At 40.6% G+C, this 117,837-nt stretch overlaps 2 protein-coding genes across 4 annotated transcripts in view; both read right to left on the bottom strand.

The window, feature by feature from the left end:
• Window positions 1-3,081: 3,081 nt before the first annotated feature.
• Window positions 3,082-104,081, bottom strand: peak1 (pseudopodium-enriched atypical kinase 1). Of its 2 annotated transcripts, XM_056386384.1 has the most exons (7): window positions 103,879-104,081; window positions 85,153-85,262; window positions 53,007-53,083; window positions 27,420-30,952; window positions 19,181-19,428; window positions 11,615-12,438; window positions 3,082-7,582 (listed from the first exon to the last, which is right to left on the bottom strand). In XM_056386384.1, exons 4-7 carry the CDS (start codon window positions 30,812-30,814, stop codon window positions 6,200-6,202), a joined length of 5,850 nt encoding a protein of 1,949 aa, XP_056242359.1. In that variant the 5' UTR covers window positions 30,815-30,952; window positions 53,007-53,083; window positions 85,153-85,262; window positions 103,879-104,081; the 3' UTR covers window positions 3,082-6,199. The 2 variants fall into 2 exon arrangements, with proteins under 2 accessions (XP_056242359.1, XP_056242360.1); XM_056386385.1 differs by lacking the exon at window positions 53,007-53,083.
• A 6,030-nt stretch (window positions 104,082-110,111) lies between these two features.
• hmg20a (high mobility group 20A) overlaps window positions 110,112-117,837 on the bottom strand; it is a 9,435-nt gene continuing 1,709 nt past the window's right edge. Inside the window, exons 2-9 of one of the 2 annotated variants that reach the window (XM_056386386.1) lie at window positions 117,271-117,363; window positions 116,926-117,135; window positions 115,360-115,492; window positions 114,566-114,603; window positions 113,647-113,722; window positions 113,089-113,304; window positions 111,339-111,471; window positions 110,112-110,674 (exon numbers count right to left, since the gene is read on the bottom strand). In XM_056386386.1, the coding sequence (XP_056242361.1) occupies window positions 110,671-110,674; window positions 111,339-111,471; window positions 113,089-113,304; window positions 113,647-113,722; window positions 114,566-114,603; window positions 115,360-115,492; window positions 116,926-117,135; window positions 117,271-117,339 (879 nt within the window). In that variant the 5' untranslated portion in view covers window positions 117,340-117,363 and the 3' untranslated portion in view covers window positions 110,112-110,670. Of the gene's footprint in view, window positions 110,675-111,334; window positions 111,472-113,088; window positions 113,305-113,646; window positions 113,723-114,565; window positions 114,604-115,359; window positions 115,493-116,925; window positions 117,136-117,270; window positions 117,364-117,837 lie in introns of those variants that run through there. The other variant, XM_056386387.1, reaches the window with a different exon arrangement.

Genomic DNA, 117,837 nt, shown 5'->3' with positions numbered 1-117,837 from the left:
AGAATTCAAAAGCCACTTTATCTTCCGTGAGTAAATTATGAGATTTCTAAGACATCTTATTAAGCTGCTGAACAGTTTTGCGTTTTAAAAAAAAATAGGAGAACTATTTGGATAAGAGGCTAAAGTGTGATGCACAATCAAAGTTCATGTTCTCCAGTTGAGAGGTGAAACTACTGTTCAAGTTGCATAAATGCAACCTCCACCCCGTCAGCAGTGGTGGAAGAACTACTCATCTTTTATATAAGTAATGGTAGCAAGCCCACAGGGTAGAAATACTCTGTTATGTCATGCATTAAAAAGTTTTACTTGAGTAAACTTATGATTTATTTGCTGATTACATTTAGTTTTAATAATGTGAATATGCAAAGTAACTAACTACAGCTGTCACATACATGTAGTGGATTAAAAAGTACAATATGTCTGTACTATTCTACTTTCCACCACATGTCCATGAGTTACTCCACCCCTCTTTCCTCTCATCTCATCCTCACCCTGCTCTTACTGTTCCATCTGTCCTTTATGACAAACATTAACTGCATCTCTGCCAGTCCGCATCTTAAACACACCTCCACAGTCATTTACTGATTACCCGGAGGACACGTCAGGACAGGAAGTTAAATGAAAATTGAAAAACCGTAACCGAACATCAGCTGCCATTAACAGCAGCAATATTTCCTCTTTGATATCTGGCAAAAGGATTTTTCTTTTTACAGGTAAATGTAGATCATTTTTTATTCCTGCTTTTAGACAGGTATGTAATAGACATTTCTAACATTTTATTTTTTTTTAATATAAGATAATTTAGTTTTGATTTTTAGCAAGTTTTTACAATTGCAGCAAACCTTGAGCTGTATGGAAAAGTATACAGACACACTCGTACTATGAGCATGCAGTTTGAATGTATCCTTTTGATATTTCAGAAAGCTCATTACCAATGTGTTTTCTTTCTTTAGCTCTTGCTGATATATTGTCGAAGGCTTTCATTTCCAGGGAAATCATCACTGAGGTACTTTTATTTTTATCTACAGTATAAAACAGATATGTGTACTTCTTCCGTTGCTGCCTGCTGAGGATGCCCTGCAGCACCCCTGCAGGCACCTCTGCAGGTCCTCTGACCCTCGGTTTGAACTGCTTTGACCTCATTCAACTCGATTATTGATCCAGTAAAGGCTCACGATGCAGATAATAAACCTTCTGGAGCATCACTCTGGCTCCAGCCTGATGAATGTCATGATTCCTGCCACAGGAAACACTCACCACAGCCTCTTGCAGTGGATTAGGACAGTTTATGAAGGAGGAGACGCGAAACACTTCACAGTGAACAATCTTACTTTGAGTTTAATTCCCCCAGTTGGGAAATTTTGCAACAGTAAATCATGACTTTTGTCGCTCATCAGGTAAGTGACATGAGCAGTGATTTGTCTGGGTGCAGATGCGGTTTTCAGCTTGAATCATGTGGTCTGCGTTGCACTGACAGGAGTCCACAGTGACCACATCAAGGTTTGCCCTCAGCTTGCAGAGTTGCCACAGAAACGCAAACAGACAATGGGAACAGGAACTGAGATTAAAATACGACTTTGTTTGTCAGCAGAGGTGCAGGATGATCAAACAAATCTCTCTCTCTCTCTCTGTCTATCGACATGCAACATGAGAAAACATGAAACACACCTGCATCCTGAAGCTGTTACTGTAAGATACAGAGGCAGGTGCTGTGGACGGGAAATGTTTTTTCTTGGGTCCTTTTTCACATTTTCAATTCAAGAAGCAGCAGCTAAAACATATTATGTTAGATAAGAGTATAATCTCAGTCTAGACAGAATAATCTCATCTTTTTGCTTCACGCTGAATGACTTTCATCAATAGCAGATTCACACAAGGCGCTGTAAATAAACATCTTTGCTTTCATATTTGTACAGTACAATTCATACAACATGTTTACACGGCCTTTACTACACACTGAAGTGAATGTGGCCACACATGAAAGCCAAAGTGAACGCTGTAGCAGTCAGATAGGAGGCTGAACAGCAGGAGGGCACTGCATCATGGTTTTTCCATTGCCTTTTGAATGTCTCCATCTGGTGGTGGAGATATTGTAGTGACAGAAATACTGCCATGCTCAGATGAAAGGACACACACCTCCCAGAGCCAGTGTACGACTCATGCATGTGTTGCAGAAAAACTATTTCATTTGGCCCGAACAATCGTTTTTATTCTCTCGACTTTGTGTTCGAAAAAGACGAACGTGATGAAATGTTGCAGGAACTTAGGTTAGAAGTTTATAAATTGTACTTACCATCAAAATAATTTAGTAAAGGTACACACCCTACATTTTGTTAAGGTGCTTAATTAGATTCCACAAACCCCCCCCCCCCCCATTGGCATTATAACTACGTCAGAGAGAAAACCTTTCAATCTGAAATCTAACATTCTGGAAACATCCATTGATGCAGCTTCAAACTGAAGAAAATAACTAAATAAAATAAATAACTCTCTTGACGTGCAGGAACTTCCTCATCTTTAAGATACAGAGATGGACGTCTGCTGAGAAAAGGGATGAGCAAGTTCTTAAACTTTACCATGAAAGAAAAGTCAAATTGAAACACTTGAGATTTCAGGTTTCTCTGGAGTTTAAAAGAGAAAAAAAAAAAAAAAAAAAAAATCACAGAGATCTGGTCGATGTTCCAAACCACTGAAATGATTAATATGTTTCCAGTTTTAGTATGGTCACTGTAAATAATTTAAAGGCTCATTGTCAGCCCAAGGCTTGAGGATGGTTCTTTTTTTTTTTTTTTGCTGAAATCTGTGACACACTTGAATCAGTTCAGGTCCAAAATGAGTGGAAAAAAAGGCTTTCACTGCACAAGCTATTCTTCATCCTAAAATCATAACTCACATATGTAATAAAGAATCGAGCGACAGTGAAATAGACTTTAAAAATGACTAAAAATGCGTAAAAAAATCTACTAAAGTAATGACTGACCTCCCTTTTACAATCCGTCCAGTTCCAACAGTTTCTAGTGATTTTCCCACTGCAGGGTCAAATCAAGCAAAACCACAGCACCAAGAAGACAATGGCAAAAGTTTATCTATAAAAACATATATTTATTGTTCTGTTACTGTTGGTTAACTTGATCAACAATAAATGGCGGCAGGCCAGGAGACATACTGTACACATATCAATAGAAAGCCACGGAGAGCTTCTGTTTTTCTGTTCAGTGGCAATTAACAATGCAGAGAGAAAAACCAGAGCAAAGAGAGAAAGAGAGGGCGAAAGAAGCAACATGTGCTGCAAGTCGTACAGCTGACGGATGCTGGGTTTTAACGGTGCGTCGTCCTTCAGCCTCTTCTCAAAGTGGTTCATCTCCTAAGCAGGTAATTTTTTCTTTTTTCTTTACAAGGGGGGGTAAAAATACTGTACATTGTTCTGTATAATAATGCAATTGAAGAATAAGATCTTTTTCATTTATCCTTTGTTCAGGACAGTGATAACTACTCACCTTTTTCTTCCCCCAGAACGAGCGAGGTTGAAGAAAGTCAAGTAAAGCTTTAAAAATGAATAAATGATAATTAGACTCTAAAGACAGAAATACAGGTGCTCCGTACTCGACAAAATAGTGTGTGGATTAAAATAGATAAAGGTTATATATATTTATACTATATATAATATATAAAGGCTTAAATCTCTAAATACAAGGACAGCCACCAGTGCCGTCCACACACATTCCTCAGTACACAAACCAACAAACTCACACCTGCTTTGCTCATTTTCACTCCGTGGACCATTAAGTCTTGTTCTGTACATCTGCAGTAAAACAAACACAGGATCCTGCGCCCCCCCCATCCCCCCCGTGACTAACTGAACTGCTGGATATGAAAAAAAAAACTTAATCAGAGCAAAATGAAGTGAACGTGTAGATGCGAAGCCTTTCTGCAGTGTCAGTTTGAAAAGTATAGTTCTGAATTCAAGGTGTTTGCTCATCATAACCACAAATTAACCCATGTGCATGTAACTCGCAAAGTTTCTTTTATGGGGAAGCTGAGGCTTGTGTCGCTTCCACTGACCCCAGGCGGGAAGGTGCTGATCAATAACACACAGCTCATTTAATTAAAGCAGAACAGATCGTTTGAGTGACAAGCAGGGAGCATCAAGACAGGATGTGCTGCCAGAGAACTACAGGAGGACGGGAAACTAGGCCGGAGGAATGGAAGTCCCAGTGGTTGAGTAGTTTCTCTGCGAGGTTGATTATTACACAAAGAGTTTAAATGTGAAACAAAGTGGTTCAGTTGGAAGATGAGTGTGTTCGGGAGCCGACGAGACCAGAGTCCAAATGTCTGTTTCAGTCCAGGCAAAACATTTACATTCCACACGCTGCAAAACAAATCAAATCCAGTTCCTCAAATTCACGGGAACTTTTCTCAGTCTCTCCTGCATCATTATCATCATCACCATCATCAATCATCATCATCATCATGTCTTCAGTCTCCATCGAGGAGCACCGACGTTCAGACTGAATGTGCAAAAGTCATCTGTAACGCAGAACCGTTCGAAAACTACTTGACAAAAACAACACAATAGACAAAAGAAGAACTTTTTGCAGTCCCTGAAACGTCTCCGTCTCCTCTCCACCGTGAGAAGTTCTTCACACCGAGATTCACTTTGTTTCTAAAGTTGCAGGATTTAACTGAAACGAATCAGTTTATGTGCCACAAAACTAATGGAAGAGAGGATTAGTAAAAGACTGCATAATGTCATAACAACGTTCATCCACCGTTACCTCCAAGAGGACATAACAAAAAGATAATAATTGCACATACTCCGACGAGAAACCAAACCCACAGTCGGGGCAGTTGTGTCCCATTTTAGCTTCAAAGCGTCTCAAACTTGTTAACTGTGCTCTGAAAACTGCTAAACCAAAATTAGCTCAAGCTCAGTGTTCATCACCTCCCTCATCCGAAGCCCAGTTAAGAAGTGTGAAGTATGGTGTGATGCAACAGCATTGTTTGTAATGTTTGTTAAAAAATTCAACTCCTGGTTGGCTTTTGAATTTTTAAACCATAAACTGTGACATTTCACTGATCTGAAGGGAGTCTGTGCAAACACTGGGACTAACCAATCAAAAATCTAGTTACTGTTAAATCATGTCTTACTGTGTTTTGTAATAAACTGAAATAAACATCTCTGGTTTAAATGTGCAGAAGTATCTTTAAAGCCTCCAAATGGACCGTCTGTGGCAGATCTTTGGCTTCAGTGGAAAAACACATTTCATCAGTCAAGATTAAAAAAATTATATATCACCCTGTTTAGATTTGATTTTGGAGACAAATCCATCATCGGGAAGTTTGTTTTCCTTTATTCCCCACTGCCTTCATTTCAAATGATCTCCCTTAATTTCACTTAAAGATTTCAAATCTGCATCTTTTCAAGAGTGAATTGTTGCTTCAAAAAAACAAAAACAACTCTATGTGATAAGGGCCTAAATAATTGGGATAAAAAACTTCTGATGCCATCTCAACTTTCCTCCAAAAATCTAACCGCGGCGTATCTTTAGATGTCTGGTGAAACTTGTGTGAAATATTCATGTGTAATGATATAAAACCTTGAATTTATTCCATTTGACACACTCTTCAATTAAGCACAGAGGCAGCTGCCTTGCAAACTGTATCTAATATACAGAGCTGATAAGTCTGTGGTCTTTAAGAACGTGGCTGAAAAAAAAAGAAAAATCTAGAGTCCCTCACACATCTCTCCAGTCCAGCTCTGGTTTCCTTTCCTAACATATGCGAGAAGTGAAAAGCTACAGACACAGATTGACTGAACGTCTACCGCTTCACTCCCACGAGCCAAAATGAAATCAACTTGCTCTAATGTTTCAGTTTGTCTTGGGCTGGATTTGAGGACGATGTCAGACAGCCACTTAATTTGTCGGACTCCTGAGCATCGTGCGGTTGCTAATCTTGTTGCTATGAATAACCCTGGTCATGAAGCTGTTTGATGGGAACACGGCCTCTCGCTCTGTGGATTGATTTGTCCATGAAGAAAACACAGACATTGCACAACCAGCTGATTAGTTTTAGGTGAGCCCTGTGGCTGCTGCAACAACAAAGCTGACTATTAGCTTACATCACACTTTAACGTCAGCAGAGGGACCACACGGGGGAAGTTGGATCTGTTGCCATAGTAACAGTTGGGAAGAGGAACTCAGAGTGGCTGTGACTGAGTCAGGTGGAAGGTGTGTGCTAGATGTGTTTGGGTCTGAGTTTGGTTCTGTGCTGGGTGCGCCGGCTGGTTCTGGTTCTGGGACTGAGGATGTGGCTGCGGCTGCTGCAGGATGTGCACCACCCGGCTCAGGGTGTCTGTGGTGGCGAACGCCAGATATTGGCAGCACAGCCAGTCCTCCAGGCTCACGCCGCAAGCCGTGTCCAGCGAGCGCTCCGCAAACTTGATCATCATCAGTGTCCGCTTCAGGTCCAGCCAGTTCTGGAGGGTGGCCTCACGCTGGCTGGAAGTGGCCCCTGACATGGGGCCTGTGCTGCTGCAGCCCAGAGCCTGGAACAAGTCCTCCCGAGGGCCCCAGAGGAGGCACTGCAGGCAGGCGCGGGCCTCGGACATCCGGATCCTTTCAGAGGGGTTGACGGTGAGCAGTAACCTGGCCAGCTGCTGCAGGCCCTGTGAGTAGAGCGATCTGACCGGCAGCGGCGGCAGGTCCGCCCAGGTGTACTCGATCTCCTTAAGCTCCGGTGTCTCCTCAAAGGGGTTGGGCCGGTGCAGCATCTCGTAGATGAGAATCCCAGTCTGAAACTCGTCACATTTGCGGTACTGAGTAGCTGTGACGATTTCAGGTGCCAGGCGGGACTGGTCGCGCAGTGTACCAGGGTCAGCTGTCATGAGAGCGCTCTTCTGCTTTGCTTGGGAAAAGTTACTGATGATGAGGCGGGCGGGGCACGTGGCGTTGGCAGCGGCAGCGGCAGCACCGGCAGAGGTGGCACCAGAGCTGCTGCTGTTGCTGTTGTTGTTGGGCTCGAGTAAGTCCAGATTCCAGGGGCTGCCGGGCTGGCAGTTGACCAGCAGCAGGTTTTCCAGTCGCAGGTCACAGTGGGTCACGTGATAAGGTTTCATGTGCTCCAGGCCGGAGCACAGCTGGAGCAGGAGGAGACAGACCTGACGCTCGTACAGCTCCGGGTTATGAGTGTGTCGGGCCACACCTTCTCGGACAAAGTCCGCCACCGTCTGGAAGGGCACCTCACGTGTGATGACCACCACTCGGCTCCGCAAGCGACCGGCAGTGTTCATGTGACCTGCTGCTGGGGTTTCATCTAATTTACCATTTGGAGCTTTGGAGTCTGTCGTCTTGGATTCCGGCTTAGCTTCTTTCTCTTTCTCCTTCAGCCCGTTTACGTCTTCCTCCTCTTCCTCTTCCTCCTCCTCATCTTCTTCCTCTTCCCAGGGCAGCAGGCGGGCGGGGACGTCAGCCAGGAAGTGTCCGCAGTCCTGCTGGATGTTGAAGTGCACAGCCAGGCTCTGTCTCACTGCAAGGCTGTGGAAAAACTGCTGCTGGGTCTCCTTCACTTTGCTCCGACAGATCTAGATAAACAAAGAAAGAGAAAAGAACGTGAACATTGATGCAAGTTTTGTTTTTGAGCTGAGACACTACTGTAGGATTAACAATCTGCGAAAATACAAATAAAGACTGGAGATATTCTATAAATTTGTTTTTGTCAAGAAAAACCATGACAAGGTTTGTGAACCATGATATGTTATTCTTATGTGATATTCAATATGGTTTTTATTCTAAATTTAAAGTTTTACATCTTCAGTAGGGATAAATGGGTTTGGGGCTGTGGCAGACAGAGGAGGGAAGTCAGAGAGTACTCAAGGACAGACTAACACATCAATGTTAATATGGTTGCCAACAACTTTTTAAATATAAAAGGCGATGTTAGTATCTTTCTTTATCTTTATCTTTATTAATTAAAATAAAATAAAATAAACTCTACTAGCAACAGAAATTGCCCCTCGACTGCCCTGGGAGACTTTTAAACAAACTGTAACCTTCTGCATCATCAGGAACAAAACACACCCATTTAGCAAAGAATGCACTGGAGGACTCAAAGATCAAAGATGTTTTCTGTTTCTTTCAAAACTCTCTGTCCCGCTCACTCTCTCCAGAACATTTCAGCTCATGCCGTTAATGATGCACTGTATAGAGCTGAGAGAAGCAGATAGCAGACTCCAGGCTGTCATAGACAGCAGGGAGAGGGTGTCACTGTCTCCTAAACCACAGTGACAGCCTCTGCAGCTCGCTGTCTCTCCACACTTTGATCACAGCACAGAGGAGAAGCCAAGTCAAGGATAGGATCAGTCTCTGCAGACGCAACAACAGGCACTAAAATACCAACGAAGGGAAAGAAGTCATGATACATTACTAAGGCTTTTAAAGGTGAACAATGAACAACTTTTTTCAAATTAATAATTAATAGCGATCTTTCCGGTTCACTTTTTTGACATGATCAACATGAGTAAACATATCACTGTCAAAATATAGTTTGAAAGTAATGTGTAGATTCAGAATTAATTTACTGACCCAGGATATAATATAATATTAAGGAAGTAAATGACCTTCATCTGGGACCTTGAGGTTGAATTTGGTTCAGAATTGTTGTTTATCGGTTTTGTGTGTTTAGCTTATTTCTCTCATAAGAAAAAGGACTTCAACGTGCAGACGGACAGTGAAACACCTCTGCAGCGCTGCATGTCAATTTTCTTGAAAATCTTGATTTGAAAAAATTATGCAGAGCATAAAATCAAACAACCATCAGTATTATATATAGCAATATTACATACATTTTGTCAAAACTAACTTACAATCTTTTGTGCAACTGACTTATATTTACATACGCCACATTGGGAGCATTATGGGGTTTGGTGTCTTGCTAAAAGACACTTGCCAGGAATCAAACCAATAACCAATTACCCTATGATTGAGCTACAGTCACTGTTGATATGAATCACGACATGGCGTATGTACGAAAAATTACACATAACTGAGACCAAATTATTAATGTAGTGAACTACATTGTGCTTTTAGACGAAACAAGTCACAAGAGTCATAAAAAAGTAATTTTGTAAGTTTTAAATTACATTTCCCTTGGAACTGTTAATTTGGACAACATATTTTTGTAAAGCAAAATCATATTATCATCAGGATTAAAAGTTCATACATAATAATATTGAATCATAGCCCTGCTATAGGTGTTTGTCTTTGAGTAACATGTAGTGCAACCCTGAACTTATCTAGTCTATGCAAATGTCTGAATCAGTTGGACCGGACATTTAACGGACTTTAGCCTTGCCAGCCCTAATAAAAAGTCCATGTAATGTCCAATCGAGCCGATGTGTGAACTGAGCAGGCCATTGTAAGCGAGTGGGCGTGTTGGTGACGTTTCTGTCCTGCCTGCCTCCTGCACGCTCTGCCCAGGCGCCGCCGCTCGCCTAAACCAAAGGTGAGAACCGTCAGACACGGACAATCTCCTGCTGTGTGCTACAGGTGTGACAGGCCAACTATATTACAACTACAACAATGTCTGGACCTGATTCTCCTGATACTGTCCAGAGTTCATATGAGAATATGGCTCTGAACAAGGCTGCAATAAAACCTTGTGTGTGTGTGTGTGTGTGTGTGTGTGTGGCTTTTTATGACTGCTACTACCTCAATCATTTCACTTTATTACTTCCAAGACCGACTTTAAACTTGGTGCACTTTGGCATAATTTATGCACAGTATATTAGATTGTCATGTGGAATGAAAACGCTGCACCAGTGAAGACACTGTGCAGCTCTGTAGGAATGTACAATGTTCACTGGATGTTTGTTTAGACATGTTGGCTGAGACTACAGCTGCCTACTGATCATTCTTTGAAAACATCTATAGGCTTTTCACGGTTTAGAAACCACATTCTGCAGAAGTGTTGCCGGTTGTGACACAGAGCTCCAGGTCGACATTTCAGGGACACCGTGAAGCTTAAAAGCACACCGAGTCACTTGCCGAATTCATCTGAGAGTTAGGACTTCACACAGACATGCTAAAGGTGGATTATGAATAATTAGCGCCGCATTAAAAATATCACAGCGTGCAAAATCTCATTTGCAGGAGGATCAGCTCCATGTACGGGAGTTAAGGGAGGCAGGAGTGCAACTGGGCCACATTAAAATGGAGAGTTGGGGAAAGTTTAATTGGGAAGTGTTTGTGTTCTGCTGCTTCTGCTGCTCCTGATTCCCTTATTTATGGATGAGCATCATAAAAAAACAGGACTTTCTCTTGAGCTTGCTGCTAATATGAAGGCGAAGCTTTGAAGTGCTGTGGAGCATAGAGAGTTTCATATCCTGTGAATAATGCAACCTTCATCCATATCTGCTTTGTATTTAGCTTCAGAACTCTTCCAGCAAGCTCTGCCCCCAACCCCCACACCCCCCTCTACTCTGTCTTTCTTTCTCTCTCTCTCACACACACACACACACACACACACACACACACACACACACACACACACACACACACACACACACACACACACACACACACACAGTAAGAAAAAACTGCTACCCTCACACAATTGTGTATATATATATGTATAAAAAAAAACCAAACACATTCACACATGTCTTATTGCACAAGGTTGTGCCCTAAAGGCTCAAAGTTTAAGTGCTAATATTTCAGCACAAACACAATCCGCCACCTCAGCTAAGCGAGTGGGAGGAGAAAATACAAGGATTTAATAAATCTGCCGAAAGGACAGCGATCACCAGACTCCAAATTCATCTAAAAGCCTTTTCGACGCTGGGAGACTGCAAAGCAAGGACGCCAAAACATACACAGACACACAAAAAAATATATTCAAAGGGTGAAAATAAAATATTTGTTGTAAGATTCTTGTAAAGGTATATATTATAGAATGCAGCTTTTCTGAGGTGTAGGCCCATAAGGAGGAGCTGTATATAATTTGACAGAGATGTGAGACAAACTAGCTCAGTTTGTGCAGTCAGTCAGTGTTACATGGTCATACCTTGATTAAAAATTTAAAATTTTACATGCAATGTATGGCATTTAGTATGACTTTGCATAAAGTTCTCTAAATGAAGTCATTATTATATCAATGCTATCAAAACAGACAGTCTGTGACTCTTATAGTCACATCTATCCGGTTCAGCAGATATTCCATTTCTCACAGTGGAGAAGCTGAAACAAGAAAAGTTGTAACTGATTATCAAAATGATTATTTCATCTACAAGTTAATGATACATTTTCTGCCAATTCACTCGTTTAATCAACTAATCACTGCAGTTATACAGCACACCACTAAATTATTTCACCGGAATTAATTAATCTAGACACAAGCAAAAAAAAAAAAAAAAAAAATCAAAGGTGCATCCTGTGGTAAATTTCAGTAAGCTTAAAAGAGGTTTAATTACATCTCCCCAGCGTCCAAATACGAGGAAAACATTTTATCTTTAGTATCCTCCGCCTGGCAAAAGTCAAACAGTATTATACTGTGCATCAAAGCAGAAGTGGTAACTTGGCAGGAGAAACTGATCTATAAACAGAACTGGACATCTCACCTTGATGGCGTAGTTGACCAGTGGGTCCTTGGCGTAGGAAGCAGTGTAGTAAACAGCATCCCCCGCCTCGCAGCAGGGTTTCCCAGTGGTCAGCCTGAAGTGGGACCAGCTGTCAGTGCCAAATCTCAAGTGATCCTTCTGGCCAGCCATGAAACGGTCCTCACACTTTGCTGCCAGCTTCCGCAGCGTGTCTGTGTGGAGACCCCGAATCCTGCCCACCACCTCATCCCAGCTGTCCAAACCCCTGTAAAGAGCAGGTCTCTGGGGTTTGGAGCCTCCTCCTCCTCCGGCAACACCACCTCTGCCTGTCGTCCGACCCCTTCCAGCCAGAGACTCTGTACTTGGGTAGGCCCTCCTCTCTCTGCCAGTGGTGCCACCGGGTGCAGCAGATGCAGGCTGAGGAACCAGGGAGGACGGGCTGTTAGTCGGGCGGCCCTTGTTGGTGGCCGCGGCAACTGATGGCCTCTCTAGGGAGTCACCGCTTTCATGGTTGTGGGGCCGATGAGGCTCGGAGCTGAGAGAGGAGCTCTGACTAGCTGTCTCCCAGGTGGAGTCCAAGTCGTACAGAGGGTTGGCCACACTTAGATTGGTGCCCCCAGGTTTAGCCTCAGCCCGAGGTCTCAGGGCTCCCTGCATTGGCTCTTTGCCTCCCAGGCTGGGTTCAGTACTGGATCGAGGTACAGCCTTCTTAGGTAGTGGTGGTGGTGTGGCCTTGGGGGCTGGCTGGTCAGCGAGGCCGTCCAGGTCGATGGAGGCCAAGGTGTCGTTGGATGCCTTGGTGTTGCGTGGTTGTTTCAGTGGTATCATGTTGGCTCTGGATTGACCTGGAACAGAGGGAAGATAACACCATGTTTTCAGTGTGAATAAGAATCAATGAAATTCAAACTGATGAAGTGCTAAAACCACTGCACCATATAAAACTGAGTGGAGAGGATAATGCGATACACATAGTTGCTTCAAACAGCTTTAAAGGTCTCATATTGAATAAAGTGAAATTTCCATGTGTTTTTTGATTTCAAAGCAGGTCTGGAAGAATACTCAAATAAATTCACATGCTGTGAAAGTATCAAAGCGCTAAGTCCACAGTTAAATACACACAGCCTGTATTCAGAAACTGAGCCTTAAAACCAGCCGTCAGGACTTCTGGAACTTGTGATGTTACAACAGTCACTGCTCTCATCCATGCCCCAAGCCCTGCGCACCTGGACTCACCATGCAACTTTGCAGGATTTGTGAGTGTTTACCTGAAATCTGCTATATTTTTATTCGATCACTCATAAAACAGTCAGAAAAATCAGAAAAGAGGCTCAGATCCTCTCCTCTGATTGGCTCACCGACCTGTTGTTGCTAGAGTTCCAGAGAGAGGCCTGAGAGAGGAGATGTAAAACTACACCGAGATGGTTTTTGGTTCTTAAAACCACAAATATATCTTCTCATGGATCAAAACGTCAAATAAATCACTGGAAAAGTGTAAAATATGGGACTTTTATCTGCACCTCAGTGCTGTACATAAGTACAATTTGAGTACTTCCATTTTCTGGTACTATATAGTTTTACTCTACTACATTTCAGAGGGAAATATTGTTGCCTACTTTTTACTCCACTACATTCATTCGACAGCTACAGATACTAGTTATCTCACTGCAGACTGAGATTTTACAAACAAAAGAAAAACATCTTATATATAAAAGAAAGCACTGATATACAAGTAAGCTTACAAGTCATAATGTAACTAAATATAATATGAATGTAATGTAAATAGCTACTTTTACTTAAGCAGAGCTTATTAATACGTCTTCCACCACTGGCAGGATGTGTTCAATTATACCAAAGAAATAAAATAAGCTAAACATCTAAACTAGGTGAGTTAGCCACTTGTTGCCGTTTATTTAAGTTTTTTAGATTTTACTTTCAAGTTTTGATGCTTTCATTAATTTCCCTGAGGGCAGACGATCAAAAAGGCAAGTGATTCAGCACTTAAAAGGTTGTTTTTGTGAAAATAGCTTCTGATGCTCTGAAAAAAAAAAGGAATTTCTAAAAGATAAAACTGCAGATAAAGATAAAACAGGGATCAAATATGATTTATAGTTATCACAGAATGTGACTTTTACAATAATCAAACCAGAGTAAAAATGACACCTGCAATACAAATCACTCAACACTTTCACCACCAGCTTGTCTACCGCTACTTGTTCCTCCCCCACAGTGTTTCCAGCCTCCCACCGGCCTGCTGCCTCTCATGAGGACGAGAGGGTGACACAAGGTTGTGTGCTGCGGCACGTGAGGTGACTGGTGGCCCCGAGGAGAATTCAAGCCAGAGAGCAGCTGGGCACAAGTTATCCCTGCAACCATCCAGCTGCCCGACTCAATCTGCAGCTCTGTTCTGCAGTGAGGCTTAAAGAGGCAGCATGGAGGGCACATTTATCAGTGACTTGAAGTGACCTTATTTTTCTGGGATGGTGGTGGGAGGGAATTGGAGGGTTGAGGGGTTGATTGGACTCCCCTCCCCATGTTCTCTGGAGATGAGGACCATGGAGGCAGATGGGTCAGACAAAAGTGTCTGATAAGATGAAAAGAACAAAGGACTTGTGCCTCTTGTATGATGGGAATGAAACAGCCTGATGGTTTTAACTGAGTGGGTGTACAAGGTCACTGACAAGCCTTCTGCTCAGCTTTTTAACCAGGGGACAACCCAATTTATTTGGAGGACCACGAAGGGAGGCTGCCACCCCTACGGTAAAGGAATGTGCTTGAACACACAGTCCTACTGCTAATGATTACAAATTCTCATCAAACGGTATGAATAACTCCTCACGTGTGCTTCATGCTGCCATCATTTTAAGTAAGCAGGAGAAGCCTTAAGAAAGAGCAGTCAGGATAAAGTAAATGAGTCTTGTTAATCCTCCCTGGAATGAGTATATTTAATGTGTTCCTCCACCAATCTGCAGTAATCCATCCAAGAAAACAACCGTCTCTTTCCATCTTTTATCTTTTATGGCAGCAAGCTGCCTGTGACTTAACTTTATTACATAAGACTCACCCAGTTTGCGACTGTCACTTCACTTCAAGAATAAACTCTGAGTTGGCAGTTTATTAGGTACACCTGGCTAGATCGAAAATGTTTCATTTGCAGATTATTTGTTTGATCAAATTTTTTTGTCGATGAAATGTAAAAATACCGAAAAATATCCATCAAAGCTTCTCAAAAAATTCAGTTTACAGTTTTAATGTTTGAAATTTATGCTTGAAAAATTACTTGATTAATTCTTAATTATATGATTATCAAAAAGTCTGCAAATTATTTTTCTTGTTATTGACAAACCAAGTAATCGACTAATTCTTTCAGTTACAGACAGACAGATAGATAAATAGATAGATGGATGGATAAGTAGATAGATAGATAGATAGATAGATAGATAGATAGATGGATGACATAGGTAAAAAAACAAAAAAAAGAACAAAGTGCAATTTAAGGCTAAATACCATACAATAATTAAATAGACAAAATAAAGTATAAAAATATAAAATAAATCAAAATAGTAGAAAAAGAAACCAAGACTAAACATTACCAGAATAACATGTGCAAAACCTTTTAGTGTCATCAATTGTAGAATGGCCTTATAACATAACTACACAGGCTGCTATAATCTCACCGTGAGGGAAAAGGATCAGATTTCAATTACACAAACCGTGTGACAGATTTTGTGAAAAGTGGTGATAAACTGAAACTGACGGGTGTCCACGTCCAGGAGATAAAACAGCAGAGTCCCGATCTCTTGAAAATCTGCTCAGGATTAAAAAGCTAATTCTTTTCTCGAGAACACGGAACCTAATGTGTGTGCGTCTGCTACTGCTGTCAATCTCCTCAAGCCAACTGTGTGTACGAATGTATGCAAATTTAAATGAGGCATCACATTCTCTCTGCTGCACATTATTACATCAACATCATCGTCATAGATATTAAATAAAGAAAGAAGAAAAAAAAAGATTGCTAACGAGCCACGCATGACACAAACAAGAATTTACTGTACTGAGGCAGTTGCAGTAAAATGACTACATTCTCCAATAGGACTGAGTTAATGATTTCCTCTATATTTAAGTATATTTAGGATATAAATCAAAACTAAAACCCACAAATGACAGAAAATAAATTCACCTTTTTTTCATCTTCTCTTATACTGGGATACAATTAAGCTATAACACTTTCAAATTAAAAGGAAAGTGACTTATTCTACTGAGTGAAAAAATTAACTGTTATTAACCTTGATATATCAAATATATAAAATAATTACATATGAAGCCGTTCCATTCACAATTTCAGTAAACAGAGGCTGAAATTTTCCATCATTTCTTCGTAAGGAGATGAATGAACTTGTTGCAGAGTAATTATTGTTCACACATCGTGCCGCAATCAAACTAACACCACAGCAACAGGAGACGATGGAGGAGGTGGCTAGAATAAAGAGGAACAGAGGGGAGGATTGAAGCAAGAGCAGTGGAGAAGGTGGCTGGAGGTGGTAAAAGTGAGGGAAGTGACAGAGAAAGAGATATATAAAGAGGCGATGGGACGAGCAAGAGGCACCTGATAACAGCGAGATAAACAGGTGATGAAAGAGACAAACACCGAGCGATAAGGTGGAAAAACAGGAAAAACAAGCCTACCTCAATTCCACTAATGCCTCAAAGTTTTTAGGTAAACGCGGTGCAGCGGCTGCGTAGGGAGGCAGAGTGAAAAGCTTTTCTCTGCTTCCATCCCTGAGAGTCTGTGCGGAGCCGCTGGTGCCAACAGGCAGGCTCAACGCTCCCACCAATACTGGAGATTTCTCAGTGAGCGAGGCAGAGAGCGCTCTGCCTCCTACTGCCTGATGCTCTGATTAAAACACAAGTGTGTGTATACTGTATATATACCGAGTGAGAGAGAGAGAGGGAGAGAGAGAGAGATAGAGAGAGAGAGAGAGAGAGAGAGAGAGAGGGAGAGAGAGGGGGAGAGAAAGAGAGAGAGACAGACAATTGAAAGTGATTCTCCACTAAATCGTGTGAGCAGGAAATATTACTGCAGCCAAAAAAGTGAAGAGCAGTGAGAGAGATGGTAAATCAATCCTGAGATCCTGACAAGTAGAAAAGGCGAGAGATGTGGAAAGTTAAAAACAGGCATCGCACTCAGTGGCTGTGTGTTAATCTTGAAGGCCACACACATCCTCCCAAACAAATGTGACACACTGCACAATGTTTGAAGGCAGACAAAGACACTAACTCCTAGCTCCTGCCTTGTTCCTCATTAGCGGCACGTAGAAGAGTCAAATTAGACTGCAGGCAGCTCGTCATGCTTTATCCAGGGAGCTTTTAGCACATCCACAATATATCCCCCCACAAAAACACACACACAAACACAGCGTACCCAGTCTGCATATACCCATGTAAAAAAAAAAAGAGTCTATTCAGTGCAACGACACACACACACGAGTGAAAAAACACACAGTGAAGCACCTCGGCAGTGCATCTGCTCCACAAACCCACTCTCTCTGACCTATCGCTTTTTTGTTTCTACCACTTTTTCTCTCAAACCCTGTTCAATCACACAGAGAGCTTCGTGTTTTAAGTGGCCTGCATGTTTGACAGCTGTGCCCATCTCTCTGCCTCCCTTCGCTCCACCACCACCACCACCAAACCTGTGATACTGAGCTGCTGACAAATAACAAAATGGCCACTGTCACAAAAAAAAAAAAAAAAAAAAAACAGGCTTCAAATTGGGGAATTTAATACAAACTTCATCATCACGGTATTAAAGGAATGCAACATGGCGGTCTGCAGTAATATTATAAACCAGAGAGCGGGGATTTGGGCCTCTTTGTTATTTGATGTACTCTACTATCATGGGCTGCTGAGACAATAATCTTAAGGCATTAAGCTTTAATAATAATGAGAACATACGCCAAAATGTGTCTCCCTTGCCATTTGGATGTCTTGCTTCAAATAAACAAACAAATTAACAAATAAATAAATCTGGCCACTGCTGTCTCATTCCAAATTTTTTCAATTTTAACCACTTGAAACAATGATCTTAAAAACAGGAAAACAGTTTAAAGTGTTGTCACATCTGTGTAGAATAACAGAATTGAGAAAGAAACAGCAGGGCTCCTGGTGAATTTGTCTTTTGTGAGATAGTAGATGCACCAGCACAGGATTTACAGATATGCTCGTGTCTCTCGATGATTGTCTACTATCTTGCTTTTCCCATCAAAAACAAACCTTAGTGCAAATTAGACTTTTTTTCTCCGTTATTTCGATACCATTCGTTAGCTTCAGGTGATGTCGTGGACATAAAGAATAAGATAAACAGAAACACAGAATTATAACAGATTTGTCTGTTTTTGTTTCGTCTCTAAATAAGTAAATCATTCAGCTGTGGACTTTAATACCTTTGTAATACCAGTGTCGGACCACATAATTATTTAAGGTGCAGTCTGTCATGTACGGTACGGTCGTGAAGTACATGTTCTTATAATGTTGTTATGTGTAGCTCTACTTCAGAGTCAGTCATACCAAATATGGTTTTCAGAAACAATACAAAGAGACAACGGCAATGAAACATGGAAGGATAGAAAAAAAAATAGCATAATGTCTTGATGTATGAGAGTGATCCACCCTCTGTTCTTTTCTGCATGTCCAATAAATCTGCTGAAGCAAATAGCCTTGATGAGAATTAGTCCCAGCTCAGCAGGGAGAGAAGCATGCTCAATACACAGGCGCTAACCTCAGGACAAAGATTTCCACCCCTCGCTGAAATAAATTATTTCAGGTTAATCTAGATTCCAACTTGCAGGCTGTGGATGAGAAGATGTGTTCTGAGATTTTGAGCTGCACCTTATTTAGCAGGGAATAAATTATGACTTGTCACGCGTGGAGACGTGCTGATGCTGAAAAAACCCAGCGTCTTACAGTAGGACTGAGGTGAACTGCAGAAACTGAAGAACGACATATCCTTGAAATATTCACCCACTGACTCTAGTTACCATTACAACAACACACACACACACACACACACACACACACACACACACACACACACACACACACACAAAAAAACAAAAACATTTGCAGGCCAAACACTGTGGAACTTAACCATCTGTAGTTTTGTCGCTCCGAGGGATTGTAGTGCACGTTCAGCAGCTTATTTGCATTCTCCCCCTCATTTTTCTCTTCACGCTTTTTGAGAAGCATAAAAAAACGTACAGTAAAAGGACCTTGTTCGTTGTAAATTACGGCAAATTGAGTCTTTTTGCAGAAGGACACAAACTATTTTTTCCTGCGATGCAAACTCCAGATGAAAATGAATACAGGCAGAGGTGGCAGTTACAGTGTTCAAAAAGCAGTCAAAATCAGTCCTACGCAGGAGGAACAAAGCTTGCAGACTTTGTGGTACCCGCACTTACCTATGCAGCACACTAACTACTGTTTTAAGACAAGTTTTCTCAGTTTCATATAAGACATACGCAATGCTAATACACATTCTTATAAATACACCAGTTTAAGAAACCGTCTTCCTCTCGCATGTGTCGTTCTTACCCAGGTTGCTGTATGTGGCACTGCACTGGCTGGAGGCGGGGGAGTGGGAGTGATGGGAGTGATTCCCATCCTCCTCTGGCTCTCCGAGGCTGGCGCTGCCCTCGCTGGCTGAAGCTGGTGTGGCAACCTGGTTGGCATGGCACTCTTCGCTCTCCCCAAGCGCCAGCCCCAGATTCACTTTGGCAGACAGGAAGGTGGCACTGGGCAGCTCCCGATCCTTGGCGTTGCTGGCACTGACCGGTACCTGGCTGCACATGACAGAGAGAGAGGCACGGCTCGGTTAGTTATAAAAAATGTGGGATACTTGCTCTATTAATGGTCTGATTATATTTGTTTTTTTTCCTTTCTCCTTTCTGATATTTTACCCACTGCCTTGATTTTATTCATTAATCTCTTCATGATAAGGTTTAATTCTGCATGAAAATATCTGCAAAACAAATCAGAAAAGAAGTAGGGGTGCAGTTGTGTTTATAGATGATAAACAAGCTGCTTTTGATCAGGGCTTCCATCTGTCATTGTTAATTTCATCTATAACTGATAACTGTATCTAAGATATCACGACACCAGCAACAAAACACACACAATAATGTTTTTATCTGGTCAGTTTTTTCACTTTCTGACATCAGCGTCTGCATCACTTTATCAGCACACTTCATCGTTTTCATCACAGCTGTTGTGAGGGGGGGGGGGGGGGGGGGGGGGGTTTGAAGCCTGATGTTTTTCAAACGCAACTACATATACGTTGCCTGAGGGAAGGTGGAAAAAAAAAAAAAAAAGGCTAGGCAGGTCAGAAGGGTGTGTGATAAGATGTTTTGAAGATCCCTCTGTGACAGTGGGAGGCTATGAGTTGAGGTGTTTATAGAAGTGCGATGAATTTCATCTAAATCTGCCACAGCAGATTGGTGAAAAAAGTGTGATGATAAGGTGGCAGACCTAAATGTGATTATTAACTGATTTTTTTTCTTTCTTTTTTTTTTTTTCTGCTGCACATTATGTCTCTGCTTTTCAGAATGACTTACAGCAGATGAATAAATATTGTTCCATATTACAACAGGAGGCCATATCTTCATAATGCACTGACAGTGGTCCATCTGACTTGTGGGCAATTGAAATCTAGGTCATATCTGACAGTCACTCAGGGTGTGTTATCACGGCGAGAGTTCAGATTGCAGAGTGACTCCAACCGCAGTGTGAAAGCCCCGGAGATGCTATGCTGTAGTTCATTACTGCCAGAGATGTCTGTTGTACAGGGGATCAGCCACATACGTGTCTTTTTAAGGAAGTGACATCACCACAGTTTCCCCATAGGGCATTGTTTGCATCACTATATTATTACATTGTAAAAGAATATTTTTCTTGAAATGTCTGACATGGTTGGAACCCATTTTGCATTTAAAGGAACCACGTGGAGTTTCTGGCCACTAATAGTGCTATGGGGCAATTTATTCCCAAGCACACATATACAGAGGTTACGTGCTACACAATCCTGGCAATGGTTTTGCAATATTTCACTGATCTATCAATGGCGCTAACGTACCAAGATATGCAACAATGCACCAGCAAAGGCAGGGGAGAATTGGAACATTGGAATAAAGTTAACATGGATGCGAACAATGCATGTTTTAAAACTGAACAAAAAAAAAAAAAAATCCCCTTTGCAAATTTTTTTTGACAAAGGAAATGCACTCAAAGCCTCTACCTGAATATTACAAACTCCTGTTTTGGTGAGTAAAACTGAAAGTATCAAGGTTCATTCCTTTACTCGCCAAGAGCTGTCTCCAGCGTTGGAGGGAATCCTTTTGTTTCTTTCTATTTCTATCACTTCTTTTCTTTGACTGAAGTTAGCATGCTAAGCCCGGCTAGCCCAGTTCCCGTCTCTCTCTACTTTCTGATACCGCTGGTGAGTTACAGTCTGTTAATGCTATCCTGGGCTATATAGCAATAGTAAAACTTAGAAATAGCTCCTTTAAAAGACACCCAGCTATAGCACTATCTTGAGCCGGTACAAAGTGTGTTTCTTCTAAAAGCCAAAGATTCACTACGCAGGTCTAACAAATCTAAGTAAAATGATGCAATAGATGCAATACAGTAACAAGAAGAAAGCAATACACATGCGTTTAACATGCAGGATGTAAACTTTTGAGTGACTGCAGCTGAACAAAAACACAAAGAGGATAGAAAGATTGAAAAGCATTTTGATCTTCACTTATAATTCCAAGTTAAATGCATCAGGAATTCTCAACAAGAAACAACCTGATTTTTTTTCTGGGTAACTGTGTCTCAGCTCTATGGTGAAAAAAACCTCAACAGCTGGTGTTTCATCAAGAGCCATCTGGGATCAGTCGCCCACTTTGATCAGAGTAAATAGGATACTCAAAGCGGCCTGGTTACTGACCTCTGATCTGATAACAGTTCCGCCACGGTCTTTCAATGTGACCTGTGTGAGACGTTACACCCTCAGACCACCTGGGTTGCGACCACCCAGGTTGGGTGATATTCTAAACTACTGTAGATATTACACCCTATTGTAAAACACAAAATACCTGCTATCTACCACTTAGGCAAGAGGCTGGCCCTGCCATCTGTTCTGAATTTCAGATACTCCTTTGGTGGCATATTGTTTACTAATCTGGCGATGTCGTTATGAGTCTGAACTTTACAGTACTTCTTCTGAATAATGAAAAGAATGAAAAACAAAAGCAGTAAAAGTAGTAAAGTGAAACAGTAAAAAGTAAAAGGTCATAAAAAGTTTAAAACAGCTGGTCTCATAGTCTCAAGCATCGCCATGGGTGGGGCTGGTTGGCAGTAATGTTTGTATTATCCTGAATCAGATGTGTCATTTCCTTTGGCTGCAATGTTGATTACACATGTTCCTTATATGACTAGACTAATGACTTATGTGATCATAGGGAAAAGTCCCTGTCATGAAGGAAGTGTCAAGAGCCAACAGAGCTCATGGAGGGCTCTGTCCTGTTGAAAGTTGGGGGCCTGTTACAGCATCTAGTTCACTAATGAAATGAGCTGAAATTCTCCTGTCACCAGAAAGATGGCCAGACATTTGCAGCCAGTAATAAGATCAAGTGAACTTCTTCTGTGGCCAGATTATAATTAGGAAAGAGTTTTACGCTCTTACTTAAGATGCCTGATTCAGAGACCATGACTTGGCCAATGCTAAGACAGTAATGTAATCCTCTGTCTTTAGAGGAGGTGAGTGTCATCGACAGACAAAGGTAAATGACAAAAAAAACGAAACTCGAGCCAAGATTTTTGCAGTTTTCACTTTACAGGTGACTATTGTTTTCCGAGGAAACATTCTTTTACAGACAAACTCCAGTGCTGTGCTGTACCGTGTTGCATATTTCCCATAACATCACCTTTCTGGAATTGCAGTTACACAGGGGCATGTTCTTCATAAAGAACACAAATATTATTGCAATATTTGGACCATGACGTGATAGAAATGTAAGCACTTGAGGAAAACACCCAGCTGCTCATGTGTCTGTACCTACCCTGGGGCACTGTGTCTGAGGAGAGCATCACATCGGACATGTTTATGATCTGTCTTTGTAGGACATGAGCCCTCTGTGTCTCTTTTAAGGAGAGGCGATCAATAGCCTTCAAGTTGCCACAGTGCATTACTGTAGCACTTGCCAGCAGCAGACAGTCATTATAAAAAGGCCCACCACAGTGAAAACGACTACTAAATAAACTGTGAAAAGATAGAGGCACTGAAGAATGAGTGTAATTACAAACTTAGCAGCTTATCAACAGCACAGTTTGATATAAGGGAATGAAGAAGGTTTATTATAAAAAATCTGATACTGGCCTGTTCAGTTCATGTTCAGTTTCCTCTTCTTTTCTTCCCTGTTCCATCTACATGAACTGATGACATTACTGCACTTACTCTAACACAAGATGCAACTTACATTAATCCTACTTGAGAGGCTCTTGACTCAAAAAATACCTTTTATGCCTGCTGCATGTTTCAATGTCAGGACCTGACTTGTTGCAACGGCATGAAGCTACCTCAGTGCACTTCACTCTTTCTCAGACCTCTGCTGCAAGAAACGAACAATCACAGTCCAAAACACAAGTCATGTAATCTCAGACACCTCTCCTCCCTGCTAAGTCAATAGGACTTCAAATGGCCTGAATGGTCACAGGTATTTCCACAAGTCAAGGAAAGAAAGGGGCTTCATTTCAAGCTTACCCACTGTACTGGCTCACGCAGCTTCCCATCTGGAAACCTTGAGAACAAGGTGAAGGTGAATTCACATTCTAAGTGGAGCGATAGTTGTATGCCGACCAGTTGTGAAGAATCAAAAAGTCTTTTCCTGCGGGTGCTCCTTCCTTGTTCCCCTTTCTTTGAATGTTCTCACCTGTCTAAGGTAATGTGTGTTTGCCAGCGCTGACAACCACGCCTACTGTTAGCCAATAAAACTCCAGTGGAGTTAACCCCGCTACTGCCAAACAAAACAGAGAGTCTATAGACTGACCTGTGTAACCAGTTCATGTCATGCAATCACTGACCTACTGTTTTGTTTATCCAGGAATGGTTCAGGCTTTTAAGAAGCCTTTCATTTACTGAAAAATACCTTGGCATCAAAGGTTTTTTGTTTTATAGAGAAACATACAATGTTACTATTTGTCAGCAACAATGACAATAAGAATGTGTTAGGGAGACATATTTAAAACAGCAAAAATGTGTTAAATAAAGCAATAGCCAATTTGAGAAACTGCTTTGGTTGCACAAAATCCAATTTTTCAGAAAGACTTAAAAGCTCCAGTACTTTGCAGAAAAAAACAAGCAAACAACTATCTATAAAACTAGAGGGGCCTGGCACGTGGTAACAACCTAGAATAGCAACTGAAGAATGCTTCCTTTCCTTTTAACACCTGTTACCAAAGCACTGACAGATATTTACTGAATTCACATTCCACAAGCACATTCTTTCTCTAGATTCCCCAACACAACCGAGGGAAGCTTACGTACCAAGGGCTATTTTCAAAGCTATTTGCCAATACTCAAAGTAAACATCAAATAAACAGTGGAGTAACAACTGCAACCTACAGTACTGCCAATGGAGTTCAAGGTTCACAGTGAATGCTGTAAACTCTCTTGAAGGAATGTTTGTAGGAGACAGGTGTAAAGAAAAAGAGGTGGACAAGACCAAAGGTGAGATGTTTGGAAATGTAATGTGTGATGTATTAAATATGGTTTTCATAAAGTGTGATTTCACATAAGCTAGACAGTATGGCTAGACAGTATGTGAATATGTCTCATGCAATTCTGCAGAATTTAATTATAGTAACTGCTTAATAAATGATTCTGAAATATAATAAAACTTCAGTTATTTTTGGCATCAGATATAAGTGAATGAATTTTATAGGAAAAGAACTGATCAGTATTTTAACAATGGGACAGATGTTCCCTGATGTTCATTGCTCAATATAAACAGGAGAAATATCTGGTATGAGTCATACTGCCTCTTCATTACTGGCACCATCCCTGATGACTTAACTGGTTTTGACCAACATTGGAACGCTATCTTGTCATTTTACTAAACTTTATAAGCTTAGGTTATATTTCATTTTTCTTCATTTGACTACTCCATTATCTTCTGTGTGAACTCAGTGAGACTGCCTTTGCTCTGACTCCTGACTTGTGGATTTTGGCATCAAACCTTTGGGTAACATGTACTGGGTAATTTATGCAGCATACACTGATATATCCTAGCACATACTAATAGCAAAACTAGCACATACTTGATACTTGTACCACTTGTACCACTTCTGTACCACAGAACTTCTGGAAGAAAGACAGACATGACTCGAGCTGAAGCTTGAGAAGGAGAGAAAAGCAGGGAAGCTAGAAAAAAGACAGAATGGGGCCGAGCTCTTGACAGGATGGAGGAGTGAAATATTTAAGAGTTCACAGTGCTTCGGGCTCAAAGGAGAAAAATGTGGAAAGAAGGCATGGAACAGGAGCAAAACAAAAAAAAAAAACTACGAAACAGAGTAAGTGATGGCGGAAGGCCAAGCTCCAGAAGGTATGGATAACATGAGGGTGGCAGAGATGCAAAGAGAGGAGGAGAAACATGTAAGGGCAGTGTAGAAAGGGCATTGATAAGTTAGAGATCAGGTGAGAGGATGAACAACAACATCTGAACAGGTTGTGCATGAGCTAAACTGTAGGTGTGATGTCTCTCAGTGAACATTTGTACATGAGTGCTATTCCTACTAATTGTGCTGGTGGGTGTCAGATTGCCTTTTATGAAACATATTAAGATGCTCAATTTCCCAATGGATTCCCAAAATACACCAAAGTTCTTCTGTGGGTGATTACATGTTCAACCAAACAAAATAAATGGGAATATGCCCTTTTAGCAAATAGCATAATGGCCTCAGGAAGAGACAGTAAGGAAATGCTTGCCTGAGGTGAAGAGCATTTTCAACAGCGGAAGCTTTCATATCACAAAAGAACAATTTCAAACAATTTTTTTCTTGCTGCCCAGTCGTCACATTAACAAATTATTTACTGGTCAGTTTTCATCACATATTTGTAGAATGTGACACTATAAATAAAAAAGGTTTGATAGGAGATGACTATTTCTAACCAACTAATAGTACCAGGTACATCAGAGTGAGTGAGAGGATTCATTATTGAACCTGTGGAACCTGGGGTGGTGTTTAGGTTGAGTTTTCCTAAATTTGTAAGTACAAAGGTTTATATTCTTTAACAGCACTAGGCTTAATACAAGTTATGTATCTAGTATCTTCCTGTTGTCAACAAATGTTAACCTTATAAATATTCTGTTGAACCAAAAATCAACACAAAATGGATTGGGAATGTTTTAAGAGTGTATTATCCATCCTGTTGTCCATGTGATTAGTACTTGACATTATTAGCAGTGCTTTCAGTCCATGACTTTCCTGATGAATGAGTTTTTGTTTGGCTACTGCAGCATTTATTTGACTGATTACCACCTTTGAGTGGATGCAGGTCGCATTCAGCACAAACAAGCTTATAATTTAAAACAGAGAAAACCATATATCTTACACCACCTGGGCTATATTTATGTGGCACCACCATTACTGCAGAAAATTTAACTCTAGAAATTAAACAAAATGGGCAGCAGGATGTCAAAGACAAATAATGAACTCATTATGCAAAAACACAGCAAATACACTGGTGAGTAGAGTCAGTGTGGGTGTGTGAAGATAAAGTGAATTTGCCATCCAAAGCAGTGTAGTTGTTACACTGACTGCTGTTGAAAACCTGTCACAGGTCCACTCCTGAAGGGAAGAAGGCTGAGCACAGAGCCTGCTGTTCAGGTAATGGATGACATTAAGGAAGAGACCACACGGACTGTATAGCCCACACAGTCTGCTGGGCAAGTGGGCGAGCAGACATGCCAAATTAAGATCAAACACCTCTAGAATCTGAGATCAGGGATCTGTATGATAGAAGGAGAAGCACCCCTGGCACTTTGGAGGAGCAGCTGGCAAAGGTTGAGCATCTTCATTTTAAGCTGGGCCCCACAAGTGCTCTGAAGGGAATGCTGGGTAATGTTAACACAGGCATTGTATGCAAGAGCATTTATTAGACCAACAGGAGGGGATGTAGGCAGAACATGTGTGAACCGATTTGATAAATGACTAAGAATTCCTCTACAAGCCATAAAGACAAAAGTCATATTAATAACTAGTTGTGTAAAAGTAATATCACCTTACGACACTTCAAAGTCATTAACTATCATTAACCTCTTCAAAATCCCTGTCAACTTCGTTTTCTGGTGGAACTGGTGGACTTCTCTAAGGTAAATCTTTTTATGAGACTTCAATGGCAATAGTGTGAGGGCCATAATCCAACAGGTCTTAGATCTACTCCAAGCACATAAGCATACCTAGAAAAAGATGACATTTTTTAGTCCTCACTAACTCTTGCTAATTATGCAGAGACCCATCCACTATTGCCCATGTTTGAGATTATCTGCGAGTCCTCTGCAATCTGAGTTTAGTTTAGTAGCTTTATGTTTTTTTCTGTCAAACAAATCTCAGTACTCATATCAAAATCTAAAACAACAGTTATGTTTACCTCATATTATCAATTGTTTAAACCCCAGTTTTAAACCTAATCTTTACTATGAAGTACTACTGATACAGGCTTTACTGCGGTCACTGGGTCATTTTTTAATATGCTGGTATCAGAACAGTAAATAAAACCTTGAACAAATACCTGAAGTCCTTGCTGATGAGATCAACTCCAGTGTTGTGGGAGGGGGGTGTTTGTCCTGGGCTCAAAGGTCTGGGTTCTTTGCGCTCATCAGGTGTCAGTTGTGAAGTTTCTCTGCACTCCTCTACTCGCAGTTCTCCTTCTCCGTCACAAGGGGTGCTGCCGCTATCTGGTTTGTAGGTGAAAATGATGGTTGGCTTTTGGGTGGGATCCTCTGGTTTGGCCTCAGTAAACCAGTGATGATGTTGGATTGGCGGTGGTGGAAGAATGTGAATGACTGTTCCATCAAGTCCAACCAGTTTGCCCTTCTCCTTCTCTCTCTCCACCTTCTCCCTCTGCTCATCCTCATCTTTCCGCCGACGAAAAAAGCTCTTGAAGGAGATCCAGCGTTTGGGTTTGGAGCTTTCTGTTGAAATACGTCTCCCCTCTCCACCTGGACTTCCTTCACCTTCACTGGGTCGTACAGGAGAACTGGAGGCAGAGTTCTTGGTCCAGTTGCCAAAATGTCTCTGGAGGATGTTAGAAGCGTGGTATGGGGAAGATGTAGATCTAGGAGGGGGGAAGGGGGCATTGAGCTCTGAGCGGGGGCTGGAGAGTGGAACAGCAGCAGAGGCACTCTGGGATTTGGACAAAACCTTTGAAGGCGTGTCCTTTTTGGGCTTGGAAAGACAACCATCAGTTGTGGAAAAGAGAGACTTGGGTCGGATGAGGGTCTCCTTCATGGCATCAGGTGGTAGGGCATACAGCTCCTCAGAACTAAAGGTTGTGGCTTGTGCTGAGGGTGACTCTGGAGGAGACTGGGGAGGCTGGATAGAGGCTACAATCTGTGAGAGTACAGCGCTGGCCTCCTCCCTATGGTTGACCACTGCCACAGAAGACAAAGCTACGTCTGTATCATCATCTTTACTGCAAGTAGCATCTCCACTTGTCTTGCAAGTGCGTGTTACAGCATTAGCAGTAGGGCTGATTTTAGTTAGGTTTGCAGTAATGGTAAGAATGGCAGGGGAATTTGTTGATGTAGTGGGAGAGAAGGCCCCAACTGTGGAGCCCATCACAGTGCTTGTCACAGTGCTAGAGTCTGTAGTGGTTCTAGGTTGTAAATTTGGTGCTCTTGACACTGCTTCAGGTAGAACTTTTGTCTCTTCAAAAGAGGCTCTCTCTGATGTGCCTCTACCAGAGATAGTTTTCTCTGTTGAGGAGGACTGGACACTCTCAGAGGATCCAATCTCTTCATATGTATGGCTTGCTACCCTACTACCTACCCCTTTTGGCTGTGGGAGTTCCCCACTGAGTCCCAAGAAACTCTTGTACACAGCTAGGTTGTCATATGCACTTGGATTGATAACAATAGGTACCTTGACTGCATTCTTGGAGCTACGTGCATAGGCTGGCTCATCTCGAATGATAATGGGAAAAGGAGGCATGCCTGCATTATTGAAACTGTTGAACTTGATCTCTGATAAATTGGGGGATTTCACAGGTACAGTTCTGGAGGAAGACAGCCCAGCTATGGGAGAAGTGGGAGCTGACTTGTGGCTGAAATGTTGTGTAGGGATGGAGGGGCCAGGAGTACTGCCAACCCCCAGATCCACTTTCGGTATCTTTTGGCGAGGACTTGTGCTTGATGTCCACACTTCTTGGTAGCGTATGTTCCCTGATTTCTTTCGGGAGGAACTTGACAGAGCAAGAGATGGGGGTGATGTTGGCATCACAGGAGAAGATGGAGAAATAGGGGAGGCTGGAGACAGGGGCTGACCTAAAGGAGTGGTACAGAATGATGTAGGGCTGGAAGGCATTGACAGGTTTTTCGGTTTTGGAGTAGAATCTTGAATTTGTTCATCTTTGTTGGCCATGGATGCTGACACATCCACTACAGTGTAAGGCTTACAAATCAGTGATTTCTCCAAATTCACTACACGGTATGGTTTTGCTTGCTCCTCTGTGGGACTAAAACTGATAGTGACTGGTTGACCTGGAAGGGCCTGAGGCATTGGCATGCCTTCTCTGCCATCCTGATCTTCTAATCTAATTGCCAAGACAGCCTTGTGTGTTTCAGTCATCTTGATTGGACTCAGTGCTCTGTGGACAGGCTCCTTTTTTGATGGAGAAGTGCAGGGGGCAGGTGCTTTAGGAGAGGTGGGAGAATGCAGGCCGTTTCGAAGAGCACAGAGGGCACTGCTCCCACTGCTGGAAGTCGTTCGAGAATCTTCTGGTAGTGATGATGACGATTCTGGGGAAGTAGCAGACTCTGAATTTGATAGAAAACCACTGCCTTGCATGTCATGAGCCCCATAGGGAAGAAGACCTCCATTGGAGTCCATGGAGGGGTATCCATTTAAGATCTCATCATAGCTATCATCATAGTCCACTGCACAGATCCGCTGTAGTGAGCGGTTGCGAAGTGGCACAGTATTCCACTTTTTCCCTGCAGCAAAGGGCACTGGAGACAATGTGGCAGCACGAAAATTTGCAAATCGTGGTTGGCCTCGCATACGGATCTCCATGGCTAGTAACTCTTCATCACTTTCATCCCAGCTCTCATGTTCATCATCATCCCTTTCAGTGTCTTCCTCCTCATCATCATCCTCATCCTCATCCTCATCATCTTCACTGGAAAACTCTGGGTAGCAAAAGCGACCACCCTCTGTGCTAATGATCTCAGTGCTGTCGCTGAGGGATACCCGTTTATGAGCACTGCCACCACCACCACCACTACCGCTGCTTCCAATGGCCAGACAGCTTGAGGCTGGAAGGCCTCTTTCCAAAGAACGTTGGTATGAAGTACTGATTCTTCCCCAGAAAATATCCTTGGAGCCTGAAAGGGCCGTGGGGCTGCTAGGGCCAGGTCCTAACCCAGCAATTTCCTTTAGAACATCTGCCAGTCCACTATTGTTATTTCCACTAGGGGTCCTTGGGCTAAGTTGTCCATAACCCTCAATCTCCTCATTGCCATCCTCTCCTTCATTGTTGTTGCTGGGCCCACCAGGCCTCTTACGGTTCAGTCCATTGCGATTCCAGACTGTGAAGGCAGATGTTTTGCCTTGTTCTATTACATTTGGTGGTCGTTGCAGGTTGCCATCTAAATCTAGTCCTGCAGAGGAGCAGGGCAGCATCATAGTAGGCTTTACAGCAATGGTTGGCTTCTTAGCCACCGGTGGACGGAAGTGGCCTGAGCGGGCTGACCCACTGCCAGCCCTCTGAGAGCTGTTGGTAAGGTTAGGGTTGGCTCTCGCCCCAGCAAGGGGTGGATTCTGTTGCTGAGCTGTTGGAGGCCTCTGCTCAGAGGGAGGCTTCCCTCCACCACTCTGAGCCAGACAGTGCAGGCTTTTAGGTTTAAAGCAGTTTTTGCACTCGCCTGGTTTCCACACGTGCTCGGTGAATGTGCTGCAGGCGGACATGGCTGCTGGTCCAGTAAGGCAGCCTACTGGGTCAGTGGACAGGAAACCCCGCCATGAAGCTACAGGAGGCCACAGGAACTAACTGCAGGACAGCAATGATGAACACTATTCAAGCCTCAAACGTGGGGGATACCGGACCTGAAAAAGAAAACAGGAGAGAAAGATATACATGAAATCATTTTAAAAAAACTTAATCTATTTTTAATTTAATTTATACTAGTACTAATAATTTTACAAATACTTCACCTAAACAAACTGTACAGAGTAGTTACTTACAAAATTATATTAGAAACTTTTATGTCCATGCAGGACCAAAATACTGACCTAAACAAGTAAAAATAGATACCATTATACAATTACACTTATCACACACACGGCTCAACTGAAGTAGAAGGTATATTGGGGCAGATAGAGAGAAGCTGAAGAATAAGCTTTGTAAGGCAGAGAATGAATTGGGAAGGCAGTGCTACATTGTCTCCATTAGGTGGCAAACTTCCTCTACTTTGCAGCCAATCTATCCTATGGACCAGTGATCTGTCTCCTCTTACCCCACAATTGGACCTGTAAAAATTGAAAAGCAGAGAGGCAGAAGTGAAGAGGATTAAGAGAGTTTATGTCTAAATTGCTGCCCTGTGTTGTAGTTGGCTGTTTCAGCCAGGCTTAGGTGAGATAAAGGTACTGATATTGTCACTGAATCAAAACCTCAAAGTACTAAATCCGAGGGAACTAGAGCAGTTATATGGAAAATGGCAATCAAAAGTGCTTCAGCTGAGTTCACATCTGCTGATGACGGACCAATGGCTCTGGGTTTTTCAGACTCACATATTTACTACAATGGCTACCAATTTCTATACTCTTTACATCAAATATGAATGTAAACAACCTTGAATCTGAAAGTTGAAACTAATTTCAAATTGAAAGTGCATGAGTACATAAAACAAGATCAAACTAAATAATGTCATTCTCTTTCTCCTGCACTACATACAGGCAATAAATAAGCTGTCAGAAAAGAGTATTGGGACATGATATTAAAAATGGGTTTAAATGGAAACTAAATTATTTATGTCACTTCTAATCTTGTTTAATGACTAAATCATGCTACACACAAAAGTTTTAAAAATGAGTCTGTTCCGTCTTTGTAAAGTAACAAAGACTGACATTTTAAAGCGTGGGCACAAACATGGACTCAGGTTATCGGCACCAGTGCATACATATCAGACGCATCCTGTTTTCTCAGACTGCCAGGTCACACTTTACAGCATCAGGAAGCCACTTCTATTTAAATTACACGATGCAAAAGTGACCTATTTTAAACCCTTTTCAATATATCACACAGCCCAGGCCCCTTTGGGTAAAATTTGAAACACTTGTTACATTTCTTTAAGCCCCACTTTAATGCAAATCATGAATCTAATGGAGGCGTAAAGACAAAGAAAAATCCATTATTATAATTCGCTTCATCCCAACTGACCAGTGCACATTCTCACAATTATAACGAGCTCTTGAATACATTAACATCAAGTCCATGGATAATGTGTGGTGTGTTGTTCAAATAACCAATTAAAAGGAAGCCATTCCATGAGCGCTTTGAATGTTTAACATCACACAGGAATCTGCATGTTACATAAAATGGCTAGTTATTTCTACAAATGAAGCCTGCTCTGGGTCTTTCAAGGACAGTATCATGTTTTCAGACAAAAGACACGACTCTAAAAGTGAAAGATTAAACACTGAAAACCTTGGACAAAAATTCAGAGAAAATGCTAATAAAAAAAGCAATCAAAGACAAATTAGTAGCTAAAACTTTACATAGGAATAAAGAAAAACTATTTAGTTTTTTTTACGCCTCATGCCTTCAAATGCATAAAGATTATTCAGATAAAAAAAAAAAAAATACTGGTGGGAACAATGCAAGTCTTACAGTATTGTGGTTGTTAATCTCGTTTTATAACAACTTGACTATTTCTGCGATTCGGTTATGGATCTCATGCGCACTTAGTCACACCTTACCAATGCAGTTAAAATCTGGTAACTGAAGTAAAAAGAAAAGATAGCAAAAAATATGTTCCACTATAAGCCAGGAAACTCATGCAAAACATGAGTGGATATTAAGACGCACCGCTGACAATTGAAACTATAAATACATGAGGGCCTATAGATTTTCTAGAGACAAGGCTTTAAAAATGTTTAATTTAAAAGATCTTTAGTTAGTGGTGAATTGTTCCCTCTGGAGCAAGACCACGAGCATCTTCTCTTGACTACGTTATTAGAATCAAATGGAAAGTACCTGGAAAATGAAATGATGAAGGAGCTTGCATAGGAGTTTATCATTATCTACAGCAGTACAGATTAGTTGATCAATCAATTAGTCAATTGCCAGAAAATTATTGCAAAGAATTTCGATGATCAAATAATTGCTTTAGTAATTCTTCAAGCAAAAATGACAAACCTTTGCTATTTCCAGCTTTTTAAATGTGAGGATTTGATGCTTTTCTTTGTCGTACATGACAGTGAAGTGAACATCTTTTGGTTTTGGACTTTTAAAGTCTGTTCAGTCAGACAACAATACATCACTTTGGGGTGTGGGAAATTATAAACAGACATTTTTCACTATCTTCTGACATTTTATAGACTAAATGAAAAATCAATAAAAGGAGAAAACAATCAGCAGATTAACTGATAACGAAAATAATTGCCCTGTAGTTATCTATTGCACTAAACCAAAAGTAGTAAAAAGACGTAGATATGAGCATTAAGGAAAATAATTGGAAATATAGTTTGTTACAGGACTGTATCTGCTCTTGACTGTGCTTCTGACTGCTATTAGAAATCTGCTTTTTTCCCATGGAGATCTTGCAATAGTAGAGAGCTCTCTCAGCAAGCGAAACCAGATTAAGTGATTTTTGCTAAAGCAATATTTCATCTATTGGCTGAGATGAGATAGCTCATTCAGCTCTGTTTGACGTGTAAAGCCTGTCAGAGGATTATTATACAATGCTTGGCCTCGATACATCATTGGATAGTGTGTACTTCGCAGGAGATAACCCATACACATAGTGTGAGATATCTCGGATTGAGGAAGTTACTCAATCTTTGACTTTGGACGATGACAAATCAAAATAAACAAATAATGACTACACCAACACTGCACAGTGACTTCTGGAAGAGCCTAACTGTGTCTTCATGTCCGCTATAACTTATTAACAACAGAATGCGTGGTGATTCAGAGCTTTTATGAGTGACCCAAGCCTGTGTTTCATCAAATAAAACTGGGACTATGACTCACCATACAGCAGGGCTGATATTGACAGGGGCGGGTGAATCAGTTTTCTCATCCATCTAACAAGGTCATGGGTGTCAGATCCTGTACGGAAGGATGTTACCATGACAATCCCCTGCCCAGGGCCAGACACAATAAAGCAGGAACTCCCGAATCAAACTTTGCTGACCGAGTTGCGATGGGCGGGGGGAAGATTTATCCTGTTACACTGCATCCTCACAGGAAACAAAGACTATAATTCAAACAATATTATTCAAAACCTGCCAGTGGTGTGACACGTAAGCACCATGCATATCTGTGGCACTCAATGGACAACCAAAAGTACAGCCCGAGAAAAGTTCACTATGCGTCTGTGGAATGTCTGTAACAGCTGAGACACTATAGGTTGCTCCTTAAATGGAACAAAAGTAATTTATTGATCATTTACGACGACATCCAGAATCTTTTTCTCTCTATGCGCTTGTCCCCCTTGAAACATAACAGGACAAATTTAAGACTTTGTTTTTCACAGCTGTAATGCAGCTGTTGCAGAAGCATTTAAAAACTGGACAGCAGAGAAAGGCATAAAACAAGTGGTATTAACATGGATATTTCAATAATTTTTTGCACATTGAGAAAAAGCTGAATTGCTTTCATGAGATCTGCACCACGCCGACTTTCTTTGTAACTAGATTATTTATTCCCTGACAGACAGCAGAAAGGGTGGAAGAGGGAACAGTTTTCTTTTGAAATCAAGATAAAGCCTCCTTATTGTGTTTACTTTCTTCAAAGCAGCTAGATGGAATTATGAAAAACAGCTCCCAGGCTGCATTCTAATAAGATAATTCACTTTTTCATGCTTTTGTGTTTCTGATCATGCTTCTGAGAATCAAGAAATATCCGATATCCAATACACGCCACATAGAACCGACAGACCCCCCCCAGTGGATATGACAGCATATTTTACTTCTCTCTCAGCCAACATTAAAATTCAGTTTTCTTTTTCCTCCACAGTGGGGGCTGATATGACACTGTGTCCACCAGCCAGAAAAACGTACTTACATTTTAGTTTCTCATTAAGCCAAAGGCACAAAGCAGTGCCATGTTGTTAGTGACGAGACCCCACAACATTTAATCTGGGATGACAGATATGCCTTGGGGACAGCAACAATCCCATCTGCCCAACAGTCCTCTCCTAAACCATGCAGTCCAATATTTTTAGTTCAGCCAGCTCACAGTGCGGAGCATATCATTAAAATATGATAACTCCGGAGACTCTGCGGGAAAAAAAAAAGGGGGGGGGGGGGGTCTTTTTGAAACAAGCACTCCCTCTTGCTTATGTAATCGTCTTTGTCGTTTCTGTTGTGAACATGAAAATGATTCTATCTGTGGTTGCAATATAAGTGTTCCTACTCATGGCCATCAGCCAAATAACGGACTGCTATTTTTGTGTTGATTTCATTACGTAACAGATATTACACAACACACAACTGAAAATGTGATGAATTACAATACAGCAAATTGGTTTCAATACAAAACCCTCATTTTCAGAATTACTGTACGGATGTGTTGCATAAACATGAAATGAAATAAAATAAAATAGTTCCAACAAACACACGCCCACAGAATATTATGAAGATTGTTTCCCTCCTCGGGTGTTTGGGATTGTTCTATGATATTGACAGTTACTTTCTGTGTCCACAGTGTGACTCTGCAACATCTTTGATTAGAAAGATGTGAAGCAGCACTAAGACACCAGCCACATGGAGCAGGCATTAACCACAAACCACCATTAATACTTGACATAAAATTTAATTTTACATTGTGTATTATTTCTTCAAAGTCTGGAAAGTCTGTAAAAATATGTAAACCGTAATTTGTCTTCTTTGGTGAAACATTTTGACTGCTGTCTGCTTAGTTTTCCTTTTCAGTCTTGTTTTTGTTTATCACTGAATTTCCTGTCTTGAATATTTAATCGGGCATTCGTGTTGATAACTTAAATGGATCCTTTATGTATGAAGACTGTCTGATGTAAAGGAATGACTGCTCTCCAAAAAACATTATATTCTATAGGATGAGACATGAGGAAACAATCAACGTAAAGCAGAGACATCTATTGTGATTCACATATACTGTACATTTCTGTGGAAGTCAAAGTTGTGGTAAGATTTGGTTTCAGCTGCACATATTTGTTTTTGGTCACAGATATGTCTTCAGTCTGCCCGAAGACAGGGGTATAGGACAAAACATAACTCCTCCGCTGCAAATAGGTGAATAACTATGTTCTAGCCATACTTCGATTGTTACATTTACATGAATTTAAAAAAATTGATAATAACAAACAATCTGGTTTACGTCAAGTAAATAGTCAGAAATCTCTAGGAATGACTTAGAACTTTAAATTCATCATCATTACTGGTAAATGGAACCAAATATTTCGACTGGCAGCTTAAGTTGAGAAACCGGTCACAGACTGTGAATCAGCACAGTGTGAGTGTGGGAACGAGTCAGTCATAAGAAAAGCTGAAGCCTATTTTATGTGTTCACTCTGCATAACGCTGCGTCCCCCTGTGCTAGTTATTTTGCTTTTTAAATGGTCAATTACATGTGTCAACATACTGTTCTCTGCTTTACAGATTAGCTTGGCTGAAACCATCTGGCACCGCACATTATAGCCCCTATTCATATGATTGTAATCTGTCTGCTGGGGGGCCGGACAAATTCAGATTGCCTGCCAGTCCCAATAAAGATCAGAAACACACACCACATTTTGAGTTTTTGAGTTACAAGTACATGTGGGATTCAGTTTTGGATAATTCGGGAAGATAATGATTAAAGAAACCAATCAATGTTGGTCCGTGCTGCATATTGTGTTAAGTGACTGAAGCACCTGTGTTATTTATCTCACTAATTAAAATCTTGCTTAGTGAATCTGAATCTAAAGATCTAATTCTAATTCTAATTCTAATTAAATCTTAAGAAACAAAATGAATAGATGAGGAAATTTAACCCAAGATTTAGAGGAATTACACAAGTGATCACCTGGGAGACTTTGTTAACTAAATAATAACAATAACTAAATAAATAAATAATTAACATCATGAAAAGCATGAAAAACAAAAATGTACTGTATGTTCCTAACCAGTTTTTCCTGTAAGAAACATTTCAATAAAGTATGAACGCATCGGAGAAGTGTTTCATCCAAATAGCATTCAACAACAACAACACAGGAAACGGACATTAACATACACACAGACACATCTTTCTGGAGCAAGTCGCTCTAAAAGGTGAGAGGTCATGTTACAGATGCCTCACTGCAGAGGTTGCATGGATTATCCCTGTTGTTTACCTCAGCTGCTCCCTCCTCTCACACTTTATCATTTCTCTCCATTTACTGTGCTAAAGCTCTTGTCTTTGTTTCTTCCCACTCCATTCTCTCCCTTTCAAAGTTTTCCTTTGTTGTTTGTCTTTTCCCCTCTGGCTCAAAATGTCCCACTCTCTTCTCCCTCCATCTCCAAGTCTGTACCCACTCCCTTTTTCATTCAGGCTGTTTTTTTGTTTTTGTTTTTTTTTCTTTCTTTAGACTTCTTCTCGCTCTCCCCTCTGCGACATCTGCCTCCCTTCTGTCCCTTCTTTGCTTTAAACAATACTTACACAAGTGACTGTAACGATTACATTCTGCAAACCACCACCACCAAAACAGAAAACTAGAACAGGTAACACATATAATCAATAAAACCATATTACTAAGCCCTGACCAGCAAATACACACACACACACACACACACACACACACACACACACACACACACACACACACACACACACACACACACACACTCACCTTCACTGCACTTGTCAGAGAGCAAACTTAAATATTGTCCACAAAAACACCTACTGCTACCACCATATCTCAGAGGAAGGCATCGGTTGGCTTTCTCTTAATATAAATCTGTTCAGAAAACAATCACAAATAAATAAAAATATACTAGAAACCATGCATTTGTCCACATATTCATTCACACACTAAGTTTTGTCGTTGTTCGTCTGAGGCTCCTCGTGTCCACATGTCAGCAAGGTCATGAACTAAATTGCTCCCGTTGGTTAGGCCAGCACCTTGCTAGGTCGCTGCCATTAGTGAGTGAGTATGTGTGTGAATGGGAGGCAAACTGTAAAGTGCATTGGATAGAAGTGCTGCATAAATGCAGTCCAGTCCATCCATATATTGTAGTTATTTTTGGAACTGTTCCCACAGCCACTTTTGCACAGATTTGCAGTCTGATGTATTTCATGCACAACCTGCCTTTCTTCAGTGCTGGCATTTGTTGTTCAGATTTGCCTATATTGAGGACTTGTGATTTAATTATGGCTGCAACAAATTATCATTTCCATTATTGATTAATCTGCCGATTTCTTTCTTCATGAATCGATTGATTGTTTTGTCTATAAAATGTCAGAACATGTGACAAATGTCCATCAGGATTTCAGAGCTCAAAGCGACTTTTATATTTCAGAAGCAAGAATCACAGAATTTGTGGCATTTTCATTGGAAAGTAAAAATTAATCATCAAAATAGATGCCAATTAATTTTCTGTCACGGTCGTTTCACCTAATTACTTCATATGTAAACACCTTCAAGTGCTCGTTTCATTTCTCTGTCCACCCTACAAAGTTTTTCTTATCTATGTTTTCAGTGAAAGTCTGAGCTGTCAGAAATTCTTATAAGTGGGCCACAGGAAGATCTTACAGCTGTATGAAGACAGCTGAGGCCGCTGCCATGCTGACACATGCACAACACACACACACACACACATACACATACACACACACACACACACACACACACAAACACACAGATCCATGCCTACATGCATGATTCAATTCCGTATATACCCGTTAAATTGCTCAAAGTCGAGTGGTGCCACTTCTCTGAAAACAACAATCCAGTCACAGCAGATGACAAACACCACAAACCAACAAAGCTTTGCCTCATTAGAAACAAAGGCAGTCAAATATGATGGGAAGTTTCAGGGCGGGTTTCTGTCTCTGCGACTACACTGTGCAGAGTTAGCCGTTCATATGAGATGCAGCGTACGCCCTCGATCGGTGACCATCTGCTCCTGATTTGATAGCAGCAAACACTGTCTGGTTTTGTGCCAGGCGAGATATCGCGCAACACCTGCTGCTCAGTCCCTCTACCACCAAGACACAAGCCCCATGGGACCGCCAAGTGAGACCCAGATTTGTTCCGGGATAAGAATAACTTCTGAGAAGCGACTGGTGGGACAGAACTTTATTTACTGAGAGCTACCCTGGTGAGACTCGTGCATGCAATAATTCCCTCTGTGTGTGAAGAGAGCGCTGAAGAAGTCAAGTTTAGTATGCAGTGAACAAGCCCTGATCTTAACAATAAGGTGACTCCAATCACAGTGCAACAGAAGAACAGATAGAAAGACAGCCCCTCAGCATGACAACTACTTCCCCACTGAACCTCCAACACTCACACAAAAAAGAAAAATAACAAGTTGTCAAGAATAATTTTTCCAATATGGTCTTTCAACTGTATCCCAACGTAATCAGATAAATGTGTTCGCTGGGAATATTAAAATAAATTTTAAACATATAATCCTTTGTTTTGTCATCTATCGCTTCATATTTATGAAATCATTCTTTCTCCATGAATACATCATTATAAATATTACATTTTTTTTTAAAAACTCTCAGTAAAGTGTCTTTGCTTTAATCTCTGATGTTTTACATGACTTTTACATAGAGGGGAGTTTTTGAATATCAACACTGTCCCATACCTACACCAACCTTTCATCTTTCTCATTCATCCTATACACCTGAGGCCTCTGTCGTCACTTCCCTCATCAGCTATAGCTCAGTGAACTGACATGCCAGAGAAATACTCGTTCTGGGGGAGATAAAGCATTTGGGGCCTGTCAAAGACAAACTGCCAAGATGTCACTGTGCATTTAGCAGCCAGTACATTTCATCCAGAGAAGAGTACCATCACCCCAATCTCATCTCTGTCACGTTTCCCCCTGCTTAAATCGATCCTGACTCAGGCTGGCCAGTGACTGGCTGTTTGACTGGCTGATGAAGAGAAGGGAAATCGATAGTGGTGTCTCTAGGTGTGTGTGAATAGGGAGAACATGTGACTGTAGAGAGTAACTTTTCTTCTGGATTGAAACACAGACTATTACCCAGTGGTTCTTGTTCTACCACCGATGCCAGTCTTAATCTAATGCTCTCAAGCCAAGACAAGAACAGCCGCATTTTTCCAGTTTTTATTGAAATTTAAATCCAAGTTCAAGCTCACAGACAGTTCAAGTACAGTGAACAGCCTTAAATGGTACAAAGGTAAGCAGGAAACTTCCCAAGGTATATATATATATAAAAAATAAATAAAAAATAGTTCACTAAAAACAGAATAATCATGTAAATTTCATAGAAAACAGGCCTTTTCAGGGATTGAGAAATTGGTTAATTTAGAGCTTTCCTGCAGCAATGGAAGTAAATGAAGTCAATTCCTACAGGTGACCAGACTTACAAACCTTCTGTGTGTACAAACAAAGTGTTGGAACAAACTGTGTTAGTACACCCTCTGATGCATTATGAGCACAATAGTGGATTACAGGAAGTAATGCTGTATATTGCCGTCTGAATGGAGAGAGAAAAGCGAGTAACAAGGGAAGACGTATTGGTTGGTCAGGGATTCTTTTTTAAACTTTTTTGGTTTATAGAAGGACTTGTCAAATATGTGAAATAACTACAGTTGCATGGACATTAGACTGGGACCAGTATCAATAAGAGTATAACGAAGTGACTGTACATATGATTAACTAACTCAAAAATGGGATTTTGTGTTAATGTCGAGAATCTCTACAAGAGTCAGTTTGTTTAGTTCTGGACATCTGTGTGTGCACGTCTAATGAATGAATAGTTCTCAAAGCAAAAAAGTTTTGGTTTCAGATGCACAGAAACCCAGGAAACACAGTGAGCATGTACACCAGTAAGTGCTGTCACAAGCCTGGGCAGGGTCTTTAGTACCTCAGTGACTTTCTATCATTCTGTGATACCACAGCAATGTGGTATTCCCAGACAGAGTTTTTTTTTTAATGCCAACATAGTCTCACATTTCAATAGTACACCTAGAAAGCAACAGTGTACTTGCGTGGACTGCTTTGCTCTAAAGAGAAGGACAAACTCATATGTAGCTAAAGCATTAATATTCTGGGACAAGCTATTCATTATGAGGAGAAGACTAAAGTTTCATATGAGGTTGCTGAGACATTCAGTGCCAGTGAAGGTGAGCGACTAGGTGAAACAGAGAGAGAGCAGACAACAAAAGAGGAGACAGGGACCACTGAAAAGAATAAGAGACGGAGAGTTTGAGATAAAAAGAAGTGAATCATCAAAACCAGACACAGAAAGAAGAAATCTCAAATCAGTTTCTACCACACTCACCTCTCCGCAGAGAGGCAATGTTTTTCCCCTGAGAAAAGTCAGTGTGCTGAGGACAGAAGCTCATTTTCCACACAGAGCACGTTCATAGAGAGGGAGTGGGAGCTCGCTGAGCCCAGTACATAATAGTGGAATAACTGAGGCTGAAAGCTGAAGCCACGAGGAGATGGGATATGGGATTTTCTGCCGCTTTATGGCAGAGGGCTTGAATGATAAGACAGCTGTGGCAGTGGCATAGACAAGAACAGAATAGATATGAAATAGAAGGTTACTGCAGCGCCAGAGGCTGGACAGTGGGAGAAAGCTGAGTACTCAGTTGTTTGTTAAGGTAACGATAATCCAGTTTCTGTCATTATAGGTTCTTTCAAAAGAATCCACCATCACTTATTCTCAAAAGCTTTCAATGTGTAATTTTGGGGTAGAAACAAAACACTGCATTACTGTTTGTGATACAGCAGTTAAACGATGTCACTTTTTTACCACACTTAATGCTACGGTAAACATGCTATCTATGGTTCTACAGTGTTTTCTGATCAAACCTGAGTGCATGTATTGTATTTCAGTTCTTTTTGTGCGAGTTATTCCATTTCATCATTTCCACACACTATATATGAACTATAGTCTGACCACTGGAACACTGGGATTTGGATGTAGAGTTTCAAAATATCTGGATATTGGTCAATTGTCTTGTTTTTCACATAAACATATTTGATCCTTTAAAACAGTTTTTGTTGTTTTTGTTTTACTTATCAGTCAATACACATACAGAAACTAATATTTCTGCAAGATGGTAATAAAGGCTCATATATCAGTGTGGTTAATTTATAGGTCTGGCCTGATTTGTAATAAACCAGTCCATCCCTTACTCATCTTATCTATCTATAAATCACTTCACCCCGTCATTGCAGCCACAGCTGTGAGTGTACGACTACAGGCTTTGAGCAGTTCAGCTCAGCACTTTGGTGACAACAGTGAATGAAAAGCTGGAGCTGCACTTATTGCCTCCTTCCCTCAGATTTTCTCAGCTCATCCAGGGATTTAAAGTGATGACCTTCAAACATCTCCCCCAGCTATTCAAGCAATGCCACCTCAAAAGTATAGTTAGTGGATGCCAACGCCTAATCTTTTCACTCAGCCATTGGTGCTGATGGTGCGTAACGAGCCTCTTTTGCCACAAACTCTTCAGTTGGAAAAATCAAAAAAATCAGAAAGCCAAGGACAGGAGATGTGGAATGACATTACCTACAGTATGTGACAATGACAAGATTTGGCAAAATCTTCCTGAGCCATGTGTGTGACGGTGTGATTGAGTTTGTGTGCGTGTGTGTGTACATGAGTGTGGGCACACACCACACACAGCTTTCACTTTCAGCAAACCCACTCTAAGTCATTGCTGACTCGTTCCACATAATTCCCAATTTCTACCAAATTTCAGCTTGTACCCAGAGAGCTGCTGCCAAAATGATCCCATTGTATGTCAGTCCAGTTTCAAAGAGCTTTCCCACAAGTATAACTCTCCTTCGCTCCTTAACTGAAGTTGTGTTTTGATTAAAAGCTACTATTTAGCTGACATAAAATGTGTTCTCTCATTTATAAGTATAGTTTCAGTGGACTGAAAAAAAACAAACATTCTCTTTTAAGTTAAAATTGAAGTCTTCTCTGCTCAGTAACTTTTTCTTGAGATTATTGAGACGGACAGTATGGCAGCTGAAATGGACACAGAAAGTGAGAAAGGCTGATCCCACAAAGAACCCAGATTAAGGTTTGAATGGACAAGAGGCAAGATTGAAACCTACCTTTTTAAGTGTTGACATTTAGCTATGAAGTGAATGTCTTTTGGCAACAATAGCTGCAATAAACAATTATTCTACATATATCAGCCTCTAGCTCATGGTAAGTGGAGGGGCTCCAGGCTGGCATCCCCAGTCAGGTTTTTGTTTAGGATCTGTATGAGAGGGAGGCCCACGTTTAAAAGTATAAAAGATGGATTCTTACAATTAGTGGCAAATCCCATTAATAAGATGAAAGATGTCCAACCATTACAAGCAGCCAGTTTCCAACTAAGATTCATTAGCTGAAGGGATTCATGTGTCTTGAGTTCACTAATTTGGTTTTATACTGATGTGTAAATCATACCCTTAAAGTTTACATGACCTGCACACACTGCTGCAGAGAGAAAGGCAGCCTGGAAGAAAACATGCACAGCTCAGACATAGCTAAGTAAAACAAAGCTCCATGTACAGACTTAACTATGAGAGTTATGTACCGGCAAGTGACTAGCATGAGTGACTTGGTATGTAATCTACCAGAATGTCCCGAGAGATACTTTCACAATCCAAACAAGTCTGCGAGCTGACAACACACAGACCAGCACAGAGAGCCACACGAGAGAGAGAGGAGGTGAGAGGAGGCACGGAGGAGTTTATCCACATCATTATAGCTGTAACTTTTTCATAGCTGGTTCTGAGTACTAGCAGAAAAGTTAAGGTCTTATGAGCCAATTTCAACTTAATGTACTCTCCCATACAATATAACCTTGTATATAAGTCCTGTTAATGTGAAAGTCAAGAAACAATCTTACCGTAGTTACTACGGGTGGTGGAAAAAGATAAATCTGATGTATTACAAACAATAAGACAGCAAGTAAGATAAAAAAAAAGGAATAATCCGATGTCCACACCATCCAGTCGCTTCGTGCGACAGTCGGTGAGAAAGAGAGAATTCAGACAGAGCGAGGAATGTGAGGAGACATTCGTAGATGTAATTTCCAGGAAAAAAAATATCATTGCCAATACAGAATGATTCAAGACACATGGGACAAAGTTTTATCATCTGTGTCATCATTATGTTTGTATTTGCAGATTTCATTCTGATGTATCAAACACAGCTCCCGTGAATCCCACAGAAGTTCATTAACTTGTCTGTGGTAAAGATTTGGGGACTATTCAATTTTTGGGAAAAACTAAGTAGTATAAAAACTTAACACGATGCAATGATACATAAAAGGGACTTAAAACCGCTCGAGAACTTGTTTTCACTGTGGATTGGTCTTCACGGTGTTCATGCTGCATCAAGGGCTCATCCATATTGATGAAACACAAGATGGGCCAAGTGTAATGGACTGAATCCACTGTGATGTACTAAGTGGCTAGACGGCGGGCTCTGAGTGTGCGCGTGTGTGTTTGTGTGTGCGTGTGTGTGTGCGTGTGTGTGTGTGTGTGTGTGTGTGTGTGTGTGTGTGTGTGTGTGTGTGTGTATATGAAAGGTAGGGAGTTGTGTGTGCTTGTGTGGATTATAACTGGCTCCATGTGTGGGTTTGTGCTAAAGTGCTGTAGCTGTTTTGTGTGCATACAGAGGTTCTGGGAAAAGTAGGTAAATCAAGTTCACTGCAAAGCTTTTAAATGATAACAAAATGATCAAATTTTGTGTAAGCATGGCGTACGCTATTAACAATTTACTAATACAATTAAGAACAGCCAGGGCACTTTTTGTGTCACTTCAGATTACACCTATCTTCAGGTGTATGAAGGCCTCTAATCCCAGGAGTTTGATAACATCCATCGCTAACTGTAGTTTCTTTCCAGCCACTGGAACACTCTTTTCTACTTTATCTTCGAAGGGAAAGCAGCTGTTTTACTTGAGCTCGTACGTAGCAACGGCTACATTTGAGCTTTAAAGGAAAGTTGCAGGTGTGGATACTGTTTTTGGAAACAGGTGAAATCTCTTTCTGCCATAATCAAATCATAATCGGAACTCCTCTTTGTTTCATTTACTTGCATTTTCATGGCCAAACAGAATGGGTGAATGAGTCACTTGCAATCTGAGCACACATTGTGCAACATTTACAAGACCTCCGCTGTAGATCCTTCAAGCCTCAAGTCTTCCCAGAGAAAACAAACTAAGAAAAAAATGGACTGTACAAGCCTCTTTAGTAGTAGCGTTGACAGACAGCCAAATGAGTAACGTGACAACAAAACGACCTCATTATAAGCTCACCTCCCTTTGCTGGTCCACTGGCAGATTCGACTTGGAACAGGCAAGGCAAAACCAGATGATACTGTCAAAACAATGTCCTCACTGTGGTAGTAAGGTTCAGTCATTATCTCTTGGCAGTTCCAACTGTCACTCTGTTGTTCAACACTTCCACAAGATGGGAGAATACAGTTTAGTTTCAACATATCCAATGAGGATGCTCTTGATACTCTTTACGCTTTCAGTTACAGATGATCTCTAAAGCAGCACCTTTTAAAACAGCAATAATAATATAGACGACTATATATCTCAATGTTGCTGGAAATGTCAGGTTTCCATTTTTTTCACCAAAAGTTAAGGCTTTGTGATTAAAGCGCACCTCTACATGCTGGAACATAACTCTCTAATTTGTGTTTTTCAATTACTCTTTTACTTAAGGTGCATTCTGGTCCACAAATAATTATCATTAAGCTTGAACATTTTACGCCCCATGTGATCTAGTAGTCAGAGTTCCAGGTCTTTACCTGGCTTCAAATCCCAGTATGTAAATGTATGTTTAATGATTTTTTTCCCAGTTGTCATTTAAAAATGGGAATGTGGAATCCCACAGCGTCTCTCAACTCCACTGTCTGTAGAAAAAATTATTTACTATTTTTAACCCTTAAACTAAGAGAAAAATAATAAAAATCTGAAATTTTTCCATCGAGGTGAAGGCTGTGTTAACTCTGATGTTATCTACATCTTTGTAGCCTGAAGCCTGAATATGCAGTTTCTCAAAATCCTCAATGCAAACAAGATGGATTAAAATGTGCATTAATGCATTATAATCTCTATAATTTAACTGAATTGCAATTACACTATATGGGCAGGTGTGGCTTCAAGTACCCACTGGGTCTATTGGGGTAAGAAGGAACTTATTCATGTATCCAAATGAGCCAGAGAGAGAGTCAGCAACAGAAACCCAATGACAGAGTGAGCGAGGAAGAGCCAAACTAAAAAAAAGGAGAAGGGTGAAAAAAAAAAGGAAAAAAAAAAGGGCAACAACATTCCAGTGCAGTGTTTGGTATTGTGCAAGCTCTGGGAGAGTTGTTGCAGTCTGGCCTGGGAAAGAGCCAGTGCGGATCTCTGGGGAGACCAACCCGCTGGCCTTCACACAAACACCAGCAGAGTGGCAGAGCAGACGCAACCAGATGTGTGGGAGTGCAGAATACGCACAAAAACACGGGGATCTATAGACACATACACAAAACACTCCACAAAGATGCAAACATGGAGCTTTTCCAGAAATAAATATCAGCCATTTGGAAAATATGACACCTACTTTACTCATTATGTAATATTAGTGAAGTTCCTGGGTATCATAACACCTCTGCTAAGAATGCGTATCAAATTTCACAGTATTTTTCAAGGGTGCCTAATGTTTTTTTTTTTTTTTTTTGTTTAATGAAATTCTAAAGTACATAGAAAAGATGAAGGGTGTTTGAGGAAAGCTGCAGTGCCAGCAGGGACCGGATAAGTAAATACAAATGAATAATATATTGGGCTCAGCCTTAAGATATAATGTACTGTAACTGTATTCCAACATACTGCATGTAATACAATACATCATTATTTTAGTCTCACCCTGTTAAACATGGCCTTTAGATGATCTATAACAACCTGGTGGTGATTTCAAAGGCCCACTACAGAGATATCACTACTCCACTGGCTGATTCATCCTTCAGATAATTGTTGGATATTCATGTAAACTAATGGCAGTAACTGATGTCATTAAAAACGTTCCACCGAAAACAAATACAAGGTGGCTTTTGCAGAGCTAACAGGCTGCTGATACAAATTTGTAGGTGTATAACTTCCACCTGATCACATGAATTCTGAACAGGAACACAATGTTCAGGACAGGAAAATCACCCTGCGTGCTGCCTTCAGTGTTCACAAATTCCTTGTCACTGGAGCAGGTAAAAATGTGCAACATGATCATCACAGATTAGAGACTTGGCTCTGTCCTTTTTAGCTTTTGGAGAGCCATTTGTGTAGAGGAAAAACATCTCAGCTGTCCAAAGTCATGTGCTAATTTTATGGTAGATTTTTTTTCCCCCCCTTAATAACACTACTCCAGAAATCCCCAGCGGTGGCACAACTATAGAGGGCACAAAAAAGAGGCCTTTAACATGAACCACAAAGAAAACAGTCAGGAGGAGGGTGGTAAAACAGATCTGCAGTCTGCTCAGTGTGAAACCCACAGGCGTTTTGCTTACCCTGGTCAAACATGAGCCACGCTTCTTTGACCATGTTTATTAACTTATTGCGTGCAAGGCAAGGCTGCAAAAACACATTTGTAGCATGTTCGTCCACTCCTGTGTAAATGTGCCGGTCATGGGGAAAAAAGGAGAACATGCGTTGAGGTTTCTCCGACACTACATACACACAAACTGAAACAGGCAAACCTTGAATTACTTGCACACAACTGCGGCACTGTAGCAGGTCTGTATTAATGTACAATCCGGCTGTCTGGCTATAAATAACAAACATGTCATCATGAGATTTTTTTTCTTCTCCCTCACACAGTTTTCTCTTTTCTCTGTCTCTCACCAACAAGGCCACACTGACACACACACATACTCTCTCTGTCACATACGCTCATTCACTCTCACTCTCTCGGTTTCACTCGCTCGTACTCTCCACACTCTGGTGTAAAACTGACACAGTGATTAGCCAGGGGCAGGTTGGTGATGACTGTGAAGAGCTCATGAGGGTTTTCTCCCCCCTTCTTCCTTACTAACATCCTCCCTCCCTGCGTCCTCCACTCCCTCTCCCCCCCTAGAGGAGCAGAGGCCTGTTTGCCATCAGGAAACATGCGAGGGTAGCATCGCCACTCAGAGCTGTATATTGCTGGGGTGCCAGTGAGGCTGCAGTGAACAACAACCAGTTGGGATCACAGAAAAATTATTTCGGCTTCGGGACTGTGTATCACACTTACGCGCACTTGCCAAGATTGCCTGCTCCAGTTGCCTGCACTCGCGTAGGCAGTCTTTCATGGCAAGGCAGGCAGCCTGTTCACTTCCTGTCAACAAATATACTTCTATTGTGTTAATATCTTTGATATTTCATAGTTCCCTCTGTCAGCTGCTTTCTCAACCACTTTGCTCGTTGCTCTGTTGATCTAAAAATTGCAACGAATCAGAAAAGAAAATAACTCATCTGGTTTAAAAAAAAAAAAAAATCATTTAATGACTAGTAAATGTTGACAGACTGTCAGAACAGTACAATATAATGATGATGGTGCAGATATATCTTGGTATTTTTGAATACTAATGTGCAAGGTAAGTCGATATCATGAGAAGAATAATCAGGCTTGATACTTTGACATTCAACCTATCCAGCCGTTAGTCTTCTGAAGTACCAGCATTAGAGACTATAGAGAATATATAGGCAGAAAATATAGGAAGCTACCAAAGACAGAAACAGCCTCAAGATAAAACTGAAGCTGCTGGAAAAACTCGTCCTACTTTCTTCCAAGAACAATCGGCTGCTTCTGCAACAGCGCTCAACTGAGAGAGAGAATGAGGAGAGGGGAACAGATTTGATAACGGTTTGCAATTACCACCAATAAAAAGAAAGTGTGGTTTTTGCGAGTGTAGGAATTCTCCTCCCTTTTCCCATGGTGGTGTTGGACTGTGTTAGGCTGATGGTAATGGGGGACAGGCTTATTTCACTAATGATTTAACCACGGCTTTGTCTGTTTCTCTGCCTGCTAACTGTGTTCTCTGGAGGATGGCTACGCTAATCCAAAAATGTGGCTCCAGTTTGGAGAACATTCACAGCTGTCTTCTGGTGTTATGTGAAATCAGGGGGTTTATTTCAAAATGTGACTTTGATGAAAACAAAAGCCCTCAATAAGAAGATAAAACAGATAATACAATAATTTGTTTTCCATAAAGAGTGTCAACTTTATGTCAAAGATCAACTTTGATAAGTTGGCATCACTTGTGTCTTACAGCTCGACAGTTAAGTTCAAGAGTGATCAACTCCAGAAAAAATATATAACACTAGTGGTGGAAGAGCCTCACAGCTGTGTGGGTCTTTCCTGTATCATGAAAAAGGTGAAGTTGATGATGCAGGTTTTACCTTTGCAAATCATAGAAGAAATTTTAAAGGTCACACAAGAGGAGATCTCCATCCAGGTAGCTTGCTGATACCTAGCAAAATCATTCTAATAGTAACACAACAACAACAACAGAAACAACAAATCGCTAACCAGGTCATCGTTGTTTACTGTATTTTTGTTTTGGATGGGCACAATCTTTTCTCTTAGTGTCTTCGAGGAAGGTGATGAGAGGTGCGGGCCAAGAAACGACTGCTGGCATCAAGAGCTTGGAAGGCAACACCACATCATCCAATTACAGGGAACACAACACCTCCCTGCTCTTCACTGCCAAGTGTAAAACAAACCAACAGCAGCAGAAACTAATGGATACCGGAGAAGGCAGAGGCAGAGGGAGCATGTTAATGCCGTCCTACGCTACTATCGCTTCCAGGTGAAATGCACAGGGGACGAAGATGAGCAGCTACCTGGGAGTCAGAAGCCTTCAAAGACAGAGCTATGTATGCTTTGTATGGCAGCTCACACAATATATAGTCCCTCTGCCTTTGCCTGAGCAGGCATTTCATCCTCCTTGCTTCCTCCAACCAGCCCCAAACCATCTGAGTTGGTGCATGTGTGTGAAATCGAGCCTGACGAGTCTCATTAAAAAAAGAAACATTTCAAAAATAAGATTTCATACACTTCCTGGTTGTGAGGGGGATGTTTTGCTGCCCGCCAGCGCTTGCTGCTTACTACATGTACGTTTTTTCTTTTTCCTTGGCATGGTGGTGGGATGAAAAATATGTAGTTTCAGCATCAGTATCACAATGCGCACAAGTGCAATCATCAGTCCCTCCAAGGAGTCTCAGGAATGATGATAAATTCAACCAATCCCCACAATATTTATGAGACCTTGCAATTTTTTAATCCCTGTGATTTTTCTGCACAAATCGGCCCAACTCAGAGAAGCACAACTTCCTTGGTAAACGGTAAGGACTTTCTTCCCCTTGTAGCACTTGGCTTCCCCAGGCACTCCAAATAAAGTGAATTATATTTAAAGAAAAAAAACTAAAAGAAAAACACATGATGTTATTTTTCCATATTCAGTTCGGCCCTAGTGAGTGTGTGTATTGTATCTTCAAGCAAATGTTCCAGACAAAGCCAAAGAGAAGATAGTTCTCTGGTGTTCCTTTGTAAAAGGTCAAGTACAGCACACACAGTATCTATTGTTTTTACACACACACACACACAGTAACATCTGTGGAGACCGAGCACATGTAAACAGAGCCGGACCCAAACCTGTTGAGACACAACAACACAGATGGCTGCTTTTTTACCCGGCTGGCACTGAGGCATATGGAAACAGAGATCATTAGCGAGACGGCAAGTGAATGACAATGTCATTAACAGAATCCTAATAACAGGTACAAAAAAAAAAAAAAGTTAACACCTCTGAATCAACATTTACCACTGAACAAAAGGATGTCGAAGAATTTATAGCAGCAGTAATCAATACTTCTTACTGACAGTGGATCATTTGACTATGTGTGATGTGAAAGGGATAACTCCAAGTGAATTATCATTATCAGAGCGTTTTACTGTTTTTCAGTTCACTATTTTGGTTTTATGGCCCACAACTTAACTTTTTCGCTTCCCTTTCACTGATGTCATCCTTGATTCCTGTAGCTAGCAGCTGCTTTTGCCAAAAAAAAAAAGAAAAAAAAAAAAGAAAAAGGCCAACTGTACCTGCCCGGCATTAACCAGCAGACAGACAAAGATAGCAAATAGCTGGTGCAAGTGGTCAGAAACACAACTGTTTGGGTTAACAGCTTGTTCTGCTGCCCCCTAACCTTTGACCTTTAGGGCACTATTTTCGTGGCGGTGTAACGACCAGTGCAAGCAGTGCTCTGACAGTTTGGTAATTTCCTCACCCTGAAATTCACTTTGCGCATCTGTGTGGTATTTTAGTGCCAAGTGCAGAGTGTAGTGATTCTCTCAGTATCTGTTGTCCACAGCTGCTTTATTCTGAATGTGAAAGAACTTCTCCTTCAGTTCAATAAAGTCCTGCAGCCATCTGAAGGCAGCAGGACACATATGTTGCCACATGGTCACATTTTAACAATACGATGTGACCATTTATGAAGTCAGACAGAGTAGAGATAAAACTGAACTAGCATCAAGATTGGTGTGGTCATTCAATTGGCTGATTTGAGGTGTTGTAAGTTCACATCCTGGAGAAATCTCTTTCCATTTTGTTGAGCTGGCGTAGTTACGCATCACTGATAGACACAGCCGTCTCAGAACGAGATCAGTGATGTGATAGGCTAAGAGTGAATTAATGAATTAATGAATAAATCATCATTTATTAATCACCGCACCGTCACATTCATATTCCACTTCAGCCAGCCCCTCTGCACCTTGCGCTACTGTGCCTACATGAACCAAAAGAGCAGGTAAGCTTGGAGACGGCCACCATGCACTGAAGACCCGCCACTTTGCGCTTTTCATTGTGTTTGCATATTTAAAACGGGGCCCTTAGTTTCCTTAGTCTTCTTTTAACTCATATAGACCTCTGACAATACTCGATAGAAGTTTCTTTTCTGTCAAAGATCAACCCAAAATCATTAAGCTTTAATCTCTGACATGTTTCAAGTACTTTTTGGCGTTGACAAACCGGTCCAATCATAATCTAATATTCACCCAATGTTCCACTACAAGCATCAGCTGTAACGCAGCTCATCAGCTCATCCAGTTATTCAGGCTGTTATACTTTTATTATATATTACATCAAATATGGATAGAGTAAGTTCTGAAAATCATACACTAATAGGCAAACAGCAATGCTTGGAGTTGCAATCAATATCACAGTCTGTCAGTCATTAAATTGGGAACACTGGCTCTGTGCATACAGCTTTTGATTTGTAGTAAGCAAGTATTGCCGTACTAATGCCAGAGTGTGCTGTAGCAGTGCAGAGAGTGGAATCAGCAGAATAATGAACACAGCTTGAGAGAATAATCACAGCACGACTCTGGTCCACAGGGAGTTACCCGACTCCTTTGGCATCAACTTTAAGAGTCACAAAAAAATGTATCTTCGCAATTCAAAACAGTCTCGCAAATAAAAGCCACGGAGAGGCGTCTACTGCAGAGGGTTTGGTAAGTCATTAATTCAAATGTGCATGCTGCATGGGCTAACTAAACAACCATTAAAAGACTATGACGGCATGAGAGGAACACAGATGGAGAAACAGACCCACACACACACACACACACACACACACACACACACACACACACACACACACACACACACACACACACACACACACACACACACACACACACACACACACACACACACACACACACACACACACACACACACACACACACACACGTATACTCACAATGCAATGAATCAAGCAGCAGCAGTGGCAGCCATGGAGTCCAGGTTGATGAAGCAGAGAGCACCTACTGCTGGAACCTACAGAGGACAGAGAGACAGAAAGACGCAGAGAAAAACAGAGACAGAAAGACAAACAAAATGCATGAGAGTGTGAGAGAGGGAAAGAAGAAGGAGGGTGACGGAAAGGGAAACAGAGAAAGTACAACAGAGATAGAGGGAGAGAAGAAGAGAGAGCATTTTGTTAGTTTGCCCAAGGCAACATCTCTGAACATCGTGGCTCATTTTCAGAGCAAGTCATTGTTCTGGCATGGCATTACAGAGCAGATATCAGATTTAATGGTACATTTAGCACCCGGGCAAATTCATCTAAAAAACATAGCGACTTTAATACACAAATGGGCACAACTTGATGCATATGAACTTGTTTGAGCTTCAAACGGCCCTGAGGTTTTGTTCTAAGCAACAATCATTGCTTCTCAGACCTATGATAGGGCGAATACCATTTACAAATGTTTTCTTTTTTAATCTGCTTGTCATACGGTATGTGGTGGATGGGGTTTCTGCAGCAACATAACAAGCGTCTGATACTTTTTTTGGAACTGAATATAGTTTGTTCATTGTAGCTGATCAGCAAATGTATGTGCATATAAATGTGAGCGCATATACAGTAATCCCTAATGATGTAAGTTTTTCTTTAAGTGTTTTTTTTTTCTGGGTGCAGAGCTGCATATAGTTTGGTCTGGTGTGATGAAAATGACACTCCAGTGAGCAGCTCAGCTGAAGTAGCTTCATTACACAAATATCAGATTTAGTGATACACTCCCAGGGTACTTCATTTTCACATTCTGAGCAGAAAAGCTGTTGCATCAGAAATCAAAACACAATACAGACACAATGAACTGCATTTGGTAGTTTAATCTTGTAGCGCTCCTAGGTGGTTTGAGTTTCAACCGTCAGACAGTCATTTTTCTCATTATTAGTGCGGACATTTCACTCGTCAATGTACCGTGCATCAGGTTTTACTTTGGTAAATATATACACGATGCTCAGTTGAGCAACATGCCAGCATTTATCTTGTCCTGGTATCCTGCTTGCTGAAAATAAACTGGACAGTAACAGTTCTCCTAATCCTGCTGGTGGATTTAATGTCAGCTGTGAAGAGAACAGCACGTTTTCTGTCAGTGTACTGAACTGAATTGCTCAGTCCTTTCTGCCATATGATCTGTTCAAGGTGCTGTATTTGGAGACAAAATAGGTGGCTCCATGAGTGTTGCTATGCAACCAAGGATAACTTAAAAAAAAAATAAAAAATCTAACCTACCCCCACCCCCTACTCTTATTAGGGAATCTTCAAAACCATTCTGGATTAAGTTATCCAAGGACAAGCATCTTGTTGGGGTATAAAAATAGCCACAGTCATCTCAGGAGCTTTGGATTTTTTCATGAGCTTATTTACTCGCTTTAGAATGGAAAAATTATCCATCAAAATGGGAATGTGGAGAGAAAATCCATCGAAGTCCATGGAAGTGCTGTGGTGATAAAACTGTTGGTGTACATTAGCGAATGAATGCAGTTTCAGAATTGTACCTTGGTGTGTAAGCTTCCTCTTTACTCCTGTGGGGCTTTAAATCATGTCTGATTATGGATATTTGTGACCAAGCTGGTAACGGCATCATGAGCTTAAAAATCTTCATTCTTTTTTTATGTGCAGTTCATCTCGGAGTGAATGAGGAACAACCGGCATGCAGACTCATTTGTATGCTCATACACATTATCATATAACTCGTGGTATAAATGCACACACAATTCTTTGGCCAACAGTAAGACACAATTACACTGGAATAACTTTATGTGGTGATCCTGTTTGCCTCTTATGTAACCCTCATTGCTATGCAGTACATTTGCCCAACCCCCACAGCTTTGATGACACCTAATGAACATTTCTGGCAACTCTCAGGCACAAGGCACTGACAGCTTGCTGAATTGTCAGTGTGCATGATGGTTATAGGGAAATTGATTTTTTTTTCACAATTTGGATTCTATATTTGTAGTTCTGACCTGTATTCCAATGGATTATGATTATATATTTCCCACCAAGTTAATTGCTGAGCTCTCTGGATATGGTGCCATTGCTACAATGGAGTCCACTCATAGTAGCATCCTACAAGCAGCCTGACAATTGAACAGGCTGTAAACAAACAATTATTACTATTAGAGGAAGAGAGAAAACAAATCAATCTATTAGATTTTGCAGAATTACTACCTGGGTCACTGTTTATCCACCATACCTGTACCAAAACTAATGCTTCAGAAAATATGGTAAAACTGGATGTTTGTTTATAACTTATATGATCATGTGATCACAGGAATGATGACTAAAACAACAGAAGAGACGCAGTTTAGATGCAGGTGGAAAAAGAAATATGAATTTTCCTTTGAACAGTGTATGGCTAAAGCTCTCAGTTAGGACATACATCATCTCTTCTATGTCATGAGTGGTGGTCCACTGGTACCTAGTACCTCAACTAATAGCTAACTAGTTGTGTCATGAGAGCCATGTAGAACAGATGAAGGATCAGGAGTCTTGCTCCAGACAGTTAGGGCTCATTTTCATAATACGGTAAGCAACATTTCTAAGGCTGAAGAAGGTAAAGAGCAGTTATATTATACATCTATGCTCTGTTAGTTTTAGTGTTACTGAATGACAGCACAGTGTCCTCCCACACACTCTCAGAGCTACACACACCTGGGAGCTGCCCAATAAAACCTCCTCCAGTTGACCTAAGCAGGTCAGCTGGATCAGCCTAGTTAAGTGGCTCAGTGGACATATGACGGGAGAACAATTACTGAAAAAGGTTTGTTCATTTTTTCTACCTGGGTTTAACACTCTGAAACTGGCAGCCTGGCAGTCATAAGCAGGATTATCAAACCTTTAGTTTACCGCTGCTATGTGTTCTGGTTATTTCTCTTCAGTGGCTGCTCCAGTATCAGCGTAACACAGTTTGTTTCTGCTGACTTAAATTTAAGTGTGGTGTTTGCAGGTGCCGATGCACAAATGTCCCCGCCTCTGTGAACTTTGCTGACTGTAATCCCTACCTCATACCTAGTAAACAACAGCTGGTTCCAGTAGTCCATCTGCTACCTGTAAATTCCCGGACTCACAGCTCTCACATGCTATTGGTTTTTCCTGGGACACTGTGAGTGTGTGTTGCTGCTTTGAAACTATAATAATAGTTTGAATTTTCAACTAGCACACTCGACGGTAAACATGCTTTTACTTGACTGTTTGAGAGCTGTCTTTCAAAGCATGACTCAATTGCTTGAAAACAAATGTACTGATAACTCATGTGGGTAATGTCTGGAAGGTATGTTCAATATTTACAGTGTAAGCCGACATTTAGAACCTCTCATAAACTTAATCTTGCACAAATCGGTTAATTCGGTTAATGGTTTACCAAATGCGTGCGTTCATGAACTGTCCCCTTAATACTACCTTGTATTGAGTCACATGCCTCCTCCCCATCCAACTAACGTTAGCCCACGTTCACTCAAAGCAAAGCTTGCGAAAACACTGAGCATCAACCCGAGCAGCTTATACCTAAAGAGAATTCCGTGTCTGTCTTTTGGGAACAAAAAAATCAAAAGCAAACACGATCACATTGCCGAATATGAAGAGTGCACGGCTCAAAATAAATAGAGACCAATCATTGCCAAATTACTGTGTTTTCCTGAAAATGTTAACATGAAGTTTCAGCTGATCACCAGAGTGTATGATGCTCTCTGTTTGGTCTGGTGTCTTAGTACTGGTTTGCTGACATCTTTGACCTTGTTATAGATGCTTTTCACCTGACCTTCCAGAACACCTTCACCTTCCTCAGCCCATTACCAGGTTTTGTTTTCATGAGCTGATAATTTGCTGACTCACTCTCATCAACGCTGACTGCAAAGAGGCTGGGTGAACAGTTTAGAGTGGAACCACTGAGTCACCTGCAGAACAGCATACAGATTGTAACATCAAAAATAGAGACTGATGAGTGTTTGTGTTTGGTACAAACAATACTCCGAATGAGTCATTTAACCTCAATTGTGCATAAGACCTACTTGAAATCAGGATTAAGGTATAATGACTCGATGACTAGAATCCGACCATTCATCAATCACACATGTACCATGTGACCACACTCACTAAGCTGGAGAGCTTTCAGCTTTTCTGTCTTGCTCAGTGGCATTTCAGGAGCACTGTATGATCCAAAGGGCATAGCATACTCACTTTGCTGAAAAAAATAAATCAAAAAATCAAAAAACAGCACTAAACTCTACAAAACTGCTATTTGTCTCTCCAGTTTTGACCATCAAATTTAAGGGATTGCAATGCAAACCTGTCTTAAAAAGTAAAACCTGTGTTTTACTTAAATATGGTGTGTTGGATATAGTATAAGTCTGTGGTTGAGTACAAAGACACACAGGAAGCTTTTACACCACAACAGGGCTCAGTGGAAGACCACAGACAAATCATCACTTACAATCCTGAGCTTAGTGGCAGAGGCGACGCCGCACAGATGAGGAAATTACCACCATCAGATGTGACTTACACTATATACATAGGTCAGTCCTGCTGGTGGCTACATGGAATATGCACATACAGTTCATCCCAGGCATCCGAATAGTTGTTCTCTATACCACCTTTATCATCGTTTCCTGTCATTCTGCGCTGCCTTGTCTGTCTCCATAACAACCATCTCCAAACTACTCTGCATTTTCAGTGACAGCCTGGGTGCTGCTGGAGGTGAGAGGGGCTCCACAGTGACAAGTACCGCTGTGACTCTTCATTTAATTGACAGATAACAAAGACAGGTGAGCCAGAGTGGGAAAAATCTGAAAAATGGAGCCTACTTGTGGGAACCTCATTATCCCTCTCTCTGTTTTACTTCATAAAAATCTTCACAGTTCCAGTCTAGTCCTGTTTGAAAAGTTGCCTCAGGGGAATTAGTGCAGATAAGTGTGTATTTTGTAAATAAAAACCAAATGAGAGAATGAAAGTAATTTCTTTTAGGCTTTAGAGCCTATTAAACTGCTGAAGCTGCCCTTCTGAAGTTAATGAATCTGTCACATATCAGTGCAGCATCTGATCCAGCAGTAGACTAATCTATACCTCTTGGTCAACACTGCTTGGGGAGCTTTGAATAGTTATAGATAGGACTAGTGTGGGTCATAGGGACTGCAGGCTCTCTATTTAAAAAAGACCTCAAAACTGGCTCTGTGATTGGTCCACCAACACTCACTTTTTCTTCAACCTCAGAACCAGAAAACGAGGTAACTATGGCTTCTACAGTATGTGCTGTAAATCTTTTCCAAGTACTCTGGCTATGTACAAATCATGACTCATCATAATTCATCATGGGCTCAGACAAAGATTTGCCAGATTATCCACACTTAAAACGGTGTTTTGGCACCCCTCCTTCATCACAACAAGCCTGTGTCAGTAGGAGTGTAAAGCTAAGGCTGGCATCACTTAAGGAGGTTATTTAAAGAGCTTTTCACCAAAATACGATGCCCTCCATTTGGTGTTTAGGTCAGAGAAGAGAGCCCAGCAGTGTGAGAAACACAACCCCAGACAAAATGATTGATGGCACAAATCAAAAGCTAATTACAGTAGAGAACTTTGTAAAACAAAAAGTAACTTTAACAACAAGTGCTTCAGGGTTTCCTGCAGTGTATTCCCAGTGTAGGAGTCCTGCCGCCGGGCCTAACAGCTTTTCTGGCAGAAACACTGTGCTTCATCCATGGTTGTGAAAGTTTTATCACACTACTAGCACAGACTGGCAAAGCAAGACAAGTATTTTTAATGTTTTTCAGGAGGATAAATTTGTGTGTGGTTGCCAATGGCAGCCTAGATTGGTCAGTAATACAAATTCATCCACATGAGTGTGACTTCAACAATCTTATCAGTTCTGTTTAAACTACGGTTACTGTGTTTTGAACCTTGTTTTTTGTAAACTGTATGGACAGAAATACAAAGTTTGAATGCAATCACAATCAATCAACATTTTCCCGATATGAATTTATATTGTTGCTTGAATGACTTAAAATGCAATGGAGAACAAAGAAAGATTGTATATGTGTTACCTACAGTATTTTAAAGAGACTACTCTTCTTAAGACCTTTGTCCTTTGTCAGTAAGCCTCTTGAAAAACATGGGAATCATCAATAATACATGTATTTTGATTATTTTATTGTCTAGACTGCTTTTAAGTGGCAACTACAGTTTTTCTGTTTATCTCCAGAGTTGGCAGAGGAAGCTTCCAAATTGTTTGTTTCCCAGTCGATTCACTTTGTCAAAGCCTGCCCTCAGTTCTCCCACATGGGTGAAATGGGAATAAAGAAAGTGATGGAACAATGCCAATCAACACCTCAGCTTGAAAATCTTGCTGGAGGATAGACAGCAGTGAAACATATCAATATTAGAAGAAAGACTGTGAAAAATATGCACCAAGGTAAAAGGTCACACAGGTTACATGAGGCCACCCTCATGTTTCAGGTACTGGTCTCTCTCCAATACCTCATAGCGTTTTTGAGGTCATCTATGTCAGTTGATTTTACAAGACGGTTCTTGTTTCTACTTCAGGTAAGGTGCTATCACTAAATGAAGTTAAGTCTAGGCATGAAAATAAGCACAATAACCCTTCAGGGAAACAAAAAAAAAAACTTTAAGAAGCTCTTCCTCTGACCTGCACTTTGCAACACCTGCAAATTACTTTTAGGTTGAATCACTCGATGCAAATCTACTGTTCAGAACTGATTCAGAACTGCCACCCTGCAGTGACAATAAACACTGACTGAACTGAAACCAAGAACACAAACCATCAAACACAATATCCCTGGTTGGGCCTAAAAGCATGAGCTACCACATAGATGTGTGTGTGTGTGTGTGTGTGTGTGTGTGTTGCCTCTTCCTGCTTAGAACTGATTAGAAAGAAATGTGATGGGGGAGGGGGGTGGGATAATCCAAAATACATACAGCAAAAATAGTGACAGATAAACCACAAATCAAGTTGTATTAACTCGACTGTTCTCAAAGCACTGCTGAGCACGTACTTTTTTTTTCCTTCACATTTGAGCAAATGAGAAAAGGGTTAGCCAAATCAACCATTCCCCATCTCAATCTTAGTGTGCACTTCTCCCTCTGTCATTCTCAGGCTCCGTTATTACTCAGGTAAAATACTGTAAAAGATCCTTTTATTATGGCTGGAATTTCTATGCAGACTGTAAAAGATTGTGCTGAAAATGCAGAGAGTGGAGTCAGGGGGCAGACAACAGTCCCTGTAAGCAGATGAACCTTCTCCTCTAAACATTTTTTAAGCTGAGGAAGCTGCTGCAACACAAACTCAGTATTCACAAAGAAGCGAAAAAGAAGCACATGCCTGATACGACGTCATATAAAAAAAAGTAGAAATTAGCAGAACAACAAAACATAAACATCGATCTTTTGTTTTAAAAAGGTTAAGTTACGAACATATCACACACAGTCATTGTCCCAAAATTAAAGAAGCTGCGGTGAATAAAGAGCTCTCATTAACATGTATCCAGTCTGTCCAAAGCCACACATCCTGCTTAATTTGATGTCCAGAGTCCTATCAGCGCCGAAAGTCCCTTCTCCAAACTCAAGACAGGAGATGATAATAATGATACATGGACCGGCTTGTGTCTTCCTCTCCTCAGCCTCTCCATGACTTCTCTTAATTTAATCCGTCCCTATGCACAGCCTTTTCTCTGTGGCTCTCTTAAGTCCTGTGTGATCATCCTGTACATCTGTGTCTGAGCCAGTCAGTATGTTAGCAAGGCTCTGTCATACTGAGCAGACAGCAACAGTTGTTGGCCCCCTTGAAGAGCAGGAAGAGGAGGAAGGTCAAGAGTAAACATAAAAAAAAAAAAAAATGTAGCTAACTACTTACAAAGCAGTGGTGTGTATCCGGTCAGTGGCCCAGGCAGACGAATAGGGAGAGAGAGAGAGCCACATGACAGACGTAGCCGAGGTGAAGCCGGTGCATGAATGAGACAGAGAGGGAGGGAGGAAGAGCTCGAGCGCTATGCAAGGAGGGAGGGAACAAGCATCAGAGTGGCTGATGATGATGAGGGAGCCAAAACATAACAGAACAGAGATGGAGGAAAGGAGAGAGGTAGGATGAATAGCTAAGACAAGTACAGGATGGTGAGAGTCTTATCAATTTGAAGGTGAAAAGAAAAAAAGTCATTCCCCATGTGTGACCAGCTCCTACCAGTCACAACATCAGGGTCCATTAAGAACTCCTCACGTTGTTCTGAGAGCATAAAAAGGAGAAGCAATAAGAGAACGAGGATGAGCTGAATCCTCCCAGTAGGACTCTATTCCCAAAGAGACCTATCAGTTTCATGATGCCTCTTAACCTCACGTATAGCAGGAAGAGCCAGAGTAGAGCAGCTGTCAACCTCCAAAGATATGGACCAGAACACGGGCGCCCTCAAGCACAAATTTAGTAGACGATTCAGTTGCCTAATGGTTTGTAGAGCGAGTGAGTCTAGAGAGAGAAAGTGATCTCACTTTCCTAAATAAGTAAAATTAAACAGACAAGGCAGGGAACTGTGAAACCAATCAACAGTTTTATTTTGCTGGAAAATTAGCTAAACTACAGCATGTGAATGTGTGTTACCCACCTTGTGCCTGCATTTACAACCCCCACACAACAACATAATGAATATGATTTATCACTTACATCTCATTGGTTAGTGCTCACAGCTCAGAGGTTGGGCTACATCTATACCCAAGGTTTCAGACAGCTATTAAAATATTGCTGTGAGTGAAATATGGTTTTGTAAAGAAAGGTTAAGTGCGGCAAAGAGATCTGAATAGTATTCCACACAGCATGAGTCGCATTTTGTTATTTCACAGTGAAACTCTGATAATCGATCTGAATAGGCCTTTTTCACAGCAGACATCTTGACTGGTCATAGCAGAAAAAGAACAGGTGAAACAAATTTCATTGTCGATGGCTCAGTTCCATTAAGCGTCTCAGTAACCCACGCCAATGTGCCAGTGTGCTTTTAATGTTATAATTTACACCTGTGCTTTCCCCGCTATAACATGCCAAAATGTCTGCAGTGTTAAAAAGTCTATTCAAAGTTAAAATGTTCTCCTGAGGAAAGCCTTCTCTCCCGATAGTGATAAAAAACACTTTCAGTGGTTGAACACAGCAGTGCATCTGGTTATTCGAAGTCAAAAATGAACTTATTTCTCTGCAAAGTCTATTAGCATAATCAGCCTTGTCCATTTTTTTTCTTATTTTCCAAGTTCATGACCCACTTACTGTATGCATGTCATAAATACATGTTTTCATTAGAAACTTCATTTCTAGGTCAAGAAAAGTTATTATCAATTCAATTTTATCCAGTGTAAGTGGAACGGCTATGGTATGACAACTCAGTGCAATGTATGCATTCAGTCTCCAACCTAGTGATGACACAAAATGTCAACCATCTTGGCAGAAAGTGAATGAGATTTTTTTTTCCCCTATATTTTTCACAGAAAAGGGAAACATCCCCAGTGGTATAGCATCTACCAAATAATCTATTAATGAAGAGCATCTGTGTTTATCACTGCTGTCAGGAATTGCCAGTAAAGATACAGTATTTTCAAAGGATGTGGGTGAATCCTTTGGACATCCAAGACAAAACAACAACCACATCAGATTCAGCTGATTCTGCTGCTAATTAAGTATGCTATGATGCTAAGCTAGCTGGGTCAAAGCAGACAGTAGCATTTACTGTAACATTCTCTGCTAACTCTAACATCTTCACGAGGATGCAATGTCTTCAATATGGTCATCAACATGTGTGCAGCTCATGGCGCTGTCTAAAAACAGCCCAAACTAAACAACATCAGAGTTTCCACATCTAATACGCCTAATTTCCAGTGCTGCCTCCATAGTTACTCACTCTTGCTAGACTTACAAGACATTTGTTAAAATTAGGTGGGTGCTATGGGCGACTATTTTACAATCAAAACAAATCTGAAGTGTTCTGGCCGAAGGCTCGTCAGCTTTTATATGGCATTTCTTAGGATGAAGACAGAGACAGTTGATGACTACCAGTGTTTTCCAGTGTTTAGTCTCTGTAGCACAGCGGTACTAAATTAGCTTAAAGAGGCCATTTCCTATTGGCCACAAAGGTACTGTGCATGCAGATGTCAGTGCAGTTGGCAGATGAGTAGTGAGGTCTATGTGACCCCCATCATCTGTGCTGACATCTGGACCATATGTCTTCTACACTGAGGGGCCAGGGTCCGGATTCAGAATAAAAACAGGGCACTGGGGGTGGAATCAGTTCAAGGACCCACAAGGGCATTGGTTGTAAAGTGAGGCAAGGGCTGGTAGTTCATTAAACAGCAAGAGTGCGGCATTAACGGTGGGCATTTTTATGAGGGGTGACAATGTGCATGAGTTTTAAGTTATCAAAGAAATATGCACTTTACAGCATGTACTTCATCATGTCATGAATGATCCATAAACAAGAAATAAATCTGAAAACTGATACAGTGCAAAAGGAGGAAACCAAAGAACTGTCCACCATTCCATTTTAACTTCATACCCTTTTAGTCCCTACCCCCTTTTCCTCAAGAGGCTCTTGCCTTTTGCCAGGCCACCAATGTGAATAAGAATTTGTTCTTAATGTCTTGCCTGGCTAAATAAAGGTAAAATAAAAAAAATAAAAATAAAATAGACCCTTACTTTCTAAAGAAGATATCTGGAGGAATGGTGTGGAGAAGTGGGAAAAGGCAGAAGAAGGATAAAGTTAAGGATGAGAAGCGAGTAAGATAAAAGTAAAGTAAGGGGAATGGGATGAAGACAAGCCAGAGGGTTGCCAGTAATTAGCCATCTGAATGTCCTCGCGAAAAATAGATAGCTGATACAAGCAGGAATTTCCTCGGAGATGGATTAGAATAACACAGAGAGCCTTTGTGGTCGCTGACGCTCCTCTATCTCAGGGATCAGATTAAGCGTAGCTCCATGAAAATATTACTCTCTGATCACTCCACGTGACCATGGGACACAGTGATGATACTGTATTTTGCTCAAGGGTGAATTCTATATTCCAGATAGACAAACACGTGGGGTACGCTACATACACAAGGTGGACTACTTAAAGATGTTGGATGACACTACTTGTAAGGGAAAACACAGATCATTGTGAAACAAGAAGCGATTCACAAGGGATCTGAAATTCTCCACAAAGATTCATAACAGAAACTGTTTATGGGGTTATTGAATATCACCCATTTACTCTCCGTTTTTAAAATTTTAAAAAGAAAAGCTACATGGCAAGATGCCAGAAAAATCCAAATGATTTCCATCCACATTTACTCCCATGTCATTGGGGCAGGTTTGCCTGTGAGTACTGACTTTTTGAATCCCATGAGTCACCTGTTACAAACTGTCTGCGACCACACTAAATGTCAGATCACTTCCACGAAAAATGCCTGCGGTTAGACACCCATAATACATGGCCAACCTGCCATTAAGGTCTACTGCCTTTGATCTATCAGAGCTGTGTTTGTATGTGAGGCGCTACTGTCATGTGTGCATCCACACACGCACATACACACACAAACACCACTAAATCCTCCCCAACAGCTGTTTTTACAACACTGCCCTCACACATATGTTGGCACATCTTCTACTTCGTCATCCTCATCCATCCCTCTGTTTACCAGAGAGTGACACAATCCCTCACTCCCATTTTTATTTTCCTCAACTCGGAGTGACAGGGACCATAACAAGATCATCCATCCCTCTGTCCTTTGCTATCAGCTGCCCTACCTGCAGGTGGGAGGACTCAGCGCAATCGCAGCTTTGTCACTATAATGACTTCCTTTTACATGTTGTTTCCGCAGCAATAAAGTGAGTGAAGGATGTGAATCTTGACCCATTCTTCTTTCTTGATGGTGATTTACCTAGAACCCCAATAAATCAATTTTCTTATTGAGCTCTGGGATCATAAAAGTCTATCTTAACGACATTATTAAAGCAGGAACAAGAGCAGGCTATCAATCAGTGATTTCGATGATTGATGAATCATTCAGGGAGTGAAGCTGGGCTTATACTTGACGCAAGAGGGTGACAGCTTTCCTGCCACTATGGTTCATGTGTCTCTAAAGCTATGCTGTAACCCCTTGACACACAACTACAAATCCCCCTTGATAGTAGGAAATGAAGGACGGAAGGTCATAATCACTCATATTTATTTTCATACATGCCAGAGTCATGATTTGATGGGATTTGTGGATGTATCCCAGGCGCTGCTGAAAATTTCCACGAACCAATGTGGTGTGAGATGCTGTTACAGGCGGCTGCGTCCTACTGCATTAGAGTCCCGTCAATCACCACCAGAGTGGTGGTTAGGAGAGGTGTGGGATGACAAGTGCCTTGAGTGGAGAAAAACAGCCTCAAACGTCTGGGTATGAGTGATAGTAAAGCTCTTTGTTATACTGTACACGTTTTTTCTGAGCAATTCCTGCCGAGGGTCAGGAAGCCAATCAAACAATTGGCTTCCAGACCCTCAGTGGAAACATGGAGACCTTTTAGCTTTCTGATCACGACTCCAGCAGGCATGATATAACAAGAGGCCAGTGTGAGTTCCAGTGTCTATGGAGAAACGGGAGAATGCCATGGTAATATATCTCCAACCCCATTGGAGAGAGAAGGATGAAGAAACAGTTGAGCTCCTTGGCTCGGCTTCGCCCCCAACCAGTGCTTTTCTTTTTCAACCTTGCCAGCGGAGCAGTGGGGATGTCGATTTCAGTTCTGTTCTCAGCCCATCCAGAGCCACTCAAGATAAGGAGCCGGTCCAGGAGGGAAACGTTTTCCAACAGCAATGGACGGCACGGATGAGATAAGGCAAGGCCACTTTCATCAAAAAGACACCATGAATAGAAAATTGATGGTATGGAGGGTGACAGTGAATGATGTTATTTTAATATCAGTAACACTCCCTTTTTTAGTTTAGGCAAAAACATTCAAGTATTTTATTTTTTTTTTTGTTCCCAGGGCGAAAATGTTGTCCTTTGGCATCCACAGACAGCTTCAGATTAAGCCTTGAGGCCATTCTCTGCTGTTTCATATTCAGTGGAAATGCCTGGGAAGGACAACACAGGGTTGCTGAAACTCCCACACCACGAAATGTTCCAAGTTTTACTCTCCCCTTGTCTTTCAATGCTACTATCAGTGCAAAGCATTCTGCTGCTTTTTCAATCTGCCCTCCTTCTTCAGCTGCACAGCAAATAATTATTAAAAGGATCAAAGAGTATGAAAGGGCTTCTGCGTCAGCGAGGTTGAGCTTGGGGAGCCGGGTGACTCAAAGTGATAATGGCAAAACACTGAGTTGTTTTTTTCCCCCTCTATATGCCGTACTGGAGTATCTGAGCTCCACAATTAATACGGGTGGAAATGGGGAGCTGTCTAAATTATTCTAAGGTAAATTGATTTCTGCCGGTGCTTCTCTGAAATCAGAGTTACTTTCCAAATTTTGGCATTTGCAACAACTATATTCTTGGAAGCAGTTGATGTCTCTGACTAAGAAAAATCATTTAGCCATGTCACATTGATGGAACAAGTGAAAACTGAAATATAATTTTGGAGAGGCAATATAAAAATGACTAGGAAATGAGTACAATATACAGTCACACAAAAGAGCGGGGAAAATTGGAAACAGTTGCAGTGTATCCTCTGGAAATGTCCTTCCTCAAGCAAAATCATCATCTGTAACCAGCTCATTGCATGTCTCACTGAATATCTCTGCTCACTATCAGATTGTCCTCAGTGAACAGACAGTTACATGTGCATATTTACTGTAGAAATACAGCACACAACGGTTAAAAAGCACCTTGACTTGCCATCAGCCGAGTTGGACTAGGACAACTTGGTGCTTGACACTTTAAGACAGTTAATAAATGTGATGTACACTGATGCTTACTTCCTGTAAGTGGGGAGCATGCTATGGATTGTGTGTGCTTGGGAGCCGAGGGTCTTGCAATCAAGCTAAAAGGTCGCTGACATGCAAAACCAGTGTGTAGCGCCCACATAATGTACATCCGCATGACAAACTGACAAGGTGCAGTTCACTCAGTGGATGGCTCCCTGTAAAAGCAAGGGGAGGATGATGAAATGCATTCCAGGACAAGATTTTAGAGCACGATGTGTGAGTGACACTTAGACAGGCTTTGATTCAATCACAGACTGTGCCTTTATTCGCCTGCTAAGTAGGGCAAAACAGTATTTATGAAGTGTTTCAGAGGTGTACCTGAACGCTCTTGAATTCCTACAGGAGATGGCAAAAACCCTTGAAGAATCTCAGCACTCAGTGCTGTTGAATGGCAAACACATTTAAAATCAAAAGCAACACTTTGCACTTCATTTTAACCTACGGCCTGTTTTTAATACTAACAACAGCAAGTTAAGCCTGCCTACAAGCATACACTGGCTTCATGGTAAATTTCAGGAAGGTCTGGTCAAAACCAGGAAGTTCTGAAATAACAATGAACATCATTATTTCAGTGTAACTTGACATGTTATTTTTAATGTTCTTTATTCTACTTCACCTGACATCTACAACAACATTGCTCAGGTTGGCAAAACATAGACTCTCATGGTTTGTTCGGAGCAAAAATTTAAATATGAAATTCAAACAAAGTCAATAGAAATATGTAAATGGAGTTGCTCTAGACTGTACAAGCTAAGGCCACCTGAGGTAAAAGAAACATTTGATGCTGAGCAAAAACAATTATCACTTATTCAGAGTTGAAGGTGCAGAGCAAACAAAACGGAGACTGGAGGAAAAACAAACGACTTCCTGTTAAGTTTGTAAATCAGTCTAAGTTATAACGAAATTAAATTATAAAGAATATGGAGTAGGAGTATGTTCCTGAATCAAAGAAGAGCGCAGGGGCGCAACAATTGTAGAGTTGGCCTGCTGTAGAAGCTAAATGTTATAGATGTTAGTAATGTAAGTAAAGGCTAACTGGACTGTCCTTGACTATAGGAATAACAAGTTGAGTGGTATTAAAACTTATAGTCTCATTTGCGTCTTTTTTCAACAGTTTTTAACAACACCAATGCAATAAACCTGTCATCTAAAGCAATTCATCATGTCTCATATATGGAATTATCCTCTGATGAGATTCACATGGGGGAAGTGCGATTCACTTTTCCTCCCCTGAACAAGAGATTGATATTATATTACATGTATGTCACCGCCATATATAATGTACGACGCAATTTAACACAAGCCACTGTGCTTTTACTTCTCAAGAGCACAGCGATGATTTAAAATGAATATTTCACATGGCCATTTGATCCTATTAAATAGTAACAAAGGCAAAAATCGCAGAATCCCTCCCACTTTCAGGGCAAAGGCCGACATCAGAGAGCAACGACTACAGAACGGCCCTGACACATTTCACTGAGCCAGACGAAGGCATCATGTCATAAAATATTCAAGAGAGAGGGATATTTGATAGTCTAACCCGAGCAGAGAACATAAAGTGGTGAGAGTGATGAAATGGTCCAATATCAATCTGTGACCGTAAAATACTGAGTCACAGTTTAAGTATGCACACATGTGGAAAGGCTCAAAACCCATTATCTAACAGGGCAACCATGTATGGCTGCTATATGAGAGAATGAGGGAGCTCCAATGCAAGTTCAAAAACATCAAGGAGGAGGAGGGACAGTTTAAATAGTTTATATTCAATATTATTCATAGTGTGCACCCAGTCTGTACTCTACCTTATGTGTTCTCATTACCTTCAGTTTCAGCTCCTGTATGCACTTGAATAACCTAAAATCAAAGAGTGAGGGAGAGGGCCCGCTGCAACACAATCTTATCAAAAGCAAAAGAGGGTTCCTAATTCAAAATCCATATAAGTAAAGACGTGCAGCGAAAGATCCAACGAAATGGAAAGGCTTTTAAAGTACATAACATTCAATAAGTTGAAAAGGTTCTTCAAGGTTATGTAACAGGAAATTGGGACTTCATATAGAAGATAAGACCGTAATATAATGAATCTATATTTCTCATCTGTTTGTAATTTTGCAATAATTTCTTTCTTTATCTTTATGTCAAATGTAGTAATTCAGAAAAAAAAAGTAAAAAAAAGTCCCTGAGCTTTTGCCTAGCTAGTTCGTCTGTCATCTTCTTTATGCATATGCATTTACTGGAGATTTAGCTCAAATAAGAGGAGAAGATACAGCTGCATGCAACACAAGCACACAGCCACTCCCAATAGTGGGAGAGCGCTGAGCAACAGTTACCTTAGGAAGCACTGTGGTATGCAGAGGTTCACCCCTGCCTCGTTTGGCCAGAGGATCACCGCTAATTAAATTACCAATACTTAACACACCTGTAGCCTGTCAACGACATATTCAGAGTGAGAACAGCTAAGCTCTCATTAGTGTTTCTGAAAGTGATATTATATTCATCTTCTAACAAACTCTGGGCAGTTATTTTGGGGTAACAAGACCAGGACCCTATCAAATGAATGGATAGAGAGCCATAACTTTCAACGGTCATCGGGACATTTTTATGCAGGTATCGAATCACCAGTCAAATCTGATCTGATAAAAATCGCTTCAAAGGTCTGGTAACTTCAGCCTCACAATGAAGTTTAAAACACATCTTCCCACGGGTTATACTTGCATGCGCAAAGTTTCACTACACCAGCCGTCATAAACTTCAACCGTGTGCTTGCGTCAGTGCAACAACACCATTATCTTGATATCAGCTGTTATAAAGCAGACGATTGGCTGTTTCGGGGGACGCACACACGCCCGCACGCATGCATGCACACACACACACACACACACACACACACACACACACACACACACACAAGGTGCTGTTGTGGCTGGTAAATCAGTGTAGGCTTTCATGAACTTGGTTACTTATGTCTGCTGTTTCCATTCATCTACAAAGAAATTACATCTTGCAGTAGCTAAATAACATGATACAAAAAAAAAGAAAAGAAAAAAAGATTGTTCTGGTTCCTGCATCCAGAGAGAGATTTGTTGTGTTATCTGTTGACAGCTTGTGACACCTGATTTAACAGGGCCCAATAGTGTCACTCGCTCTGTAGCCTTTCAGCAATGTATCAGTTTCAGACCAGTAAATGTTGATCTGTCGTACATCATCATCTGTTACTTTACACCTTATTCCATCACATAAAAATAATATACTAATCCTCACACAGTGGGAGACTTTTGACACTGCTGAGGATTCTCCTAGAGCACCAGTAAAAGAACAGTATTACTGTCTTTTAAACATGGCTTCTACTCAGCTTCAACCAACACAAATGTTTTACACAAACACAGACTGGAGGATTTCCAATTCTCCTAATCTACCTAACACCATGCCATCACCTGCCCCCACAAGTCAGGAGACAATAAGTTTGATCTTTTCCACTTGCAGCTGCTGTGTTTGTTTTTAAATATAACAAACATATTTTCGTTATATCCCAACAATAAATTCTGTAGCATGTCAAGAATGAGACTTGCAGAAAACAGTTGATTACACTAACAACACTGAAGAAAAATGTATGTATGTATAAAACAACAAGTACATTAGGTACATACAAATACATACATACATACAAATATATTCACAATCTGCATGTCTTTAGGGGAAAACAATATTTCTGGGACAAAAGCTGAACTGCATTACTGTTACTTGATTGATAAGTGAGGTTAATTTTTGCAAAAATACTTTGAATAACAATAAGAATAATTGACGCCTACGTTATACAACAGTTACTCAACAAATGTCCCAAAAAAAAACAGTCACATATAATTATCTATTTGTCACGTAATCTCCATTTCTATGGTTCATTTCAGTTAAATACGGTACAGGAAAAACATGCATTCAGCTAATGATGTATTTAATACATGACACTGTTATAAGTATCAGCCTTAACTAATGATTTTATGATTAACAGGACTACAGGTTTGAGGAGGTGGAAAGATTTACAATGTTAAACTGACATCAACACAGAAGGTGACAAATTATTTAGAATAATAAAGGCTTTAACAGCTTTGCTATCATTATAGCCTTGTTAAATATTCAGTGGGTTCAATAAGCCACGAGTAACTCGCTGTCACCTAAAAACGTGCGCTGGGTTTGCTGTGCTTCTGAAGCCTGAGGATGTGTGTATTTACAGTGATAATTAAAACAACAAGCTACAAAAATATGCCATTTATTAGACTTTCTATCCAAACTTACTTGGTTTGAGAGATCCCCTGATTCTAATCCATGCATTATGTCCCCCTTATGTCTAAAATGTGAGAACTGTCATTATCTGAAGACAAAATGTTCTGATTTGCTCAGATCCCCGCAGAATTTCTTATTTTTGCACACTAGCTGAGCGCTCTGTTCCTCCACAAGCTGTAAACATTTCAAAAAGATCTCCGGTGCTTCGCTCTCTGGAAATGAATACTCTCTCTGGATCAACTTTCAATGCAAGGGCACATTTTAGAGAGAAATGAATACCTTAGGCAAAGACAATGGGTTCCTATAAACAACAGTTGGGAGAGGTGAGCAGACAAAGTGGGAGGGAAGGCAGGGAAGAGAGAAGAGGGTCATGATTGTTGGGTGTAAGATAATGCCCGCTGCATAGCCTACTCGTGTTGTCTTCCTGCACGGGGCTGATTGCAGCAGGTCTCTGAGGACCTGTCTTTGACTAAATACGTGATAAGAACTTGTGAAGGACTCTCGAGAAAGAAAGACACACACAGCAAAACAAGGAGACAAAAGAGGGAGACACAACAAGGCGGAGATACAAATAGGAGGGAGGGAAAGAGGAAAACCTAAGGTACAGTATTATGGTGCAAAGATCATTTGAAAACCTGAAAGTGAAAGCAATTTCCAGGCCCGTAAACAAGTATGATGAGATAAGTGACACTTCTGAAACCAAACCTGTGTGTGGACAATTTTTACAGTTTTAACATGTAACCAAAGCATTTTGATGCACTCCCAAAATCATCCACCGCATAGAGGAGACATATACTACTACTACTACTACTACTACTACTACTACTACTATACTATAATATATCAAAGAAGGCTGCCAGTGAATCTCCATCATTTCAGTGCAATTCACAGGCTGTACGAGGCCACATGATGTGCGTCAATTCATGAACATACAGGACACACCATACAAGGTACAGTAGCCACGATCTTGACAATTGTCAATAGTCAATCTACATCAATATGCCACTGACACCTAAACTCAAACCTCCTGTGGATTTAAACTGGATGCTCGCTTGAGATTAATCAAAATGCATGAAGGGAGATTTCTGCAGAGGCGACTGTCATTAGGTTTTGCGTCTTTGCCACACACTGACGACTTCTCATGCTGTAATTTTATTCTGAAGGCTCTGCTGCCACACTGGAGACTAGACTTACCAGTTACCACTTCAGTCAGAGTTTTGACATCGGGGAACAGAAGTGATCAGAAGTCGGCAAGACTCTCTGAATGTGGGATTTCCCGATTCTGCAATCACTCCCTTCACTGAGAAGAAATCCCTCAGCATGCACTACTTTTGCACGAAGGGCATAGCTCTTCAACACGTTGTCAGCACCCAGATAGTGAGACGTGTTGCTCTGAGGGGAATATAGTTACCTCCGCGATGTACTCTGGGTGCAAAATGGAAAAGGTCTGCACAAGCATGGTGGCACAGAACCTGCCGTCTGTTCTAATCTGTCAAAGTGACAGACGGCCTTCAGACTTTTCTGTGAGAGTTAAAGAAAAAAATTCTGTAAATGACGGAAAATATTTGATTAATGCAACTCCTGGCATCAACATGTTTCATGCAAGGTGCCACATTTTCAGTTCAAAAAGAGAATTTCACCAAAAGCCTGCAGGTCTGAATTTGAAGTTAGAGAAATAGATTTCTGAATAATATCTGCTATCAAATGAATTCTGGACAGGATGTCAAATAGCTGGGTCTGCCTTTGACATTCACATAGTAATGGATAACTGTTCTTTAAGTGGGTGATGGAAATACAGGTAATAATAAAAATGTGGTGAGACTGCATGTCAAAGTCATTATGTCACTTTCGGGATACTCTAAAAAGTCACATGGCTGTCTTAAACCCTTATGATGAGCGCTGTAGATGTGATGACTGAGTCATCACAAAGCTCAGCAAGATATCAGAATCCATCAGCTCTGCTCTCAATGCATAGAAATGAAGTCATTAGAAGTGGGAGCGAAGGCAATCCCTGCTGCGCTTTACGGCCTCGTGTCACTCAATTCTATTTATAGGATGTTAGTCCAAATTAGCTCTTTGAAGTGTAATTCGTAATATTCACAGCACCAAATAATGAGGGAAGTCACTGGTAGCTACGCTGAGGCTCACCATCAAAGCAGGATCATGAATTTGAGCCGCACTGTACATACAGTGCAGTCAGCCAATTATACGAGGATGAGAAACTTACATTTCCACAGTAAAGTCAAAGCTGCTTCTTTATGGAAAGATGATGTTTAACTCTCATTAGCTCGAGAACAGCTGTGAAAAAAAAAAAAGCTCATTTAATAAACGGGTCTGCATCATATTGTTCAGGTTTGCTGCAACCACAAATGAGAACAGTCTGGACTGCCATTGACTTGTGTTCCATCACTGCACACAGGGCAAACGCAGTCCAGACTGTTCTCATTTGCGGTTCCCCCGATGGTGGAACAAGCTACCAAATGCTATCAGAGCAAGGACCTCCCTCTCTATCTTCAAGAATCTCTTGTACACTCGTTTCTTACGAGAGCACCTCTTCTAACACCTCTAACACCCTAACATGCCTAACTAGCACTTATTATACACTTTCGGTGCACTTGTTCACCTGATCCCCTTGCTCTTATTGAATAGATGTAATAATTTGTACTAACACCAAGGTCTCCTACTGCACTGAAGCTTTAGTGCTGTCCTTCACTTGTACGTCACTTTGGATAAAAGCATCTGCCAAATGAGTAAATGTAAATGTAATGTTATTATTGTGCATATACTCGCTGTATAAATCTGAAGCAAAGCTGTTACCACAACTCCAGGCAAATCCTGCTTTGGGGAAGCCCCTGTAGACACTGGTGCACTCTGATGGTTGCGCATGTATGCCAGTCTGCAGAGAAATATTTCAACTCTACCAGCCTTGCATTCCATCAACAGCTGAGTTTGTGGGAGACATGCAGCAACAGGACGCCACAACACTGCCAAAACCACGGATCAGGCGATGAAGGCTTTAAGAGCTGTATCACGTTACAACCTGACAGGGTTTGGGGATTCCTAACAATGCAGCTCTGGGCTGTGGTGAATTTTACCCTTTGAAATGTCATGATGAGCTTCCACCACAGCAGTTTGTCATGACACATGAGACCAACATCATTTGGAATTTGAAACTGACTCTTTTTATTACAGGGAATAGACTTGATTCTCTGTGGGATTTTAGGGCTCATTGGGTTTTAGGATCCAGGTGAGCTACAGGCATGGAGACTGAGTGAAGAAGACAATATTAAGTAAAATAAGGCAAATCACTGTTACCAAGTCGTCTCAGCGAGTCATGTATCATGCAGTATCATTACCCAATGATGTATTGTTACTGTAGAAGAAAGAAAGCTGATGCTGCAAATTACAGGACAAAACCGCAACCAATGATTCTTTAACTTATTTTACTCCCATAAGCAGAAGAACAATATTTCAGAAGCCAAACACAGTTGCCTGCATCTTGAGATGAAGATGATGGATCAAACTTTACAGGACATTAAAGACACTGTTAAGCTGGTAAATAAGAGAACATTACTTTGCCTCTAGATATTCCTTTAGTTTCTATAGGAGAGACTGAATGCACATCAGATGACCTTAAAACTCCTTCAATCATCCATGACATCCCTAATACAAAACAGCACTACTGTTTTTGATGACTGTAGTTTTCCTATGGCTTTTTCCTTGCTACACCCTCATTCTATATGCGTTTCTTGACAAGTTCAATTCAGACCATCCAGGCAGTAAGTGGGTGGAGAAACAGAAGTGTGGATGAATAGACGGAAAGGTCCTTCATCAGTGCACAACTCATAAAGGTCGTCAAGGAGTGCAAAAAGGGGCGAGGACTAAAATTTCTATTGAGGGATACAAACATGATCTCCAAGATTCAGTGAGTGCAACATTGAACATTGCAATTGTAATACAGAAACATTAAAATTTATAAGACAAAAGAATTTTAGTGAAGATGCACCATCAAAGAAATCTCTGTTGATTCTTCTTGTTCCAACATTTTCCAACTTGTCTGTTTAGACTGGTCTTCAACTGAAAGAGCCTGCAGTGGAGACAACGCTTCATCTGGTATTCACTTTATTGTGGACCAAGTTTCCTTTTCACCTTGATGGGATATTGAATGCGATATTATATTTCTGGTCAATTTTTAACCCTGTCCCACTTTTCTCTCCTAAAATAGTTTCCACCCCCCAACCCCCCGTCTCCCTGCCAAGCTTTCTAAAATCTAATTTCATTTTGGCCATTTGGCATCTGAAGACAGATTTAGCTCTGTGGGCCTTCTGGCAAGTGGTAACACACAGTGTTTCCAAAGAAAAGGGACAGGCAATCAATCCATGGACAGAAAGTTATTACCTTGTGACACTGGAAGGAAACGATCACGATCTTAACTTTTACGAGACGCAACTGAGGAGCTTACATAACATTTTTACATTTCAGTCCTCATTCCTCTAGAAACATAAGCACTCTTTGGGTTCAGCTTTCTCTCTCAAGGCTGGGGATATATTATTATGTGCTGCAGCATTTTTCATTGTTTGCAGTCACAAACTAACACAAGTTGAAAATGCATTTCAGATTCATTTAAATCATTTAGTCTGCCTGCGGCCATTCACTTAAATATGACAATTAACTGGGGCCTGCTGGCGTGACCTGCAGTTATGATGCTCAGCACTGAGTTACCTCTGTGGAAAGAATGGATGAGCTGCAAACTAGCGCCACTATGTTAGCTTTTGGATTGAAGGCTTTCATTTGCTGTATCCAGTGTCCTCCATGAATGAATATGTCTAATATTCCTTTCAGAATGATGAACCATCATATCATCAGTGCCACTGTACCTGAGTACTGGCCACTATTTTCAGTCTTTCCTTAATTTATGTCAAAGTTTGTATCTCAATTGTGTCAAAGACATAGATTTTTGTGGCTGAAAAAATTCTTTGGAGTGACAACTGTAATCTTGCACCGATAACTTTAAACCCTCATGAGCCTGATTTCATAAAGTTATCCCCACGGAGGAAGTACAGAACCAAAGAAGGTACACTTCTCCTCATAAAACCCCCCAGGAATTACCCTGTCTTAATCATCTCTCATTCTTTCCCAGTGACACAGTGTCAGTGTTAACTTGATGACATCACCAGTTAACGTCCCCATCTGGTTTCTGCCTTTGTCAGAGACACAATCAGTTTTGAAAACTGTCCATCTTTTTTATAAAAATAACCGGTCATGTCATGATTGCTACAACTAAATATGAAATGCGATACTAATAGCCTTTGCCTAGTGTGATATGTCTTTGGCAGCTGTTTCAGACAAGCTAACCAGGTACTGGACTCAGTAATAAAGAACTGAGATTCAAAGCAACACCATTAACTAACTGAATAAACTTCTTCAAAACTTGTGATGGGTTACAATTATATTGATGCATATTTCTTACATTACAACCCGTGCAAAAACTCTTGCAAAGGTTAATTTCATGTCCAACGAAGGCCAAAACAAAGAAAAAGTGACAGATTAGTGCAACTCCACAGTAGCATACTAAGACTCTGGTGAAGCAGTGTTTTCTTATAATGCAAATAACAAAACAACCTAAAAAGCATTAGCACAACTAATCAAATTGACTTGGGGAGCATTGTGTTTAATTGTATGCATTTAGGTTCACTTTAAACCTTTCAATGCAGGTCTGACTTTGCTGAAGAGGCCTGTAGATAATCAGCGAGCAAAAACTCTATAGAGACTTAAAACACCTGATGATCAGTCTCTGTATAATAATATTTCATGGGAAATAAATATTGTCTGATTAACAAAGGGAACAGACAGTAGGTGACGATACTGACGTCACCCTGGAAGATGACTGACCCTCTGAGGTCTGTAATCACCACATATTGCCTTCCAATATCTCTCACTCCCAGGACCTCGGTTGACTGCATAACATGCATACAGATTGTGCACTATTCTGCATGAAATGGGCCAATTCAGAGTGCAAATGATCAATAACAGAGCACGAGTGTGGGGTGAGGGCCAAGCAGTAGACTCTCAAAGATCGAAAGATTAGCTAATAGCTCTGAGGCTCCCTTTTCATACTCATCAATAATGCATGTAGCAGCGCTGCTTTTCTTCCCTGCTTAATGACCAACTGCTTTGCATTATTTGTCCTGAAGGAAATATGGACTGTATGTATGGGAAGTGGAAGGGCAGTATTAAGAACACACTACAGTTTAGTTTCAGGCTTACTGTCACACACACACACACACACACACACACACACACACACACACTTACATAAATAAAGATATTATTTAGGTTGATTTAAAGATATCTATCCTTTTGAAAAACTATAATTTAGTGAAGGGAAATATGGCGTGACTAAACCAGGGCATTTCTGCAACATCTGATATGAAAGCCAGAAATCAGTTTGAAATAAGCAACAAATAAATGAAAGAAGTAAGAAGAAAAATCTATTTCTCTTTAAGATAAAAGAGTTTTCAATGTGTATGTGAGCTTAAAACTGGCATTTATGTGTCATGTAACGAGTAAAGAGAAACGAATGAATGATGTTAAGTCCTGACAGATGTCAGAAGTCTGGTACAGAGGAAGGCATTCACCCCACCCTTCAAGTTTCAGAGACATGGCATGTAAACACAGCTGAAAAAACACGCAATAGAGGGTGGGATGAACAGGGTCTGGTCGGCTGTGGAGGAATCACAACAAGATTACATATGGAGCAAAGAGACGTCCGCCCTGGTAGCAATGGTCAGTAGTTTAACTTGTCTAAACCAGTATTTTCTCATATGCTAAAGGCTTAACAAGAGTGTGACAGAGGGATTATACAGTAACTCTGTAGTCTGTGGAGACAGGAAGCAGTTTTTACTTCAAACTATCCATCCTTCTTTAAGAAAATCCACGCGAGTTCTCCTCTGAGGAGCAATGTTTACTTGATATCATACACACATTTTTACAGAGCCCCTAGCCCTTGAAAACCTCCTTTCAGTGAGACAAGATTATACTCATTCTGCAACTGCATTCAAGTGGATAGATCCTTGGTTGTCAATAAACCGGATGCACCGTAATATGTGTTATAATGTGATTCTAATTTAAGCTAAATCCCTACAAATTGACAGGATAATAAATCCCTTGCAGGCAATGTTTTGTCACCTCCTGCTCTGGCCTTGCACATCACCTCCACTAACATTGGCAGTCTCCCTGCCAATCAAAAATTTAAGATAGATTTTAGCTTGAAGTCAAAGCCGTACAGGAAGCATAGGCTATAGCTACACTTCTGAACTGGTGAAAAGTAAAGAAGGTAAGTATTGTAGAAAAGAATGTTCTTACAGCCTTTAAAAGTAAGGTTCAAATCTACAAAATATGCTACTTATGGTATAATGAAATGTTTTTCTATCAGACACATATAGTAATTTTTCAGTTTTACAGGCAGATTGTTTATGTTGAGTCATGTGACTGCACAGACAGAGCTGTGACTACACTGCTGAAATAAAGCAAGCGATCAGTGCTATTTGATAGGAAAGCCAGGGACATTACTCAATTGGAAAATAGCATGAAATCCAATTTCTCATTCAATCTTCAAAGCACAACCCACACAGGGGGGGCAGAGGCTGAACAGCTGAAACCTCAGTCTGTTTGAAGAGCCAGGCAAGACAAGGTTGACTAAACAGTGAAACAATAGGTGGTCAGACTAAAGAGCTTTTGGAGCAGATCAAGTTGAAAGTCATGGGGCTGACTAGTGGCCAATAAATCTCAAACACACATTGCATGGCAACATGTGAAGGAACTGGATCTATTTTCAAAAGTCAGGGATTTCCCCCTCTACAACACCCTGAAGTGCTGACTGGAGGTTGGCAGCATTTACAACTAAACTAAGTATTGACCATGATAGATTAGTATTTTAATTATTCTTTTTTATTTTTGGTGAAGTTTAATTAAGCTAATATGCATGTTACTTTATGACTGCAGTTTCTAGGACACTGTAAAAATGAATAATAAATCTAATCTGACAGCTTGGTCTAGTGGTTTGAGAAATCGGCCTTCTACCAACCGATGACAGGAAATATTCACCCTCCTGGAGACTGACAATAATCCAGCTCCAGAACTGATGCTCACCCTGCACTCCTGGCTTTGCTGGTTGTTAAAATTACTGCGATTAATCATCATTTACTTTAGTTTAATTTAAGATGATTAACATTAGTCAGCGCTAACAGAAACACAGGGTAACCAAGGTAACGTCATTTTAGAGAGAATACCAAATTGCTTCCTTATGCACAAGGAAAAAATTACTTACCCATTTCATAAAATCTCAAGGTGATTATGGGGTTTTTCAACTATAGCTAACATCCCTGTCTTCAGTACAACACCAGTCTAAACTGTCATACGTACGCAAACAGGTCATTGACCGTCACATGCTTCACATGATCATTTATCAATGAATGTTGCTGGTTTATTCCCACCAGGGCAAATGATGAAAGATTTACAATTAATGTCCTAAACTGGATAATTACTAAGAGCATCTTACAAGGAAAATCGACTCCAGCTTCTAATCCCACATGACAGAAACACAGAAAATTACCAGGCCATTTACGGGTTCGGATGCATGTGGGAAAGCACCTTAAATGACATTCTTGTGGTTGCAGTACATTAGGGACAACTTTGTGACATTTTGGAAGAGCAGTGTGCATAAGGCTCTGTGTGAGCCACAGATCAAGACCTGGTTAAATGTGAAATCAGTTTATTAAATAATGCAGTGAGGCCAAAGAAAATCAAAGTCTGGTTTGAAGTGAAGCAAGTCATTACTTTATAATAAGAACAAACTGGAGGATGGATTTATTTAGAAACCAGATTGCATGGGTACGTTTTTCTTCAAAGAAAAACATTACACTGATGCTTCCTCTAAATATCCTGGATAAAGCCAAGTTAAGCTTTCTGCATAATAAATATCAACATTCTTCAATGATGAATGGAAGGGAAGTTGCATCCGTGGGAAAGCATGTCCGTAACTTGGCGGCCTTGACTAAGAACTGGGGAAGAACCATGGCAGGCCATGAGGAGTGATGACCTCTTCTCATGCAATGGCACATTCCTGCCATAACTAAGTCGAAACAGGCCTGAGATAACTATAGCGGGCAGCATGGAAGGGACGGGGGTCACAGCTTGGTGGAATTTAGGGGAGAGCTAGCCACCCACCCTTCTCAAACCTTTATGAATAGACCATCTCAATCCACTGAGAATGCTATTAGACCTACGAGGTTCAGAAGTCAACCTGACATCATTTTACTGCATGACCTTTGTTCCACCAGCGGCTGATGGAAAACAAACGGAAAAAATTATTTTAACTTGTGGTCAGTGTACTTGGGATGTTGGCCAGTAGACAAATTGGCATTTCTCTTAAGAGTAAACTGTTCATTTGTTAAGGGCAATCGTATTACTCCTGAAAGTGACGCCCATAAATCACTGTCACTTTTTTTTGTTCCAGTAATGTATGAATTGAGTTTTTATAAGAACTTTTTCATCTATCAGGTGGTGATATATATTTGAACCATAGCTAATATTATTAAAAATAGTCCTGTGCCAGAAGTTAGATTCTCAGTCCGATTACCACCAATGAAAATGAAATGTAGAAACTTGAGAACAAGAGTAAATAAGGGAAAACCTCTCACTGATTACTGTCAGACTCAAATATTTGTCATGTTTAAAAAAACATGTTGTAATAACCTTTGTAGCTCCAGTGAGTATGTTTCAGAGTAGTATGTCATTCCTCTGAGGTTGGCTCTGGCTAATGTTAAAGACATTGAGCAGAAAGTTGCCCCATAGATCATTTCATATTGATGTTTCAGACTTCTGTGACTCCCTTAGTCAAATTCACTTTCCCTCTCTGAGGTGCTCTGATGGGAACTCCAACAGCTGCTGGTTTCCACAGTCCACTTAGTGGGGCCTTCAGGGAAAGTCAGGGATTTAGAGATAGATAGACTGAGAGGAGAGAGAGAGCAAGAAAGAGAGAGAGAGAGAGAGAGAGAGAAGAGAGAGAGAGAGAGAGAGAGAGAGAGAGTGAAAGAGAGAGAGAGAGAGTGAAAGAGGGGGAGAACAGGAGTGTGAGGAATGTGATGGGAATATATGTTCCAGACACCCTCTGCATTTATTGATCTCCAGTGACCTTGGCTCCATTGACATGATGGGCTTCAAGGACAGACCACTACCCAAGCTTTATCTTTTTCAATTTTCACACTACATTTCCTGGAAGTTAGATACTTTCTATGGTTTAATTGATTTAAACCTTATCAATGGGGGTCGTAATGGGAAAACTTTACATTGTTTACTGTTGGAACTAGATAGAAAGGGCACTTTTAGTGAGCACTGTTTAAGTGGTAACTCTAGAGGCAAACAGCACAGGGCACATCCTAATCCATTTATCAAGGACAATCACGGCGGGGAAATGCAACGATCAATACGTAGAGCAACTTAAAGAGCTCCGATGTGTCAACAGTGTGTAATCTTGATAGATCTATACATACAGAATATACTGACAGTCAATATACAGCGACTGTGAGGGCACTCCGAAATTCCACAGAGACTCCAAAACTACACTTGGGCTCTGTAGCTAAGCCACAGGCTTCTAAACACAACAGGGAAAAGTCCAACAAAATTAAGCATGACCAGAGCTGATAATCTACCTCTCACATCAGCTGATGCTGATAAGGTAAGCATTTATGCATTTGTCTTCATGCAGATGAGGATAACACATCAGATTAAGCATCTTACATGGATGTTTTCAATAGTTGAGTGACCTTCAAACTAAACATATGGTCTAATTTTATTCTACTGGTAAATTATATAACAAAAAAGTAGAAGATGATATTTCCACTGATGTTTTGGCCAAACATCCACAGTTGAAAGAATATTGGACGTTTGGAAGTACTGTAGATGTTCTGGCAGATTTAAGCCCGGCTGTTTTAAGAATCAAAATCTAATTTAGTATTCTCTAGTATTCTTCATTTTGCTACATCATCTTCACCAACACCAATGTTGAGAAACTTCTGTATTGAACTAGTTTTACTGTATTTCAATACTTTGCATTTTGCGTGTAACATTTGTGATATGTCTGTTTAGGTAAAATATGTGCGTGTGATGTCATACATTGATATGTTTCTAAAGGGGTAATTTGGTGGGTTCATCATTCGCTTTCCCCTTTGTCAGAAAATTTGAACCTGGGCACAAGCAGACCTGGGTAGAAGTGAGGTGGGACATGCAATCTAGAGTTAATCAATCTGTAAAAAAGGGCAGTTAAGAATGAATAACTGGAAGAATGAATGACAGCTATCTAGCGGCTGGCTAATAGATTTTTTGTGCAATAATTGTCCATAATTGATTATACTTTTATTATGTTCACACAAGCATGTAAAAAAAAAAAAACATTTTCGCCTCAGCTGCTGCAACTCCATCCTACAGGAAACACTGTATCCCTCTTCAAACCTTAATATGTTTTTAATGAAACAATACTTGTTTGTTGCAGCAAAAATACGCATTAGATGAAATGACATTAGCGGCCCAGAGCCAGGTTTGTTGTGGAAAAATAAGAGAATTTGGGTGATTGACAGAGGACATTACAAGCCCTGCATTTTAATACACCTACTTTGCCATTTTCCTAAATCATACCTCATATTAAATTAACCATTTATCTTAAACTGATGGCCATACTTATTTTTCATATCTATGAATAAAGATATAAAGTATTTGTAAAATCCTAGGATAATATGGCCAGAGCAATTCACTATATCAGGTTCCGTCATAACCAGTCATACGCACATGCACATGCTTGTGATACTTTCAATGCACCAACAGCAACGATCACAAACAGTCAGATGCTTATTTACTTTAAACAAAATCACTAAGTCTTCTCAACAAATACCTCCTTTGTTGGTGAATTCTTCCTTCCTATGCAACCAAGCCTGAAGAGTGTCAATAAATGCTGTTGTACTACAGCAAATATGCCAGCTTTGACAACTATAATACAGCTCTGACTTTACCACAGCTGCTCTCATAGATTCATGGATAATTATTACCGCAGACAGCCCCATCTTACCATCCCCGAACTCACTGATTAAGTTCCCCAAAGGAAACCAAGAAGAGATATGGTTGCCACATTCTTGCATCCTCTTGAGCACATTCAAGTTAATGACCACGCTATCAGTGAATCAGCTTGGAAGATAATTATGTCAAAAACAACCCCCTCCAATCACCCCCCAACCCTCCCCTACAGATCCCCCTGGTCCTCCATGAGACTAGATGGTGCAGGGCCTGTTGATGGGAGTCTGTGAACAGAGAGCTGTGTGTGGTGGCTGGACTCGACACCCAAGGAGCTAGCAAGTTCAATTATGCGCAAGTCCATTTCAAAGTCCATTTATAGAAAAATGTGGGATTTTGCTATGGTGATAATTAGGGCTGGGAATCATGACAGACCTCACAGTAACCATGACATCGCCACAATATTTGGACCACACTACCTTGATACCCTAAACTTTTGGATACTGAAACAGTGGAATGCTATGGCTATCAGCTGTTTGGTTTAAATCTAAATGGTACCATCTAATAAAAAGCTAAAACCCTATCACTAACAGTTCAGCACATCAAAAATTCCCCATATACACCAGCATTTTGATATATGTGGAATCATAGTAGTCATAAAAAAAATAAAATAAAATGTGCATTCAGAATAAAATATGTGTTCTGAACATGAATCCAAAGATGTGGGTATAGACACAGACAGAGTTCAGATACCACAAGTAACTGCAGATGATAAGACCGAAAATCCAACTGTCATCTACCACCAAACTGTCTTACTGTCGCAGCAAGAACACAGTATGTTTGCAAGACACGACAGCAGACAGAACAGATCACACATGTCAGGGGAGGAGGTAAAAAGGGAAGGGAAACATGTATTGTGAATGTGAAATAATAGAACAGCAGTGACAACCACGCTGGCATTAAATGCAGAGAGACTTACTGAGACAACACAACATAGCAGTCACAGTCATCAAAGTAGAGCTGGTAATAACTACCAAAACAGAACAAAAACAAAACATGTCCAGAAATAGCTGCTGCGCTTTGTAGGTGACGTGGAGCTACAATTTTGAAATACCTTGGTCGTGAAGTCAGAAAGAATGAAATCATTTTCTAGACACAGAGGATGAGTGTACTCTAAAACAATTGCTCCATATTTTCAACTGAATCATTTGAACTTTGGCTTGAAAACAAACTCCAAGGGTGTAATCTTTCACATGTAAAGTAGCCATATAAAAAAAAAAAACACAAATAATATTAAATGCTTTCAACATGTTGTACTACCCTAAAAATGTCATCTGCTATCATTGTAGTATTGGGAATACGTCAAAACAGCCTGTCTGTGAAGAGCCAGACTGAAGATGTTGAGAATGCCTTTTTATCTTTGCCTTGTTGTCTGTGTTGTTATGTTGCCCTGTGGTACTACAGTTTATTTGTACAGTCCAATATCACTCATGTCCCATTGGTCTTTACTGGCCCACAACAGCAGATGTTCACAACCAGCCCAACCTTTCAAGAAGAAAAAAGAGAAAACTCCACAAAGCACAAAAAGTGGTGTAAAACAGTCATTTTTTGATGTGTAGTAGCTTGGAGAGAAATTAGGAGCGCTTAGTTTAATGCAACAAATCTCCCTGCAAATTCAACTGCTGCCATGTATAAAGAGATTGCATAACAGTATGGAATGAAACTGCAATCTTAATATGATTAACTATGAAGTCAGACAGCAGGTAATAAGAGGAAACAGAAATTTCGACTTGGCTTACCTGCCAGGTTATGCGGCTCCCTGTTGTCTCGAGTATTACAGGTTTGAAAGTACCAGAACTTGCTGATTCAGACGAAGCCACAGGGTGTCCTAAGACTGCAGCCAACTTTCCTGCAGACAAGTGAAGCAAGAGACGAAAGGGCAGATGTCAGCGTAATGTCAACATCATGTGCTCCTGTTGAGCTCCTACTTCTGAGAAGTCACACATACAGAATAATTCAAATGAATGGATTTTTGTTCAGAACCGACACCCACTTTTTAAACAAGAGAAGCACAGAACAATCTATAATTATAATTCACAAATGCTCTAAACAAAATAAATCACAATAAGCTGACAACAAGTCTATTGTGGGATCACAACAAAATTCCACATAAATGTCACAGCTTCCATTTCTAATCCCAACAGTACATACATAACCTGTAATTCCTGCCCATGGGAATTGCCACTGGGATCTTCTGAGTGTATGAAATTGAGTACATAAATGAGCAGCAGAGAGAGTTGTGATATTTATATAAATGCTGGCAGTTGATTGGCAGATCTCATACCTACAGCTTCCACAAGAAAAAGGAGTGAGGTGAGGGATGGCAGGGTAACAGTGGCAGGGGGGGAAGTATGGAGGTACCCAGGGTGTGAGCTGCTCAATTATCTTAATCAAAAAGAAAACTCAAGTGTGTGGCCTGTTAGCACCTGTTCACTTCATGCTGGGGTCGGTCAAGCAGGTAGGACTCAATATGATACACAACTGGGCTGCTTAGTCACTGACAGCACCAGCATTAGCACATTAGCTCTGTGACCAAGGAACTAAGAGGCAGGAAAATCATCTCACATTATTCTGAAAATGATTTAATAACATGTTGAAGTTAAGTTTGACGAGGCACCAAGCTGAGACTGAGATGACAAAAACACTGGTCCCACTTGATGTGACATAATCTTCATAAACATTCACATCAGCCAGCCAAAAAGCCAACAAGCATTAATAATACCAACAGACTATCGAACCGTTCCAAACACATTCTCAACAACACTGTCGCATTTCATTAAAAGCATGAGTCAACAGAAATTAGACATGAACCACTCCCATGCCCTAAATTCACCCCTGCAGCCATGGCATTCTTATACTGTAGTCTGCTCAGGCAAGAAACCAAGCTATATATGGAATTGTTAGTGCAGAGCACAACTAGTGGATCTAAACTATTACAGTCAATGGTTTAGATGTGGGAAGTCTGTTTACACTGAAAGCCTTTTTTATTTTTTTGTTTTAAGAGGGTCCACTTGCTTAACATGACTCAGGCTTTAATATATAATCCAACACTAATATTGGCTGCCAGTGGGCAGACGATGGGGGGGGGGTGAACAGGGTCTCTTTGTGTGAACACTTGCAGGTGTAAGTGTTGTACATATGTCCATATTTGGATGAGTATGCATGCATGTTGTGAATGTGTATACCAGTACTTTGCAATTTTGCTGCCAAAAAAAAAAAAAAAAATCACACTAACTTGATGTAATGTGTATGTATAATATATTATTTTTTGTATGATCCTGTATTGATATGAGAGGTTTTGCCTTGCTAAGAGAGTTGGTAAAGGGCAAGCCTTCACAGAAGGAGTGAAAAAGAAATAGTAAAAGAGAAAACTGTTGCAACTTTCAAGCTGAACTACAGTAAAATGCATAATGCCCTACATATCATAAGAGAGAAAAAAGAAATCCAATAAATATGAATAGAGTGAGACGAATTCTCCCCTGGGCTTCTTTTACTCCCAGTTTTAGCCATGACCACTTCCTTCCTCTGGCTCTAATTGACAGTCCACTACAGGATTTCTACACAGGCAAAACAGCTCCATGTGTCCCTTAATGGCAGTTAAGCAGTGGTAATCAGGACAGACACAGAGCTGAGCACACCAGGCTATGGCTACTGTGATGCAAACTGTTTTATTGCATCCCAACAGCACCGCTGCAGTTTTCACCCACTCGCTGAGCTGCGTCTCTATTATAAAGCCTCCACAGGCATTCTCGCCTTACAGGCTGATGTTATGATGCCATGACAGACAGCTTTCATGGATAAAGTTTGTTAAATGATCGCTCTGAGACCAAAAGGAAGTGTGAGTTGGCCTGCCAGGATACTCAAGTTGAGAGTGCAAGATTTACAAAGGTTACAACATGAGCCTTGGACAATGAGCACATGCACTGGGCCTTTGATCTTTCACTCAAGCTAAGACTAAGAGATCCCTATGGAAAGGAAACATGCCAAGCTCAACAGAACCTGAATCAAAGGATGATAGTATGATACTAGCCCCTAAACCATGTAGAGCTAGAGAAAGGTTCAAAGACATTGACATGGTAGTTTATTACAATCCTGTTCATGCGAGACAGACAGGGTAGTGTTAAGCTATAGGAGATGAATGTCAGGAGGATGCTATTTGGCATTAAACTGAAAGGCACTTGCTTTTATCTGGAATTACTGATTCTTAAAAATACAGTTCTGCTATGCTTTACATTTTTAACTTGGTGGATATTATTATTGGGACGAAACCCTTTTTATGAGGATCAACTTTTGTTTTACTTTAATGGCAAACACTACACAAGACTTTACACAAATATAGTATTTTTTGAGACTCCAAATGACACTTACAGACAGGGAAGAAACAGTAGCATTCACATTCTGGTGTCTGCATGAAGTGCACAGATGTTTCCTCCTCTTGTGCCTTGATTGGTTATGTGTGCACAAGTGGGCTAGCAGGCAATAGGAAGGGCAGCCGACTGTTTGCAACGGTCCATGGAGCATGTCTTCAGGCCAAGACCTTATTCCCAAGACAACAACCTCAACTTCACCGTGACCTTTACAAGAGCCGGGAAACTTGGGCATTCCAGATAAAAAGAAACAGGTTTTAGAGCTGCGTGGCTGCAAAGGCAGAATTACAGAGGTGTTTTGCAAGATGCGACGCCCTTGCTCAAATCCCAGATCTACATAGTTGTAAATACATAATCAGGTCTAAGGTTTGTGAGTACAACAACTGAACTACCATTTGAAAAAGTAGGCCCTTTCAACAAAAGACACACACGTCTACTCCAAACTAACCCAACATAAGCCAGCCATTCTGTCTCCATGGTAAGGGATTATGTCATGACTCAAGCATCTTGAGGAAAAGTCAGCCTGGATAGACTGTGACAAGTGACTGAGTGGATATAACAAAGGATAAGTATGCTAGCCAAAGGACTAGACAAATTGTTGTGCATCAGCCATGATGTCGTCATAGTACTTCTTGGAGCCAGGGCAGAAAAAGCATCTATGCTGATCTAAGAGATGAGGACTTGCATCACATTTAGATGCCATCAGACTCTATATTTAAAAATGATTCTGCAGGAGGACAGAAAAGGAGTCTGACGTGTCTTGGATACAAGTTGCTTAACACCCTCTTTTATCACAGTCTTTACAAGGTAAGTTCCTCTTCCCTATTTCTTCTTTCACTGGTATTTAAACATTTTCTCCATCCATGTTCTTCTATCTCCCCAGCTTTCTCTTCCCCTCTCTCCATACGAAAGGCCCACTGTTCAGCTCCCAGGGCGGGCAGCTGGCTCTACATCAGACACATCCGAGGACAAAAGGGAAACTCCAGATTGTCGTGGTGAGGGCAGCCACCCGTGGCAATGCTCAGCGGTATTCCGGTTGTTTATGGTTGGCACTAATTACAGATCGACAGACCAACCAAGCTCTAGAATCTGCAGTTGGTACAAAGAAAACACAGAGCTGGATTAGACAGAAAAACACAGACTGACCATTAAAACTGTCTCCACTTGCAGCAAGCCAGATAAAACATGGAGTGATGTAAACTCAATAGGGTGGCTTAAAGACATCACTCAGGATCAAGCTCACACTCCCTGGGGACGCCTATTAACTTGTGCAGGGGCACAATGTCGCAGTTTTATTGCTACCCTGAGGCATGATGTAGTCAGCATATGGAGTTTGTATGTATAGAATTGAATTCACACTAAAAGCTGTTGTAGAGATAACTGTAAAGATAATCTCCCCCTTCCAAGCTCCATGTCTCACTTTACAATCAATATAGTGGCAGCAACAGACTTTTTTCAGCAAAGTGTTACATTGAGCTTTAGAGCTGGTGTTATGCAGGGAATCCTGCACTTGAACTCTTTATGAATTGAGAACTGGAGGCTGTGAATCAGTAATGGAAACTCAAGCCACACCGAAATTGGACTACAAAGCTTAAAAGAACAGTCTGACATTTTGGGAAATCCTCTTTTTCTCTGTCTTGCAGATATCCACTTTCTCATATTTGTAAGGTATATAGTATATGAAGCTACATCTTCATATAGCAGCTTGTTACTTTTGCTTAGCACACAGACTGCTAACAGACATCTATTCAGGCTCTGTCCAAAGGCACCAAAATCAGCTACCAGCACATCTAAAGCTCAGTAATAACATATTATATCTCATTTAATCTGTACAGAAACAAGTGTGTAAGAATCATGGTAAAGAATTGGTATTTCCCAAAATGTCCAATTGTTACTTTAACAGAACTTCTATTGGCTAATCTCCTTAGGGTACAACAGATATCACCTGACAAAAAAGACCAGCTAATCAGAGAGGGACCCTGTAAATAACATTTTTGTAGATGTCAGGCTTCAGGGTTTTGTTTTTCTTTAGAAAAACAAGATATTCACTCAAAATGTGTGCTGTCATTTTACTAACAGAATTTGAAATTGTGGCATTTGGTTAACTCACTACTTTCAGCTTTTCATCGTTTGAGCAGACTGAAGAATGAAGACAAAATTGTTGTGAAATTTTAAAACGTGGGCTGCACGTTTACAACATCCATACAGCATCTTGACAACTGTGGGTGTATAATTTCCATTCCCAACAAAGGTTTGACTGGCAAGTTAACAGCCAAGCACACATCAGAGGTCTCCATGTATGTGAATTGTAGATAATACAGACACAAGTGTGTGAGAGGACACAGCAAATGGGATCAGTATGAAAGCTAAACCTTTGAATCAAAAGTAGGCTTGTGGCAGATAGCTGCGCTTGTTGGGGCTGATAAAGAAAATGGCATCAGTTGTCAACTAAGGAAATTCAGCAAACCCTGTGAAATGTGCACTGCATAGAAATTCAAACACAGCCCATTGCTTTACAATTAAACTCCTTAGTTATACTTTCCTCTCAGCTTTGTGCTGGTTAAAACCTCCTGTATCATTCAATGAAAATTACCTACAACCTTTATCATGGCTAAAAAGAAATCACTAGAATCTCTAACTAGTTGTTCTTGAGGAGGAGGGTGAGAGAAAAAAACTCCAAATGTTGATATTAAAACATAAATTTACTAATTTACACTTCGTCATACAACATCCATATACACAATGTAAGACACTGTGAGTGCTGACCTAATTTTATTTGTTTGATGTATTTGCTCTGTTCATTATTAGTCTTTATGTCCTTGGCTGTTGTATAAAACAACTCAATGACAAACCTGTTTAATTAAAGCTTTATGAAGAAAGTCAGCCTGATTAATATGCATGTCCTCCTTTCTGTCATGCTTCCCCACCAAGCCACATTCTTGCTGATACAGTAAAAGTAAATTAACATGTCTTGCTTAACTCGCTGAGATGTAATAGGGGATTCATGAAAGCGTGTGCAAAAGAGATAGCTTTTAATTAAAACTAAAGTATTGGAGGATGTAGGGCAGATATGGGTTATATATATGTTATATATTGTATGCCCTTTTTATGTGCATGTGTGTGGGAGAGTGAGCGAGAGAAAGAGAAAGAAATAACTAGCAGATTTCAATTTCCGTAAAAACTGAACTAATTTAGACTGAAGCATTGTTTTCGCTACTGATAATTAAATCAATAAATAAATAAAAATAAATAAATTTAAATCAGCAATGTTTTGTGTATTTGGAGCATCAATTTACAAAAATACTTACTACTAATATTTAAGTTTCAAAAGTTTTGAATAAAATATAATTTGCTGTCCAATGAATGTCCAATATGCCCCACTTCAAAGAATCTGCAAGTTTAAGGAATTATTTATTAAAAGGGGCTATTAAGTTTTCTATGCCGCTGAATGTGGTTTAAAATGGACTATTATTCCATACCCTTTGGCTGAGTTGTTGTACAGCCTGATGGCAGTGGGAACAAAGGATCTCCTGAACCTTTCTGTTCTGCAGCGCGGTTGGATGAGGCGTTTGCAGCTGTAGCTGCTTGTCTGTCCTGCCAGAATGTTGTGGAATGTTGATAGTTGTTTAGCATTCTCACTTCAATAGCAGAAAAGAAGTGATAGCGACAAGAGTTAACATTGGCGTTGCTTTCCACCACTGGAGACAGCTGTTGGTGAGTAAAGAAATGAAGTTTGATGCTGAACTCACATTTCTTCTAGACTGGTAAGTAAATAGCTGTTAATGTTAACACTGGCTATGTAGCACTAGCAAAACTTACAAATAACTCCTTTAAATCATTTCTAAGCTGGTTTACAACACAGTTGTTTCCTGAGTGTAAACATGAGTGCATTGTGTGTCACTGGAATGCAAACACTGAACAGTGTGTACGACATCTTGTCCAAATGGGGCTGTTGTCTTTCTTCCCTAGTCTACCAAGCATTCATGATTTCCCTGAAAAAGAAGAACAGCTTTTTTTTTTTTTTTCTTAACACTTCACAACAACTGTACCTGGTTCACAATTTCATTGAGAGAATTGGTAACAAAAGCAGGGACATATCACAGTGTAAGAAACATTATCATCTTCCAAACAGTACTCCCGCTGCTCTTTCCACCCCAAAAGAACCACCTTGCTTTTCTGACACTAAAAGAAAAACAAACAGAGAGAGGGTTTCCTCCAATCTTTGCAGAGTCCCCATCACGTGTCGGTGCAGGTGTTCTACTCTAACACTGGCCCGGGGGGAGGGAGATGTGCTGGCACAAGGGAGAATTACGCATGCCAGAGTAAATACACGTGTGTACATATTCCCCATTTACATCTTTTCTCTTCTTCAGAAACACACTTTCCACATTTGCATTGAAACTCCTCCTTAGTGTGCATTAATAGTGCCAGAGAAAAACCAAAGGGAGAAACCAATCCTCATGTTTGAACACTCTTCACTTTGATCTTACAGTATGGTGTCCCAGCACTGGGTCCACACATATAAAATGAACTGAATACTGGATCTTGTTGTGCTGTGGTCTAGTTTGCCAGCCTCATGCTCATTGGCTAGTTTCTGCAAAGCCACTGTTCCTGTCAGTCAACAGTCCTCTGGATCATAGCGCTCCCTCCTCCTCCTCTTCCTCTTCGTCATCCTCCTCCTCCTCTTCCTCCTTCCGTGGCCCAAATCTAGTGGCTGAATGCCAATATCTGGGCAGGACAACAACCTTTTACCACAATCCCACACTCACGCACACAGAAGTTTCACAAGCATGCAGGCAGTTCAGACGGCAAAAATCAACAAAACTTGTTCCTCTCATCCGAACAAGGACTTCCGTTTATTCTTTGTTCAAAGTGCTACACGCTTTCTTTCAAACCCCATTCTCAGACAGACACGTCACATTTGTCTCATCCCCTAGAAACGTTCAGCCAGGAGCCCAAGTCAGCCTGCCAGCCTGATATAGCTGTGGTATGGGCCCTGGTGTGGGCCACGGTCTGAAGGAATGGGAGTGTTTGTTTTCTTGCCATTTTGATCCGCATGTGATCCAGATACTGTCACACACCAAATGACAACCACTTACACAACCAGGGGGAGGGAGTCATTGTTACAGAGACACGGCATGCACTGATATTGCTAATGAGATCACAGCGTGTACGGGGCTGAGTGTGTCTGTCTGTGTATGTGAGGCAGAGACTAAAAGGAGGGTCTATGAGTTAAACAGGTAATATGAGATGTGCCTTCGCTCAGCTGGGTGACTTGAAAATGGGGTGAGTCTGCAAATTTAATTTGAGCAGCGCCAACAGGATTATTTGCGGAAAAGGGTCTTGCTGTGTCAGGCAAGGTCAGGCAGCGGATGTTTGTTTACAAATGGTGAGGTAGTGAACACTGGGGTGCATTTTCACCATGAAGGTTGCATAATGACTAGACCACCTTGGAATGCAGAGCAACAAATATTGTAAGGTACCATTGTCTTTGCAATTCAATTCAATTCACTCCAAATGTCATGTGTTATTTTATTGTCCATACAGAACAGAACATACATTGGGTTCATATGTCATTATGTTTTGTTTTATGGTCTATACAGTGTGACGAGGTACTAAAACTGTGATTAGACAGTAGCCACACTACACTGGTAGCATATATTTCTTTCCACTACTACATCAAGACAGGACTTAACACAATGTTCCCAATAAGCCTGAAACAGCCAAAGCCAAGGTACAGCAGCATTAAAGTCATTCCTGTCCGTTATTGAATTAGGACAAGATTAGAAACTACCGAAAAAAAACACAGGGGGTCGTATTGTAAGAAAAAGAGATAAGAAGCAGAGCATTTCTAAATTTCACATTTGGATGGAAATAAGTGAGTCACGATGACCTAGTTTAGCATTCAGAACAGTGGAGGAAGGCTTTACACGTTTGCAGTGCCAGGAAGAGCCATTATTAAGTGTGGATTTGCAGAGATGCACCACACCCACCGCCTCCATCCATCTCATCTGTAATTTATGAGACCTCCATATTCCACTGAGCTTCGTCACGATGCAAATTAAGAACCATATAGAATATTTAGACTTTACAGAATACATCCCCGCAACTAAAGGAAATCCTGCCTTCAAAAAGGCACAGCCTATAAGACGTTTTCTTCTGCAGGCAAAGCTGTTTAACTGAAGGCTGTTTTGACATTCAATAAACATACAGACTCACACAATGCACCACCAAAAACTTACCACACTTCATCCTGAAAGGTCGGTGCTTCAGATGAATCTACAAGATAGTACTGGAGCATGTAAGTAGCCCCCATCCAGGGCCTGTAATCTCCGACAGCAGGGAGAGCTCAGTTTCACCATGGTAAACAAGTCCAACAGCAGCAAGGTATGTCTGAGAGATTTCAGCACAACACGTAGCAAGTTATTTTAAGATGCAGGGTTAGTCCACGAGAGTTAGTCAGGTCAAAACTTGGCCAAAAGCAAGAACCCCTTTGTGCTCTCAACACATTTGAGTAAGGCAGAATTGTTTTGACCTCACCATAGCCACAACCAATCACAGAGGCCTTGCCCTAACTCAAACAAATACTTGTGTAGATAGATCACCACAGATCCTGCAAGGGAGAATTATCCTTCCATATATGGAGGTCAATACGGCATCAAGGCTGTTAAAAGTTGGAGATCATATAACACTTTTTTGTATCAACACCGCTTTAGAAGCTCTAATCCAAACTTCAACAGAGAAACAATTGAAGCACAGACTTTGCTTTACAATGAATGTGTAGTCAAGACACTATCTATTCTCCCTGGACAAGCTTAGTCAGGAGTCTCCTGTTTCCCTACTCGCTGCTAATGTTTGGAGCTGTAGCACTTGTTTCCAGTATTAAAGTCAGTAACGGTCTTTGACAGTAAGACTCACTCAACACAAATCCCTCATAGCAGCAACCACTGTGCCAGGCCGGTGCCAACACTCTCCTAGATCAAAAGCCTAACTGGAGAAACAGTCAATGCAGGGGATATTTTTCACCTGTTCCAGAGATACGTGTGGACAGTGTTGAAAATGTAACGTCTGCATGTGCAGGTGTATGCACATGCTGGGTGGGCTTAAATGCATGTGACTGTTTGTCACTTCACTGTCAATGGTGAATTGTATTTGTATTTCATAGTTATTTGCTTTACCACATATCCATCCACACCCAGATTTAATCACCATAAATGCAGAACTGTGAGACCAACCCTAGGGGCATTTTGCTTCTAAATGAAATTGGAAGCCAGATTCATCCAGGGATTTTGATCTCCCACCACATATTGTTAGGTCTTTATTGGCCATCTCCCATTCCAGCCTCAGGCAGTAAGCTATGTTGGTTCTCAGGCTGAGGGAGGTTTTAGAAGCTAGGATTGCAAAACTCTAAGAAAGGCACTATATCTACATTTCACGATAATGAAAAGATGAATTCAGTTTTTTTTTTTTAAATTAGGCCACATTATCTACAAAGGGTAATCCTTGTTGTTGGTTTGAGACACAAATGCATGAAAACATTAGGCTAGAGGCCAATTTGATATGTTCACCAATGCTGTTACACAAGAATTTTAGTGCCAAGCTGAGTATATACTATAGGGGGAAATGTGCTTAGCTTGATAGGCAGTATGTAAGGGCACTTTTCCAGTTTCCAGTCCATTTGTCATTTTTTGCAAGGGGATGATTTAATTTTGCCCTAAACAACTATTAATGAATTTGTGCTGGATGTTGTGGCATTTTCTGTCTACACTGTTGCAGCTTTAGCCACTGTGCAGTTAACATGAGGGTTACTCTTTAGAGGAAACTCAATATTTAAAATCATTGATGTAAATGCAAGGACACCTCGCTGATTGAAGAAGTGATACTGGAGAACTCAGAGGGAATTATCACTGCTGTAATATAGACACTCATAGGCAATCAAAACAGATAATTAAACGATCAATACAATCTAATAAAGACTATGTCTGCTAAACTAACTAGTCAGTAATAATCTTTTCCTGTTTTAATCTTACTTAGTGATGCCATGATCACTTTTTTTTTGCCGCCGATACCAATCATCTATGAGTGAGATCATTTTTGACATGCATTGCAGATGGTGTACATTATATCAGTCTCACACACTTTGTGAAATTTTGTAAAAACAACATGTCGGCCGTGTTGTTTTGGTGGCCTGTCGAGCACCAGCGCATTGAACAAGGTGGGAGGCGGGACTACAATACACAGCACACAGTGCTTCTCTCAGCAGCAGACACCAGAATATCAACCACAGGTGATCGGTTTTAAGGTGAAGCATTAATGCCGATCTACAATCACATATTTTTAATGTAAATCGGCCAATAATGATCGGCGAGCGATCAATTGGGGCATCCATACTTTTACTGCACTTAATTAAAGATTTGTCATAATGTGACTAAAAGTTGGTGGGCATGTATTCAATGGCTACATGCATTTTCAATCTTTATGAGCAACAATGACTGATTCCATGTCCGCTGCTCCAAGTGGAAATACAACAAAATATTTATGTATTTATTATGTATATACAACCTTCTCAACTGATGCATTCTCTAAAAATAGACTACTCTTAAGTTTTGTTGGTTAAAAACCCCAAGAATATTTGAATGCTGTTAGCCACAACATCACTTATTAGTTCACGTCTACTGCTCTGTTAGTTAGTTAGTTGGAGCCTGAGAAATAACAGAGCATATCAAGTTTGGAATGCAACACAGCTGGATGGACTCTTGAAGTTATCTTCACATGAAGCCTTTCATTTAGGGTCAGAGAGTCTACTTGAGGCCAGAGTGTATATACAATGTGTGAACAACCTTGTGCAAAGAAGACAAATTTGTCTCTAGTCATCAATGATGTTTTGAGAAGTTTGAATAAAACAAGTCAGCAGATTTTGCCTGTAGCCAAGAGCCATAATATTCCTTAATATAAATTCAAACTGAACCCATCAAAGTGGTGTTGGAACCCAAAATTGAGGGTGGTTTCCAAGCCGGGGTGAAATCTTAGAGGAGTGTGAGACAAAGTGCACCATCAGGTCATTCAACATCAGAAATGGCAGAGCATTTATTACTACTACTACATGCTGCCATATCATCAATTAGATTTCCCACTGACCACCAAAAGCAAACACTTAATGTAAAGTCTGACATGCCCCACATCAATCAGACATTAAGCAGGAAGACAGGTGAGACGTCTGGAAGACAGGTGAGACGTCTGGAAGACGACAACATTGAAAAGGCCCTTGCTCTCAGCTTTTGTATGGTGGACCTCACAGGACGGTGATGATGATGATGATGGCAGGAGTAGTTTATCCCACACCCACTATTCAGTTCAAATGGAGAATATCTGACACCACTAAATCACTGAGTCTAAAAGCTTTAACCCATTAAGTCAGTTTGGGAGATGTTGAATAGCTGAACTCAGCCTGCCCTGTGAGGAGGAGACACACTTAAATCACACACTTTGGTGAAAGGACAGAGTTTGACGATGGGGTGAGCAGCAGCACACAGCTTTCAGCCAGAGTTAAATCATTGGAGTCCTCACCTAAGCTAATAGCCCTCATTTATATGCGTTGCAAAACAGCCGTGCTACAGAGTCGTGTTGGAATAATGCATTCTAACTTATTAATGAAAAACAGCAATTAGTATTTGCAGACTGGGCCGACCATAAATAACTTGTCTAAAGGATAGATACGAGCATCTTCACTACAGGCTGACGTTCCTTTGGATTATTATTTTTTAAGTTTTTATATGTACCACTGCTAAATAATAACCTCAACTCAGCGAACAGCTTATTATACTTGCATTTTCAAGTTCAACACCTTAGCTAATAGCTTATCAGCAAAGCCATGGCCTTGACAAACCCAGACAATCACAAATACATAGACGTCAACATTCCTTTAAAGGTCAAACAGAAACATTTTAAACTGTTTAAAATTCATCAGCTCTCAAACAGTGAATAAATGGCAAGATAACATGGAAAACAAAGCCAATGCAAGAAAGATAAGAGGTACTAATTAGTGCAAATCCTCCTCTGAATTAAAACTCTTGACTATTGAGGTGATCTATAATTTCCACTTTATTAGACCACATACAAAACATGCATACATTTTTCTCCAAACTTGTTAAAGCTCTTATCACACTTAACTGCTTTATTGCATGATATCTGACCACATGTATGCGTATGGGCACACAAACAAACATGAGTGCACAGATGGTTGCTGGTGAGACATTGATGAATGTCCGTCTCTCACAGACCAAATACCACAACAAGCGTGGACGCCTTCTGGCTTAATCTTTGTTCACAGTGTCACTTTGATCTGCTCCTCTATCATCCACCATTTTCCAACAGGCCACAGATCCAAGACTAGCTCAAAACCTACTTGTATAGATGACACTTGGTTGAGCGGACGTAACACAATAACTAAATATGTCAGCTGTATCTTCACCTGATAATGATGCATAATTCCTCAGTTGATAAACCCAAATCCCAAATCATGAAGGAATACACTTCAATTAAAGAATAAGGTTTCTAATTTTAAAAAATGGGCTTTTGATAATCAAAAAATATTAATAATCTACTGGACTTCTTGTTGTGAAACTGAAAATTTTTCACCATCCATCTGGTTGAGTTCTGGCATCCAGTGAATTACATTAATTGTTCTGACGTCTTCCCACCTGGATGACTCAGATGACACTAAACTGACTTTTGCTAGGTGCAATGTTATTGCCTGGTAGCTGCAAAATGTACTCGGTATATAAGCCACGACCTGGAGCTGCCAACACAAATTATATCAAGACCAGAGATCCAAAACAAAACGCAACTAGGCTCCAGCTCTGCCTTGATTGCAGACAGAGCTGAAGTTTTTAGACATGGCTTTCAGCCCAAACTGCACTTTATCAGGCTCCACTGACCTTCTAAAACCTGGAGTGGTTTGTTTAAGGGGCAAATACATGGCCACATTCCTGATGGTGTAAAAGGGGAACAATGTTGTTCATCACAAAGAGTGTGACATCTGGGAAAATCTCAAGTGGGGTCGAACATTGTAGAGTTGAAGTAAATTTAGTCATAAAGTTATGCTGGTGTGTTATGCTGAACTTCAGACCTTGATCCTAATTACCAATCTCACAAAATACACATTTTTAACAAATCAATCATTTAACAAGGGCAGAATTGCTTCATTTGCTTTATTTTTTATCATTTACTCATGTGTGCTGGGGCAAAACTGCTATTCCAGCAGCAGTGTTTCCCACAGATGGAGTGTTTACTTGTGGTGGTGGGTGGTGTGTCGTGTGACCGTTGTGCTTGCAGAAACACACGCAGTTTAGCGGGGCAGAGTAAACCAGGTTATTTTCTGTAGCTACAATTTACAGATGTCCTTTACACACCTCACATGAACGCTATCGGTGGACACTAGCTATGCTGCTGTGCACAGAGAAGCCTCTAATCCGAACTCAGGTTACTGCAGCGCACGCAACTCAGACAGGTGTGTAGCCAAATATTAGTTGGTTTGAAAAGAGTGAAATAAGGTGGGTTGAAACTGAGTGATTTTATTTACCTGGGCGGGCCGCCCAAGTGAACTGTGAGTGGTTTACTGCCCCAGATCTCATCAAGAATATCAGAAACTAATTCCTGAGTATGTGAGAAATTGTTATTTGACTTGTCTCACACCATGGGAGGGCCAGAGTGGAGGCTTTGCTAAAGAACAGCAAGCCTGGAGTGAGGAGGGATTCAATGTCTTGTTCAAAGACACTCCAGAAACCTGGACTCACAAACAGTATTTTCCATTATGTCGTACAGAGAACTGTTATTACAGTCCACATATTATATCACATTTGTATGCTGAGGTCATAGGCTTTTGTCAGACAGGCACATCACAATAAAAATAAATCCAGTTTTAAAACTACAATACCATGATTTTAATCTGGTGTGTTTATCATTGCTGTTCTATTGCAACTGCTCCCTCTTTGAGAGAGAGAGAGAGGGGGAGGGAGAGAGAGAGAGAGAGAGAGATAGAGATAGTATGTATATGTGTGTGTGTGCACTCCTTAACCTCTAGGTCACACCTGTTACCTAGCTCAAGCCCTGGCTCAGGGAGGAGAGGTCAAGGGTCAGGATGTCACATGACACTTCGTTCAGAGATCTGTTTCAGGGCCCACATGTACACATTCATTCTGTCAACCAAGAAATTATCTATTATTTATGTCACTGAATGTTCTTCAAAACAAATGTTTGAGAGATTCATATAAGCCAACAAATAAGTGTTGTTTCTGACAAGCACACACTGCCTTCAGTCCCAGGTTACAAGTAATCTGACAAGATCTCAGCTAGTCCTGTTGTGGAATGAGAAAAATACAAGCACAAATACAGTATATTGAAATCAGTTATGACTGGGTTAGGATGTGAGGTGAAAACTCATGAATTTCTCATTTCTTAATTTTCCCCTCTGAAACACATTTCTTCTTTTTCTACCAGTCACAATTAAAAATATACATGAATTCAGGCAAGGTTTTATGCAGTGTCTTTGAAGTAGACTAAAGCTTGCACTCACACATAATTCAACAGCTTTATCCCAAATACTATTATGCCTGTGGAAAAAAAGCATAAGTGTGGGCTACGCAAATGTCTTAAAATGGTTTATTAGGTTCAAATTCCCCAATAACATGCTTTACTTCGATGTCATACAGTGCATTTCTCAGTGAATGTGTTCAATGCTTTGAAAAGGCAGAATCGCTATGTGATAATAATTAGAGGAACATTTTTTTCAGTAAAAGATTTTTTAAAAGTTGCTAAACATAAGGGTTTTTATGAATAGATCTTTAATATACTGTATATGTCTGTGTAATGAAATACAGTAAAAAACAACCAACACATTTACTGTGGCTGCTTTTGAGAAATATTGATTCAGTGGCTAGGTTGTTTTCCTGCAGCAGAATTGAGCACTTTTGATGCTCACATTTCATGTTTTACAGAGACAAACCAGCAGAGAGCTGCAGACTTCAACTTTATCATTCAAAATTCAAAGGCTAAAATTTGTTTTATCAATAACTGACACTAATATCCACTTCCTAAACACACATGGTTACCTATTTGATAAATAAACAATGATAAGCCTCAGTTCAGGAGAAGGTCTGGGTCACTGATCTTTCTGGCAAACAGAAACAACTTTCAAAACAATTCACCATGTCAAGGGACAGATTTTGAACGTCTCACTGCACTGCCATTTCAAGATACGCCTTGGGGCCGGTGAGTCACCCATGACATGTCCTTACACAAAAAGAGCTTATTGTAATAGAAAAGGTAATTTATGTCACATTTATGTCATCTCCTCAACACACTGCTGAAGCACAGATCAATAGTGCAGCTGGAAGTCTGTGATAGGCAAACAAAAAAGGTGAAAGGCAAATAAAATACTTGTGACTGTCGAGGAGCTGCCACTACATAAATGTCATCAACTGTTCTGATCATTTAGGTGTACAACTTTCAGGCTTTATCTCTATAAGTCAAAGACACGGGCCTGGGAATTACAAAACTTCTTGTAGCCCTGTAAAACCAAAAGATCAAGATCACCGAAAAACACTATCTTCCTGTTGCTCACCACAAAGAATGTCAGGTATGTTCACAATTCAAAAATGTCGGAAACAATCCAGCAAATATTTGTCCCACACACTTTGGGGACTGGCATCTGGACTTATCAGAAGACAAATCACGGTAAATCCGCCTCCTCCGCTTTAAACAGGTGAAGAAGTAACAATGTCAGGCGCCTGCCTTTGTTGACACTGTCAACTCAACGAGTGGTAATCAAAACAAAAGCAAGGCGCAAGTAAAAACAAGAACTGACAACTCCAGAGCCACGTGACTGCACAAAGAGGATCTCATTTATCAAGGGCCCAGTGTCTATTTTGAATGGACTGAGGTTTCCAGTGGTAATGTACTTCAACTTTCACTGGCCTGAACTTGTGACACTGAGACAGAAGAATGTTTCACTTTCACAAACACATTCCTCACATAAACAATTGCAGAAAAACTAAAAGGACACTGTGGTTTTCAGCAGAAAACCGAACTTGGATTTGAATGGTATGGGTAGCTGGGGTCTGATGCTGATGTTTTTTCTCTGAAGCTAACCGTAGTTTGTATATTTTTCAATAATTTTACCATCACTGACAACCCACTTTGAGATCAGGGTCTGACCCATACTGTGACGTGTGCTATCTGTGAAAAGACACAGAGGATGAGTAACTGGCATTGACATTACAGTGCATGTTGCTTGCCACTGTTCATTTTCAAGCTCTTATACCTAGAACTCGAAAAAATAGTCAACAAATTGATTAGTCAATTGTCAGCAAATGAATACACAACTATTATCATAATTGATTAATCACTTTAGTCATTGTTAAAGCACATGTTAGTTAATGGAACATCTCTGGGTTCTGGTCAGGTTGAACATAAGTTTTTGAAGGCACCATCAGGAAAGTGGTGCAATGGACATTTTTATGTCATGACATGTTATCTGCCTGATCTGTAAATATATCTTTCAAATCCTGAATAACAAAAAAGAGCTTTACAGTGCCTCTGAATAATGGGAACCAGAACTACATTTCAGATTATATTTTGACTATGCAATAGGTTTTATTTTTGAACCTTTACCCTAAACCAATCTGAAAAGGTGAATACATCACCTGTCAAACATGTTAACATCCCTACTACAACCTCAAATTTGGTCATTTACAGGTCTGCATTAAAAATTTAATGTCTGTCATCACCTGTCAGAGCTTCCATGCTCCATCTCCATTTTTAGGTGGCAATAATTGGCAATTAAGACTATTTTTTCCAGGAAAAATTAAACACAGTACTGATTATGTTACATTTGTGTTCGTTATTTAATGCCATAGGCTGTAATTAGAGTCTCGCATTTGATTTACAGGGGCAGAGAGAGACACAGAGACAGCTATTCAAAACATGCCTGAGATATATGTAACATTATTCACAGTGCAATGTAGACAACAGCAGCTCAATTACATAATGCATGACCCACTATAGAGTGTAAATTTCTTGACATGATGGGGGGAAACGCAGGCAACCAGGTTCTTTGTACAAGGGTCTCACATGGTTCAGCCTATTAGCAAACATGCTGAAGACAGGTCTTTGGTGAAAAAGGAGGACAAGAAAGGATGATCTCCTGCACTTGTTTACAGGTAGGGATAGACCTCACCTTTAAATGACGAATTATTTTCACATTAATACCAATCAAATCATTAAAAATCTGCAGGGGAGGAAAATTCTTATTTGGCAGATCAGTCCATCAGGCAAATCATTTAGTGAAGCTGTCATCAAGTGATTTTTCTGGTGACATATAGCTTCCTGTAAAATAATTTTGGTGTCCTAGTTGCATATAACTTGGTATCTGTTCTTCAGGTAGGAGGCTAACACTGCTTGCAATAGTGGACATCCTCGCTCCACTCGTCTCTATTACCGTGTTATATTAATATTTAGGGTGGTGAAATATGTCTCAAATTAAACCATCTCTCACTGGTTTTCTCTAAAAGACCCCTGGTGGTCCCTGGTCCCCTGTTTGGTCAGAGGCTGTAAGTGAAACGCTGCCTATCCCATTTTGTAAACACTGAGAAGTTGTGTTTTGGTATACGGGCTCGTTTCCAAGCCAGGATGTTCGCTAAACTAACTTTAGAGCAAAGCCAAAACAACAAGCAGCATCAGATTTCTGAGTAGTTTCCCAGTGTTTCAGCTCTCACTCAGCTATGACAGCAGCAGCAGCAGCAGCAGCAGCAGCTATGTTGCGACGTTACGAAGTCAGCACGCAGTCAGTAGCTATCATTCAGTTCGGTGAAGTGTAACAACGGTTAGCAAACTTCTCCGCTGCCCTCGCATCTCTGGACACGGATAAATCTGACATTTAGCGCTAAGGGAACAACGCTGAGCCGTAAGCTTCTTCGTAAAGACACGACATTGCCCTGCTGTTCAAACTGGAACTTGCCAGCCGAAAGAAACTGACGAGACTTGTGGCTGAGACACTTTCAATTTTGGGGGAAAGGGAACGCTTAGCTAAGTTTTTCTTACCTTCCAGACGCCGAATATCGCCCGGTCGCTTCTATCACTTCTTGGCAGCCATAAATCCCGGTTTTGACAACGTCGTCCTCGGCGGGAATAAGGGAAAATCCGAGTGTGTGTGGCTCAACTCTTGCCAGTGCCAGTGATTTTTCGCACACAGCTCCTCTCTGCGTGGCTTCAGCAACAGCCGCTGCAGTTTTTTCCACCAGCCTGACGCGGGAGCGAGCGCACCGGGACGTTGGGGCTGGCCAGGACAACCGCGTGAACGCGCAACCAACCCGTCCACTTACAGCCGCTGAAACCCAAGAAATTAAAAGTGTCTCTTTCCGGATTTCAGGTAAAAACTGTTCATTTGACACGTTATCACGTTACCATAAACTTCATCCTCTGCAGCAGTTATGATTAAAAAAAAAGTGGAAAATACTAGCTTTGAATTACACCGTTCAGATAATTCTGTCATTTTTATTGCTTAATTATAATCAGGTGATGAATTGACGCATGATTGAAAGTGAAAATGAAATGTGCAATAAATGAGTAAGTTTATAATAAGTTATAAAACAATTTTTACAAGTTAATTGTATTTCATTATTTTCTTGTATAATAGTAACTTTTCCGGGGCTTTCAACAGGATATCACGCTCTCCCTCAGCAGATGGAGAATTTTATTTTATTTTATTTTTTATTTTTTTAATTTGGAAAAAACAAAAGCGATACTATTAATTACACCTGCGTTTTCCCCAATCTAGTGTCATATGTCAATGACCAATAGTAGAAACTAACATTAAGTTATACTTCTCTTCTTCAACATATCAGGATAAAATAATTTACTTCTACTTGGCAGCATTTATTTGACAGTTATAGTTATTTTTCAGATCATTTCGAAACTATCCAGCAGCTGTAGGCAGCTGCAGTCTTCAAATTGTTTCTTATACATTAATGCTTCATTAAAAATAACCTGAAATATTAACATAACATAACATAACATAACATAACACTACTGGAATATGGAATATTTTCACATAGTGGTATTACCCAAGTAAAGGATCTGAATAACTGTTAACCTCTGCTCACTGCTCACTATCAATGGTCTCATCAATTTAATGGCATTGTAGCGAGCCTACTACTGTATGTATCAGCTTACAATTCTATTGTAGGATACAGTACTTTGTGTTGTAATGTGTTGATGATCACATTGTTCTTTCTGTTAAATGCCTGTAAAGAAAAGTCACATTCACTGATGATGAATTATGGAGGCCGCACTTCAAAGCACAAATTGATTTCAAGCACTCCTAATTATTCAAAACTCTGTTTGTATGGAAAAGACAGCTGGCATCAGGAGGAGGCAAACAGATGTTCAGCACAAAGCTACAGTCAGCGTGTGTATGTTACAGTTATTGAAAAGCGTTGAAAGCAGCAGTATGTCTTTTACTGACATCATGTCTCTCATAAGGGATAATAACCACCAGAGAGGAAATCCCCTCCTTTCCTGCTGCCTTCAGGTGCTGTTGGAGATATTCTAATCACAATTAAAAGCCAAATGTGCATGAAAAACACAGCTAAGTGGTAAATGTCACTGGATGGGATGAATCAACAGCTGATAATTGCAGCTGAAATTATGCACTGAGTTATAGTTCATTATTTTAGAATTGATATAACAGCAAAGTGACACATTTGTGAATCCTGTAACAAGTCTGTCCTTGGAATGAAAGTCTAGTTAATCGAGCAATAAACTATGAGCTCCATGCTGCAGCAACACTGGTTAGTTTGGACACGTGACATTTACACCTCTAGAACTTAGATATAAGAGTTTATGAGGAGAACCTGAAGGCAACATGCGTTTTGGGAGGAGGAGGAGGAGCTGAGCCAGAGGTTGACATGTGGGAATGACTCAAGTTTTTTTACACATTCCATGCATTGTTTCCTCCTCCTCCCTGCCCCAGTCCCAGGCACTGAGGCCAAGGATTTTCCAGGGCTGGGGGGAGATGGAGCGGATGATGGATCAAGGAAGAGGAAGGATGACTCGCATTTTCCTCTTTTGCCTATTTAAGAGAAACTCTCCGCTTCTCCAGCTGAATAAATAAGACTTAGAGGGGTATTGTTGTACACTTTTGAAATGTCACTCAGGGTTTCGTATGATCCGCCTACATCCCTCACCTGCAGGGCAGTACCATGCTTATCACTAGGAGTTAACAGGAGATGAGGGCAGAGGAGACAATGACTTCAATTGCTCCATTTTGAAAGTTACAGTTACAGTTAATAAAGTCAAGTGTAATCAAAAGAACTGGTAAAACACTTATCTGAGAAATAGCAATGCACAATTCTGAACAAATAGACACTGACATGACAAAGCATCATTCAGACACATTTTTAAGTCCACAATTTCTGTCAGAAGCATTACTGTCAGTATGTAAGATAATTTCCAAAAGAACAAAGTTAATATGCATAAGGAAATAATTTAATTTCTTAGAGTGCATGTAATATGACACAGTGTTTTGCTCTATATCTGCAATGAAGAAAAAAAATGAAGAAGATTTTATGTCAGCCTTTTTTTTTAATTATCATAGAGCGCATTTCATTACAAAATACTCACATGCATCACAGTTGGAGCTCAGTCCCAAAGATCTGAGAGAGTGAGAGGGAAAGAGACAGGGTGGTATGAGTCAGGGTCGGCTGGAAGAGACACAGTGAAGTTTAAAATGACTCACATCAGCAGCAGAGTTGAAAATGGGGACATTTTCCCAGATGATGGAACAGAAGAAAAAATAATTCTTTATAAAACGTATAATGAAATGTTACTCTTCCCTCTTATGGAAGTAAGAGAAGCTGGCAGACTTTACAATATCACGTCCCTCATCACTCTGTATCTCAAACACCATTTAGATTCCCACATTTTTATCCCATATTTTGAATGTTACTGTACCAACATGTGTTGCTCTGATTGTGTTTCAACTGAAGTCAAAATCATTTATTTTCAAATTGGAGGTTCTATCTGTTTCCTGTCAGATCCCTTTAGTTTTATGAGAACTAATTTCCTCCAGACATGTTGAGAAACCGCCATTGGAGCAGGAGTAGGGAGATGGGTTACATCAAGCTGTTGTCCTGCTTCATTATCTTTGAGCAAGTCACAGAGGACAACCAAGACGCCAGCTGCAGAGAAGCTGTTCTGCAGCTGACTGCAATATCTGATCTTTAATGTCCTGTTTGGGAAATCAACAAGAGAATCATAAGGACTGTGCGACTCAACCTGTGTCTCATCTTTGACGAGAAACTATTTGAAATAGGGCATAAACTGGATAATTGAATGAAGGTAAAAAAATAAAAAAGGAAATTAAACATGAGCAAGTGAAAGTATGACTAAGTATTACCCAAAAAAAGCTATTCAGTCACAGTGGTCACCAAGGTCAGTGTCTCTCAGCAGTGACTCACTGAACTGAATACTTTATTGATTAAATAAGGGGTAGGGGGTTGTGCCATCAGAAAACATTTTAAAAATCAATTACTGTAGCATCTCACTGTAGATGATAAAAATAAATGTTTATTGGCCCACACGCCTGAATACACTAATAAAAAGTGGCTCATTTTGACCATAATAGTCCTTGTTCTTGTGCTAACAGAATCATTAAGAGTGTTGAGTGCCAATTCAGCACATGCCTGACTCATCCTCTCTCTGAGCCACTCCCTCCCTCCTCTGGTCCAGGATCTGTGGCTCTCTGCTGGAGCTGGCTCCTCTCTCCTATGTCAGCCCACCACTCCACGGGCAGGAAACCAGCCAAGGATGCAGACATGGCCTCACTGTGGAGGAAGAGGGTGTTTGTATTTCAGTGGGTGTTTCTTTGTGAGGACAAAGACTGGGTGTGATGATGATCTGGCAAGAAGAGGGCAAGAGGAGTGACACGATGAGGGACTGGAGAACAGCCAGGCTGCACCTCCGCTCCAACAATTCTGTCATGTCTTTAAACAAGAAAGAAGACAGATTGGGCGCTTTGAGGGGGCGTGAAATGGGTCAACACCTGGACTTAAACTCGAGGTTAAAATGTAATAACAAGGTACGAGCCATTACTCTTTACAATTTATCCCCCCCACCCCCCACCCCCTTTTCCCTGTTGTTTTTTTTTATAGTTTTGGGCCGACATCAAAGCAGAAAAGGGCTGTAGCTAAGCTCATTATACAAATGAGCTTTGGGGCCTTCTGTGCACTTGTGCAGTACACATGTGAAAGATGATCCCAGAAGTTAAAAGGTAAACAACTCTAATAAGACAGAGAGTGTCTCACTAGTCACATAGCTCCACTGGATGTAGTTTAAGTCGCATCGTACATCTAACACTTAAAAGAGCTGTGATATCTTTATATCCTCCATATTTAGCTATGCTAGCAGCATGGCTCTAGGGATGGAAATGTTAGTTGGTCAGCCATGTTGGTCTAGATTGAAATATCTTAACTATGGGATGAAAAGGAATTAAATACTGTACATTCATGGTTCTGAGAGGATAAATTATAAATAATTTGGTGATTCGCTGACTTGTCTTCTTACTCCACCATGAGGTTGACTTTGTTTTTTGGTGAAATGTCTCACAGTTATTGCATGAATTTTTTGTACAGATATTCATGGTGTCCATAGGATGAAATCTAATGTCACTTTTCACATTCCCATTTAAATATCAATACATCAACTAGGTTGGCACTACAGACATTCATGGCTCCCAGATGAAGCTTCCTGCTGACTTCTCCCCAACGCCACCATGACATTAACATTTGTGGTTTTGAGTCAAATATCTCAAGAACTGTTCGATGGATTTCCACAAAAATGTTTTTGTTGCAAACATTGTTGACCTCTAAATTTATCTAAAGACATTACATCCTCCTCAGCTGCACTTTCTGTATTGTGCTAATTTGCAAATGTTAACATGATAACACACTAAACAAAGATGGTGAACAAGGTAAACTTTATACCATTTGAGCATGCTGACATTATCATTTAGCTACAAGCATCACTGTGCACACGTACAGCTTCAAAGAGCCGCTGGTGTAGCTGTAGTCTGGTCTTGTTACAGTACATAGGGTCAACAAACTTTTTATTGAAACTGCAAATCTGTCTCTTGGTTTCCTTTTACAATAAACTCATACTACTAGTAAAACAAGCTGACATTTGATCAGCTTCCAGGTTGTAAAATTTTTTTAAATGTTTATAATTGCAAACAGTAAATGACCAAAGTCCTCTCCACACTGTATCACATGGCACAGGGAAGACTGGCTCTGAGAAGCTGGACTGAAGCTGAAACATGGATCCCCTCAATGTCCAAACAACACAATCAGTATAAGAGCAGTCACAGAGTGTGTATTATTAGTTTACTGTAGAGACTTACACAGTCTCCTGTGGGAGCAAAACATCTGCTAGGGACATTGTTGGATATAACACTGTGACACATGTGGCCATTGTGGGCAGGAAGTATCAGCTGGCAAAGAGGAAATGGGCATCAGTGAATGGAAACAGGAAGGGCTCATAGCGTCAGGTTAAACACAAATACAGTGCTATGTTTGCAACTTGATAGTTCATATCCAGGCTAACTGGCCAGCTCACGATCAAACAATGGTACATTTGACAATCTAATTTACTAACAAGGATTCATAGATTCTTCCACAGTCATTTTGTAGCTCATTCAGCTGTTCTCTGGACTAATATGGCTCCGTGTGGGGAAATTCTCAAACACGATACAGTAGATTATTGTTTCACAAAGCCGCTGTGCAGCTCAGTGTCTGTGAATGAGCCACTGAGTGCAAAGTAATTTGTGTCTCTCTCCAGATCCAGTAAATTACAGCAAAGCTGCTCAATTAACTTAACCACTCCAAACCTTAACTCCACATCTACTGTAAGTAAACAAGCTTAGGCACTGACCAAGCACAGTTCCAAACAGTGATGTTATACAGCAGATTAGCCACATATTTCTATTTGATATAGTAGACTGACTTCAAAACTAACAGTTTTGGTGTAACAAATCAGAAACTGGAAATCCGGCATTAAGTTTGGCAAATCATTACTCTAGCAACTGTAACATTTCTATTTCAAATTTTTAACATGCCATCAAAGAGAGATTATTTCAGTACTTCACACTTTCAGAGAATCTTTATAAGATGAAACAAGAAATCTAGGGCACTGGTAGCTGGTATCTCACTACTAATACGGTTTGTGTCAGTAGTTATATACACCAGTATGTTGTGAACCTATCCAAACAAACCGCCTGCAAATATGATGTAAATACATTTATTGAAAACACAAAAACACATTTTCACAGAGGAAACAACATAAATGGCACATGTTTTTCTTCATCAAAGCATGAAGACAGAAAGTCTGCAAAACAATATGTCTTGGATACAGTAAATACAAACCCACTGACACATTTTTCTTTGATCAGATACAAAATGTTCGATAGTGGTTTAGATATTGTTGTGGAAGCATTTGCTATAAATTGATGGTGAAGACAGAACAGGAGCAAGGAGTGAAAGAAAAGTGTTTCATGCCCTGTCATCTGATTACTTCATAAAACAAACTACAGCTACATTAATAAAGTGTGAAAGAAAAGAATGTGTAAAAAATAGAAAAAACATAACAATAAATAAATATGAAACGCTACATCATCTTCACCTACATCACCTTAGCGGAGTTACAAAAGATGCTTTAAAATCAACTGTAATGACAGACTGACAGGAAGATTCACCGTCAAAGGGCAAAGCATCAACCTGGGAACAGCATCTGCTTAATGTCGCTGTGAATCTCAATCCATCACATCAGGTGGACTTGGTCCAGTTATCTGGGGCAAAAGACAGAAAGAGATGATCTGATAATTCATTCACAGCTGAACCGAAAGAACATCTAGCCTTGCTGAAACAATTAGACAAGCTCTAGAACAGCTAGTAAACGGACCCTGAGGTGAAACCCTAAATTGTGCTTAAGACTAATTTCCTTGGCGATTAAATGGTCATTTAGACTCAACCAGTCTAAAAGTAAGAGAACAATCAGAGAACATTGAGCACAATTTAATTAGGAACCCAGCCTCTGCAGCTAATCAATGTCATATTGGTTTGTGTGTGGCTGATGTAAGAAGCCTTCTTTTCTTGCAGGTTAACATCCACATGTCTGTGCTGAATGTGGTTATGCATTTCTCCGCAGGAGTTGTTATATGCCAGTTCGCTCTGACACAACCAACATACAACTTTATTTGAATACTTCCAAACCTCTTCTGTCCCACTTTCCACCTTGCTTGTTTACAAAATCCAGGAGTTAGCGCAGGGAGAGGGGGGCTGCTAGTGGCGGGCGGCTGAGTAACATCTTAGACGCGACAATTAACTGGCCTTGTACATGAATAAAATATGAGGTATGTAGTATTTTCTGATGCCAACTAGCAGGGTTAGCAATGTTCAATCGTTTAGTTGACTAATCATACACTAAAGACATCAAAATGAAGCATCTCTTACCTGTCCAAACGGTTGACAACGTCTCTCACAGTGTTGATGAGATTCTCGTGTTCTTGGGGGTTACTGACAATGATGCTATGGAGCCTCTTCATGTAGGAGTCAATCGTTTCAAGACTGGGTGTCTCTCCACTGCCTGCGAGACAAAAAAGTGTGTGATGTGAGCAACTGAAAGTTTCTCAAGGACCGGTTTGTTTTTCAGCTGGAAGGTGTTGGTATGATAACATGAACATTTAATGATCTTATGACATCTCATTTTTTACTTTCAAAAATTGTTCTTACCCGTCATGCAGTGCTGTTTATGTTTAACCACTGCTTGCCCACAGCAAAATTTAATCAGCTGTAGTGTTAAAAACATGTTGGTATTTTCTGTGCTGAACACCGGAGACTGGAATCACTGAATGACGAGACTGATCAGAATGTAAATGACCCAGGCACAACATCACCAGCCATTACTTGTCACTATCTATGTTTTTTTTTTCTGCAAGCAACATCAAAGAGCGTCCTGACACTGGGTCCAAGAGTCAAACAGTCTGGCCAACATCAGGCAAAGGACAATCATCTCTAAAGTTGTCATTTTAAAAGTTGTCATTTCTATTAGATCTAGAAATATTAAAAGATGTAAGACTGAGAAGTTGTTGATTCTATCCTTCAATAAGTAAGATAATTAAATAAAATGGCACAATTATAGAAAAAAAAAAACATATTGCCCTATAAACTCAGGGGTACACATGCTAACAATCCAACAGCTTCTCTGAGGCTAGATCTAAATGGGTTTAGCAATCATCTTTCACCGTCAAGCTGTTATGAAATAATTCCAGCAGTGTTGTGTCAATTTGTGCTGTTTGCAGAGTCTGTGTCTCTGCTGTGTGAGCAAGAAATTCAAATAGGTGTGGAGGAAAATGGAAAGAGAGGAGCTGTGGGTGTGAGCTCAGCACAGGTTCTGTACGTGCATAAAACAAGTACGAACATAGTGAGACCACATTCCTTCAATTTAAATAATGAATAGCTTAAAATGAAGAAGCTTGACTTACAGGACGTGGTCAGTCCCTAAAAGAACATTAAGTGATTCTACTGTATAATCTGTTTACATATCTGGATCAAAGAGGAGAGACGCTTGACTTCAAGACACAGTAAATACACTTGTGCTGTATAACCACACCTACATTATAATTTCTGTCTCGCCAACTTAAACTCTGACTCCAACTAATATCATACCACAGTGTTTGTGTCTAGGGATGGATCACTGGTATGGGGAATCAAATCAATATTGGTTTATGGTGTACTTTGATCAAAATCAGGACATCTTAAGCCCAAGAGCCACATTGTACACTTTCAGAGACAAAAGCAAAGCAGCTCTATTGTATTTTTTCATATTCAGCAAAATATTGATTAAAAAAAGGAGTGTGTTTCATTTTTTTGTACAAGATTCCAAAACTAATGGTCCAAGTCTGCAATCTCGTAATAGATGAGGCGGGAACTCTTTATCAGCAAATATCCATCAAACTTAGACAGCTGCAGAAATGCCGGCATAAAAAGTCATCTAAGACTGTGTTGAGTCATTTGTTGAATTTTTAATTATTATATTATTTTATTTTTATTGAAACTATTGGAAAAACAAAAGATAATTTCACTTAAACAAGAGTTTAAGACTAATTTATTCATTATATGGATTTTTTGTTGTTGTGCATTTGTAACTGGGAGTCTGACTGAATAAAGTGATGCTGGTGCAGGTGTTGCTGGCTGTTGTCACCTGGCAGAGGTACAGCGGAGAAGCTGGAGGTGAGCGCCTGGCGCAGGGTCTCCAGGTGTTGGTGGAGGAGCCCGTTGCGTCCCCTCTCTTGCATCACATCACCTTCCAGCCTCTCTACTGCCCCGCGCATGCTCTCCACATGCTTCTGCAGCGCCGCGTTACGCTCCTCGTACTCCATGTTGGTCTTACGCAGCTGCCGCATCTCAGCCTCACGTGCTGTTGAGGAGCACACAAAAACAAAGACACACACACACAAAGAGAAATAGAAACAATGGTAGATCAAAAGAGAAGTCTAGAGAGATGCCACAGCAGCTGGGGTCAACATCAATCTTTAATTTGCTCAGAGAGGTGTGTTCTTTTTAAGTTCAGGGCATCACTGGGTTCTGCGGACTGTGGGACTATTCTGGGACGATGGAGCACTATAAAACAAAAGTTCTCTTGAAGTAGCAGAAGACTGTGTTCAGAAACACTTAGACAAATGGAGGTTTTAAAAAGTTACAGCACACAAAGTACAAAGTCTTTCTCAGCGATAAAGCTGGCTGTGTTGCGGCTCTTTACCTTTGCTGTGGTTGAGAAACTCCTCTGTGAAGATCGGTATGTCAAACACAGTTCTGTCCTTCCCCTCTGCATCCTTCTGTTAATACCCAGAGAGAGTAAGAGGGAAGGAGATAAGCTGAACGGTGAAACCATTTGGCAACACAGACTGACAGCCAGAGGTGGTCATTCATCTAGCTCGGCTGTGGGTGGGTGGGTAATTGATTTCATATCTGGCCACAAGGGAAATACAGCGGTACAGTATAAGAAGTCAGGAGGTAGAAGTAATTTCATCTATGGTGCTGCTACGTTATCAAAGGCTCTGAGATGGTTTGCAATCATTTGAAATAAAAATTTATTTCACAATAGGAGCACAGAAGCAGTGCAGTTTCCCCTTGTATTTTCCCTCCTCTGAAAGAATGCATCATCCTTCCTCATTTATTCACATAATGAAATTTATGGTGAATTCTGTGTCCTTTCAAATCTAGAAAGGAAACACTGGTTTTCCCACAGGAGTGCTAATTCCAATAAAGTCACCTTGGCTCTAACCCTTCTAACCCTTACAAAGGAAACCTCTTAATTACATGCAGAACTTATTAAAAATGAATTACACACTTAGTAAAAAGGCAAGTGTTTGGATCACAAACACGGCACCAAAGCGGATTAACCCAGCTTTAGTGATGCAACAATAAGCACTTAATGTGTAGAGCAAGGGGAGGGCAAACACAAACAGATTTCCTGGGTGAGAAAATGACAAAAACAAACCCCAAAGTATTATTTGAATCAAGTCATTCTGATAAACTGTGGAGCAAACACTTAATTATTATACTTAATTACTTATATTTAGATAGTTAGAAAAGGATTTCTTTGCTTTATTAAATATGATATTTACTTTTTTAGTGAAGTGACTGTGTGTGTGACAGGATAAGAAAGAGTTACTGACCTCGTGAAGAGCCTCGTTGGCTACCTGGTGCCCGACATCTGGAAAGGAAGGAAAGAATAATGAAAGAGGACAGTAGATGAATCATGTTTCCCCCAGCACATGTTGTGAATGTTGTGAACTGCTAAAATGAATAAAAGTAATTCAAAAAAAAAAAAAAAAAATCCCACCACCACACTCCATATTTTGAATCAACTGAACTGAGACCATTCACTTCAATAGAGCACGTTTCTCCTAACTTTTTTTTTTTGCCAGGGCAGAGCTGTTTATGTCATCAACATTTTTGATATTTAAACTGAGATTTATCCACCGTAACACAATCGGATCAGATAATACAGACCATGTGTTGTGTGAGCGCAGTGACGGCTCCTTGGCCTCAAGTTGAACTATAACTTATAACCTGAACTACTATGAACTTGTAAAGTATCCCCTTCCCTTGCCATATTTCCATTGACTAAGCAAAGCAAAATAATGAGTTCAGAGTTAATACAGTGAATACTGGAATACATTCAAAGTATGTAGTAATTCACAATACAAGTAGTAAATGCAAAATCTTCCAGGTGAGTGGTCCAAGTAGGAAAAGATTTCCTAGTCTTGGCAGCGTTTGTCGACCTGCAAGTTTTGCCTTATTTTTCTTTTTTGCAGACATTAACATCTATCAAAGTCGCCCAACAAGACCAAAGTTTTCTACTTCGTACTGCACAGGAGCTCCACTTGATGATTCACTGCCTTGCTCAAGGGTATCTATAACATCACCGCAAAAATTTCAAGCCAGAGCTTATCTAACCAGATCTCACCTCCTCTGTGCCGCTTGCCCTTCTGCTTCTCCTGGACCTTCCTGGTGAAATGTTTGTAGGCCTCTGTCTTCTGATACTTCTCCAGCTCCCGCATGTAGCGCTCCTTATCTCGCTCTGCCTCATCCAAGTACCGCTGCAGGGGCAAGAAAGAAAGGTGAGGAGAGCTGGAAAGACTCAAAACAGGAGGAAATGGGATTTGGTGAAAGAGAATGAAGGAGGATTGTGTGTGAGATGGCATGATCAGTGGGAGTAATTATTCCTAATCAGGATTAGTTCCTTTCAATAGACAAAAATCTGTAATTTCCAATATTAATAACCTACATTGAATCAACGCTTGAAACAAAAATGCATCTTGTAATATAATTAATTTTGGTATTAGGAGAAAAGCTAATAAAACCATCTTTATTCAAAGACCTTGTCCCAGGATACTGCGAAATCTGTCTGTTGCGAACTCCGTGTAAAATAACAATGTGGTACAAATCAGCAGCAGAGTGATCCAGGCTCTATCCCACCTTTGGATTTAAATATAAAACATGGCCATTCTTCTCTGGAAAGAAAAGGTAAGAAAACTACAAGTTCCAACTGTCAATGACATGATGATAGGTACAGTTACTGACAAAGATGAGGAATTTTATTGATTCATGTGTGAAGCATTGAGGCTGCCATTATGTAAAATGTACAGTTCAAAAAATATTTATGTGTTCGGTAAAGACAGAATTTAATGTAATAAAAAAAGTATAACATCTTTTAGATGAACTTCTGAGCTGCTGATGTGACTTAAAGGTAGTGGAACTTGATTATGATTTTGCTGATTCACATTCTACCATATTTTAAGAAGCACACCTCAGTGTTCCCTCGGTGAAGCAGTGGTATCAGTCGGATATATTTGCAGTGGAGTGACAAATTCTTATGAAAGGTCTTCCTGTGACTGTAATAATGTTTCTGTCATTACAAGAAAGCAACCTTTTCCTTGTCAACTCTTTTCTGATTTTCTCGCATCACAGTTGAGGGGATATATAAAGACATAGCTTGGACCCTATAAAAGAAGCCATCAAACTATGGCAACAGTTTATGTAAGGATGTCAAACAGCTACCCAAAACAGTCATGTCAGTATTTTATCAGCTCCAAAAACACTCACACCATGGGTTCCACATGCTTTTGTTCCTACACTGCTTTTGTGCACAGTGAAAAAATTGATGAACTGCTGGCATATTGCAGGTGAATATTTAAGCTCAGTCCTTTGAGACATGAATGGCGCAATTACTGAAAGACAATTAAAAACCCATTATCATGTTAATCAAAAACATAAACATGTTTTGCTGCTAGCCGCTCCTGTCTGTAGTCCGTTTATTTTCTCCCATTGGTCTTTCAGAGCAGTCAACCACGTTATTTAATATTGCTGTACAAATCTATATGATCACTTTAATATAATTTTAAGCACTTTGCAGGTTAACATACACAAAATAACAGACAAAGTGTAAAGGAAAGAAATACAGAACTTTGACACATTGTTCTTCACAGGTATATGCTCAATGTTTAATCCTGTCAGGAACTTCTTCACTGACCTGCTTCTCCTCAGGGGGCAGTTTGCTCCACTCGTTGCCCAGCATCCTCGTAATCTCTGGAAAGGGCACGTCTGGACGCTCTGCCCGTAGCTGTTCTCGTCTGTCGTTCATGAAGCGAACGTAGCCCGTAAGGGGTGCCTTGGGTGCATTGCTGTCCTTCATTGGCTTCTTCCTCTTCCTCCCCTTGGTCCAGCTGCCACGTCGGGGCTTCTGCAAAGATAACAAAAACAGATACGTTTTAAAGATCCAGGTAGCAAACCCCCCTCCCCCGCCCACCCCCTCTTGGAGTCTGAAGTGGAAAAACTGCAAAATATGTCATTTGATATCCGTGTGTTGAGCTCTTACCTCATCTCCATTTCTCTGGCTGTTGCTGTCGGTATTGGCTGCAGGAGAGCCTGTTTGCTGCTCCTCCATGATTTCTGTGACTACAAGGACAATCTAAAGGAAAACAATGGGAAATGTTAGAAAACAAAACATTTCATACCAGTATTTAATGTATGATCTGGAAAACCCAGTGATTAGTTAACGTAAGGCCTCTACCATCTGGAGGAGGGTGGGTTAAGCATTTTAAGACAGGGTTTGACTGAGGTGTTATCACCAGGGATGCTGCCCAGCCAGGAAATTGAGAGCAGACTGCTCCCTCTATAGCCCTAGCACTTTTTCGGCTTTTCCTCCAAACTCCTCCCTGCCTTGGCTCAAAACCTCCTCTTGGCCAGCCACATTTCCTCTAACAGAAATGTCTTACTGTAATAAATCATTATTGAACAAGTGAATAAAAAAATAACCCGCCCCGAATCTCTGTCACTCGTCAGATGCTAATGTAACCTATTTTCAACAGAAGGAAGTGGTGAAGTGGTGCTGCCTGGTTAATTAGAGTTAAGAGAACACCTACATGCTACAAAGCTCTCCGCG

Source organism: Seriola aureovittata, chromosome 10, assembly GCF_021018895.1.
Source record: "Seriola aureovittata isolate HTS-2021-v1 ecotype China chromosome 10, ASM2101889v1, whole genome shotgun sequence".
Taxonomy (NCBI): Eukaryota; Metazoa; Chordata; class Actinopteri; order Carangiformes; family Carangidae; genus Seriola; species Seriola aureovittata.
This window is presented reverse-complemented; position numbering and strand designations above follow the sequence as displayed.

Excerpts from the sequence above, each read along its gene's own strand:
- peak1 (XM_056386384.1), bottom strand. The coding sequence starts at position 30,814 with ATGTCCGCCTGCAGCACATTCACCGAGCACGTGTGGAAACCAGGCGAG. Across the intron at positions 19,429-27,419 it reads CTCATCAGCAAGGACTTCAG|CCAGGTACCGGTCAGTGCCA; the intron begins GTATTTGTTCAA and ends TGTCATGTGCAG. Across the intron at positions 7,583-11,614 it reads TGGTCAACTACGCCATCAAG|ATCTGTCGGAGCAAAGTGAA; the intron begins GTGAGATGTCCA and ends TTGTTTATCTAG.